The 124186-nt window shown below is 33.7% G+C and overlaps 3 protein-coding genes across 9 annotated transcripts; all 3 read right to left on the bottom strand.

The window, feature by feature from the left end:
- Positions 1-3545: 3545 nt before the first annotated feature.
- LOC127713092 (heat shock 70 kDa protein 12B-like) lies at positions 3546-118251 on the bottom strand. Of its 7 annotated transcripts, none has more exons than XM_052219714.1 (8): positions 63051-63144; positions 15509-15613; positions 12505-12588; positions 11694-11747; positions 10638-10906; positions 7470-7688; positions 6676-6805; positions 3546-5190 (listed from the first exon to the last, which is right to left on the bottom strand). In XM_052219714.1, exons 2-8 carry the CDS (start codon positions 15600-15602, stop codon positions 4133-4135), a joined length of 1908 nt encoding a protein of 635 aa, XP_052075674.1. In that variant the 5' UTR covers positions 15603-15613; positions 63051-63144; the 3' UTR covers positions 3546-4132. The 7 variants fall into 7 exon arrangements, with proteins under 7 accessions (XP_052075674.1, XP_052075673.1, XP_052075677.1 ...); XM_052219713.1 differs by lacking the exon at positions 63051-63144 and adding an exon at positions 22017-22116; XM_052219711.1 differs by lacking the exons at positions 3546-5190; positions 6676-6805; positions 7470-7688; ... (2 more) ...; positions 12505-12588; positions 15509-15613 and adding exons at positions 48660-50959; positions 51796-51925; positions 52806-53024; ... (2 more) ...; positions 56453-56536; positions 58538-58642 and having other exon boundaries at positions 63051-63152.
- On the bottom strand, positions 65021-67106 carry LOC127713108 (prothrombin-like). Its single transcript, XM_052219744.1, has 2 exons — positions 66874-67106; positions 65021-65777 (listed from the first exon to the last, which is right to left on the bottom strand). Exons 1-2 carry the CDS (start codon positions 67070-67072, stop codon positions 65350-65352), a joined length of 627 nt encoding a protein of 208 aa, XP_052075704.1. The 5' UTR covers positions 67073-67106; the 3' UTR covers positions 65021-65349.
- A 1078-nt stretch (positions 118252-119329) lies between the features above and the next one.
- LOC127713109 (putative macrophage stimulating 1-like protein) lies at positions 119330-122576 on the bottom strand. The gene is made up of 2 exons (XM_052219745.1): positions 122346-122576; positions 119330-120623 (listed from the first exon to the last, which is right to left on the bottom strand). Exons 1-2 carry the CDS (start codon positions 122527-122529, stop codon positions 120196-120198), a joined length of 612 nt encoding a protein of 203 aa, XP_052075705.1. The 5' UTR covers positions 122530-122576; the 3' UTR covers positions 119330-120195.
- Between the last annotated feature and the right edge of the window lie 1610 nt (positions 122577-124186).

Here is a 124186-nt window from a genome sequence, read left to right as displayed (position 1 = left end):
GCACCAGGGCACCTATGTATCCATAAACGACCTTTTAATTTTTAACGTGCCACTTTCTCAACACAGCGGTATTGGATTTAACGTCACCATTACAACCGGACGCGGCTTCGTAGTACATCTCATATGTCTTACGGACATTTACCCTTCCCCAAAGCATGGCCACCAGGCCCTTTTTGAAGAAAGTACTCCGGTCTTTACTAAAAATTTAGGGAAATACGATTTGAGAATAGTCAACATCTTACAACATTTTTGCGATAAATTTTACTATAAATTGGTCAAAACTGCAGATTTAACGGATTTTGTGTATTTTTTAATACAATGAATGAGAATGAAAATTGAAAGATGTGGGTATACATGTAGGCCATTGAGACAAGATCCAAAGACAGAATTTATCTGGAGGTCAACATACAATTTTAACCAATAGTTACGTGTCTAATATACAACAGGCCAAGGTCTAAATTGCCTAGTCTGGATAACTCCTTGTAACATACGGGTATCTGAGACACTCTTGTTGTTAGGCTGGTTCTCTCTCTTGTATCATACGGGTATCTGAGATACCCTCCTTGTTAGGCCAGTTCCCTACCGTGTAACATACGAGTATCTGAGACATACTGGTTGTTAGGCTAGTTCTCACCATTGAAACATTCGGGTATCTGAGACGCCCTTGTTGTTAGGCTGGTTCTCTACCTTGTAACATACGGGTATCTGAGACAACCTTGTTGTTAGGCTGGTTCTCTACCTTGTAACATACGGGTATCTGAGACAACCTTGTTGTTAGGCTGGTTCTCTACCTTGTAACATACGGGTATCTGAGACAACCTTGTTGTTAGGCTGGTTCTCTACCTTGTAACATACGGGTATCTGAGACAACCTTGTTGTTAGGCTGGTTTTCTCCCCTTCAACATACGGATATCTGAGCCAAATAGATAAAGGACAGGGAACCAGTCTATAAAATGCCCTAGTCGGAAAAAATTGTGAATACATACATGTAATACCAACAATCAGAGATCCCCAAACTATCAACACTAAAATCCTCAAACAACCCCTCCCCCTAAAAATGTCTAATTATAAGGTTAATTGATTATTACTTCAGCTTGGTTCATTATAAAGCCATATGATCTTTTACAAAATGATAGGTGAAATATGACCTTGAAAAATGGCAAACGAAAGTGACCTTGAGAAAACCGGAAGTAGCTATTTTTGCACTTTTTTCATGGAAAAGTACTCGGAATCCATATATTTTGTAATATAGATACATAAACTTCTTACTCGAGACCAGAAGTGACTTTCGATCAACCGGAAGTGGCCAATTATCTCCTGTTTTACATACAAAAGTATATAGAAACTATATATTTTGGAATCAGTGTGAAAGAAGCTTTCTTATGAGACCGGAAATAACATTTACTTCACCGGGAGTAGCTCATTATCTCTCAAACAACCCCTCCCCCTAAAAAAAAAGATGAGAGAAGACTATTCCACTGACGATGGACCCGACATTGAACATGCATATAATCATTCGGCGGGCTTAATCTATTTTTTTTATAGATTAAAAACTTAAAGGGTCATTAGCTGTCAAATTCATGTTCACCTATTTGACTCAAATTCTCATATTTGATTTATAACCTACTAAAACGTATATGCAACTTACAAAAAGTCTAAAATGAACAATTAACAATGCATGGACTCGATGATATGTATCCGTACTTCGTGTGTATTTTAGTCTAGACGCCATCTAATTAACAATCGATGTGACCTCCTAAGACTTCCGACAGTCATATAACCCGATATAAACATAAATATAAACTAGAAAAAACCCGCGCGAGCGCGGCTTGAAGACTACTTGAAATTTTTATAGGTTCGTGTTTCTCAACTGTTTTTAAATGTTTTTATGCACTGATGCATTATGTTGATAGTTTTGATTAGTTTGTCAATTCTTCTTCCATATGAGTTTGAATGTCCAATTAGTAGCTTCTGTCTCACACCGGTGTTACACAGGTGCTCCTAGAACAGTGGAAACAACTCAGAGAAGAAGAAGACAACCTAGAACACTGATATTAAAAAATTTCTCAGTGGTGCTAGTTTGTAGTATTTCTTTTTTTTCGAAAGGTGCGAGTGAGGTTCTATCTTTATGGAATACAGGTGCTCCAAGAACGGAGGAAATAACTAAGAGAAGACACTCTAGAACTCTCTGATGATTTAAAACATTTCTTCAGTGGTGCGAGTTTGTAGTATTTTTTTTCGAGTGGTGCAAGTTCTGTCTTTGTGTGACACGGGTGCTCCGAGAAAGGAGGAATTTACTAAGAGAAGAAGAAAACAATCTTAATATGATTAAACACATTTCTTCGAGTTTGATAAAGTGATGCAAGTAATTAGTGAGAGTGTTTGAGTGGTGCCAGTTGGCCGTGGGCCGAGTTGTCATAAATTCAAGGCAAATTGAATACAAAACCATTTCCGCCTGCTTACAAAACGTAGACGGTAAAAACAGATAATGCACTTTTGTAAACATTGTATAGGAACATTGTTTAGCAAAACAAATCGTGCATAATTCAGATTAACAAAGCAAGTTAACACGTATTAATAATTGATATTTCAATATTGAATTTCAGTGTGCAATATATGCATAATAAAACGAACATGAATCAAAGACAGTTGATCGGAACTGAAATACCAACACATAGTTAATTTTCCGGCATTTGATGTCTTATCCTGAGACGAAAAAAGTGAGTAATTCTTTATCTCATTTAAGTCAACAGCTGTTGCTGAGGGAAAACGGTAGTATTTATTCTTCCATAGGCGAAAATACTAACATTTTCTAAATTTACCACTTTTTATAATAAAAACCTGGACAAAAAAGTTATGTGTGGTGGGTATTAGTACTTTATCATTCTGTTTTAAAAATTGAAGTCAAATAGTATCATGACCATCTTCCAACGGAGCTTGTTTATTTTATCCATGCCCACCGTCATTTTAAACCAAATTTATAAAATTGTGGAAGTATTTTCGAATAATTCTCAACAAAATATTTTAATGGGTTTCAAAATTTATATTGTAAATATAGTTTTACACACTGCAGTTATTCATAGATAACTAAAAAAAATATATTGTATTACATCCAATTACAGCGCTCCTAAGTTGACTTCCTTAACCTGCCTTGGGTACACAAAAGGCCAACCTAATGCTGGGAAAATGTTATACTACTTTTTTCCCTGTATCTCAGCCGCAATATTTTGAACAATAAGTTGACTCGTTATTTGATTATTTAACGTGTTAAGCACTAAACTACAAAAAATCGTCTTTCTGAAGTAAACATGCAGAATCGTACTATCTTTCGGTAAAATTAATTAATTATTTTGGTTCCAAATGACCGTACTAGAGTAGATTCACTTAAAACTTACATAAGAAATAAGATAACAAATGTTTGCGTTAATTCGTAAATTTTTGTGTTATAACGCAAAGGTTTGCGTATAACGCAAACATAGGAAGAAATATTAAAACAAAAAAATTGTGTGGCGCTAATACGCTTCCGTAGAAACACACAAATCAAATTAAAAAGTATAAAATATTATTGTAGCAAATCAACTTCAGTCAAACACAATCAATTACAGATCCAGGTCTATACTATACGCGATCTACAAAAGCAACTTTGAATAAATGCGTCTAGATAAATAGCTCAAGGCTATTCTACTTAGTCCCGGCTGCCACATCACAAAGTACTCAAACTCGGATAAGAAATCGTGTCGTCCTTCACACTAGATTTCCTAAAGCAACGTTATACACGGGTATTTAGCACCTTTGAACAAGGGTAAAATTTGTCATTTCCCACATTTTATGTCAAAGAAAACACTATGCTGAACATTTTTTTTATTCCGGAAACTATAAACTTATATGCCAATAGTAAAATCAGGACTTGTTCCTCAGACGCAAATCATTCTTTAATTGTTAAAATTATCTACAACATATATCGTGTAAATATAAGAGTATAAAAATAAAACAAGTATGATTTTCCGATATAAGGGACGACTATTTGTTTTTCGGAAGGGGTAGGATATTTTTTTGTATTCACTATTTTTTTCTGTTCTTACCAAAGTCCTCTAACCAGAAAATAAAATGGTCGTCCCTTATCATATCAATGTTAGAATAAATTGAATTCCGCTGTAACCGTTTGTCTTGACTTTTTATCAACTGCCTTCACTTCTAATTCAGTATTCCCTATAACAAATGACACTTTCACATCCCTCTCTTCCTGGCAGACGTCAGGAAAAGTTATGATTACTGATCCCAACGGCTTACAGTCCGTTTCATCTATGTAAACAGGTTTTTCATTGGATGAAAAATACAATTCAAATTCCATTGTTTTCTGATTCGGGTCTATTGTTAGATATTCGCTATCAATGGATGTACCGGCATCAACAAGTTGGTTTTTTCTGATAATGACATCAAAAATGTGCCTTGCTAATTTCGACCCATTTTTCTGGACAACAAGATGTGCTTCATCGTGAATAGCAGGATCGAATTCATCGCTGATGCCAACACCGTATGTATATCGCATTACACGGGATTGTAGATAGGACGGGTTGTGGCCAAATAATACAGCCCCTTTTAAAACAGTTAACCCTGCTGCTTCTGGTACGATCACTCTTGTATCAGGAAATGCAGATTTCACTTTGTCTTGCATCAAGGAACTTTCTGCAAATTCACCTACAAGAAGTATCTGAGTTACATCAGATACTGCCGGTTCTTGAAGCCTCGTTTTAATGAGATCTAATATATTATTGATTGTCACATTAAAAAACGCTTTCATTAAACCTATTTCAACATGCATTGAGTCATCCTGAAGTTCAATAGCACTAGAAAACTTTGATGCATCTATAGCAGACCGAAAGTTTTTACCTAATACTTGTTTACATTTCAAATCCAAAACAGATAATGGGATACTGACTTTCACTTTTTGTGAAGTCGTTGTAGAAATATTGCGCTTTACATTTTCGAACCCTTGGAAAATTCCAATGTAAGCCATTGGATAATTTTGTTGAATATCTGAAATAATGTCTTTTCCAACTATAGCAGTAAACATTTGTAAGAACCTATCGTCCACTGTGGCACCACCATAACTGTTTCCTGTCGCAAAGATCAATTCTCGTAATCTTGAACTTGATATTTTTTCATGAGCTGTAATATCTGTCGTGCCACCTAGAAAGTGAGAAAGGAAATATATTGACATTTTTTTAAATACAAGACGATGTGGTATGATTGCCAATCAGACAACTCTCAACCAGAGAATAAATGACCTCGAAGTTAGCAATCATAGGACACCGTACGGCCTTCAACAAGAAACAAAAACTATCTCGCTTAATGTTCCCTTAAATAATGTTAGTCTCAAATATGCATTACCTTATTGAAGACGTTTGTAAGCAATTCGAAATTTTGGGACAAGCATGTTTCTCTCGACTTTGAACTAAAGAGCGAACCATTTTTCAATAAGATATACAAACTCTTTTTTTTTTAAACTCTTTTTTTTTAAACTCATTTATCATATTTATTTTCCCCCTAATATTTTAAAAGAAACCATCCATTTGCTGACTTCCCTTCTTTTAAAAAATGTTTTTGTTTCAATACATCTAAAATTGAATAATTCATTAACAAAACCATTTAAAAAAGATGAATGGTCGGTGCCTAAATCAACTGAGCCAACAAAGGAGACTCTGTCTTTTTACGCCGCATCCACACTGTGACTACCGACCATCTGATAATAATCAACGATAATTAACCTCTACCACCTGTAGAAATCCTCTGTCGGTATCTGGCTATTCCATTGCCATAAACATAGACCACACATCTATTTTTTTATTCATTTATGAAATAAACAAAAAAATCTGCAAGTTTAATTTTGTAAATACTCGTAAATGAGAAAAATTCAAACATCCTTTACAGACTGAACATGAATGGAACGACTCAAAAACGGGAAAAATAACAAACAAGAAATTAAAGTTATCTTGCAAGGCGCCTATTCGTGTTTAATATAAATAAGAAGATGTGGTATGAGTGCCAATGAGACAACTCTCCATCCAAGTCACAATGTATAAAAAGTTAACAATTATAGGTCAAAGTACGGCCTTCAACACGGAACCTTGGCTCACACCGAACAGCAAGCTATAAAGGCCACCAAAATGACTAGTGTAAAACAATTCAAACAGGAAAACTAACGGTCTTATCTATATGAGAAACGAGAAACACCTATGAACCACACCAACAAGCGACAACCACTGAACAACGGGCTCCTGACTTAGGACAGGTGCTTACAAATGCAGCGGGTTTAAACTTTTTAACAGGCGCCAACCTTCACCCTAACCTGAGATAGTAGTGTAACATTACAACATAAAAAGACACGTTATGAAATATCAATTGAAATGGCTTCACTCGATCAAATAGACATTTCAACAAAAACAAGTAAACATACACTTAACGAATAAAGTTGATCTATGGCACAATATAAATACAATGAATATTAAAACATAATCAAGTCCAATTTACCTACAAAATTCTTGTTTCTGTTGAATTGTTAAAGAAACCATTCAGACCATGAGAAATAAACAGTTTGTATCATTCAGACCATGAGAAATGAACAGTTTGTATCACTCAGACCATGAGAAATAAACAGTTTTTATTTCAATTTACCTCCTAGAGCAACAACTAAGTATTTTGTTCCAGGAAGAGAAGCGCTGAAGTCAGGTAACTTTTGTTGACAAAAGATGGATGCGGCTTCCGGTTCCAAAGCTATCTGAAACTGGTCTTCTGGTATACCAATCTACAAGGAAACAGTCTGAAAATGTATATGTTAGACGGGGAAATCAGGCTTAAAAAGTAAAAAAAAATATTAAAATACAGCTGTCCAATTTTGTTTTTAAATGTAGTCCAAGGTTATCTTTAATGTTCAAGAAGTACGTCTCATTATTTCAATAAAGAAGCTGTAAAATGGCATTGATATATAAAATACAGCTGTCCAATTTTTTTTTAAATGTAGTCCAAGGTTATCTTTAATGTTCAAGAAGTACGTCTCATTATTTCAATAAAGAAGCTGTAAAATGGCATCGATATATAAAATACAGATGTCCAATATTCAATTTCGAGTTCAATTAAAGGGAAATCATATTTTGTTCAATCATAGAAATTTCATTATCTTGGGTTTTTTTAATGCACAGGATTACATTTTGCTCCCTACAGACAACAAAAAACCATGTTTTTGTTGCCCCAATATTAAATTCACTTCTGTATAAGACTTAAATCACCTGCAATGAAAACGCCACCGACATCCGTTTTACATATATTTATGAGCGATGCCTTTTTAATCAATGAAGATCTGGTAGTTATTTGTATCTAGTATATATATATTACGTCTATTTGTCCTATCAAAAATCTACAAAAGGCCATTTTATCTTTCAATGGTCTATAAATATAATTTCTCAACTTACAAAGTCGATACTTTTTCGTATGAACTGTTTCGCAGCATCATTCCAGAAGGTCGGAACTGGCATGACCCATCTTATATTTTCCATCTTTACATCTAAGCCTTTACATTGTATAACATATGCCAGGGATTTCTTGAGCACCAATATAGTTTCTCGAAAAACAATTAAAGCTTCTATTGGTTTTCCAGATATATCTTTTATTGTCATTTCAGTTGAAATATGCTAAAAAAAATAAACAAGTTAAGTAATCTTAATTTTTCACGGTTTATAAGTTACTTCATCTTAAAAAACAATATCTATTTGCATGCTGCATGCCTTGTTTTATCTGGTACTGCATATGTTTTTATATTCGGTGAAAAATTCATCAGAGCTGATGTTTGAATTGTTTGTCAATATGCCGAGTCAAAATAAAGTTTTACTTAGTTACTTACATAAGCAGTGGAGTAAATGCAATCGTAACTACTAGTACTCGGTAATTCTCGGTAGCGAGAACAGCCGAGTAGTAATAATTGGGACTATATATATATATATATATATATGATTATGAGAACAATTTACCCAGCAAAGTAATCAAAATATAACAATTAGCAGATTACCGAATGAATACGTCAGTTTATTCTCTTAAAACAATTATTACAGAAAACATATACAAATTAACAATGTACAAAATCATAGTGCATGTGTGAATTACATAATTATACATGTATAAAGTAATACCAAAAAGTTCTAACCTGGAGGAACAACCTTCTCTTGGATGTTCTTAATAAATGTACACAGTTTTTCTAATATAATTACATTGTTGGAAGAAAATAGCTGTTCAAACTTATAAATGTTAACATTTTCGTGACAAAAAGGGAGAAACAGATTTTTTCTTGCATTATTAAAGTAGCTACATGACATAATATAGTGGTATTCGTCACCGATATCCATCGAGTCACAGAGAGGGCACACTCTTTCGCTTCTTGGCAAATTGCGCCATCTCCCGGTCTCGACTGGCAATCGGTGACTACCATATCTAAATTTACAAGGATGTACATATAGTAGGGTGATAACGCTGAGATATATTTTTCAAAACAAAAATGAGTTTTGAATAATCTATAGCACAATGCCTTAGGAGACTGTATAAATTGATCCGTAAGTTTCTGTTCAACACACTTTGAAATCCATATTGACGAAAAACAGTTTGGTTCTGCCAAATATTTGACATACCACAATCATCTAAAATATTCTTTATAAATTTGAACCACTTAGATTCATAACCATAATCTGTGTAGTAAACATGTAACAATTTATATAATAATGATGAACATTTTGTTTCATTTTCTTTAACCAGTCTACGCCAGAAATTTATCATTCGTATCTTTATTTGTAGTGATATAGGAAATATTCCTAGATCACCATTATATACAATATTGTTGGGTGTAGATTGCATCAAGTGCAATATAAGTTTACAAAATCGCAACTGTATACTTTCAAGAACATCTAAATTTTCAAAACCCCAAATTTCTGATCCATATAATATTACAGGTTCTAATAATTTCTTAAACAAATCGATTTGACATTCAATAGATAAGTTATTTCTTCTACATTTCTTCAATAATCCATACATAGCTTTAGTTGCTTGTTCCTTTAGATACTTTCTTGTAGACAGGAATGACCCACTTTTACAAAAGAATATACCAAGATATTTATCTTAGAGACATGTCCTTGTCTCTAACACACTTTTCATTGTAACCGATGTTCTATTTTTCGAATGTAACTTCATTGTTGCGACGCATCACCGTATTTTATCTGACCATTAACACCTAGTTTGACAGGACCCACTCATCCGTTTGGAGCAACGAGTCCAGACACTTTTTGTGGGGTTTGTGTTTCTTATTCTTTAGTATTGTCGTTTTTTATTTGACCTAGGTTTGTCCGAACCACTCACCGTTCTGAAGCAACGAGTTCCGCCAGTTTTTTTTATGTTCGTGTTGCTCATTCTTTAGTTTTTGTCGTTTTGCCTGTGTTTCTTTGTTTTTCTTCGATTTTGATTTCCTTTGATATCTTATTTCTTTTTTAAAAGTATTTTAGTTGTTTTTGACTGAAAAAAAATGTTGGACAGAAATGTTTTGATAGTAAACATATCAAACAGAACCCCACTTTATTTGAACTTTGGTGGATAGTCTCATTGGCAACCATATCTCCTTATTCTTATATACAAAGCTGAATTTTCTTGAATTAAGCAGTACATTCCACTGTAGGGCATAACTCTTACGTATGATTAATTCTTCAAAACTGGTCGATTAGAAAGAAGGTTGAGAATAAACTCATCATAGATACTAGGAATAACATTTTGTACGCAAGACGCGCGTTTCTTCTCCAACATACTCATCAATGATGCTCGAATCAGAACAGTTAAAAAAGGAAAGTAAAGCATGAAGTTATAGAGCATTGAGGACCCAAAATTCCGAAAGTTTGACAACTACAGGTAAAGGTAATCTATAATAGTTCCTGGGGAAGAAAATCCTTAATATCTCAATTCATTGTTTTGTAAACAGTTAATTGAGATTTCTACTACAATTTAATAAGGAGCTAATGTATCTCTAAAACCGAGCAGAAATTTCGCATTGTAACAAGCCACATATAGACCCCTTTAAGAGTAGTTGCAACGGTTCTTTAACGTATTATACAAGATAGAGGGATACACTATATTTATACGAGGCATTAAATTCAACTTGCCTACACGTTTCTTAACCATATTCATCTTGAAGAAAAACCCACTGTCTTGAAAAATAGACATTGAAGTGTCTTTACCATGAAGAAGAGACATCTAGAGGTAAACCTACCTCTTAAACAATAGATATGTAATGTGTCTTTACCGTGGAAAAGAGGTCGACTTGCGGTCTTTTTCAACAGACAAGTGTCTTTACCAAAGACGTTAATGTAAACCTACTATCTTAAACAATAGTCATTTAAGTATATGTACTGTGGAGAAGAGGAATACTTTCAGACTTTTAAAACAGACAAGTGTCTTTACCAAATTTAAAGACATCTATAGGTAAACCTACTATCTTAAACAAAACAAATATGCAGTCAAGTGTCTTTCCCATGTAAATCTAAGAGGTGGAATATGTATAAGAAAGACAATAACGACACAGAATATTGCTTTCTATTTATCTTAGTATATACCTCATTCTCATAAAGATCCATTTTGAATTTCTGTAAGAAGTAATGACCAGTGTGTTGTCCATTTTTTACCAATTCAGAATATATCTTGATAGCGTCGTTTCCAAAGCCCACGAACTCTTTTTCTGGACTTAGTAATAAACACGTTGGGACTTTCTCCACATGCTGTATGTCCAAAGGATTCTGTCTTGTCGAGAATGCAAATCCAGAATATGTTGTTCCTAAATCCAATGCAGCAACGACTGTATAATCATCTCTACATGAAGTTATATCTGTAAAAAACATACATAGATCAACACCTCATATTTTTCTTTAGTTCAAAACACCTATATATGAAGACCCGAGAAGGGACATAGCATATTCATGATAATTCATACGTACTGATGGGTATTGAATATTAAAAAAACAATAATAACTAGGGGAATTGTTATGATTAAAAATGATTCTTGGAATCTCCGGACGTTTCTAATATTACCACAAAACATTGAATCAAAAAAAAAAAAAAAAAAACAAATGATATAATTTCCGTGCGCACAAGTGTCACGTGTTTCTGAAATAACCCTCATCCAGTACTATTTTGAACCAGATTTCATTCCATTATCAAAATATTTAAAAAAAAGTATTATGTTATTGATATTGGTCAAACGTCAGGAAGTTAATTGGTCACTTGAATACTCTGTATCCAATCGGCTATCCTCGGGTGTCATATAGAAAAACGGAATCGGCCGAATTTAGACGAATACGTGACTCTGTATCCTCTTATCATTTTGATTTTATTTTTGTTATTCTTGCTTATATCAGTATGGTGCATATATGGATATGGCGTACATCTTGTATAGTATTTTATGGTCGAGATTCCTTCTATTTATTATTTTATATGGCGCATCATTGCTCCACGTGTTTCAATTTTCATTCGAAGCTCCTCACTCAGTTAACACACAAGAAACCTCACTCTAACGGAAAAAAAAAGTCTTTCGTTAAAATCTAATGCATATACAATGTATATATATAAGAGTTTCACTGACCAACCACTCAAGGATTCCAAGAATTTTTACTTACGTTTGGCCGTGTCAGTTGACATATTCTCTGTGTCTGGTGTTGTGCCATGTTTTGCTGCAAAGGTTTTAGAAAATTAAAATGAAGGCTTATGCCTGATTAATCATGTGTTTGCCTATGCTTAAATAAATTTTGCGATCACTGTTCTAATGAATGACAGGATGCAAATTAAACGGTTTTTTTTAATTCATTTTCGTCGTATCTTACTTTGAAACGAGACTTCAATCAACGATAGTCTAATGAGGGTCTGGAGAGAGTTAACAGACTAGAGAATAATGTGCTAAAATTTAAAGAATAAAGAAATGAAGACCCCCTATTTCACCACCACCATCCAGTCCCTCTTTGAAAGTATGTGCTGCGGCGATTGTGACTTGCAATAACGCTGCTTTACAGCTTCTGTATAACGATGTATTTAGTCGACGTTTGTACTATGAGACACTTTTTTATTTTTAAATACTAGTACCACGTGTTGACTTCTTAATAGCTTTATGTTGTTTGTGTATAGCTATCCCATCAACATTAATAGCCCAATTAGCCGTATCAGAAACTGAAGGACTATGGGCAATTCAATTGGTCGCACCCGAAAATGAAAATAACGTCACGTCATTGCTTGAATTTCCATTGTTTAGGACGTTTTTAACCAATTACAACGTTTTGATGTAAACTTTTGAAAATATGACCCTGAATGCATTAGATTCTGAAACGGTGAATTCTATTTTAATGTCGATCTTGCATTGAAGTGAGGTAAATCAAACGCTAAGTTTAGCTTAAACTATTAATGATAGGTATTTTTATATGCTAAATATGTATTTACATAATTTCCATCCGAATGGACCAGGATGTGTGTACATCGTCTTCTTATCTTTTAATACATCAGCACGTCGATGTTCCCGCCTTACTGAAAAGAAAATATTTTGAATTATATACATTTCTTTATTTTAGCAAATTAAGGACCATTAGCTATAGCTCCTTTTGAAAATAAAAATGACGCTGTGTTTATTTGTGCGTCCGAAGCGCAAGCTTAGGACCAGAAAGGACGTTACAAAGAATTGCCAAAACCATATGGGTCAACTTTGACTGACGGTGTAGGAACCTGAATGTCTTAAAAATTTCAATATCTATTGACGATGAATTGAAGAAAAGTTATTTATAAATTAAGTCTGTACAGAAGCACTGACTACTGAGCTGAAGATAACCTCTAGGACTAGCAGTCCACCAGCAGCGGTATCGAACCAGTGTTTAAAAAGAAAATTATAACACTTTTAAGTTTAGTGATACCGAATAAAATTGAGAATGGAAATGGGGAATGTGTCAAAGAGACAACAACCCGACCATAGAGCAGACAACAGCCGAAGGCCACCAATGGGTCTTCAATGCAGCGAGAAACTCCCGCACCCGGAGGCGTCCTTCAGCTGGCCCCTAAACAAATATGTATACTAGTTCATTTAATGGACGTCATACTAAACTCCAAATTATACACAGGAAATTAAAATTAAAAATGATACAAGACTAACAAAGGCCAGAGGCTCCTGACTTGGGACAGGCGCAAAAATGCGGCGGGGTTAAACATGTTTTTTTTAGATCTCAACCCTCCCCTTATACCTCTAGCCAATGTAGAAAAAACAAACGCACAACAGTACGCACAGTAAAGCTCAGTATAAGAGAAGTCCGAGTCCGATGTCAGAATAGGAAACAAAAGAAAATAAACAAAATGACAATAATACATAAATAACAACAGACTACTAGCAGTTACTGACATGCCAGCTCCAGACCTCAATTAAACTGATTGAAAGATTATGTCTTCATCATATGAATATCAGGCACAATCCCTCCTGTTAGGGGTTTAGTATTATACCGTCATAAAATATATGAGAAGAACATATAACCCGTGTCATGCCAACAACTGGTTTTAGAATAAATGTGTTTAATTCCGATGCAAAGACCCTATAAGTGAATCAATATTAAAGCCAAAATATGCAATCTTTAATGACCTGACAACAGTATCGTAACTATATCCCTTCTTAATAAGTCTGTTTAAAGATTTTGTTAGCTTTTGATGTGAATACTGACATTTTTTGTGCTTTGTAAAGAATATTACAATAAAAGATTGGATGTGAAATACCCGAACGTATAAGATGTCTGCATGTTGAGTTATATTTACGAATGATGTCCTTATACCGATGATAAAATTTAGTAAATGTTTTGACTAGTTTATGATATCGACGTGCATTTCTGCATTTATCTTTGGTTTCAGGAGTTGAATCCTTTAAGGTGGCACGGTGGTATTTCCTGGCCCATAGGGATAATAATAGCCTTTTTAGAATTATCACCACTTTCAAACATTGGCCAAGAACCTACATACACAGTTATTTGAAGTACTATCATTATAATATTCATGTATGATGACCGTTTACTTTTCTGTTATCTTTATAAACCTAAGGTCACTAGTGCTTTTAGGTTTTTTATCATGCAGTGAATACAAAATTTGAAATAAATTGAGAATGTGTCCCCATGGCCACAGATGATGCCCCCGCTTGCATACAACATTATAAAGGGACATAACTCAAGAACGATAAAAGTGACGCTACCCAAATTTGTACTTGATCTGAGTTTTGTGGTAATAATCATTGTGTATAGGTTTCATGTTTGGTTGGGGCAAACTTAAGATAGAGAACGGAAACTAAAAATTTTGCATTTTTTTTCCATTTATAAAGGGGCATAACTTCAGAATGGTTAAAGTGACCCCACCAAAATTCAAACTTGATCTGTATTGTGTGGTGATAAGCATTGTGTATAAGTTTCATAACATTTGGTTGAGGCAAACTGAAGTTAGAGAACGGAAACTAAAAAATTTGCAAATTTTCCATTTTTAAAGGGGCATAACTCTAGAACGGTTGAAGTGACGCTACCACAATTCAAACTTGATCGGTACTTTGTGGTAATGAGCATTGTCTATAAGTTTCATAACATTTGGTTGAGGCAAACTAAAGTTAAAGAACAGAAACGAAAAATTCAGTATTTTTTCCATTTGTAAAGAGGCATAACTCTAGAACAGTTAGAGTAACGCTATTAAAATTCTAACTTGTCCTGTATTTTGTGGTAATAAGCATTGTGTATAAGTTTCATAACATTTGGTTGAGGCAAACTTAAGTTAGAGAACGGAAACTAAAAATTTTGCAATTTTTCCATTTATAAAGGGCATAACTCCAGAATGGTTAAAGTGACCCCACCAAAATTCAAACTTGATCTGTATTTTGTGTTAATAAGCATTGTGTAAAAGTTTCATAACATTTGGTTGAGGCAATTTAAAGTTAGAGAACGGAAACTAAATATTTTGCAATTTTTCCATTTATAAAGGGGCATAACTCTAGAACGGTTAAAATGACACCACAAAAATTCAAACTTGATCTGTGTTTTGTGGTAATAAGCATAGTGTATAAGTTTCATAACATTTGGTTGAGGCAAACTCAAGTTTGAGAACGGAAACCAATTTTGGGACGTACGGACGAACGTACGTACGTACGGACAGAGGGACAAGGGTAAAACTTAATGCCCCCTCCGCTACGGCGGGGGCATAAAAAGTTCTCAAATATCCATTTTCACCTGTATGTTAAATTATTTCATATTTTTCTACATCTGATTCATCCCTCAGCTTGGGAAATATGTTCAGTAGATACTCATGATACTGTATTTTGTCCAATCACAGTGTTCAGATACATAAATTCCGGAATGTAAATACTAACGTGCAACCTACAATCTTGTAACACTTCTATGTAGTTACCTTTCGAATCAATATCTCTCCAATCAGTAACTCTTACCTTTCGGGTCAGTGTCTGGCTTAATAGTATTACATTTACTACACGATTCATTGTTAGGACTATTTTCCTTATAACATTCAGGACAGATCCACATTTTGATAATTTCTAAAAATAAATAAATCAATCTTCAAAATATCATATATGACACGTTCATTTTTTTCGTGCTTAAAGTAAATTTCGATTACACAACTTAACAGTATACAGATAATAAAATGCTTCGCTGAGCGCATCCAGATACGACCGCAGAGGTCTAACCCTGAACAGTTGGGGCAAGTTTTGACACAATATTCAAACTTGATACGGTCTGAATTTGGATTGTGATCAAATTTTTGACATAATATAGGTTTCTGACACAAAATAAATGTGGTCAAAGATCTTAAAAATTTGAAATGGGACATTTAATTTACCTAGAATGGTCTGATATCCAAAATCTAACAACATGGTTAGATTCAGCATATAAAAAAACACCAAAAATTTAATTTTAGTTGAAATCAAACAAAGTTTAATTTTAGACCCTTCAAACCTTAATATGGACTAATTTGAAAAACAGGGCCCAAAATAAAAAATCTAAATGCACAATAAGATTCAGCATATCATACAGCCGCAAGAATTCAGTTTTTGATGATATCAAACAAAGTTTAATTTTGAGAGCCTTCAAACCTTAATATGGACTAATTTGAAAACCGGGCCCAAAATAAAAATCTAAATGCACAATAAGATTCAGCATATCATAGAGCCGCAATAATTCAGTTTTTGATGAAATCAAACAAAGTTTAATGTTGAACCCTTTGACACTCAATGTAGACCAATTTAAAAATGGGGCCCAATATCCAAAAAAGTAATACAAGGTTAAAACTCCCAAACATTAAAGACTTTAAATTAATCCCATTGAAATTGGTTAAAAGATTTGTATTTATTTTCAATTGAAGATTTCTTGCTATTGCGCAATACTGTGCAATTTTAGATTTCTTGCTATTGTGCAATACTGTGCTATTGTGCAATACTGTACAATTGAAGATTTCTTGCTATTGCACAATACTGTGTTGGTGCGCAATACTTTGCTATTGCGTAATACTGGCCAATTGAAGATTTCTTGCTATTGCGCAATACTGTATAATTGAAGATTTCTTACTATTGCGCAATACCGTGCATTGAAGATTTCTTGCTATTGCGCAATACTGTGCAATTGAAGATTGCTTGCTATTGCGCAATACTGTGCATTTGGAGATTTCTTGCTATTGCGCAATACTGTGCAATTGAAGATTTCTTGCTATTGCGCAATACTATGCAATTGAAGATTTCTTGCTATTGCCCAATACAGTGCAATTGAAGATTTCTTGCTATTGCGCAATACTGTGCTATTGCTCAATACTGTGCTATTGTACAATACTGTGTTATTGCGCATTACAGTGCAATTGAAGATTTCTTACTATTGCGCAATACTTTGTAATTGAAGATTTCTTGCTATTGTGCAATACTGTGGAATTGAAAAATACTGTGCTATTGCGCAATACTGTGCAATCATTTGAAATTTCAAAAATTTTGAAGAAAAAAATATGAACCCCCCAAAAAAAATTGGAAAAAAAAATCCCTCCCCCAAACTTTTTAAACCCACTCCCCCTTGGAGTAATTACCCCCAAATTAATCCAAGCCTTCCCTTTGTGGTATGGAACCTTGTATTACAATTTTTGAGAAATCCATACACTTAAACACAAGTTACTGTCTGGAAACTAGAAAAAATGCTTGTTTTTGGCCCCTTTTTTGCCCATAATTACTGAACCGTTAGGGCAATTACCCCAAAACTCAATCCCTGCCTTCCTTTTGTGATATGGAACCTTGTGGTACAATGTCTGAGAGATCTATACACTAACACACAAGTTATTGTCCGGAAACTACAAAAATGCTTGTTTTTGGCCCCGAATTCCTAAATTGTTGGTACATTTTGTACCATAACCCCCAAAATCAATCCAAACCTTCCTTTTGTGGTATTGAACGACCTGGTAAAATTACTCAGAGATCCATTCACTTAAACTAAAGTTATTGTCCGGAAACCAAATGTGTCTTCGGACGACGCCGACGCAGACGACGACGACGACGACGACACCATATCATTATACGACGCAAACATTTTTTTGCGGTCGTATAAAAAGAATGATGCTGTTTTTTATCGAGTATGATGCTGTTTTAGTGAGTATGATGCTGTTTAAGTGAGTATGATGCTGTTTTAGTGAGTATGATGCTGTTTTAGTGAGTATGATGCTGTTTTAGTGAGTATGATGCTGTTTTTAGTGAGAATGATGCTGTTTTAGTGAGAATGATGCTGTTTTTAGTGAGTGTGATGCTGTTTTTAGTGAGAATGATGCTGTTTTAGTGAGAATGATGCTGTTTTTAGTGAGTATGATGCTGTTTTTAGTGAGAATGATGCTGTTTTTAGTGAGTGTGGTGCTGTTTAAAATGGTATGATGTGGTTTAAGTGCGTGTGATGTTGTTTTTTGTGAGTATGATGCTGTTTTAATGAATATAATGCTGTTTAAGTGGTTATGATCATGATCCTGTTTTAGCGAGTATGATGCTGTTTTTAGCTTATTTGATGCTGTACATGTTTTAGTGAGTATGGTGCTGTTTAGCGAGTATGATGCTGATGCTATTTAAGGTAGATAGGGTGTCTTTTTCTGAGGTAAGCGGACAAAAAGTCAGAGGTGAAAAAGTCACAAATTTGATAGGACAAAATACTCAGGACAAACAGTCACAAATAAGTTGTTCATAATTGTTTGAATATGTAAGAGAAAGTTCTTTGAAAAAATTTCTTTTTATTTTACAGTTTAGAAAATTCATACGCCTTGATAAATGAAGATTGATCAAATTTGTATCATGCAAAGGTTTCTTGGCACCATGAAGTCATTTAATTACCACGGCAATTTGACAAATTGTTTTCCTAACAATCATCTGATCACTTTTTAGAATAAATTTTGTTTACAAAGTTGCTTTATATAGATATATAAGTTCAAAAAAAGATGAAAATATTTTTACAGAAAAATAAATTGTGACTTTTTGTCCTGTGACTTTTTATCCTTGACTTTTCGGCTGTGACTTTCTGTCCTACATTTATTAATAGTGAGAATATAGCTGTTTTTTATATGAGTATGAAACAGTACTTAATTGATTTCAGTGAGAATGACACAATCAAGTCATGTTTCTTTTAAAAATCTAGTAGACTAAAAATATAAGGAGACTAAAAGAGAGGGGAACGATACCAAAAGGACAACATCACTTATAAGCTGAAAACAAACTGACAACGCCATGGGTAAAAAAGAAAACGTCCAACAGACAAACAACAGTACACAAAACGCAACATAGAAACTAAAGACTGAGCAACACAGAATACAGAAAACGATAAAGTGCATCCATTTAGAAAAGGCTTAAACAGAACAGGCAAACAGTTCAAATTTGAACGAGGTCGATATGCCATAATGAAGGGGCCTGATGGGTTATTTTCGTTCTTCATGATCGGCGCATTTTCGCTATCGTGATCCGTTTTTCTACAGATTTTTTTTTTATTATTTTCGTGATCCGTGATCATGGAAATTTATTTTCTGTGAATCGTGATTGACAAAAAAATCAACTCGTGAATCGTGATGAGACCCCCCCCCCCCCCATCAGGCCCCTCATAATGAAATAATGTAGTTCAGTATTCATACATCCAAATGAGTGTACTGTATCTAACAAGAGGGATGATAGTAGTTTACTGATGTCCTAAACTCTTAAATAAATTTGGATATACTTTCTAAAGAAATGACACCATTTTAACACAATAATTTTTCAATTCTAGATTGAGATGCCAAATGTGTACTTTTCTTACCTAAAATTATAGTAGGGTTTAAGTTTAAAAGTATTCCTTTTTAGTGCTTACTGTAACCTATATATTTGAGCCTTGTCACACCATGTTTTATATAATTGATTGTATGATTTTAGACAAATTTAAGGGCAACGTTTTCAGGGCCGTTGCTACTGACCTCGTCTGAATTTCTGGCCAAAAAAAAAATAAGATGAAAAAAAAAAAGAAAATGGAGAAAGCTAGGCATGCAGGGGTAGAACACATCCTTGCATTTTCATATCAAGAATTAAGTAATGCATACTTCGAATAGTAATTAATAATGACGTGCAGCTTCTGTACTTTTATTTCAACGTTAGGTATCAAACTCTCTGCCTGATTACAATCGCCAGTAAACCGGCATTTGTTTCTGCAGTTATTCATATCCCGCGAAAATGAATTATTATTGGTAATGGATGTTTCCCCACATTATCAGTGCGCAAAGTAAATCAAAATTTATATAATTCGAATTCTTCAACTTGCTAGGTCAATATTATTAAAGAAGCATTAACAGCTCACGTAGGAGTATAAAAAAACCCACAATTTGTGTGCATTTCTCTTTCAAATATAATGAAGATTTGAGGCATTTTCAAATGTTTTGCTACAAACCTGGCTGCTATTCAAAAAGTAAACATGTATTTCGAATAGATGGAGGATTTGTTTGGATTAACGGCAAGTGGGCTTTATTTCAGCTATATAATGGAGAGCAGGTTATTCGAGTCATTCCATTCGAATGTTAAATGGATAGAACAAAACCTTAACAGACTGACAATTTGATTCCTTGATTTTGAATTTTCATGGAGTATTGTGGGAGTATTTCGGGCTTGCGAAAAAAAGACGGTCGCACAATTAAATATGGTAACGGTTGCTCGCCGAGAGTATCAAATTTGTATCATTATTGATGCGGGTTTTTTGCATTTATAAGATTAGCAAAATAAATTAATTATTCAATTCAAGTAGTCAAACGATGGGATCTTAGTGACACAAGAAAGGTCGAACTAGCATTCAAAGTGTTATTGAAAATGTTATTTTTTATGAAGCGTTGACCACACACACTTGTCCTTCTTTTTCTACTATCAAACATGTACCCTACTGTAAATGGTTGCATGTTTGATGATACAAAATTCGAGGCAAGCACCTGTCAGCGGGCTCTGATAGCCTAATGCAGTTCTTCATACAGTTAATATGAAACAAAAACGGCAAATATGATACAAAAACGGATGTAACAAGTAATATTTCGAAACCTAATTTTACAATTTTCGGCCGGGGGGCTTTGACCCCCTGGTTCCCCCATTACATGGGAGCCTTAGTCGGCGGCCCCCAAACCCCTGCCTCGTCTGTTTCTGAGGCCTAGTTACGGCCTTGGTTTTCTCCGATTGTATGTGCTTTCTATGCAATTGTTCACCTATTCTAAATGAATTCAATCAGTAACATTTCAGAAAATTAAAGAGAATATTGCATTATTTTTTTCTAGTTTCAGCTCTAGGTCAACGATATGAAAATTTACCAATTTGAGAGAGGATTGCGTGATGAAACACTAGTTTAACAACGGCAAATTGCAATGTACTAAACAATATCCGCAATCACATCAGGGTAAAGGTGTTATCATATTATCAATACTTATCAATACTAGTACTTATATTTGCATTGTATTCGAGTTTGTTAATTGTATTTTTGTTTGTTAATTATTGTATTTTTGTTAATTATTTATTGAATGTCATAAACCCTTCATTGCAGGGTATAAATGTCATGAATGTGCATTATAAATATAGATTATAATTTTATCTTAATATTTTTTACGAATTAGATGTTTGGTTGTAGATCCTTGTTAATTTCTCTATATAATGATTCTCATTTTTTGTAAAATTTGACAAATTGTATATATAGACACTTTACTGTCATTGTCTACTTTTTTCAGATCGCATGTTATTTGATCTTTCCCTATAATTTGGATGGGACGTAATCTCTGAAATTTTTATTTGGTTCTCAGAATCATCATTTATACGTTTAGAAGGAATGGTCTATAACCGACAGTCACACATTCATAATATAATACGCATAGCAGTGGCGGATCCAGAAATTTTCATAATAAAAGGTGGGGGCACTGACTGCCTAAGAGGGACCCGCTTCAGACATGCCTCAGTGATTCCCTATATAATCAACCAATTTTTAAAAAAAAAAAGGGGTCAGGCACCCTGCCCCCACCCCCCACCCTGCCCCCCTCAATCCGCCTCTTCATAAATTTGCAAATGCATGGATATAGTTAGCATGTTTAGGTGAAGTGATGATGAATTCACATGCAGGTACATTGGTAACATTTCTGTGTAGTGAGGCATTTAACATGTTTAGTTGGTATACTAAATTTAGCACATTTATAAAAAAAGAATATGTAACGATATTTACTTCAAAACTTGATAAACATAAATTGCTACTGATCAAATTTGACATATTAGAAAATATGAGAGACTAACTTAAAGCTTGGAAATAAAAACCAAAACAAACTCATCATCATAGTACACGATTGATAACGACCAATATTACATGTTTACATTTTGTACAAAGAATAATAATGATATTATGATTGTTTTTTAATTGTACATGTATATCCAAGTTTTAAAATCACATAATAATACTTACATTAACAGTAGGATGTCATTGAATTTCTTTAACTATACACAATTTCTCTAGGATATGTAACATACAAGATACTAAATTTACACTTGAAAGCGGAAATAAATATTCGACAAATACATGTATTTATTTATAAACATACACACATATATATGACATAGGTAGTTACTAATATTAAACGTCATAGTTCGCTTCGTCAGGGGATCAAATAAGATAAAACTATCAAACAAAATCAAAATCATAGCAATTTCTCTTTTATTATTTTTCCGACCTGGATAAAGATAAAGGTTGCATTTTATAGTAAGACCTTCGTCCAAGAGAAATATATTTTTAAAAGAATGCACACCAATCCGTCAGACAGAATAGAAATACGTATACATTATTATATGTACATTTTCGGAAAATATAAAAAAAAAATATATGTACGAGCTTTAAAAACAGGACGACAAGCGAGTACAAATAAATTTTATATTTTCGACATAATGACCACAATTATAATGTTTTTATTCTGTAATTTAAACCCGGCACTTTCATGTTTATTTGCTTAAACGCAGAGTGTTTTCTCTGATTTTTCAAAGAAATCGACATACGTTTAACGCGAACCACGAAGAGAACCCCAAAATAAACTTATACCCAAAAAGAAATATCCACTTTACCGTTTGCTCAACGTGTACAAATACAAATAGAGCAAAAATGTATTCGTGTTACTGTTATTTGTTCAATAGTTGGATAATTGTAGGATAAACATACAATACATGTATATTGTCGGAAAATATGAAATTTATTTGTATGAGCTTAAGGAACAGGACGCAAAGCGAGGCTCATCGAACTTCTCTCCTGTAGGTAGTACAAATAAATCATATATTTTCCGACTATGTACATTTATTGTTTTTATCCTGCAGTTTCCACTCAACACTTGAAACTTTAGTTGTCAAAATCCAAATCATTGTCTCTAATTTTTCAAGGAAATCGACATAGTTTAAACGCGGACCGCGAGGAGGACCCCAAAATGAACTGTTATGCAAAAAGAAATATCCACATTACCGCTTAATAAACAAGGAAGCGGGGTAACAGGAGACTTTATTTGTACAAGTACAAATAAAGCAAAAAATTATTTGTGTACCAGTTATTTGTACAATAGTTAGCTGATTGCATGATAAAAACGTTTATCCTGCAATTGGGTGTCTTATCATACATTAACAACCCAACATATATCGCTAGCCTGTATTTGTATACTATACAGATATTGATTAAAACATGTTAAAGCATTCTGCACATAGGCAAACATGAACAGCAGGATTAACTCAATTTTCAACGGCGCCAGTCTTCAAGTTCAAAACTTGAATGTGTAAATCACAAAATAAACCATGCAACAATGTCAATAATCAGTGAATGCAAGGACAGTTCGAAATTCTGCAGCGTAGGACAAATCAAACACCTTTGTCTTGAATCGAACGATGTTTTGTTATTTCTTTTTACTGTTGAAATTAGTTGTTATGTTAATATAATAAATAATTATTAATTTTAAGCAATGTATTGTGGTTGACCATGCGAGATTTTTTTCGACGTACCGATCATCAGCTGATTTTGTGAATTTTTTTAAAAATTACTACGCAAGCCTCAAAGGATTTCAAATCGAATTGTCTATTTATATACCCTAGTACAAGGAACTGTTGTATCAAATTTAAGTTAAGACTGAGATATTTTTTCTGGTCTTTATGTGGTAAATAATTTGGGAAAACCGACTCTATCATTTATCGAGCAGCGATAGATAATTAAACTGACAAAGGTGGAGCCAATCATGTATGAAAACTAAGCCCAACATGCAGTCTTTCAATGAAACTAAATAGTGTGAATTAATTAACAACTACAAGTTTGTGATTTTAAAATCTTTTATTCATTACATGTATGTGTTTTCTGTTTTTCTTCTTCTGTTCTTGTTTACTGTAACCATAAAATCGAATGTGCAAATCTAAAAATGATGCATTTTTATTTTATTTTGATAAATTGTTAGTATTTGATTTTGTATATTTTTACACTATTGATAAAGAGCAATCAAACATTTTTCTCTTAGTTAAAAAAAAAACAAACCGTATCAACCATTTTTTTTCCAGCTTTCATACACCAATAGCCCATTTCCTAGCTTTTACTGTTATTGCATTAAAAATAAAACAATTTAATTGATTTAGTATGCATGCTTCGGAAATATTAAATCATACCACAACAATGTCAGTCATTTGATTAATTTACCGAGTCACAGACCTCTAGACACTTCATCCGTTGGAGACAGAGACCGATTATCTATTTAAGCTTACAACAATCGCTGACCACCGTAAGAATAAAAGGCATTGCTATGATACCAATGGCAACATAACCCATCCCGACAGATGTCATTCTTCGATCGTCTGCAGATCGTCGCCCTCTAACCCAAGAAGACGTCAAATTCTTCTGAACTCTAAGCTGTTCTGTAATTTCCCGTAACTCTTCTTTCATTTGCTGTATTAGTTCTGCATTCGTATAATTGTGATTGCTTGATTTTGTTGATTGGCCAATCAACTGCTCACTTGTAGAACATCTGCATTTACACCGGGACTGTGATTCATTCTTGTCTTCCGGTAGCGGAGTTGGGAATACTGCCGAATCGGATGTTGCATTGACGTAAGCGGCTGTTGTGTAGTAAGTTGTTGTTATCTGACATTTGATGTGAGATGGCACCACCGGGGTTGATCCTGTAAAATAATGAATCTAGCTACATTGTATTCTGTGTTTTGCGTGATACCAGAGACATATATTATTATATCTGGTGAATTTTTCTATAGAAAATATATTTTGTCAGTAGTTATTTTTCTTGTTGCAATCTTACCACATCTCCTTATTTTATAAGTTATGGCACTGGCGAGCTTCTGTCGGTTTGTCATTTTTTAAGTTATGGCACTGGCGAGGTTCCCGGTTTGTCATTTTATAAGTTATGGCACTGGCGAGCTTCTCGGTTTGTCTGTATAAAAATATAGACATGTCTATACATCTTTTGAGAATCATTGTTTATTCGTGTCAACTACTAGTATTAGAGTACGTGTTAAATTACTTATTATCCCGCCTGTTTGTACAACAAGCAACATTTTTTTACTATACACGATGTTTTTTTTTATCACGTGACAGTTAGTGCTCATGGTGTTGTCAGCATTTTGATTGCCCCCTTGTTATCTTAACATTTGTTACATATAACAAACTTATATGACTTAATTAAGCTCCTGGTACGAAATTATTCCATATACAATGTATATCAGTTTATAGATTACATTACAGTTTGCAGAAGTTGTTTTGAAGTATTGCATTTGTCAATGGCCAAAGAACACTGAACATTACGGTTTATGGTTATACTGTTAACTCATGTTATATTCCATGAGGGTGTGGATGGGGGTTTTACAGAAAAGAGAATAATGGACAAAAATATAAAGAATAGGGACAAATGGACCCAAAAATAAAGAATAGAGAATAATTAGGTGCTAAAATATAAAGAATAGAGAATAATGGATAAAAAGTATAAAGAAAAGAGAAAAATGGCCTAAAGAATTAAAGAATACAAAAATGAAGGACCCCCCATCCAGACCCGCTTCAATATTTTAGCTGTTTTCTTTTGTATTATCTATATTTTAAATTGTTTAATGTGCTAATCTTTGTACTGATTTTGTCCATAATGGGTTCTCTATTGGAAATACAATTTACCTTATTTCTTCTTATCTTATCTTATCTTATCTTAGTATCTTAAAGCACAAAATTGTAAGTGACGAATACTCATGCCACTTATTGCATAACACTTCATTATTACCACAAAATGGTACATCACAGTACTCAAATCGAATCCTTGGATCCATTGTGTAACACCAGGGTCCTTCAGGCTCTCGGTCAGGGTTCCGACAATAATTTTCATGCTCTTTCATTGACTCAGTGTTTATATGTTCTTGTGGGAAACCAGAATCCCATCTCTGACATGGGATGCATGAGCGAGTCATGTTCTCTGTACCCATATATTCCGCTCCTACTTTTGAAGTTTTGCACTCTAATTCTGCAATTAAAAATAAAGCAATTCTCGTATAATATGCTTTATTTTGCTTATATAATGAATAGCAAAATATTAGTCTTTTGGAATCGGAATAAATTCATTTCGATGGGAAGATTTTCAAATTTTAAAGACAAAATGATGCATAGGAATGTTACGGATTATCATGTGAGCGATCACGTAGTAGTATCAACAATGAGTCACTACACAAAGCAAAAATAAGCGTGATACTCAATTCACACAAAAAAAAAAAAACGCTTCGAAAGCCCTGAATTTATAAATGGTCAGTTTCTTTTATTCTACATTAACATATTAATAGGCTAAATAAGTACCTCCTGGTTATGACACTTTTATAATATCAAACGGAATGCAAATATACGGAACATTGAGAACTGTTTTTGAGCTTCCTGGTCAAGATATCCTTTTAGAGGCATTAACATCAATCAGCTTGATAACATGCATTACAACCGCTTTTGAAAATCTGTGCAGATCCGCCGGTGTCTCTCCTGGACTGTAAATTCCTGCAGAATCTGCCTGTTCTTCCCCTATCAGTAAATCTCTAGGTGATCCGCTTGTGCTTCTTTTGGTCTGAAAAATTCCCAAAATCCACACACGCTTCTCCTAGATTAATAAATCCTGAAGGATCGCCGTGTGCTTCTCTTGATCAGAAAATCCTTATGGAGATGCCTGTGCTTTTCCTGCACTGACAATCTCTGCAGAATCCATTTGCGCTTCTATTGGACTGACATATATTCTGATATTCCGTGAAGGATCCACACGTGCTTCTGCTGGTAAGAAAATCCCTGAAATATTCGCATGTGCTTCTCCGGGGACTGACATCTCCTGAAGTATCCGCTTGTGCTTCTCCGGGACAGATAATCCCTGAGGTATCCGCCTGTGTTTCTCCTGGACCGACATTCTAAAGTATCCGCCTATGCTTCTCCGGGATTGACAATCCCTGAAAGATCCGCCTGTGCTTCTCCTGGTAAGAAAATGCCTGAGGTATCCGCCTATGCTTCTCCTTGTCAGATCATAATTGAAGAATCCACCTGTGGTTCACCTGAACCAAACATTCATGAATGATCTGGCTGTGCTTCACATGAACTAACAATCACTGAAGGATTCGCTTGGGTTTTTACTGGACTGACAATCCCCGAAGGCTCTACGTGTCCTTCTCCTGTACTCATAATCCCTGAAGGATCAGAATGTGCTTTTTCTAGACTGACAAGCCCTGATGGTTCATTTACTAGTACTTAACTAGTACTGCTTCTCCTGGACCGACAATTGCTAAGGGATACGCCTGTGCATTTCCTGCACTGATTGTTCTGAATTATCCGCCTGTGCTTCTCCTGGACTGAAGGATCTGCCTGTGTTTCTTCTTGTCTGAAAATTTATGAAAGATCCTATCCGCTTTTGCTTTTACGGGTCTGGCAATCACTGTAAAATCTGTCTATGCTTCTCATGGTCACACAATCTCTGAAAGATCTACCTGTGTTTCTCCTTGTCAAAAAATCATTGAATGATTAACATGTGCTTCTCCTGGTCTGAAAATGCATGAAGGACCCAGCTGTGCTTCTCCTGGTCTGAACATCCCTGTAAGATCCGTCTGTGCTTCTCCTGGTCTGAACATCCCTGTAAGATCCGTCTGTGCTTCTCCTGGTCTGAACATTCTGTAAGATCCGTCTGTGCTTCTCCTGGTTTGACCATCCTTGTAAGATCCGTCTGTGCTTCTCATGGTCTGAACATCCCTGTAAGATCCGTCTGTGCTTCTCCTGGTTTGACCATCCCTGTAAGATCCGTCTGTGTTTCTTATGGTCTGAACATCCCTGTAAGATTCGTCTGTGCTTCTCCTGGAATATCAGTCAATGAGCCATGAGACACTACACAGAAATTAGATATTGATTAACATTAACCAACCAAAAAATTGGGAGATAACTCTGGTCTTAATGAAATTTTTTCCCCCAGAAGGATAGAATATGGGGGTTTTGATGGGGTTAACAGAATAGAGTAAATTGGAGAGAAAATAAAGAATAGAGAAACATAGTCCCACAATTAAGAAACAATGAAGGGTTCCTATAACAGAGGGAAGGAAACTGACATAAATGTTAAAGATACTGAATTGAGGCCCCTCCCCCCAAACAACCCAAAGCCTAAAACGTACATTGGTACAAATGTGTATAAATATATATATATATCAAGTTTATTTTTTTCTGTTTGGTAATAATTTAATAATAAGATCTGTTTTGTTACATCTTGTGATCCGTTTATTTGGCAATCGCCAATGGCAGTCAGCAGGGTTTAAGAACATCAGTTGTTCGACCTGCTAGTCAAATGCGTTTTGTTAGAATATACTTTTTCACTCATTTGGTCTTTTGGAAAATGGTGTTTGTGCTGTATTTAGTCCCCTCTATCAAGAAATTTGTTTTGCATGCACACGTATAAAAATTGCGGTTTTTATCCAACGTAATTATAGGTTTGAACGTTGTTTTCAATTTAGACTTGTTTATATTTTTTCGTTTGGGCTTGTATTATATTTGCCTTCGGGTTTATATGATCCGTTCATCCTATTTTGACTCTTTCAAAATTCAAGAGTCTATCCTAAATTGAGGTAAATTATATGGCCTTCCAAATACCGTTTCGATTCCTAACATCACTGAAGAAACATTAATTGTCGAAATCCGGATATGGTGTACAAATTTTTTGCACCTCATGTTTGCGGTATACCATATTTTCCGCCAGTTTATTTTTTTCTGTTTGGTAATAATTTAATAATAAGATCTGTTTTGTTACATCTTGTGATCCGTTTATTTGGCAATCGCCAATGGCAGTCAGCAGGGTTTAAGAACATCAGTTGTTCGACCTGCTAGTCAAATGCGTTTTGTTAAAATATACTTTTTCACTCATTTGGTCTTTTGGAAAATGTTGTTTGTGCTGTATTTAGACCCCTCTATCAAGAAATTTGTTTTGCATGCACACGTATAAAAATTGCGGTTTTTATCCAACGCAATTATAGGTTTGAACGTTGTTTTCAATTTAGACTTGTCAATATATATATATATATATATATCTACTCTAAATATCAGCACAACAATGTTAAATCTGCAAATTTGCGGAAGCAAATTTTTGCTCTTCCCTCGCCGGGATTCGAACTCATTCTACTGAGATATCGAGACAACACCGCCTGCACTGTGTCCATCGCTCTAGACCACTCGGCCACCTAGACTGAACATAATTCAACTTTCGGTGGCCTAGTGTTACCTTTCTTCGTCAGTAGAATCTAGAGCTGTATATATTAGGCATGAAGATTGAATTGATTGCAGATTAGCTAAATATCTAACATAAAGGGTCGTATGATACAGTCACAGAAATAATTATTTTGATAAGTACGTCTAAACAAGTGACAACTCTATGACAGATCCATCCATTTGATCATCAGTGAAGGTGATACACGGCTGAAAACACATTTTATATTCATATATTCCCGGCGAGGGAAGAACAAAAATTTGCTTCCGCAAATTTGCAGATTTACCATTGAATATAATTGTATTTTCTCGCGTTTTGTTTAAGTATAGAGGGAAAATATTGTATTGACGTGTACGGGTCGTATGAACATATAATACGGTCGCTTTTAGTGAACAATGGGTGTACTTTCTGGTAATAAAGCATAGGGTCACTTTCTAGCTATCGTGCAACGAGTGAACACTCCACTTACTTTTTTGATGTATAAACGTTGATATTTTTTATGATTGCATTTTGATTTGCCAATACACATATGTTTAAGGTGTAATTCAGAGACGGGAGTGTGCACTTGGCATCCACTGACACAGGTTTCTAGAGCTTTTTGATCGATTAAATCGTTTTTTATCTCTAGTTGTTCCTGGCTGGCCCTGAGCGTCTATGAAGGGGTGCATTTAGTCAAAGTTGGTTTTGGTGTATTTAGGATAATATATACATAGGAATTGTATGATGTTGAATTATATATGCATTGCAATAATGATAATAATAATATTTGTGAATATTCATAATATAATCTGGCGTCCATCGAGCATGACGGGCTGTCGGCAAACTAAGATTATGTTTGCGTTGTTATATTTGGCACGAGTATGAAGTTAATACAATGTGTTTTCATGTTATTACCGTCTATATTTGATTGATTTCAAGTAAGTTCCTTTGGGTAAATATCGGCAGTATATTTAGAAAATTCTTGATTATTTAACGAAAACATATCATCAAGATGCTATATTTAATACTTTTGTTGTGCTCCAGATACAAATTCTGCTCCAATGAGTAAGAACTCCTGCAATCGAAACCATTCAGCACAACTCTGCAGCTCGAAGGGTAGCGGAATCGACATTATTTATGTACGTGTTAAGGTAACAATTACGACTCGGTTGACCAATAGACTGTGGCTGTCACTCAACTCAAACACTTAATGTGGACGTCTTATTAGAATTTTAGATACTAAAATAGTCATTCGATTTGTAAATTTACCAATAGTGTCCTTTTTACGTTTTATAAGTAAGAATTTGCAAGGCGGGTGATACATGCATAACACATGACGCTTATCCAGTTGACGTACCCGTACCTGTTTCTATTGGAGTTTACGCGGTTCCCTGTGTTTTTGTTTTAAACCTTTATATGTATCTTTTTAAAAGATAAATGGGATTTGAACATCCGTAAAATATTGTTGCCTCTTATATGTAAGGAAACACAATCCTAACGTTTTACTTTTAAAAGGATGTTCGCTACTCTGTTTCAAAATAACAAGCTTTTTAAAAGACTGTTATAAATTATATATATTTCATACTTTTAACATTGACTCCTTTTTTCTTTCAAAAACGATGAAAAAATAACAAGGGTTTTATAAGATTTTCAAAGATGACATTTTAAACTATATGTTATCAAATTATGGAAAGAAAAGTAGGTGTTAGTGGGCAACATTTTTAATGGCACTACATGGATAAAACCAGAGGATTCGAATATCTGGCAAAAATTCAAAAACAAGAGGAGCGAGCATCCTTAAGGAGCTTGGGTGAGGAGGGATAGCAAAACATCACCGGCTTAATAAGGGAGATAATACTAGGATCTACTTGTTGAAATGTTAAAAACATCAGAGTATGTAATGGAAATAAACATCTTTGTAAACTCCAAGGAAATTCAAAACGGAAAGTCCCTTATTAAATGGCAAAATCAAAAGTTCAAACACATCAAATGTATACATATTGACTTTATGTTTTTGATATCGATTTATTTGTTAAAATGCTATACAAAGTAAGTCGCTTGAGAAATTGTATTTCGTTGAATCTCATTCATAATTTATCGCAAATAATCAGGGTGGAGTAATAGATAATAACATAAATGATAACAATTCAAATGAATCCACCGATTTGACTTAAATTCTCATATTTGATTTATAACATACTGAAACGTATATTCAAATTATAAAAAAATGTCTAAAATAAACAATTTACAATGCATTGGCTCGATAATATGTATCAGTATTTCGTTCATGGTCTAGACGCCTTCTAATTAACCATCGAGGTGACCTCCGAAGACTGTCGACGGTCATATAACCCGATATAAACATAAATATAGATATAAATAGATACCGAACTCGTGCAATTGGATTTCTCTAGGTCTGTTTGATTTCATATAATAGGTAAAATATATGTTAATCGTCGTTTTAACCTGTATAATAATGAGGTTTTGTGGATCGAATCAGCCAGTCAAATAGTTTACCCTTGTTTCAGTTTCAATATTGACATTATTTTCTTTTTCGTAACTGAACACGCCTTATCCATGCGTAACCCGTCCTAGCTAAGGGGTTAAATTTAAGGTCACATGAATACGGATTCAATGAGTTCGAATTGTTCACTTGTAGTGAATAATTCATAGCGATGTTTCTTAGCTTATTCTGACAAAATTTAACCAAAATGGCTGCTAAAAGCGAATTATTGTTTCAATATTTCACTTTCATTAATGATTGAACAAAAAAAAATCTATTTTATTTTTTTTACATCTCGTAGCTACATGTAATGCCCCTTTTAACAACAAGCAACTAAACCACTTAAAAAAATCAAGAGTTAACGACGTCAACTTGATAAGTTTTTCATTAATCTTAGGGATCCAAAATCATTTAGCTCTAGACTTGAGCAACCCCAACCCAATATAACGCATCACACATGGTTAATTAAAACACTATCCGGAACCCTGAGACCTTACCAATTGTAAAATAAGTATTAACAAAAAAACTAAACTCCATGGTCATTTCAGACGATATCAACCAACGGAACGAATGTAAAACAACTGTCATATTCCCGACTTGGTAAAGGCATTTCTCGCAGAAAATGATGGGTTAAACTAGGTTTTATAGCTAGCCAAACCTCCCACTTGTATGACAATTGTTTAATTATAGTTCCGTTATATTGATAAAATTGGGTGAACAACCAAAATAGATATAATTGCTTAATGTGACAATGACAAACACTGTCTAAAGTAAAAAAAATGCCTAACTTTTCGCATGATCGATCATGAAACTTACCCCCAGATGCAAATAATGTCCTCAGATAGAAAACAAGAAACACGTTAACAGACATGTTTCCAAATCAAGAATGATATTCCCTCTTTAAGTATTGATCTGTATATTGTTTTCACAAAAACCATGAAAGTGAATTTTAAATGAGGAATATTTACATGAAATACACACTTCAGAAACAATACAACTATACAGCATTACTTTTCATTTCCAACCACTGTACCTACAGACCTTCTAAAATTCAAACTGGCCATTTTTCCGTGCGTTCATCGTGTATCGTGCGTGTTGCGTGCATGTATATATCGTGCGTGTACCAATCGTGCTCTCATCATTCATCATTCCGTGTGTTTTCCGTTCAACGTGCGTTCATCGTTCATTCATTCTTAACCGTGTAACGTGCGCTCATCAATGATTCATTCTTAACCGTGTAACGTGCGCTCATCAATCATTCATTCTTAACCGTGTATCGAGCGTTCATCAATCATTCAGTCTTATAACCGTGTAACGTGCATTCGTCAGTCGTTCATCCCTAACCGTGTAACGTTCATTCATTGTGGTTTTTATATGATAGTCGGTTATAGAGCTCATCAAAGCTCATATTTTATCTGTTAGTATGTATGTATGTTCCGACTTTAAATAAAATTTACATTCTTACTTACTTTCTTGTGCACTCTTAATTAACTTCATCGTACATAACGTTCATTCGGATTCATGACTTTTTGTGTAAAATTTATTTATCGTCTGTAAATATTTCGTGTTTATTCAGTGAGTCTTGGCTGGGACTGACACATTTTAATATAACGATACATGTTCTACGTACAAACAATTACATGATGACATTTCTACGACAGAACAGTTAAATTGGAATTTCTATTCAACTGAGCGAGATGCCGCGGACAAGTTATCAATGGGCTAAAAAAAAAAATACTGTTGAACAACTGTTATTTGTTAAAAAAATTCTGTCAATTAAAAACAGAAGTGCTTTTGCAAGATTTAGATGTGGGGTAGCTCCACTAAAAATAGAAACTGGAAGGTATGAAAGAAAAGAAGTCCACACAAGGACATGTTTTAACTGTAGCTCTACTATTGAAGATGAACTTCATGTCCTTTTAAAATGCCCATTATATGAAGATTTAAGACAAATCATGATACACTAAGCTATACATTTTAATGAACATTTTAACCTATTATCAGATAGCGAAACATTTATATTTTTATTTAATAACGACAATGTTGCTGCTATAGTTGCCAAAACCAACAACAATATTTTATTGAGAAGAAACAGCATTTTATTTCACTTGTTCTTAAAGAAACAAATGTTTGAAAATTTTAAATGTAAATGTGTAAAAATATGTTTATATGTATATATTGCGTCTTAAAAGTCTCTCATAAATCATTTTAAGATTGGTGCATACAATGCAAATGTTTTAATGTTCTATGTTATTTCTGTGAATCTCATTTTATGTTTGTATGTGGTGAGACTATAATAAAATATTGAATCTGAAAATATTGAATCTATAAACTTTACTTAAATCTATAATTGAGTCTGAAAATTAAAACCAACAGTGTTAGAATTAGATTTTTAAACTGACAAATTTTTGTCCCTCAACGGGCGTTTAATATCTTTGATATACTACAGCACCAATCGCAATATACATGTACATATATTTTGGACATCTTATTACATGTATTAACGTTCAACTCGAGTCATTTCTCCAATGTTGAACTATGCTAGATTATTACTCTTCGCTTATTTCTACTTCTATATTTTCAATCATTTAGGTTTTGATAAATACCATTACAAGTATCATATTTGTCTCAGTTTCTGGTGGTCACATGTACATGAGGGTATACCACCAAGAAAATACAATATACAAGGTTGTCGGGTAACTGCGGATTGCGGATTAAGAAGTTAGATGTCAAACTTGAATTAACAAACTGAGGCGAATTTAACACGGATATGTATTTTCTATTCAACAATGTTTTTATTCTCTGTTATTTGTTTTCTTTTAAAGTAAGCTAAATACGTTTTGTGGCAAATTAAATAAAAGTAAACATTTTATGTATTTGAAGGCATTTTGTAAATAAACAAGTATAAGATCAGGCAAATATGTCACGTATTCCTTAATAATGATTTTAATATAGGAACTTTTTTTACTTGGAATTGTGTTTATGGGTTTAAAATACATGTTTTTTTTTTTATTTTCTGATAAAATAGTTAAATATATGGTATTATCATTTCTTTATTATTTTTTTTTTTAAATAAACATGTAACACTTTCTCGGATTAACTTTTCATCGTGTTCATGATTGCAAATCCGGGACACCGTTTTTAATGTATGTCTAACAGATTAATTCCGAAAAAATAATTTACAATAGTACTTTGTTAACCTTCATGGGTTATGAAAGAATGACGATTTTTTTTTACCATGAGAGTATTTTTTGTTCCGTTACTGGGGATATTTTTGTCCTTTACGAATCCATAGGACAAATTTGACTCCAATAGGATATATTTTGTCTCATAGAAAAAACGGTAGTTTTTATCCGATAGATTTTTTTCTCATTTTTATCGGATATAATAGTTATTTTGATAAATACAAATAATTCATTGAAGTTTCGTATGCATCTATCAAGACCCAGCAACTTTTGTCTAGTAATACGTACATCATATGAAATGCAACTTAATCACCAATGAATGAGATGGAGTACATTTTTTGCCTGTTCATGTACATTTATAACTTTGGTTTTTAAATCATTCCAATTCCTTTTCATCCGAGCTTTCATTGTTGGGGAATAATACAGAATACATGATTCATCCATAAAATATACATGTAGTAGTTTACGTTTGACTCTCAAATTGGTTCAGCATAATAAAAGGTGAACCGTTAGGTCTTGTCTGTATCCTTACCCAAGGATTGCTTTGGTTTTATAGCTCAAAACGGTATTATTTGTTTTGCTTTACATTGGTTAAATAATGAAATGTATGTTTTGACTTCCGGGGACAAGTTGTCGTTTACAGTAAAAGACGAAAATCTACACACGTACGTCCTTATAAAAAACGAAGATGTGGTATGATTGCCAATGTTCATAATTATATCATAATTAATGTTCTCCCCCTTATAATGAATCTATAATAGATGCCACTGGACGTTAAACGATCAACTATTAGTTCATCCATCTTATCCTTTTAGTTTTGTGATAATTTGCATATCAAATACATGAAACAACTGCAGATTTACACTATAGTAAGGAGGGCGAAATTATTGCACATATAAAACACCCATTCACATCTTGATCTCCTCACAAAACAACACTTTATAAATTTCATGCATCCATAACGCTTCTCTGGATTTAATTTCACTAGGAACGCTCAATGCTAAATATTTGAAAGCCAAAGAATGTATAAAATAGATAGGAGTGTAGAGCTATATGACCAATAAAGGACCTACAAATTCGCAACATTCTTTGTATATATGTGTCTGTCCAAAGTCAAAAGCAAGTAGTTCAGTGGTTGTCGTAACTTCAATTCTGTTATATATTTTGGCTCTTTTTGGCAAAATTGCTTTGTTATAAAGAAGGCCGTTAGTTTTCTCAATTGAATTGTTTCATATTTGTTCATGTCGGGGCGGGGCCTTTTATAACCGACTTTACGGTTTCCGTATTTTTCATTATTGAAGGTCGTACGGCCTATAAATATGACTGCTAACATTCCTCTTGATTTGAACTTTCTTGAATAGTTGTCTCACTAGCAATTATACCACATCTTCTTATTTTTACATAAGCGCTAAATCCATCAAAGGCCACTTAGTCTGTTGTAGCTGAAACCTACGTTTTAAAAAAAAAAATTCTTAATTTATATACTGAAAAATTTAAAAATGTTTGGCATATATATCTGTTCGTGACATAAGTATCAAAATATTTCAGCTATGAAGATTTGTAAACCCTTAAATAAACCGTATTCCCTCGGGCAATACCCAATGGAATTAAAATTATTACTTCAGTACAATAAAAACCTTTATCAGAAATTCGGTATAAAAGTGTTTGCAATTATTAAAGTCAAGTAAAAAGAAGTGTATATATAAACTAGTTACAGTTGCATACTAATTGAGAGATCGTCCTCTTTGATTTTCAAAAGATTAGTTACTTCAATAAAAAAAATTTAAGGGAAAACGAAACCTCTTCTCACATGTTACACTTTGGGTAATCATTAACCTTGTTCTCTTCGACAAAATACGGCCTTGAATTTCAATTTTGATATAAATATAAAGAAGCCACAATTTGGTTCATGAATGGATATTTTTTCAAAACCCCTAGAGCTAGGTTAAGCCTATCTCTTGATATAGGCTCTTAAATTCAGCACGTTTTAGAGATTTTTTGAAAATACGATGGTGTTTGCCTTGTTCGAATCTAAAACATGACCAAATATAACTAAATAAACTAAAAATATGATAAACAAATGTATTCTTGTTGTCGGTAAGCGTGCGTACTATTCGTCAAATTGTAAGAAAGCTCTATTCAAACCGATCACAGGTGTTCGATTACTCTTAAAGAAGCTTTAATTGCTTATTCCAACAAGTAAAAGTTAAATGCAATATGATTTGAATTGATATGTGGAAAAATACCCATTTCTAGTAGAAAGGACGAGGACTTCGATAAATTTGATTTGTTAAAAATCTTCAAAACTGGTTATGACTGGTATAAAGTCAACCATCAAGAACTTATATAAATGAATGTTTTGCCCAATGATTAAGGTGTGAAATGAAAACACACACGACGATCAATGTATAAATGAGGAACGTAACGAAATTGCTTGTACATACCGCGGGTATATATTTGTTACATACGGTACAACATGTATCGAAGAGCGGATGGATGGAGGTCTTCATTTATCTGCCGTTTTTTTTTCTTTATTCTTTATATTTTAACATCCCATTATTCTCTATTCTTTATATTTTGGCCCATTTTTCTCTATTCATTACATTTTCGTGTGGTATTGGCCCATTATTTTCAATTCTGTAAACCCCATTCATATAAGACGTCATAATTTTTTTGGACTATAATAGTACATTTGATCATTTAGAGCGAAATTTGGGTGGGATGGGGCAGGGTGCCTGGACCCTCCTTATGGAGTTACATTTATGGTTAATTCATACTTTTTAGCTGTTCCAATTTAAACGTTGTCCCCTTTTTCAAAATCTTTGATCTGCATTTGTCATTGTATTATGATGAAAGTCACATGTTGAGCTAGAAGACCAGTTCTTGAGAAGAAACCCCACGAACAGACTATTTTCAATCAGCACATGCCTAAATACGCAATTAACTGGTTTATCTTATATATTTACAAACATATAATAATAGAAAGACAAAGGCCACCATTACATCTATTGTCGTTTCTGCTTCATTGTATATACACAAATATCGAAATAACATTAAAAAAATAACATTGCTTATACATAATTTATGCTAATGTAAAACATGTTTTACCTTATATGTATATTGGTTTGACCATAGAGGTAAACTTAAATTAAATTAATGCTTAAATAACTACTACTACACATATTACGTATACGTGTCATTTACAGAACAATCACATGACCGATCAATAGTTCAAAAATAGATGGACCGTTATAATTTAAATAAGAAAAGTATTGGATATTTTGAAAAAGCGTGAAAGTCTTTTATAGGTAAAGAAATGCAGAAAATAGTGCACTGCATTACTTCGTGTTATTGCAACTTTTTTTTATCAGGAAGTGAGGAACCAGGCGCGGATCCAGCCATTTCAAAAAGGAGGATTACAACCCTATGTCCCCATGCAAACACATTAGGTGTCAAAAAAAGGGGGGGGGGGGGTCCAACCCCCGAAACACCCCTCCTCCTGTTCCGCCACTGGGAACACTTTTAATAATAAATAATTAATTGATTGGTGATTGTTGAACCGCCACTGACAAATATTTCATGTCTGTTCAGGGTGAAAACAAATGACTAAATTGTATTTTTATATATATCACATACATGTAATTTGTAAATGGGCGTTTTTGAAAAAATGTACTCTTTCTCTGTCCAGGGCTTAAATTGTAATAAAATCATATATATACTTGTGTGACTGCATCTTACGATCCTTTACGACATGCTTTATGCCTAATATATCATGTACTGTGTTTTAACTCTAGATTCTACTGACGAGGAAAGGTAACACTAGGCCACCGAAAGCTGAATTTTGTTCAGTCTAGGTGGCCTAGTGGTCTAGAGCGCTGGACACAGTGCAGGTGGTGTTGTCTCGATATCCCAATAGCATGAGTTCGAATCCCGGCGAGGGAAGAACAAATATTTGCTTCCGCAAATTTGCAGATTTAACATTGTTGTGCTGATATTTAGAGTAATTATGAATATAATATGTGTTTTCAGCCATGTATCACCTTCACTGGTGATCCAATGGATGGATCTGTCGTAGAGTTGTCATTTGTTTAGACGTACTTAGGGCTGCTTCTTATGATCCTTTACGACAGATAAATTAGCTAATCTGCAATCAATTCCATCTTCATGCCTAATATATCATGTACTGTGTTACAACTCTAGATTCTACTGACGAGGAAAGGTAACACTAGGCCACCGAAAGCTAAATTTTGTTCAGTCTAGGTAGCCGAGTGGTTTAGAGCGCTGGCCACTGTGCATGCGGTGTTGTTTCGATATTCCAATAGCATGAGTTCGAATCCCGGCGAGGGAAGAACAAAAATTTGCTTCCGTAAATTTGCAGATTTAACATGGTTGTGCTGGTATTTTAGAGTACATGTAATTATGTATATATATAATGTCTTAAAATAGCAACAATCAACATCCAAACTATTTAGGCGTGGATCAGTTTGTGAAAATAAACTGATACAGTTACTGAATTAAAATTATATAAATGTCTAAGAATATAACTTAAACACGCTAATTAATACATGAAAAAGTTCTATTAGATTTTAAATAGAAATACGCAATATTTCGCTAAACAAATTAGCTTCATCAGGCGTGTGCATCTCTCAAGGTGAAATCGGATGCATGACAAAAAAATATTTTTGTAGCTTGAACTACACAAAATTTGAGTAAAAGTTTAACATATTTATTGATGTTCTATAAAAAATATATGTTTGTAGCTTCAACTACATAAAGTTGAAGTAAAAGTTTAACATATTTATTGATGTTCGATAAATTGTATGGATTTCTATAAATTGTATGAATTTCTATAAAGTGTATGAATTCCTATAAATCAATTTGTATGATTTCAAGATTATTATTTTGTTTTGTTTTTAAATCTTTTTTCGTCTCTCTCATTGAGTCTATCAGGTTCAAGAGTTCGTAACTGGTGTATCCAAAATCTCTCTCTCTTTTGTCTTCCCTGTGTATCCCAATATTGGTTTTTCTCAATGATTTGAAATGTGACGTTTTCAAAATCATGTCCTGCTCTTAAAAGATGTCTTGTGATTGGGCAGTTTCTTTCTTTTGTATAGAATGACCGATGGTTATTGAGTCGGATGTTAAATGGTGTTTCTGTTTCACCAACATATTGCAACTCAAATTGCAAGTTCCACACTTTAGAACATAAATACAATTTTGCGTTTTGCAATTTGATGTTATAAATATGTTGTATTTTTTCTTTGTGACTGTGCTGACGAATTGGGTTTCGATGTTGGCGACTTTGCAGCACTTACAATTGCCCCTTCCGCATGGTTTATAACCTCCTATTGTCGATACCTCCTGTTTAGATACTTTGGATGTTACTAGAATATCTTTGAGGTTTTTGGGTCTGCGGTAAGCCATGACGGGAGGTGATGGAAAAATCTCTTTTAAGGAAGGATCATTTTCAATAAGACGCCAGTGTTTGTGGACAATAGATGAAAGATTTGTCAGGTCAGGATGAAAGCTAACAACAAACGGGATTTTATTTGTCTGGGCCGTCTTTTCTTTGTATTCAAGTAGGTTTGTTCGGTCTTTTTCTTTTGCTTTACCGAAAGCTTCTGAAATATTTTTGTTCTTGTAACCTCTTGTTTTAAGTTGCTGTCTGAGTTGTCCCAAACGATGGTTTAATTTTGATTCCGATGAACAAATCCGTTTTAACCTGATGGCTTGGCTGTACGGAATGCTCCGGGAACAGTGTTTAGGGTGACAACTCTTCGGAGAGAGAAATTGGTGTTTATCAGTTTTTTTGGTGTGAAGGTCGGTTGTCATGACTCCGTTTTCTAAAGTTATCGAGAAACGCAATTTTCTCATTTGAAACTTCAGATAATTATGTATATATATATATATATTTATCTCGGTCTATAAACTGTACTAATTAAAGACAGCGACAACACTTTTTGTTTGATTTGCGGTAAGGACTCTTTGAAAATATCAGACCAAAGGGACTAAAAACAGCAAAAATGCTGCGTCCACTTTTGAAAGTTTATTTTTCATACAATTCACCAATCTTTTTTGCGTCTTTTTCAATGTTTTGTTATAGAGCTACATCTGAACATTACAAAAAGTATTCAAATACTTAGATTAGTTTAAATAGATTTGTGCTGGATACTTTTTAAGTGGCGTGTATGAAAAAATGTTCACAACAAACAATTCTTTTATTCAACTTGTAGTTTTCTTTTACTTCCCACGTATAAAACCTTATTTAGTAAAAAGTAAAATCACAAAGGTAAGTCCCCAATCAAATGGCAAAATCAAAAAAACAAAAACATCAAACGAATGGATAACAACTGTCATATTCCTGACTTGGTACAGGCATTTTCTTATGTAGAAAATGGTGGATTGAACCTGGTTTTAAAGCTACCTAAACCTCTCACTTGAATGACAGTCGCATCCAATTCCATTATATTGACAACGATGTGTGAACAAAACAAACAAAAACAATAGGTAAAAATGTCACAAATAGGGGTAAATAGTCTAATTCGGTAGGTCACATTCGTGAAAAGGGAACGGGATTGTAGTTACGACATAAGGAACATATCCGATATCATCTGTGAAACGAATATTCCATAACGGTCAACCAACTCGTGATGGTGTCCGTAAAATTTACAAAGTGATGATTTCAACATCACCATTTGGAACTATTTGTTTAAAAATGAAAATTCACAATTGGGAAGCTGAAATCATCTCTTTTGTCGTAAAGTTTTGTTTTCAACCGACCCTCATAGTCAGGCATTTTCTTATGTAGAAAATGGTGGATTGAACCTGGTTTTATAGCTAGCTAAAAATCTCACTTGTATGACAGTCGCATCAAATTCCATTAAATGACAACGATGCGTGAACAAAACAAACAGACACAGTAGGTAAAAATGTCAAAAATAGGGGTACAGCAGTCAACATTGTGTTATCATCTTAATCACTATAAAAACAAACAAATGTAACGAAGAAGCACAAAAAGGCATACATCAAATTTAAAATCCTCGTTTTGCTTATATTATACGATTTTATTTATCTATGTAAAATCCACCCATAAAGGATGGAAGGTTTTAAGTACTGGCGTCAAATCGCGCGTTTGAAATTCACACAGGTAGACATAAAATAATTTTGTCGTTCAAAGTATGAGGGGATACATAAATACAGAGTCACGTAAAATGGATATAACAAAAAACAGACTTAACAGTAAAAGTAATATTAATAAATAAAATAAAATAATTGTGTGGTACAGTAAAATAGCGCCCATTTATCATGGATGCTGATGATATAGTTAGTTTGCATTGAATGAATTGGCAAGTTCTATTGCTAGCGTACCTTTTTACTTGTCCACTTTGCAACGTGTATTTTTAAAGAAATGTTGACCTCAAATCATCAAAAAACGTAGATTTTATGAAATGAAATGTATTGTCTAATTCAATAATCATAAACACATGTACAGAATCTGAGAAACCGCGTGTAACAACAATGGCTGTTAACATGTAAATACGTTCACTGCGCAACGGTCCACTACGTATATAGACTGTTAATAACGTCTTTACACTAAATCCATTGGATATTGGATGTGTACTGATTGATATTTTAGTCTTAAATACATTAATGTTTTCATTAGTGGTTATTGGCTTTGAACTAGCTGTCAGTAACTGCGAGTACTCACAGATCAGTTCTTAGTGCCTTTTTGTTTTTTGAGATGTATAAGTACCCGTCCACGTCCACTCTGTGTTTTTGTTAGATGTATTTCTATTTGTATCCATCTAATAAGTTAAGCCTTTTTCAAGTGATTTTTATAGTTTGTTCTTATGTTGTACTGTTACACCACTGTCCAAGGTTAGGGGAGGGTTGAGCGCTCACAAACATGTTTAACCCCGCCACAGTCAGAATCCTGTAGTTAAGTGGTTGTCGTTGGTTTATGTCTGTCACGTTTGTTTTTCGTAAATTGTTTTGTTATAAATTAGGCCGTTAGTTTTCTCTATAAAATTGTTTCATATTTTTAATGTCGGGTTTTTTTATAGCCCACCATACGGTATGGGTTTTTCTCATTGTTGAAGGCCGTACGGTTCCCTATAATGGCTTACATCCACTTAGTTTCAACTTTGGTGGATAGTTGTCTCATTAGCAATCATACCACATCTCTTTATTTTTATATCCTATGGGGAATTGCATTGTCTATATCTACAGAAGTGCAAATTATAGTAAGGCTCGTCAAATTAGAGTCGGAAGTACCATGACACACTAACAATTGGCAGCCAAGTTTGGTTAATGCACATGGGGAAAAGTCTTTTAAGAGAAGAAGTTGCAGATAGGCGACGGCTAACGTACATTTTGATAATTATTCAACCTTCCTGTTTCCAAATGTGCATATAAATGAACAAAGTGTTGTTTTTGGTCATAGTTGAAGGCCTGAACTTAATCAACCTTTATGGGATTTCATCTACGTCATTTGCAATTGGCCTCTTGTGGAAAGTTTTTTTTATTGGCAATCATACCAAATCGTTTTTTTTTCTAAGGAATAATTGATATGGAAAGGCACATTCATTGTATTGTCTCCGTACTTTCGTTAGAAGGGGAGAACAACTGGCAAATTCGTAGCTTAAAAAACTTAGACAAAAGAGGATTTTCCAGAAAGAGAAGGGATTTTTGATCCCCTTTAATACCCGTTCAGCTGACCACGGTAAAAGTCTTATAATAATAACTTTTAAAATCTAAAGTAAGAAAAAAGGGACGGTTTCAGACAAATAACTGTTGTTGCGAGCAGAGATAACTGTTCGCTTAATTCACTGCGCGACTCCATCAGCTTGCAGAAAAATACAAACTAATTCAATTTAGTGAACACTTAAAAAAATCTTAAATCCAGAGATCATGCGACTAAACATTTTTAATACTTAAGATGGCAGCACTCTGCATTTATTTGATTTGCTATAAGATATTACAACTAGAGGCTCTAAAGAGCCTGTGTCGCTCCCCTTGGTCTATGTGCATATTCAACAAAGTACACTCTCCAACATTGCAGACAAAAATAGAATTCATGACAAAAATCTCTGTTTTGTTGATCTTTTTTAGCTGATAATTGAGTCTATTTAGTTCCTGTCTATCTTCTTTAGTTTTTGCACAAAACACAAAAGAGGGTAAAAACAATCATCATTTAAGGGTATCGCTCCTATAAAGAGTGATAGTCTACTAACTATATCGGCAGATCTTGCCTTGCTGATAATTTATTGTGATTTAAAGTGTCTATTCATCTATTATAATTTTTATCATAAAAACAAAACGCAAAAAATGGTATAAATCGTCTTTAAAGGGCAATAACTCCGATAAGGAGTCGTCGGACGATTTCCTGCATGTGTTTCAGTTGTAGATCTTGACTTGCCGATCATTTTTACACTTATGTTTCTATCTATCTATTATAATTTTTAAGATATAAGGCAAAATCGCAAAAACTAAAAATCGTCATCAAAGTGCAATAACTCTAATAAGGAGTTGACAGACGATTCCGACCATAAGACTTTTTTGTAGACCTTGTCTTGCTAATCATTTTTGCAATTGAAAATTTCTCTCTAACTATTATAGTTTTCAAGATAAAAAGGCAAAAATGAAAAATAGTAAAATTTGTCATCTAAGGGCAATAAATCCTATAAGAAGTCGTCTGACAGTTTTGACGTATATAAACAATTGGTAGAGCTCAACATTCAGAACATGTCTGCCCTTGTCATATTTTCTCTATTTATAACGGTTTTCAAAAAAATAGACAAAACTTGCATTTTACCCCTATGTTCTATTTTTAGCCATATCGGCCATCTTGGTTGTCAAGCGGGATCATCGGACACATTTTTTAATAAGATACCCCAATGACGATTGCGGCCAAGTGTGGGTAAATTTGGCCTTGTAGTTTCAGAGGAGAAGACTTTTGTAAAAGTTAACAATGACGACGACGCCGACGACGACGACGATGACGGACGACGGATGCCAAGTGATGAGAAAAGCTAACTTGGCCTTTCGGCCAGGTGAGCTAAAAAAGGCTGTGAAGATGTAACATGTTTCCCAAAATGCGGTTCAAAATAGAATTTAATCGCTTTGACTGAAACCATTCACATGTATATACATAGAATTTATTCGCTTTGACTGAAACCATTCACATGTATATACATATGATCAAATGCAATCATGTTTGTCGCCTCATTTTTCTAAAATTGCATCGATAAGTTCGTGTGATAGAAAGCGCTTGTAAATATGATAATAATTGTTTGACCTATGTCCGGAAGGGATATGAAATATGAACTGTTAAACAGAAAACAGCACATTAAGTATAAATAAAATAATCTTGATGTTCATATAATCCCAGTTTGAAGAAATAATATGAGTGATATTTCAGCTATCTTAAATATAATTCTATTGTACAATAACTTTCATATGTGACGAAATTCACCATGACCAAAATTCGCTTACTGTGTACAGCTACAAAAAAATGTACATACATTAGATACATCAATCAATATAACTGGCCTGAAAGTGAAACGGTAGTAGTTATACCTTCCAGGGTTCTATGTTGCTCTTTTGTGTACCCTACTTCGGACATTTTGATTGGACATAAATGCAGCTTCTATACTGAACACATTTTCCCAAGCTAAAGGATGGTAATCATGCATATTATTATGTATTTCCGAATATTAATATTATAAAGGAAAGTACTTCCGTGTACTGCGTTTGACTGTGTGCATGTGTTTAGGTTCTTGTTCGGTGTTAGAAAGTAGTGAAAATTCGAAAAAAAGGTTTCAATTTTTCCTTATGACACCAAAAACACCTACTGTTACCTATATCTCAAATATGTAAAAAAAAAGATACTCGTAGTATCAACCATTTAGAGGCATTATTGATATAATGCTTTTAACAGTCTAACTTTGTATCTTTACATGGATTTTTCAATGCAATAAATTATCAAGAAGATACAGAGATTTGGTATGAATACTAATGTGATAACTATCCATTAGACACCAAATGACGTATATGTAAGCAAGTGTAAGCAACTGTAGGTCACCATATGGCTTCAACAATGAGTAAAATTCATATCGTGTAGTATATTCTAAATGACACCGATATGACAAAATTTAAACAATTTCAAACTAGAAACCAACGACCTGAGTTATGTACAAAACAATAAACGGAAACAAATATTAAAGACAGCAACCGACGACATGGGACCGGCACAAACAGAATGTTGCAAGGTAAACATGTTTGCGAGTCTAAGAGTACTCGCAGTTACTGAAAGCTTGTTCAAAGCAAAATACAACTAATTAATAAATACCGATTCACAGAGTAAACTATCCATAAGTACAATCCTATGGATCGATTGTAACACCATTTAACACAAATGCATTAGTTTATAATTCTTATATGATTTTCATATTAGGGAATACGTTTATATGATTGGTCGAGAGGGCTTCCGGTAGAGGCTCTTGACGTTATTTATTTCTCGATCGTTGACCGAACTACTTTTTGTAACCAATGTAAACAAGATGGCGGCGACGTTAAAAATATTTATTGTGAATTTGCGTGCATCATTAAATTAAATGATAAACACAAAGCATTCATTTGAATGATAATAAGATATTTTTGCAGTTAATTTTTTATCAGATAGCAAATTTCATGGATTACATTTTTTGGCGTTAACTAAAAAATATATTCATGCGCCGGGCCAACTCAATGACATAAATATACAATTTACATGTGATAGAGCTAAGAGTGTGGAAATTAAATTCCTTATCTCCAATTTTAAAGAATTATAAGGATTAAACGCCTTTTAAAAGGAATTTATTGGTGTATAAACTGGACCAAGTCACTCACAAACATATCATAAAAGTCTACTTTTATTTGTTTGTGAGTGAATTGGTCGAGTTTATACACCAATAAATTCCTTTAATAAAGGCGTTTAATCCTATAGTAATTAAGTTCATAGCATCATGTGTGTACGTTTAAAAGCTAACACAATAATGTCGTATCGCTTAACATTTAACCTAAAGGAAAATGGCAACGATTTTGTGCATTTCAATAGTTTTTGAAGAGTAATAAGAATGTTCAAAATCAAAACCAAAATCGTCTTTCTGAAGTGAACATGTATCTTTGTACGATCTTTCAGAACATTACTATAATGTAGGCTGGTTCTCTCTTTCTCTCCCTTGCAACATACAGGTATCTGAGACAAACAGATAAGGGACAGGGAACCAGTCTATACTAAAGTGCTATTGTTCGGTATTTTATCACAGGGACTCGGTTAGCAGATTAAAACTTTGTTAATTAATGTTTTTCCAATTTTATTTCGTATGTCCTGTCTGTTTGTATTACATTATTGCCGTTTTTATACGCCCGTTTACGGGACGTATTATGGTATATCATTGACCGTCTGTCTGTCTGTCCGTCCGTCCGTCGTCAACATGTCGGACATTAATTCAAAAACGCTTTAACCAATATGCATGAAACTTTAGTGAATTGTTTATATCTATTGACGTGAGCTCCCTTTCGTTTTTTTTTTTTTATAAATTTCAGATTTACCATTTCCGAGTTTTGGGGTTTTGTTCATTAAAAAAGGGAGGGTTTTCCAGTTTTCGGACAATAACTCAAAAACAATTTCACCAATTTGCATGAAACTTTTGTGAAATGTTTATTTCTATCGACACGAGCTCCCTTTTGATTTTTATAAATTTCAGACTAAACGTTTCCGATGGATGGGGTTTTATTCATTACAAAAAGGGGGATTTTCCAGTTTTCGGACAATCACTCAAAAATGCTTTCAGCATTTTTTTATGAAACTTTGGTTAATTGTTTATATCTATTTTTGTAAGCTCCCTTTTGATTTTTATAAATTTTCGATTTTATGTTTCCGAGTTATAATTACGCTTTTATTTGTTTATTATAGTCTGACAACAGATTTACTAAGTATTACGCAACAGCACAGTGTATTGCACAACAGTAAGAAATCTTTCATAGTCAAGTTCTTTGACTGCATTTATTCAGAAACCTATAATATATCAAATATTTAATTACAATCCAAATTCAGACCTGTATCAAGCTTGAATATTGTGTCCTTTTTTGCCCCAACTGTTCAGGGTTGGACATCTGCGGGCGTATATTGCTAGAAAACAAAGAAACATTGACACTATCCATACCCGTATACTGAAAAACCTAGGATTTTTCAGTATACGGATACCGATAGTAGACTGCACATTGCAAAGGAGGGGGGGGGGGGGGGCAGATGGGTGGACCCCCCCCTTTATCCTAGGTTGGAACCCTCCTTTTAAAAATGGCTGGATGCGCCCCTGGGTACTTTTTAAGTTGTTAAACCCAAGTTTCGAATCTGAAACCCTTAACTGAAGAAAACAATTTTGTGATGATGACGTTGATTTTGGTGTTTTATAGCAAATATTACGAATATGTTAATGAGATATGAATATGAACCCTGCATTGTATACATTAGATCGGCACACCGAGCGGGATTTTAACATCCTAGGTCAGACCACGGAAAAAGTTCACAGGAAAAAAATCACAAATTTGTAGGGAAAAATGGTCATAGGAAAATTATTTGCAACATAATGATAATTTGTGTCATATATGTCATGTATACATGTAGTTTATATCAATTGTTTTGATATTTATGTTTATTGCAATTGAATAAACTTTCCAAGATTATTACAAGGCATATTGAAAGCGAATTATATAACAATACACACATTCAGACATACACGGAACTGCAAAGTAGAAATTGAAAAAAAGCATACAAAATCTAATCAAATAAAAAAAATTAAGACTCTAAAAACTTAACCAAATTCGAATAAAAAAATGGATTAAAAAATTATCAAAAAATTAGTAAAATATGTCAAAAATTATCATCTAAACTCAGGGGCGTTTCTAGGATATTTGAAAGAGGGGGCGTAGAATCAAAAATTTTGTTGACCTTTTTTTGCTAAAAAACATAAAATAATTGTGAAATGCACTATTCAATACAATATAAGCAGATTACGATATTTTTTTTTTTTAATTTTTTTTTTAAAGGTACGCCCATTACGCCCTCACCTGGACCCGCCCCTGAAACTTAATAATATAAATGGACTTAGAATTTGAATATGTATAGACTTATCTTTCGAAATTACTGAAAGCTACTACTTTGTTTTCATACAAAAATGTTACCGAAAGACAACGAATCCTGGTAAAAAGTTTTATCCAAATACACAGAACAACAACAAATCAAATTAAAAAGTATAAAACATTATTGTAGCAAATCAACATCAGTCAAACACAATCAATTACAGATCCATGTCTATACTATGAGCGATCCAAAAAATAACTTTATGAAAATGCGTCTTTAGTCCTTTTCTTAAATAAGTAAAGTGATTGTTCATTACAAAGACTTGCTAGGAGGATATACCACTGAGTCCCGGACGCCACATCACAAAGTACTAAAATTGGATAAGAAATCATGCCTTCCTTTACACTAATATAGGTCACTGTGACAGTACTTCAGAGGAGATTACCTAAAGCAACGGTATACACGGGTTTTAAGCACATTTTATGTCAAAGAAAACACTTTCCTGAACATTTATTTATTCCGGTAACTATAAACTTGCTAGTAGGAAAATGAGGATTTGTTGATCAGACGCAAATAATTCTTTAATTCTTTAATTCTTTAATTATTAAAATTATCTACTACATGTATCGTGTAAATATAAGTGTATGAAAATATAAACAAAAATAATTTTCAGATTTAGGGGACGACTATTTGTTATTCGCAAGGGGTAGGATATTTTTTGTATTCACTCATTTTTTTCTGTTCTTACCAAATTCCTCAACCTAGAAAATCAAATGATCGTCCCCCAAATTGAATGTTAGAATAAATTGAATTCCGCTGTAACTGTTTGTCTTGACTTTTTATCCACTGCCTTCACTTCTAATTCTGTATTCCCTATAACAAATGACACTTTCACATCCCTCTCTTCCTGGCAGACGTCAGGAAAAGTTATGATTACTGATCCCAACGGCTTACAGTCCGTTTCATCTATGTAAACAGGTTTTTCATTGGATGAAAAATACAATTCAAATTCCATTGTTTTCTGATTGGGGTCTATTGTTAGATATTCGCTATCGATGGATGTACCGGCATCAACAAGTTGATTTTTTCTGATAATGACATCAAAAATGTGCCTTGCTAATTTCGACCCATTTTTCTGGACAACAAGATGTGCTTCATCGTGAATAGCAGGATCGAATTCATCGCTGATGCCAACCCCGTATGTATATCGCATTACACAGGATTGTAGATAGGACGGGTTGTGGCCAAATAATACAGCCCCTTTTAAAACAGTTAACCCTGCTGCTTCTGGTACGATCACTCTTTTATCAGGAAATGCGGATTTTACTTTGTTTTGAATCAAGGAACTTTCTGCAAATTCACCTACAAGAAGTATCTGAGATACATCAGATACTGCCGGTTCTAGAAGCCTCGTTTTAATAAGATCTAATATATTATTGATTGTCACATTAAAAAACGCTTTCATTAAACCTACATCAACATGCATTGTATCTTCACGAAGTTCAATAGCATTAGTGAACTGTGATGCATCAATAGCAGACCGAAAGTCTTTACCTAATACTTGTTTACATTTCAAATCCAAGACAGATAATGGGATGCTGACTACCACTTTCTGTGAATTCGTTGTGGAAATATTACGCTTTACATGTTCGAACCCTTGGAAAATGCCAATGTAAGCCATTGGATAATTTTGTTTAATATCTGAAACAATGTCTTTCCCAACTATGGCGGTAAACATTTGCATGAACCTATCGTCCACTGTGACACCACCATAACTGTTTCCTGTCGCAAAGATCAATTCTCGTAATCTTGAACTTGATATTTTTTCATGAGCTGTAATATCTGTTGTGCCACCTAGAAAGTGATAAACGAAAAATATTTACTTTTTAAACATTTTGTAAATACAAGACGATGTGGTATAATTGCCAATGAGACAACTCTCAACCAGAGAACACATGACTTAGAAGCTAGCAATTATAGGACACCGTACGGCCTTCAACAAGAAACAAAACTATATCGCATATGTTTCCTTAAATAATGTTAATCTCACATATTCATTACCCTATTGAAGATGTTTGTAAGCAATTCGAAATTTTGAGACAAGCATTTTTTTAAACTCATAATTATATTTATTTTCCCCCATATTTTTGAAAGGAACCCACCACTTCCGTCCTTAAAACAATATATTTTGTTTCAATATATTTAAAATTGAATAATTCATTAAAAAACCCCATAACAAAACAAAAGATAAATGGCCGGTGCCTAATTCCATTGAGCAAACGAATGAGACTCTGTCTTCCTACAACGCACTTACACTGTGACTACTGACCAACTGATAATAATTAACGATAATTAACCTCTACCACCTTTAGAAATTCTGTCGGTGTGTTGCTATCCCCTTGCCATACACATAGACCACACATCTATTTTTTTTATTCATTCATGAAATAAACAAAAAAAATCAGCAAAATTAATTTTGAGAATACTCGTAAATGAGTAAATTCAAACATCCTTTACAGACTGAACAGGTATGGAATTTACTCAGAAACGGGAAAATAACAATCAAGAAATTAAAGTTATCTTGCATATTCGTGTTTAAGTCCAATTTACAAACAAAATTCTTGTTTCTGTTGTTTTGTGAAAGAAACCATTCAGATCACGTGAAATAAACAGATTGTAATTTAATTTACCTCCTAGAGCAACTACTAAGTATTTTGTTCTAGGAAGAGAAGCGTTGAAGTTGGGTAACTGTTGTTGACAAAAGATGGATGCGGCTTCCGGTTCCAAAGCTAACTGAAACTGGTCTTCGGGTATATCAATCTACAAGGGAAACAGTCTGAAAATGTATATGTTAGACGGGGAAATTAAGCTTAAAAAGTAAAAAAATGTTTAAAATACAGCTGTCCAATCTTGTTTTTAATTTTAGTTTCTTGTGTACAATTTGGAGTTTAGTATGGCGTTCATTATCACTGAACTAGTATATATATTTGTTTAGGGGCCAGCTGAAGGACGCCTCCGGGTGCGGGAATTTCTCGCTGCATTGAAGACCTGTTGGTGACCTTCTGCTGTTGTCTGTTCTATGGTCGGGTTGTTGTCTCTTTGACACATTCCCCATTTCCATTCTCAATTTTATTTAGTCTTTAGAAGTGTCAACTTGACACTATAATCTCTCTGTATTTTCGATCACTCTGGTAATTGTAGTCCGAGGTTATCTTTAATGTTCAAGATCTATTTCCTATTATTTTTATAATGATACTGTAAATGACATTGAAATATAAAATACAGTGTCCAAAATAAATGTGGAATCGTATTTATTAAATGTATGCTTGCTTTATCAATATTTAGTTTCGAGTTCAATTGAATGGAAATGATATTGTGTTCAATCATATAATCTTCATTATCTTGGTTTTTTTAATGCACAGCCAGGATTGCATTTTGCTCCCTACAGACAATAACAAAACATTTGTTGTTGCCCCAATATTAAATGTACTCATGTTTTAAGACTTCAATCACCTGATTGTTATGAAATTTATAAATGATATATATATATATATATATGATTACATTCACCTTTGAATCAATGAATAACTGGTAATAATTTGTATCTATAGTACAGTATTGCGTCTATTTGTCCAATCTAAAATCTGCAAAAGGCCATTTTATCTTTCAATGTTCGTTAAAATATAATCTCTCAACTTACAAAGTCGATACTTTTTCGTATAAACTGTTTCGCAGCATCATTCCAGAAGGTCGGAATTGGCATGACCCATCTTATATTTTCCAGCTTTACATCTAAGCCTTTACTTTTTATAAAACATGCTAGGTATTTCTTGAGCGCAAGGATACAATATCCAAAAACAAGTAAAGCTTCTATTGGTTTTCCTGACATATCTTGTATTGTCATTTCAGTTGAAATTTGCTAAAAAAAAATAAACATGTTTGATAATCTTAATTTTTCATGTTTTATGAGTTCCGTTTGATATCTTAAATTATCCTTTTTTAAAAGTTCTTGTAGTTTTATTTGGCTGAAAAACAAGGTTGGACAAAAATGTTTTGATAGAAAACATATTAAATAGAACTACAAAGCTGAATTTTCGTGAAGTAGTACATTCGACTGTAAGTGGATAACTCTAACGTAATATTCTGCAAAGTGGGTCGATTAGAAAGAAAGGTGAGAATAAACTCATCATAGATACCAGGATTAAAATTTTGTACGCCGTACGGGCGTTTCTTCTCCAAAATAATCATTAGAAACACTCGAATCAAAACAATTAAAGAGGCCAAATAAAATACAAAGTTGTAGAGCATTGAAGACCCCTAATTTGGAAAGTTTTGCCATAAACAGATAAGGTAATCTATTCCTGGGGGTAGAAAATCCTTAGTATTTCGAAAATTTCAAAGTTTTGTAAACAGTTAATTGAGATTTCTACTACAATTGGATAAGGAGCTAAGGTATATCTAAAAACGAGCAGAAATGTCGCCTTGCAACAGGCCACCAACGGACCCCTTTTAGAGTAGTTGCAATGGTCCTTTAAAGTACAAGAGAGGGAGACACTCTCTTCATACGAGGAATAAATTTCAACTTTCCGTAAAGTGTCTTAATAAAACATGTAATCATCTTGAAGAAGAACAATATACATGGAAGTGTCTTTACCATGGAGAAGAATCGAATACTTGCTGTCTTTTACAATAGACAAGTGTCTTTACCACAGTCATCTTGAGGGAAAACCCATTGTCTTTTTAAACAATAGACATATAACAAGTGTCTTTAACGTAGAGAAGATGTCTGTTTGCTTCTATTCATCTTATTACTAGTATTTACCTCATTCTCATAAAGATCCATTTTGAATTTCTGTAAAAAGTAATGACCAGTGTGTTGTCCAGTTTTTACCAATTCAGAATATATCCTGATAGCGTCGTTTCCAAACCCTACGAACTTTTTCTCTGGATTTATTAATAATAACGTTGGGATATTCTCCACATGCTGTATGTCCAAAGGATTCTGTCTTGTCGAGAATGCAAACCCAGAATATGTTGTTCCTAAATCCAATGCTGCAACGACTGTATAATCATCTCTACATGAAGTTATATCTGCAAAAAATCCCAACATAGACATATTATTCTTTAGTTCAATGCACCTAAGAAGACCCGATAATGTTCATGATAATTTATACGTACTGATGGGTATTGAATATTAAAAAAAAAAAATAATAAGGTGAATTGGTATCATTTCAAATGATCAACAATTATCCGTCAGAGACCAAAGGACGGGGATATAAAGAGTACATACTAGTCAACAAAAGAAACGATACAACATGTACAAGGCAATGTATTTTCCATATATAATGAAATTGAATACACTGTACCAAGGTAAATAATTGCTCAATTGGTCTATATTTACAGAGTGTTATTTTCTTATCAAAACCATTGATTTAAGGCAAATACGCTATATTTTTTTGTTGCAATTTTTGTTATTTCAAAAATCGTATTTTCACCCAAAAAATCCAAAATTGATATTAGAACTTAAAACCTCAAACATAAACATGGTCTGCTTAAAATTTTGCCTGCCTTTGCAGATATTTGAATACGTAATTTTCATCTACGAAATTAAGTGCCGACTTTTGTCATCATTTTCCGCAAAATAAATTTGACCCCTGTGTTCAATAACACGGTATTTTCTCACTTTCCAATTTGGTCAGATTCTTTTAATCATATACATTTCCTTTGCAAATCAATGTTTTCATTGGATAATTTAACAGTTTTTCCTATTTATTATATTTTATGATAAATTGGAGTTCAAACTTGTGTATCGTTACTTTTGTTGACTAGTATAGTTCAATTGGGTTATCTCCCTTTTAAAAAAAAAAACAATTCCGAATAAAACTACCATCACCTATTAGTCATTACAAATGTTTAATTGAATGGTGTTGGGTTTTAGCCATTTTCAGTACTATTTTCTTTATCGTAATGGTAAGATTTTATTGGTTGAGGAAGCCGGAGTTTCCGGAAAGAACCTTCATCAGGAAAACTTTTGGGTTTATAGACATATCTGAAAACTGGCTGCTAGCGGAGTGGCTGCTAGCTTGAGTCTAGCCAGGAAAAATGACAATCTTAGTCAATTAAGATTAAAGTCGAATGCACCAGCCATTTGAAGGGTTTGAACTCACAACCTCAGTGTTGACATGCTAGTGATACAGTAGTTAAACCCCAAATTACATGCGCATGTCTGTCAAGTAAACTTAAGTATAACTTCTTTGATTCTCCAGACGTTTCTAATATTAAAGCAAAACATTGACTCGGTCTTTCGTAAATGAATCTCATAGTTCCTATTAAGGATAAGATATGGTACTAGAATATTGTTGAGCCATGCAAAGTTCTAGGTAAATTGTTTCGCCAATGATTTATATTTTTTATTTGGCGCATCATTGCTCCACGTGTTTCAATTTTACTTCGAATCTCCTCACTTACTAAACACACAGGAAACCTCACTCTGACGTGAAAAATTGTCTTACGTTTACATTAGAATGTCACTGTCCAACCACTCATGGATTTCAAGAATTTGTACTTACGTTTGGCCGTGTCAGTTGACATATTCTCTGTGTCTGATGTTGTGCCATGTTTTGCTGCAAAGGTTTTAGAAAATTAAATGAAGTACCTTTGCTTAAACAAACTTTGCAACCATTGTTCTAAAGAATGAAAGGATGCAAATTAAGCGTATTTTAATTCATTTTCGTGGTATCTTACTTTTAAACAAGATAGTCTAATGAGGGTCCGGAAGGAGTTAACAGAATAGAGAATAATGTGTCAAAATTAAAACAATAAAGAAATGAAGACCCCTCCCCTATTTCACCACCACTATCGAGACCCTCTTTGAAAGTATGTGCTGCGGCGATTGTGACTTGCAATAACGCTGCTTTACAGCTTCTATAGAACGATGTATTTAGTCGACGTTTGTATCATGAGACACATTGTTATTTTTGAATACCACGTGATGACTTCTTAATGACTTTTGGTTGTTTGTGTATTGCTATCCCTTCGACACAAATAGACCAATTTTAGCCTTATCATAAACTTAAGGACTATGCGTAATTCAATTGTTCGTAACCCCAAAATGAAAACAACGTCACGTCATTGGTTGAATTTCCATTGTTTATGACGTTTTTAACCAATCACAACGTTTTGATGTACACTTTTGAAAATATGACCCAGAATGCATTAGATTCTGAAACGGTGAATTCTATTTTAATGTTGATCTTGCATTTAAGTGAGGTATACCAAACGCTAAGTTTAGCTAAAACTATTAATGATAGGACTTTTTATATGCTAAATAAGTAAATATGTATTTACATAATTTCCATCCGTATGGACCAGGATGTGTGTACATCGTCTTCTTATCTTTTAATACATCAGCACGTCTATGTTCCCGCCTTACTGAAAAGAAAATATTTTGAATTATATACATTTCTTTATTTTCGTAAATTAAGGACCATTAGCTTTAGCTCCTTTTGAAAATAAAAATGACGCTGTGTATATTTGTGCGTCCGAAGCGCAAGCTTAGGACCAGAAAGGACGTTACAAAGAATTGCCAAAACCATATGGGTCAACTTTGACTGACGGTGTAGGAACCTGAATGTCTCAATAATTTCAATATCTATTGACGATGAATTTAAGAAAAGTTATTTATAAATTAAGTCTGTACCGAAGCACTGGCTACTGAGCTGAAGATACCCTCTAGGACTAGCAGTCCATCAGCAGCGGTATCGAACCAGTGTTTAAAATGAAAATTATAACACTTTTAAGTTTTGTGAAACCGAAGTGCATTTCTGGATTTATCTTTGGTTTCAGGAGTTGGATCATTTAAGGTGGCACGGTTGTATTTTCTGGCCCATAGGGATAATGATAGCCTTTTTAGAATTTTCACCATTTTCAAACATTGGCCAAGAACCTACATGTTCCTTTGGTACCATCTTACGTTGTTTATATTTCATTACTCGTTCGCTATGCCCGTGTCTGTTGTGACGTTTTTTATTTTAACGAACGTAATCTATACTAGGGATGATTTCGTTACCACAAATTACTTAAAACCTTTACTAAATTCTTCCACAGATATAAAGATTTGGTTTTGAAGTTTGGTTGTACCTATAGAAAACTTATTTCAAACGGGATTGCACATCCTCATTTTTACGGCAATATTGTTTACCGTGCCCGGAAATTTAGAAACGATCCTGGTAAACTTATCGATCCTTTAAATAAACTTATTTTAAAAGGTTACCAATTCAAAACTGTAATTATATCATTAAATATTGTTTTTATTGGTACTAATATTGATTTTCTTATCAGTAAATTAAAAGCAAACTAAATATTATTGTTATATACATATACACATTCATGGATCGACAATCTGTCGATACCTGTATCTTGGCATTGCACAAGGTCATGTTTTTCTCTGACTGTTTATGACGTCTTTACACTAAATCCATTGGATGTTGGATGTGTACGGATTGATAATTTAGTCTTAGATACATGATTTTTTTTATTAGTTGTTAGTGGCTTTGAACTATCTGTCAGTAACTGCGAGTACTCTCAGATCTGTACTTAGTGTCTTTTTGTTGTTTGGATGTACAAGTACCCGGCCACGTCCACCTGTATTTGTATTATTTGTATTTTTATCCATCTGATGAGTTAAGCCTCTTTCAACTGATTTTTATAGTTCGTTCTTATGTTGTACTGTTACACCACTGTCCCAGGTTAGGGGAGGGTTGGGATCCCGCTAACATGTTTAACCCCGCCACATTCTGTATGTATGTGCCTGTCCCAAGTCAGGAGCCTGTAATTCAGTGTTTGTCGTTTGTTTATGTGTTACATATTTGTTTTTCGTTCATTTTTTGAACATAAATTAGGCCGTTAGTTTTCTCGTTTGAATTGTTTTACATTGTCATTTCGGGGCCTTTTATAGCTGACTGTGCGGTATGGGCTTTGCTCATTGTTGAAGGTCGTACGGTGGCCTACAGTTGTTAATGTCTGTGTCATTTGGTCTCTTGTGGAGAGTTGTCTCATTGGCAATCATACCAAATCTTCTTTTTTATATATACACAGTTAATTGAAGTACTTTCCTTATAATATTCAGAAATAAATTTGAATATGCATGATGGCCGTTTACTTTTTCTGCTATCTTTATAAACCTAAGGCCACTATATTGCTTTTAGGTCTTTTATCATGCAGTGAAAACAAAATTTAAAAAAGTTCTCAAAAATTCATTTCCACCTGTATGTAAAACTATTTCATATTATTCTACACCTTATTCATACCTCAGCTTGGGAAAGTATTTTCAGTAGATACTGTATTTTATGTCCAATCACAGTGTTCATATATATTGACTTAAGTAGGTACACAAAAGAGCAACCTAAATTCTCTCCAAGCAGTAACTCTTACCTTTCGGGTCAGTATCTGGCTTAATAGTATGACATTTACTACACGATTCATTGTTAGGAATATTTTCCTCATAACATTCAGGACAGATCCACATTCTGATAATTTCTAAAAAAAAAAATATATCAAAATATCATATAGGACACATACAAAATTTTTTTTTGTGTTTAAAGTAAATTTCGATTACACTACTGTAACATTATACAGAAAAAAAATGATGCGGTTTATATCGAGTATGATGTTGTTTTAAGTGAGTGTGCTGCTGTTTAAAAAGGTATGCCTCTGGCCTTTGTTAGTCTTGTATCATTTTTAATTTTGGTTTCTTGTGTATAATTTGGAGTTTAGTATGACGTCCATTATCACTGAACTAGTATACGTATTTGTTTAGGGGCCAGCTGAAGGACGCCTTCGGGTGCGGGAGTTTCTCGCTGCATTGAAGACCCATTGGTTGCCTTCGGCTGTTGTCTACTCTATGGTCGGGTTGTTGTCTCTTTGACACATTCCCCATTTCCATTCTCAATTTTATGATGTGGTTTTAGTGCGCGTGATGCTGTTTTTTTTGTGATTTTGAGGCTGTTTTGTTGTGAGTATTATGCTGGTTTAGTGAGTATGATGCTGTTTAAGTGATTATGATCCTGTTTTAGTGAGTATGATGCCATTTTAATCTTATTTGATGCTGTTTTAGTGAGTATGGTGCTGTTCAGCGAGTATGATGCTGATACCATTTAAAGTAGATCGTGGGTGTTCTAAGATAAACTGACAGAAAGTCATAGGAGAAAAGTTCACAAATTTGATAGGACATAAAGTCACTGGACAAAAAGTCACAAATAAATTGTTTATACTATGTTTGAATATATAAGAGAAAGTTCTTAAAATAATTTCTTTTTATTTTACAGTTTAAGGAAATTATTCATAAAACTTGATAAATGAAGATTTATCAAATTTGTATCATGCAAAGGATATATTTCTTAGCACCATGAAGTCATTTAGGTACCACGGCAATTTGACAAATTGTTTTCCTAACAATCATTTGTTCACTGTTGATTTTTTTTAGAATACATTTTGTTTACAAAGTTGCTTTATATAGATATATAAGTTCAAAAAAAGATGAAAATATTTTTAAAGAAAAATAATCTCAAAACTGAATTGTGACTTTTTGTCCCGTGACTTTTTATCCGTGACTTTTCGGCTATGACTTTCTGTCCTACATTTGTTTATAGTGAGAATATTGCTGTTTTTAATATGATTATGAGACAGTACTTAATTGATTTTAGTGAGAAAAACACAATAAAGTCATGTTTCTTTTAAAAATCTAGTAGACTAAAAATATAAGGAGACTAAAAGAGAGGGGAAAGATACCAAAAGGACAACATCACTTATAAGCTGAAAACAAACTGACAACGCCATGGGTAAAAAAGAAAACGTCCAAACAGACAAACAACAGTACAGAAAACGCAACATAGAAACTAAAGACTGAGCAACACAGAATACAGAAAACGTTATAGAGCATCCATTTAGAAAAGGCTTAAACAGAACAGGCAAACAGTTCAAATTTGAACGGGGACGATATGCCATAATGAAATAATGTAGTTCAGTTTTCATACATCCAAATGATTGCGCTGTAGCTAATAAGGGAGCTACCATTTGATTTTTATGGGGGGGGGGGGGGGGGCTAGGACGAAAAATGTTGTCCTGTCTTTTTATTTTCCCCTCTATACGGTCCTGCCTTTTTATTTTTCACTCTATTCGGTCCTGCCTTTTTTTATTAATTTATCCTGACTTTTTTTTCACATAAATTGTCATTCCCCCCCCCCCATAAAAATCAAATGGTAGCTCCCTAAGAGTGATGATAGTAGTTTAACTCTTTTAAAATAAATTTGGATATACTTTCTAAAGAAATGACACCATTTTAACACAATAATTTTTCAATTCTAGATTGGTACCACGTTTGAGATGACAAATGTGTACTTTTCTTCACTAGATTATTACTAAAACTATAGTAGGGTTTTAGTTTAAAAATATTCCTTTTTAGTGCTTACTGTAACCTATATATTTGAGCCATGTCACACCATGTTTTATATAATTGATTGTATGATTTTAGACAAATTTAAGGGCAACGTTTTCAGGGCCGTTGCTACTGACCTCGTCTGAATTTCTGGCCAAAAAAGGAAATGGAGAAAGCTAGGCATGCAGGGGTAGAACACATCCTTGCATGTTCATATCAAGAATTAAGTAATGCATACTTCGAATAGTAATTGATAATGACGTGCAGCTTCTGTACTTTTATTTCAACGTTAGGTATCAAACTCTCTGTCTGATTACAATCGCCAGTAAACCGGCATTTGTTTCTGCAGTTATTCATTTCCCGCGAAAATGAATCATTATTGATAATGGATGTTTCCCGACATTATCAGTGCGCAAAGTAATTTAAAATTTATATAATTCGAATTCTTCAACTTGCTAGGTCAATATTATTAAAGAAGCATTAACAGCTCACGCAGGAGTATAAAAAAAACCACAATTTGTGTGCATTTCTCTTTCAAATATAATGAAGATTTGAGGCATTTTCAAATGTTTTGCTACAAACCTGGCTGCTATTCGAAAAGTAAACATGTATTTCGGATGGATGGAGGATTTGTTTGGTTTAACGGCAAGTGGGCTTTATTTCAGCTATATAATGGAGAGCAGGTTATGTGAGTCATTCCATTCGAATGTTAAATGGATAGAACAAAACCTTGGCAGACTGACAATTTGATTCCTTGATTATGAATTTTCATGGAGTATTGTGGGAGTATTTCGGGCTTGCGAAAAAAAGACGGTCGCACAATTAAATATGGTAACGGTTGCTCGCCGAGAGTATCAAATTTGTATCATTATTGATGCGTGTTTTTTGCATTTATAAGATTAGCAAAATAAATTAGTTATTCAATTCAAGTAGTCAAACGATGGGATCTTAGTGACACAAGAAAGGTCGAACTAGCATTCAAAGTGTTATTGAAAATGTTATTTTTTATGAAGCGTTGACCACACACACTTGTCCTTCTTTTTCTACTATCAAACGTGTACCCTATTGTAAATGGTTGCATGTTTGATGATACAAAATTCGAGGCAAGCACCTGTCAGCGGGCTCTGATAGCCTAATGCAGTTCTTCATACAGTTAATATGAAACAAAAACGGCAAATATGATACAAAAACGAATGTAACAAGTAATATTTCGAAACCTAATTTCTGAGGCCTAGGTACGGCCTTGGTTTTCTCCGATTGTATGTGCTTTCTATGCAATTGTTCACCTATTCTAAATGAATTCAATCAGTAACATTTCAGAAAATTATAGAGAATATTGCATTATTTTTTTCTAGTTTCAGCTCTAGTTCAACGAGCTTAAGTTATATGAAAATTTACCAATTTGAGAGAGGATTGCGTGATGAAACACTAGTTTAACAACGGCAAATTGCCATGTACTAAACAATATCCGCAATCACATCAGGGTAAAGGTGTTATCATATTATCAATACTTATCAATACTAGTACTTATATTTGCATTGTATTCGAGTTTGTTAATTGTATTTTTGTTTGTTAATTATTGTATTTTTGTTAATTATTTATTGAATGTCATAAACCCTTCATTGCAGGGTATAAATGTCATGAATGTGCATTATAAATATAGATTATAATTTTATCTTAATATTTTTCACGAATTAGATGTTTGGTTGTAGATCCTTGTTAATTTCTCTATAAAATGATTCTCATTTTTTGTAAAATTTGACAAATTGTATATATAGACACTTTACTGTCTTTGTCTACTTTTTTCAGATCGCATGTTATTTGATCTTTCCCTATAATTTGGATGGGACGTAATCTCTGAAATTTTCATTTGGTTCTCAGAATCATCATTTATACGTTTAGAAGGAATGGTCTATAACCGACAGTCACACATTCATAATATAATACGCATAGCAGTGGCGGATCCAGAAATTTTCATAATAAAAGGTGGGGGCACTGACTGCCTAAGAGGGGCCCGCTTCAGACATGCCTCAGTGATTCCCTATATAATCAACCAAATTTTTTTTTTAAAAAGGGGGTCAGGCACCCTGCCCCCCTCAATCCGCCTCTTCATAAATTTGCAAATGCATGGATATAGTTAGCATGTTTAGGTGAAGTGATGATGAATTCACATGCAGGTACATTGGTAACATTTCTGTGTAGTGAGGCATTTAACATGTTTAGTTGGTATACTAAATTTAGCACATTTATAAAAAAAAAATATGTAACGATATTTACTTCAAAACTTGATAAACATAAATTGCTACTGATCAAATTTGACATATTAGAAAATATGAGAGACTAACTTAAAGCTTGGAAATAAAAACCAAAACAAACTCATCATCATAGTACACGATTGATAACGACCAATATTACATGTTTACATTTTGTACAAAGAATAATAATGATATTATGATTGTTTTTTAATTGTACATGTATATCCAAGTTTTAAAATCACATAATAATACTTACATTAACAGTAGGATGTCATTGAATTTCTTTAACTATACACAATTTCTCTAGGATATGTAACATACAAGATACTAAATTTAAACTTGAAAGCGGAAATAAATATTCGACAAATACATGTATTTATTTATAAACATACACACATATATATGACATAGGTAGTTACTAATATTAAACGTCATAGTTCGCTTCGTCAGGGGATCAAATAAGATAAAACTATCAAACAAAATCAAAATCATAGCAATTTCTCTTTTATTATTTTTCCGACCTGGATAAAGATAAAGGTTGCATTTTATAGTAAGACCTTCGTCCAAGAGAAATGTATTTTTAAAAGAATGCACACCAATCCGTCAGACAGAATAGAAATACGTATACATTAATATTATATGTACATTGTCGGAAAATATAAAAAAAAATATATGTACGAGCTTTAAAAACAGGACGACAAGCGAGTACAAATAAATTTTATATTTTCGACATAATGACCACAATTATAATGTTTTTATTCCTGTAATTTAAACCCGGCACTTTCAGGTTTATTTGCTTAAACGCAGAGTGTTTTCTCTGATTTTTCAAAGAAATCGACATACGTTTAACGCGAACCACGAAGAGGACCCCAAAATAAACTTATACCCAAAAAGAAATATCCACTTTACCGTTTGCTCAACTTGTACAAAAACAAATAGAGCAAAAATGTATTCGTGTTACTGTTATTTGTTCAATAGTTGGATAATTGTAGGATAAACATACAATATATGTACATTGTCGGAAAATATGAAATTTATGTGTATGAGCTTAAGGAACAGGACGAAAAGCGAGGCTCATCGAACTTCTCTCCTGTAGGTAGTACAAATAAATCATATATTTTCCGACTATGTACATTTATTGTTTGTATCCTGCAGTTTCTACTCGACACTTGAAACTTTAGTTGTCAAAATCCAAATCATTGTCTCTAATTTTTCAAGGAAATCGACATATTTAAACGCGGACCGCGAGGAGGACCCCAAAATGAACTGTTACGCAAAAAGAAATATCCACATTACCGCTTAATAAACAAGGAAGCGGGGGTAACAGGAGACTTTATTTGTACAAGTACAAATAAAGCAAAAAATTATTTGTTTACCTGTTATTTGTACAATAGTTAGCTGATTGCATGATAAACACGTTTATCCTGCAATTGGGTGTCTTATCATACATTAACAACCCAACATATATCGCTAGCCTGTATTTGTATACTATACAGATATCGCTTAAAACATGTTAAAGCATTCTGCACATAGACAAACACGAACAGCAGGATTAACTCCATTTTCAACGGCGCCAGTCTTCAAGTTCAAAACTTGAATGTGTAAATCACAAAATAAACCATGCAACAATGTCAATAATCAGTGAATGCACGGACAGTTCGAAATTCTGCAGCGTAGGACAAATCAAACACCTTTGTCTTGAATCGAACGATGTTTTGTTATTTCTTTTTACTGTTGAAATTAGTTGTTATGTTAATATAATAAATAATTATTAATTTTAAGCAATGTATTGTGGTTGACCATGCGAGATTTTTTTCGACGTACCGATCATCAGCTGATTTTGTGATTTTTTTTTAAAATTACTACGTAAGCCTCAAAGGATTTCAAATCGAATTGTCTATTTATATACCAGAGTACAAGGAACTGTTGTATCAAATTTAAGTTAAGACTGAGATATTTTTTCTGGTCTTTATGTGGTAAATAATTTGGGAAAACCGACTCTATCATTTATCGAGCAGCGATAGATAATTAAACTGACAAAGGTGGAGCCAATCATGTATGAAAACTAAGCCCAACATGCAGTCTTTCAATGAAACTAAATAGTGTGAATTAATTAACAACTACAAGTTTGTGATTTTAAAATCTTTTATTCATTACATGTATGTGTTTTCTGTTTTTCTTCTTCTGTTCTTGTTTACTGTAACCATAAAATCGAATGTGCAAATCTAAAAATGATGCATTTTTATTTTATTTTGATAAATTGTTAGTATTTGATTTTGTATATTTTTACAATATTGATAAAGAGCAATCAAACATTTTTCTCTTAGTTAAAAAAAAAAAAAACCGTATCAACCATTTTTTTTTCCAGCTTTCATACACCAATAGCCCATTTCCTAGCTTTTACTGTTATTGCATTAAAAATAAAACAATTTAATTGATTTAGTATGCATGCTTCGGAAATATTAAATAATACCACAACAATGTCAGTCATTTGATTAATTTACCGAGTCACAGACCTCTAGACACTTCATCCGTTGGAGACAGAGACCGATTATCTATTTAAGCTTACAACAATCGCTGACCACCGTAAGAATAAAAGGCATTGCTATGATACCAATGGCAACATAACCCATCCCGACAGATGTCATTCTTCGATCGTCTGCAGATCGTCGCCCTCTAACCCAAGAAGACGTCAAATTCTTCTGAACTCTAAGCTGTTCTGTAATTTCCCGTAACTCTTCTTTCATTTGCTGTTTTAGTTCTGCATTCGTATAATTGTGATTGCTTGATTTTGTTGATTGGCCAATCAACTGCTCACTTGTAGAACATCTGCATTTACACCGGGACTGTGATTCATTCTTGTCTTCCGGTAGCGGAGTTGGGAATACTGCCGAATCGGATGTTGCATTGACGTAAGCGGCTGTTGTGTAGTAAGTTGTTGTTATCTGACATTTGATGTGAGATGGCACCACCGGGGTTGATCCTGTAAAATAATGAATCTAGCTACATTGTATTCTGTGTTTTGCGTGATACCAGAGACATATATTATTATATCTGGTGAATTTTTCTATAGAAAATATATTTTGTCAATAGTTATTTTTCCTGTTGCAATCTTACCACATCTCCTTATTTTATAAGTTATGGCACTGGCGAGCTTCTGTCGGTTTGTCATTTTTTAAGTTATGGCACTGGCGAGGTTCCCGGTTTGTCATTTTATAAGTTATGGCACTGGCGAGCTTCTCGGTTTGTCTGTATAAAAATATAGACATGTCTATACATCTTTTGAGAATCATTGTTTATTCGTGTCAACTACTAGTATTAGAGTACGTGTTAAATTACTTATTATCCCGCCTGTTTGTACAACAAGCAACATTTTTTTTACTATACACGATGTTTTTTTTTATCACGTGACAGTTAGTGCTCATGGTGTTGTCAGCATTTTGATTGCCCCCTTGTTATCTTAACATTTGTTACAGATAACAAACTTATATGACTTAATAAAGCTCCTGGTACGAAATTATTCCATATACAATGTATATCAGTTTATAGATTACATTACAGTTTGCAGAAGTTGTTTTGAAGTATTGCATTTGTCAATGGCCAAAGAACACTGAACATTACGGTTTATGGTTATACTGTTAACTCATGTTATATTCCATGAGGGTGTGGATGGGGGTTTTACAGAATAGAGAATAATGGACAAAAATATAAAGAATAGGGAAAAATGGACCCAAAAATAAAGAATAGAGAATAATTAGGTGCTAAAATATAAAGAATAGAGAATAATGGATAAAAAGTATAAAGAATAGAGAAAAATGGCCTAAAGAATTAAAGAATACAAAAATGAAGGAACCCCCATCCAGACCCGCTTCAATATTTTAGCTGTTTTCTTTTGTATTATCTATATTTTAAATTGTTTAATGTGCTAATCTTTGTACTGATTTTGTCCATAATGGGTTCTCTATTGGAAATACAATTTACCTTATTTCTTCTTATCTTATCTTATCTTAGTATCTTAAAGCACAAAATTGTAAGTGACGAATACGCATGCCACTTATTGCATAACACTACATTATTACCACAAAATGGTACATCACAGTACTCAAATCGAATCCTTGGATCCATTGTGTAACACCAGGGTCCTTCAGGCTCTCGGTCAGGGTTCCGACAATAATTTTCATGCTCTTTCATTGACTCAGTGTTTATATGTTCTTGTGGGAAACCAGAATCCCATCTCTGACATGGGATGCATGAGCGAGTCATGTTCTCTGTACCCATATATTCCGCTCCTACTTTTGAAGTTTTGCACTCTAATTCTGCAATTAAAAATAAAGCAATTCTCGTATAATATGCTTTATTTTGCTTATATAATGAATAGCAAAATATTAGTCTTTTGGAATCGGAATAAATTCATTTCGATGGGAAGATTTTCAAATTTTAAAGACAAAATGATGCATAGGAATGTTACGGATTATCATGTGAGCGATCACGTAGTAGTATCAACAATGAGTCACTACACAAAGCAAAAATAAGCGTGATACTCAATTCACAAAAAAAAAAAAAAACGCTTCGAAAGCCCTGAATTTATAAATGGTCAGTTTCTTTTATTCTACATTAACATATTAATAGGCTAAATAAGTACCTCCTGGTTATGACACTTTTATAATATCAAACGGAATGCAAATATACGGAACATTGAGAACTGTTTTTGAGCTTCCTGGTCAAGATATCCTTTTAGAGGCATTAACATCAATCAGCTTGATAACATACATTACAACCGCTTCTGAAAATCTGTGCAGATCCGCCGGTGTCTCTCCTGGACTGTAAATTCCTGCAGAATCTGCCTGTTTTTCCCCTATCAGTAAATCTCTAGGTGATCCGCTTGTGCTTCTTTTGGTCTGAAAAATTCCCAAAATCCACACACGCTTCTCCTAGATTAATAAATCCTGAAGGATCGCCGTGTGCTTCTCCTGATCAGAAAATCCTTATGGAGATGCCTGTGCTTTTCCTGCACTGACAATCTCTGCAGAATCCATTTGCGCTTCTATTGGACTGACATATATTCTGATATTCCGTGAAGGATCCACACGTGCTTCTGCTGGTAAGAAAATCCCTGAAATATTCGCATGTGCTTCTCCGGGGACTGACATCTCCTCAAGTATCCGCTTGTGCTTCTCCGGGACAGATAATCCCTGAGGTATCCGCCTGTGTTTCTCCTGGACCGACATTCTAAAGTATCCGCCTATGCTTCTCCGGGATTGACAATCCCTGAAAGATCCGCCTGTGCTTCTGGTAAGAAAATGCCTGAGGTATCCGCCTATGCTTCTCCTTGTCAGATCATAATTGAAGAATCCACCTGTGGTTCACCTGAACCAAACATTCATGAATGATCTGGCTGTGCTTCACATGAACTAACAATCACTGAAGGATTCGCTTGGGTTTTTACTGGACTGACAATCCCCGAAGGCTCTACGTGTCCTTCTCCTGAACTCATAATCCCTGAAGGATCAGAATGTGCTTTTTCTAGACTGACAAGCCCTGATGGTTCATTTACTAGTACTTAACTAGTACTGCTTCTCCTGGACCGACAATTGCTAAGGGATACGCCTGTGCATCTCCTGCACTGATTGTTCTGAATTATCCGCCTGTGCTTCTCCTGGACTGAAGGATCTGCCTGTGTTTCTTCTTGTCTGAAAATTTATGAAAGATCCTATCCGCCTATGCTTTTACGGGTCTGGCAATCACTGTAAAATCTGTCTATGCTTCTCATGGTCACACAATCTCTGAAAGATCTACCTGTGTTTCTCCTTGTCAAAAAATCATTGAATGATTAACATGTGCTTCTCCTGGTCTGAAAATGCATGAAGGACCCAGCTGTGCTTCTCCTGGTCTGAACATCCCTGTAAGATCCGTCTGTGCTTCTCCTGGTCTGAACATCCCTGTAAGATCCGTCTGTGCTTCTCCTGGTCTGAACATTCTGTAAGATCCGTCTGTGCTTCTCCTGGTTTGACCATCCTTGTAAGATCCGTCTGTGCTTCTCATGGTCTGAACATCCCTGTAAGATCCGTCTGTGCTTCTCCTGGTTTGACCATCCCTGTAAGATCCGTCTGTGTTTCTTATGGTCTGAACATCCCTGTAAGATTCGTCTGTGCTTCTCCTGGAATATCAGTCAATGAGCCATGAGACACTACACAGAAATTAGATATTGATTAACATTAACCAACCAAAAAATTGGGAGATAACTCTGGTCTTAATGAAATTTGTTTCCCCAGAAGGATAGAATATGGGGGTTTTGATGGGGTTAACAGAATAGAGTAAATTGGAGAGAAAATAAAGAATAGAGAAACATAGTCCCACAATTAAGAAACAATGAAGGGTTCCTATAACAGAGGGAAGGAAACTGACATAAATGTTAAAGATACTGAATTGAGGCCCCTCCCCCCAAACAACCCAAAGCCTAAAACGTACATTGGTACAAATGTGTATAAATATATATATATATATATATCAAGTTTATTTTTTTCTGTTTGGTAATAATTTAATAATAAGATCTGTTTTGTTACATCTTGTGATCCGTTTATTTGGCAATCGCCAATGGCAGTCAGCAGGGTTTAAGAACATCAGTTGTTCGACCTGCTAGTCAAATGCGTTTTGTTAAAATATACTTTTTCACTCATTTGGTCTTTTGGAAAATGTTGTTTGTGCTGTATTTAGACCCCTCTATCAAGAAATTTGTTTTGCATGCACACGTATAAAAATTGCGGTTTTTATCCAACGCAATTATAGGTTTGAACGTTGTTTTCAATTTAGACTTGTTTATATTTTTTCGTTTGGGCTTGTATTATATTTGCCTTCGGGTTTATATGATCCGTTCATCCTATTTTTACTCTTTCAAAATTCAAGAGTCTATCCTAAATTGAGGTAAATTATATGGCCTTCCAAATACCGTTTCGATTCCTAACATCACTGAAGAGACATTAAAATTGTCGAAATCCGGATATGGTGTACAAATGTTTTGCACCTCATGTTTGCGGTATACCATCTTTTCCGCCAGTTTATTTTATTCTGTTTGGTAATAATTTAATAATAAGATCTGTTTTGTTACATCTTGTGATCCGTTTATTTGGCAATCGCCAATGGCAGTCAGCAGGGTTTAAGAACATCAGTTGTTCGACCTGCTAGTCAAATGCGTTTTGTTAAAATATACTTTTTCACTCATTTGGTCTTTTGGAAAATGTTGTTTGTGCTGTATTTAGACCCCTCTATCAAGAAATTTGTTTTGCATGCACACGTATAAAAATTGCGGTTTTTATCCAACGCAATTATAGGTTTGAACGTTGTTTTCAATTTAGACTTGTCTATATATATATATATATATATATCTACTCTAAATATCAGCACAACAATGTTAAATCTGCAAATTTGCGGAAGCAAATTTTTGCTCTTCCCTCGCCGGGATTCGAACTCATTCTACTGAGATATCGAGACAACACCGCCTGCACTGTGTCCATCGCTCTAGACCACTCGGCCACCTAGACTGAACATAATTCAACTTTCGGTGGCCTAGTCTTACCTTTCTTCGTCAGTAGAATCTAGAGCTGTATATATTAGGCATGAAGATTGAATTGATTGCAGATTAGCTAAATATCTAACATAAAGGGTCGTATGATACAGTCACAGAAATAATTATTTTGATAAGTACGTCTAAACAAGTGACAACTCTATGACAGATCCATCCATTTGATCACCAGTGAAGGTGATACACGGCTGAAAACACATTTTATATTCATATATTCCCGGCGAGGGAAGAACAAAAATTTGCTTCCGCAAATTTGCAGATTTACCATTGAATATAATTGTATTTTCTCGCGTTTTGTTTAAGTATAGAGGGAAAATATTGTATTGACGTGTACGGGTCGTATGAACATATAATACGGTCGCTTTTAGTGAACAATGGGTGTACTTTCTGGTAATAAAGCATAGGGTCACTTTCTAGCTACCGTGCAACGAGTGAACACTCCACTTACTTTTTTGATGTATAAACGTTGATATTTTTTATGATTGCATTTTGATTTGCCAATACACATATGTTTAAGGTGTAATTCAGAGACGGGAGTGTGCACTTGGCATCCACTGACACAGGTTTCTAGAGCTTTTTGATCGATTAAATCGTTTTTTATCTCTAGTTGTTCCTGGCTGGCCCTGAGCGTCTATGAAGGGGTGCATTTAGTCAAAGTTGGTTTTGGTGTATTTAGGATAATATATACATAGGAATTGTATGATGTTGAATTATATATGCATTGCAATAATGATAATAATAATATTTGTGAATATTCATAATATAATCTGGCGTCCATCGAGCATGACGGGCTGTCGGCAAACTAAGATTATGTTTGCGTTGTTATATTTGGCACGAGTATGAAGTTAATACAATGTGTTTTCATGTTATTACCGTCTATATTTGATTTATTTCAAGTAAGTTCCTTTGGGTAAATATCGGCAGTATATTTAGAAAATTCTTGATTATTTAACGAAAACATATCATCAAGATGCTATATTTAATACTTTTGTTGTGCTCCAGATACAAATTCTGCTCCAATGAGTAAGAACTCCTGCAATCGAAACCATTCAGCACAACTCTGCAGCTCGAAGGGTAGCGGAATCGACATTATTTATGTACGTGTTAAGGTAACAATTACGACTCGGTTGACCAATAGACTGTGGCTGTCACTCAACTCAAACACTTAATGTGGACGTCTTATTAGAATTTTAGATACTAAAATAGTCATTCGATTTGTAAATTTACCAATAGTGTCCTTTTTACGTTTTATAAGTAAGAATTTGCAAGGCGGGTGATACATGCATAACACATGACGCTTATCCAGTTGACGTACCCGTACCTGTTTCTATTGGAGTTTACGCGGTTCCCTGTGTTTTTGTTTTAAACCTTTATTTGTATCTTTTTAAAAGATAAATGGGATTTGAACATCCGTAAAATATTGTTGCCTCTTATATGTAAGGAAACACAATCCTAACGTTTTACTTTTAAAAGGATGTTCGCTACGCTGTTTCAAAATAACAAGCTTTTTAAAAGACTGTTATAAATAATATATATTTCATACTTTTAACATTGGCTCCTTTTTTCTTTCAAAAACGATGAAAAAATAACAAGGGTTTTATAAGATTTTCAAAGATGACATTTTAAACTATATGTTATCAAATTATGGAAAGAAAAGTAGGTGTTAGTGGGCAACATTTTTAATGGCACTACATGGATAAAACCAGAGGATTCGAATATCTGGCAAAAATTCAAAAACAAGAGGAGCGAACATCCTTAAGGAGCTTGGGTGAGGAGGGATAGCAAAACATCACCGGCTTAATAAGGGAGATAATACTAGGATCTACTTGTTGAAATGTTAAAAACATCAGAGTATGTAATGGAAATAAACATCTTTGTAAACTCCAAGGAAATTCAAAACGGAAAGTCCCTTATTAAATGGCAAAATCAAAAGTTCAAACACATCAAATGTATACATATTGACTTTATGTTTTTGATATCGATTTATTTGTTAAAATGCTATACAAAGTAAGTCGCTTGAGAAATTGTATTTCGTTGAATCTCATTCATAATTTATCGCAAATAATCAGGGTGGAGTAATAGATACTAACATAAATGATAACAATTCAAATGAATCCACCGATTTGACTTAAATTCTCATATTTGATTTATAACATACTGAAACGTATATTCAAATTATAAAAAAATGTCTAAAATAAACAATTTACAATGCATTGGCTCGATAATATGTATCAGTATTTCGTTCATGGTCTAGACGCCTTCTAATTAACCATCGAGGTGACCTCCGAAGACTGTCGACGGTCATACAACCCGATATAAACATAAATATAGATATAAATAGATACCGAACTCGTGCAATTGGATTTCTCTAGGTCTGTTTGATTTCATATAATAGGTAAAATATATGTTAATCGTCGTTTTAACCTGTATAATAATGAGGTTTTGTGGATCGAATCAGTCAGTCAAATAGTTTACCCTTGTTTCAGGTTCAATATTGACATTATTTTCCCTTTCGTAACTGAACACGCCTTATCCATGCATAACCCGTCCTAGCTAAGGGGTTAAATTTAAGGTCACATGAATACGGATTCAATGAGGTCGAATTGTTCACTTGTAGTGAATAATTCATAGCGATGTTTCTTAGCTTATTCTGACAAAATTTAACCAAAATGGCTGCTAAAAGCGAATTATTGTTTCAATATTTCACTTTCATTAATGATTGAACAAAAAAAAATCTATTTTATTTTTTTTACATCTCGTAGCTACATGTAATGCCCCTTTAAACAACAAGCAACTAAACCACTTAAAAAAATCAAGAGTTAACGACGTCAACTTGATAAGTTTTTCATTAATCTTAGGGATCCAAAATCATTTAGCTCTAGACTTGAGCAACCCCAACCCAATATAACGCATCACACATGGTTAATTAAAACACTATCCGGAACCCTGAGACCTTACCAATTTTAAAATAAGTATTAACAAAAAAACTAAACTCCATGGTCATTTCAGACGATATCAACCAACGGAACGAATGTAAAACAACTGTCATATTCCCGACTTGGTAAAGGCATTTCTCGCAGAAAATGATGGGTTAAACCAGGTTTTATAGCTAGCCAAACCTCCCACTTGTATGACAATTGTTTAATTATAGTTCCGTTATATTGATAAAATTGGGTGAACAACCAAAATAGATATAATTGCTTAATGTGACAATGACAAACACTGTCTAAAGTAAAAAAAATGCCTAACTTTTCGCATGATCGATCATGAAACTTACCCCCAGATGCAAATAATGTCCTCATATAGAAAACAAGAAACACGTTAATAGACATGTTTCCAAATCAAGAATGATATTTCCTCTTTAAGTATTGATCTGCATATTGTTTTCACATAACCATGAAAGTGAATTTTAAATGAGGAATATTTACATGAAATACACACTTCAGAAACAATACAACTATACAGCATTACTTTTCATTTCCAACCACTGTACCTACAGACCTTCTAAAATTCAAACTGACCATTTTCCCGTGCGTTCATCGTGTATCGTGCGTGTTGCGTGCATGTATATATCGTGCGTGTACCAATCGTGCTCTCATCATTCATCATTCCGTGTGTTTTCCGTTCAACGTGCGTTCATCGTTCATTCATTCTTAACCGTGTAACGTGCGCTCATCAATGATTCATTCTTAACCGTGTAACGTGCGCTCATCAATCATTCATTCTTAACCGTGTATCGAGGGTTCATCAATCATTCAGGCTTATAACCGTGTAACGTGCATTCGTCAGTCGTTCATCCCTAACCGTGTAACGTTCATTCATTGTGGTTTTTATATGATAGTCGGTTATAGAGCTCATCAAAGCTCATATTTTATCTGTTAGTATGTATGTATGTTCCGACTTTAAATAAAATTTACATTCTTACTTACTTTCTTGTGCACTCTTAATTAACTTCATCGTACATAACGTTCATTCGGATTCATGACTTTTTGTGTAAAATTTATTTATCGTCTGTAAATATTTCGTGTTTATTCAGTGAGTCTTGGCTGGGACTGACACATTTTAATATAACGATACATGTTCTACGTACAAACAATTACATGATGACATTTCTACGACAGAACAGTTGAATTGGAATTTCTATTCAACTGAGCGAGATGCCGCGGACAAGTTATCAATGGGCTAAAAAAAAAATACTGTTAAACAACTGTTATTTGTTAAAAAAAATTCTGTCAATTAAAAACAGAAGTGCTTTTGCAAGATTTAGATGTGGGGTAGCTCCACTAAAAATAGAAACTGGAAGGTATGAAAGAAAAGAAGTCCACACAAGGACATATTTTAACTGTAGCTCTACTATTGAAGATGAACTTCATGTCCTTTTTAAAATGCCCATTATATGTAGATTTAAGACAAATCATGATACACTAAGCTATACATTTTAATGAACATTTTAACCTATTATCAGATAGCGAAACATTTATATTTTTATTTAATAACGACAATGTTGCTGCTATAGTTGCCAAAACCAACAACAATATTTTATTGAGAAGAAACAGCATTTTATTTCACTTGTTCTTAAAGAAACAAATGTTTGAAAATTTTAAATGTAAATGTGTAAAAATATGTTTATATGTATATATTGCGTCTTAAAAGTCTCTCATAAATCATTTTAAGATTGGTGCATACAATGCAAATGTTTTAATGTTCTATGTTATTTCTGTGAATCTCATTTTATGTTTGTATGTGGTGAGACTATAATAAAATATTGAATCTGAAAATATTGAATCTATAAACTTTACTTAAATCTATAATTGAGTCTGAAAATTAAAACCAACAGTGTTAGAATTAGATTTTTAAACTGACAATTTTTTGTCCCTCAACGGGCGTTTAATATCTTTGATATACTACAGCACCAATCGCAATATACATGTACATATATTTTGGACATCTTATTACATGTATTAACGTTCAACTCGAGTCATTTCTCCAATGTTGAACTATGCTAGATTATTACTCTTCGCTTATTTCTACTTCTATATTTTCAATCATTTAGGTTTTGATAAATACCATTACAAGTATCATATTTGTCTCAGTTTCTGATGGTCACATGTACATGAGGGTATACCACCAAGAAAATACAATATACAAGGTTGTCGGGTAACTGCGGATTGCGGATTAAGAAGTTAGATGTCAAACTTTAATTAACAAACTGAGGCGAATTTAACACGGATATGTATTTTCTATTCAACAATGTTTTTATTCTCTGTTATTTGTTTTCTTTTAAAGTAAGCTAAATACGTTTTGTGGCAAATTAAATAAAAGTAAACATTATATGTATTTGAAGGCATTTTGTAAATAAACAAGTATAAGATCAGGCAAATATGTCACGTATTCCTTAATAATGATTTTAATTTAGGAACTTTTTTTACTTGGAATTGTGTTTATGGGTTTAAAATACAGGGTTTTTTTTTATTTTCTGATAAAATAGTTAAATATATGGTATTATCATCTTTATTATTTTTTTTTTAAATAAACATGTAACACTTTCTCGGATTAACTTTTCATCTTGTTCATGATTGCAAATCCGGGACACCGTTTTTAATGTATGTCTAACAGATTAATTCCGAAAAAATAATTTACAATAGTACTTTGTTAACCTTCATGGGTTATGAAAGAATGACGATTTTTTTTTTACCATGAGGGTATTTTTTGTTCCGTTACTGGGGATATTTTTGTCCTTTACGAATCCATAGGACAAATTTGACTCCAATAGGATATATTTTGTCTCATAGAAAAAACGGTAGTTTTTATCCGATAGATTTTTTTCTCATTTTTATCGGATATAATAGTTATTTTGATAAATACAAATAATTCATTGAAGTTTCGTATGCATCTATCAAGACCCAGCAACTTTTGTCTAGTAATACGTACATCATATGAAATGCAACTTAATCACCAATGAATGAGATGGAGTACATTTTTTGCCTGTTCATGTACATTTATAACTTTGGTTTTTAAATCATTCCAATTCTTTTTCATCCGAGCTTTCATTGTTGGGGAATAATACAGAATACATGATTCATCCATCAAATATACATGTAGTAGTTTACGTTTGACTCTCAAATTGGTTCAACATAATAAAAGGTGAACCGTTAGGTCTTGTCTGTATCCTTACCCAAGGATTGCTTTGGTTTTATAGCTCAAAACGGTATTATTTGTTTTGCTTTACATTGGTTAAATAATGAAATGTATGTTTTGACTCCCGGGGACAAGTTGTCGTTTACAGTAAAAGACGAAAATCTACACACGTACGTCCTTATAAAAAAAGAAGATGTGGTATGATTGCCAATGTTCATAATTATATCATAATTAATGTTCTCCCCCTTATAATGAATCTATAATAGATGCCACTGGACGTTAAACGATCAACTATTAGTTCATCCATCTTATCCTTTTAGTTTTGTGATAATTTGCATATCAAATACATGAAACAACTGCAGATTTACACTATAGTAAGGAGGGCGAAATTATTGCACATATAAAACACCCATTCACATCTTGATCTCCTCACAAAACAACACTTTATAAATTTCATGCATCCATAACGCTTTTCTGGATTTAATTTCACTAGGAACGCTCAATGCTAAATATTTGAAAGCCAAAGAATGTATAAAATAGATAGGAGTGTAGAGCTATATGACCAATAAAGGACCTACAAATTCGCAACATTCTTTGTATATATGTGTCTGTCCAAAGTCAAAAGCAAGTAGTTCAGTGGTTGTCGTAACTTCAATTCTGTTATATATTTTGGCTCTTTTTGGCAAAATTGCTTTGTTATAAAGAAGGCCGTTAGTTTTCTCAATTGAATTGTTTCATATTTGTTCATGTCGGGGCGGGGCCTTTTATAACCGACTTTACGGTTTCCGTATTTTTTCATTATTGAAGGTCGTACGGCCTATAAATATGACTGCTAACATTCCTCTTGATTTGAACTTTCTTGAATAGTTGTCTCACTAGCAATTATACCACATCTTCTTATTTTTACATAAGCGCTAAATCCATCAAAGGCCACTTAGTCTGTTGTAGCTGAAACCTACGTTTTAAAAAAAAAAATTCTTAATTTATATACTGAAAAATTTAAAAATGTTTGGCATATATATCTGTTCGTGACATAAGTATCAAAATATTTCAGCTATGAAGATTTGTAAACCCTTAAATAAACCGTATTCCCTCGGGCAATACCCACGGGAATTAAAATTATTACTTCAGTACAATAAAAACCTTTATCAGAAATTCGGTATAAAAGTGTTTGCAATTATTAAAGTCAAGTAAAAAGAAGTGTATATATAAACTAGTTACAGTTGCATACTAATTGAGAGATCGTCCTCTTTGATTTTCAAAAGATTAGTTACTTCAATAAAAAAATTTAAGGGAAAACGAAACCTTTTCTCACATGTTACACTTTGGGTAATCATTAACCTTGTTCTCTTCGACAAAATACGGCCTTGAATTTCAATTTTGATATAAATATAAAGAAGCCACAATTTGGTTCATGAATGGATATTTTTTCAAAACCCCTAGAGCTAGGTTAAGCCTATCTCTTGATATAGGCTCTTAAATTCAGCACGTTTTAGAGATTTTTTGAAAATACGATGGTGTTTGCCTTGTTCGAATCTAAAACATGACCAAATATAACTAAATAAACTAAAAATATGATAAACAAATGTATTCTTGTTGTCGGTAAGCGTGCGTACTATTCGTCAAATTGTAAGAAAGCTCTATTCAAACCGATCACAGGTGTTCGATTACTCTTAAAGAAGCTTTAATTGCTTATTCCAACAAGTAAAAGTTAAATGCAATATGATTTGAATTGATATGTGGAAAAATACCCATTTCTAGTAGAAAGGACGAGGACTTCGATAAATTTGATTTGTTAAAAATCTTCAAAACTGGTTATGACTGGTATAAAGTCAACCATCAAGAACTTATATAAATGAATGTTTTGCCCAATGATTAAGGTGTGAAATGAAAACACACACGACGATCAATGTATAAATGAGGAACGTAACGAAATTGCTTGTACATACCGCGGGTATATATTTGTTACATACGGTACAACATGTATCGAAGAGCGGATGGATGGAGGTCTTCATTTATCTGCCGTTTTTTTTTTCTTTATTTTTTATATTTTAGCATCCCATTATTCTCTATTCTTTATATTTTGGCCCGTTTTTCTCTATTCATTACATTTTCGTGTGGTATTGGCCCATTATTTTCAATTCTGTAAACCCCATTCATATATATAAGACGTCATAATTTATTTGGACTATAATAGTTCATTTGATCATTTAGAGCGAAATTTGGGTGGGATGGGGTAGGGTGCCTGGGCCCTCCTTATGGAGTTACATTTATGGTTAATTCATACTTTTTAGCTGTTCCAATTTAAACGTTGTCCCCTTTTTCAAAATCTTTGATCTGCATTTGTCATTGTATTATGATGAAAGTCACATGTTGAGCTAGAAGACCAGTTCTTGAGAAGAAACCCCACGAACAGACTATTTTCAATCAGCACATGCCTAAATACGCAATTAACTGGTTTATCTTATATATTTACAAACATATAATAATAGAAAGACAAAGGCCACCATTACATCTACTGTCGTTTCTGCTTCATTGTATATACACAAATATCGAAATAACATTAAAAAAATAACATTGCTTATACATAATTTATGCTAATGTAAAAACATGTTTTACCTTATATGTATATTGGTTTGACCATAGAGGTAAACTTAAATTAAATTAATGCTTAAATAACTACTACTACACATATTACGTATACGTGTCATTTACAGAACAATCACATGACCGATCAATAGTTCAAAAATAGATGGACCGTTATAATTTAAATAAGAATACTAAGTATTGAATATTTTAAAAAAGCATGAAAGTCTTTTATAGGTAAAGAAAGGCAGAAAATAGTGCACTGCATTACTTCGTGTTATTGCAACTTTTTTTATCAGGAAGTGAGGAACCAGGCGCGGATCCAGCCATTTAAAAAAAGGGGATTACAACCCTATGTCCCCATGCAAACGCATTAGGTGTCAAACAAAAAGGGGGTTCCATCCCCCGAAACACCCCTCCTCCTGGGTCCGCCACTGGGAACACTTTAAATAATAAATAATTAATTGATTGGTGATTGTTAAACCGCCACTGACAAATATTTCATGTCTGTTCAGGGTGAAAACAAATTACTAAATTGTATTTTTATATATATCACATAATTTGTAAATGGGCGTTTTTCAAAAAATGTACTCTTTCTCTGTCCAGGGCTTAAATTGTGTGATAAAATCATATATATACTTGTGTGACTGCATCTTACGATCTTTTACGACATGCTTTATGCCTAATATATCATGTACTGTGTTTTAACTCTAGATTCTACCGACGAGGAAAGGTAACACTAGGCCACCGAAAGCTGAATTTTGTTCAGTCTAGGTGGCCTAGTGGTCAAGAGCGCTGGACACAATGCAGGCGGTGTTGTCTCGATATCCCAATAGCATGAGTTCGAATCCCGGCGAGGGAAGAACAAAAATTTGCTTCCGCAAATTTGCAGATTTAACATTGTTGTGCTGATATTTAGAGTAATTATGAATATAATATGTGTTTTCAGCCATGTATCACCTTCACTGGTGATCCAATGGATGGATCTGTCGTAGAGTTGTCATTTGTTTAGACGTACTTAGGGCTGCTTCTTATGATCCTTTACGACAGATAAATTAGCTAATCTGCAATCAATTCCATCTTCATGCCTAATATATCATGTACTGTGTTACAACTCTAGATTCTACTGACGAGGAAAGGTAACACTAGGCCACCGAAAGCTAAATTTTGTTCAGTCTAGGTAGCCGAGTGGTTTAGAGCGCTGGACACGGTGCATGCGGTGTTGTTTCGATATTCCAATAGCATGAGTTCGAATCCCGGCGAGGGAAGAACAAAAATTTGCTTCCGTAAATTTGCAGATTTAACATGGTTGTGCTGGTATTTTAGAGTACATGTAATTATGTATATATATAATGTCTAAAAATAGCAACAATCAACATCCAAACTATTTAGGCGTGGATCAGTTTGTGAAAATAAACTGATACAGTTACTGAATTCAAATTATATAAATGTCTAAGAATATAACTTAAACACGTTAATTAATACATGAAAAAGTTCTATTAGATTTTAAATAGAAATACGCAATATTTCGCTAAACAAATTAGCTTCATCAGGCGTGTGCATCTCTCAAGGTGAAATCGGATGCATGACAAAAAAATATTTTTGTAGCTTGAACTACACAAAATTTGAGTAAAAGTTTAACATATTTATTGATGTTCTATAAAAAATATATGTTTGTAGCTTCAACTACACAAAGTTGAAGTAAAAGTTTAACATATTTATTGATGTTCGATAAATTGTATGGATTTCTATAAATTGTATGAATTTCTATAAAGTGTATGAATTCCTATAAATCAATTTGTATGATTTCAAGATTATTATTTTGTTTTGTTTTTAAATCTTTTTTCGTCTCTCTCATTGAGTCTATCAGGTTCAAGAGTTCGTAACTGGTGTATCCAAAATCTCTCTCTCTCTTTTGTCTTCCCTGTGTATCCCAATATTGGTTTTTCTCAATGATTTGAAATGTGACGTTTTCAAAATCATGTCCTGCTCTTAAAAGATGTCTTGTGATTGGGCAGTTTCTTTCTTTTGTATAGAATGACCGATGGTTATTGAGTCGGATGTTAAATGGTGTTTCTGTTTCACCAACATATTGCAACTCAAATTGCAAGTTCCACACTTTAGAACATAAATACAATTTTGCGTTTTGCAATTTGATGTTATAAATATGTTGTATTTTTCTTTGTGACTGTGCTGACGAATTGGGTTTCGATGTTGGCGACTTTGCAGCACTTACAATTGCCCCTTCCGCATGGTTTATAACCTCCTATTGTCGATACCTCCTGTTTAGATACTTTGGATGTTACTAGAATATCTTTGAGGTTTTTGGGTCTACGGTAAGCCATGACGGGAGGTGATGGAAAAATCTCTTTTAAGGAAGGATCATTTTCAATAAGACGCCAGTGTTTGTGGACAATAGATGAAAGATTTGTCAGGTCAGGATGAAAGCTAACAACAAACGGGATTTTATTTGTCTGGGCCGTCTTTTCTTTGTATTCAAGTAGGTTTGTTCGGTCTTTTTCTTTTGCTTTACCGAAAGCTTCTGAAATATTTTTGTTCTTATAACCTCTTGATTTGAGTTGCTGTCTGAGTTGTCCCAAACGATGGTTTAACTTTGATTCCGATGAACAAATCCGTTTTAACCTGATGGCTTGGCTGTACGGAATGCTCCGGGAACAGTGTTTAGGGTGACAACTCTTCGGAGAGAGAAATTGGTGTTTATCAGTTTTTTTGGTGTGAAGGTCGGTTGTCATGACTCCGTTTTCTAAAGTTATCGAGAAACGCAATTTTCTCATTTGAAACTTCAGATAATTATGTATATATATATATATATATATATTTATCTCGGTCTATAAACTGTACTAATTAAAGACAGCGACAACACTTTTTGTTTGATTTGCGGTAAGGACTCTTTGAAAATATCAGACCAAAGGGACTAAAAACAGCAAAAATGCTGCGTCCACTTTTGAAAGTTTATTTTTCATACAATTTACCAATCTTTTTTTGCGTCTTTTTCAATGTTTTGTTATAGAGCTACATCTGAACATTACAAAAAGTATTCAAATACTAAGATTAGTTTAAATAGATTTGTGCTGGATACTTTTTAAGTGGCGTGTATGAAAAAATGTTCACAACAAACAATTCTTTTATTCAACTTGTAGTTTTTCTTTTACTTCCCACGTATAAAACCTTATTTAGTAAAAAGTAAAATCACAAAAATACTGACCTCCGAGGAAAATTCAAAAAGGTAAGTCCCCAATCAAATGGCAAAATCAAAAAAACAAAAACATCAAACGAATGGATAACAACTGTCATATTCCTGACTTGGTACAGGCATTTTCTTATGTAGAAAATGGTGGATTGAACCTGGTTTTAAAGCTAGCTAAACCTCTCACTTGTATGACAGTCGCATCCAATTCCATTATATTGACAACGATGTGTGAACAAAACAAACAAAAACAATAGGTAAAAATGTCACAAATAGGGGTAAATAGTCTTATTCGGTAGGTCACATTCGTGAAAAGGGAACGGGATTGTAGTTACGACATAAGGAACATATCCGATATCATCTGTGAAACGAATATTCCATAACGGTTAACCAACTCGTGATGGCGTCCGTAAAATTTACAAAGTGATGATTTCAACATCACCATTTGGAACTATTTGTTTAAAAATGAAAATTCACAATTGGGAAGCTGAAATCATCTCTTTTGTCGTAAAGTTTTGTTTTCAACCGACCCTCATAGTCAATTTCTAGTTATAAGTCATAATCAAATGGCAAAATCAAAAGCTCAAACACATCAAACGAATGGATAACAACTGTCATATTCCTGACTTGGTACAGGCATTTTCTTATGTAGAAAATGGTGGATTGAACCTGGTTTTATAGCTAGCTAAAAATCTCACTTGTATGACAGTCGCATCAAATTCCATTATATTGACAACGATGCGTGAACAAAACAAACAGACACAGTAGGTAAAAATGTCAAAAATAGGGGTACAGCAGTCAACATTGTGTTATCATCTTAATCACTATAAAAACAAACAAATGTAACGAAGAAGCACAAAAAGGCATACATCAAATTTAAAATCCTCGTTTTGCTTATATTATACGATTTTATTTATCTATGTAAAATCCACCCATAAAGGATGGAAGGTTTTAAGTACTGGCGTCAAATCGCGCGTTTGAAATTCACACAGGTAGACATAAAATAATTTTGTCGTTCAAAGTATGAGGGGATACATAAATACAGAGTCACGTAAAATGGATATAACAAAAAACAGACTTAACAGTAAAAGTAATATTAATAAATAAAATAAAATAATTTTGTGGTACAGTAAAATAGCGCCCATGTATCATGGATGCTGATGATATAGTTAGTTTGCATTGAATGAATTGGCAAGTTCTATTGCTAGCGTACTTTTTAACTTGTCCACTTTGCAACGTGTATTTTTAAAGAAATGTTGACCTCAAATCATAAAAAAACGTAGATTTTATGAAATGAAATGTATTGTCTAATTCAATAATCATAAACACATGTACAGAATCTGAGAAACCGCGTGTAACAACAATGGCTGTTAACATGTAAATACGTTCACTGCGCAACGGTCCACTACGTATATAGACTGTTAATAACGTCTTTACACTAAATCCATTGGATATTGGATGTGTACTGATTGATATTTTAGTCTTAAATACATGAATGTTTTCATTAGTGGTTATTGGCTTTGAACTAGCTGTCAGTAACTGCGAGTACTCACAGATCAGTTCTTAGTGCCTTTTTGTTTTTTGAGATGTATAAGTACCCGTCCACGTCCACTCTGTGTTTTTGTTAGATGTATTTCTATTTGTATCCATCTAATAAGTTAAGCCTTTTTCAAGTGATTTTTATAGTTTGTTCTTATGTTGTACAGTTACACCACTGTCCAAGGTTAGGGGAGGGTTGAGCGCTCACAAACATGTTTAACCCCGCCACAGTCAGAATCCTGTAGTTAAGTGGTTGTCGTTGGTTTATGTCTGTCACGTTTGTTTTTCGTAAATTGTTTTGTTATAAATTAGGCCGTTAGTTTTCTCCATAAAATTGTTTCATATTTTTAATGTCGGGTTTTTTTATAGCCCACCATACGGTATGGGTTTTTCTCATTGTTGAAGGCCGTACGGTTCCCTATAATGGCTTACATCCACTTAATTTCAACTTTGGTGGATAGTTGTCACATTAGCAATCATACCACATCTCTTTATTTTTATATCCTATGGGGAATTGCATTGTCTATATTTACAGAAGTGCAAATTATAGTAAGGCTCGTCAAATTAGAGTCGGAAGTACCATGACACACTAACAATTGGCAGCCAAGTTTGGTTAATAGATATAAGAAGATGTGGTATGAGTGCCAATGAGACAACTCTCCATCCAAGTCAAAATTTATAAAAGTAAACCATTATAGGTCACAGTACGGTCTTCAACACGTAGCCTTGGCTCACACCGAACAGTAAGCTATAAAGGGCCCCAAAAAATTACTAGTGTAAAACCATTCAAACGGGAAAACCAACGGTCTAATCTATATAAAAAACGAGAAACGAGAAACACGTATGAACCACATCAACAAACGACAACTACTGAACATCAGATTCCTGACTTAGGACAGGTGCAAACAAATGCAGCGGGTTTAAACGTTTTAATGGTACAAAATGCACATTATCCAAAAAAGAATTACATGGGGAAAAGTCTTTTAAGAGGAGAAGTTGCAGATAGGCGACGGCTAACGTACATTTTGATAATTATTCAACCTTCCTGTTTCCAAATGTGCATATAAATGAACAAAGTGTTGTTTTTGGTCATGGTTGAAGACCTGAACTTAATCAACCTTTATGGGATTTCATCTACGTCATTTGCAATTGGCCTCTTGTGGAAAGTTTTTTTTATTGGCAATCATACCAAATCGTTTTTTTTTTCTAAGGAATAATTGATATGGAAAGGCACATTCATTGTATTGTCTCCGTACTTTAGTTAGAAGGGGAGAACAACTGGCAAATTCGTAGCTTAAAAAACTTCAGACAAAAGAGGATTTTCCAGAAAGAGAAGGGATTTTTGATCCCCTTTAATACCCGTTCAGCTGCCCACGGTAAAAGTCTTATAATAATAACTTTTAAAATCTAAAGTAAGAAAAAAGGGACGGTTTCAGACAAATAACTGTTGTTGCGAGCAGAGATAACTGTTCGCTTAATTCACTGCGCGACTCCATCAGCTTGCAGAAAAATACAAACTAATTCAATTTAGTGAACACTTAAAAAAATCTTAAATCCAGAGATCATGCGACTAAACATTTTTAATACTTAAAATGGCAGCACTCTGCATTTATTTGATTTGCTATAAGATATTACAACTAGAGGCTCTAAAGAGCCTGTGTCGCTCCCCTTGGTCTATGTGCATATTCAACAAAGTACACTCTCCAACATTGCAGACAAAAATAGAATTCATGACAAAAATCTCTGTTTTGTTGATCTTGTTTAGCTGATCATTTAGTCTATTTAGTTCCTCTCTATCTTCTTTAGTTTTGGCACAAAACACAAAAGAGGGTAAAAACAATCATCATTTAAGGGTATCGCTCCTATAAAGAGTGATAGTCTACTAACTATATCGGCAGATCTTGCCTTGCTGATAATTTATTGTGATTAAAGTGTCTATTCATCTATTATAATTTTTATCATAAAAACAAAACGCAAAAAATGGTATAAATCGTCATTAAAGGGCAATAACTCCGATAAGGAGTCGTCGGACGATTTCCTGCATGTGTTTCAGTTGTAGATCTTGACTTGCCGATCATTTTTACACTTATGTTTCTATCTATCTATTATAATTTTTAAGATATAAGGCGAAATCGCAAAAACTAAAAATCGTCATCAAAGTGCAATAACTCTAATAAGGAGTTGAAAGACGATTCCGACCATAAGACTTTTTTGTAGACCTTGTCTTGCTAATCATTTTTGCAATTGAAAATGTCTCTCTAACTATTATAGTTTTCAAGATAAATAGGCAAAAATGAAAAATAGTAAAATTTGTCATCTAAGGGCAATAAATCCTATAAGAAGTCGTCTGACAGTTTTGACGTATATAAACAATTGGTAGAGCTCAACATTCAGAACATGTCTGCCCTTGTCATATTTTCTCTATTTATAACGGTTTTCAAAAAAATAGACAAAACTTGCATTTTACCCCTATGTTCTATTTTTAGCCATATCGGCCATCTTGGTTGTCAAGCGGGATCATCGGACACATTTTTTAATAAGATACCCCAATGACGATTGCGGCCAAGTGTGGGTAAATTTGGCCTTGTAGTTTCAGAGGAGAAGACTTTTGTAAAAGTTAACAACGACGACGACGCCGACGACGACGACGATGACGGACGACGGACGCCAAGTGATGAGAAAAGCTAACTTGGCCTTTCGGCCAGGTGAGCTAAAAAGGGCTGTGAAGATGTAACATGTTTCCCAAAATGCGGTTCAAAATAGAATTTAATCGCTTTGACTGAAACCATTCACATGTATATACATATGATCAAATGCAATCATGTTTGTCGCCTCATTTTTCTAAAATTGCATCGATAAGTTCGTGTGATAGAAAGCGCTTGTAAATATGATAATAATTGTTTGACCTATGTCCGGAAGGGATATGAAATATGAACTGTTAAACAGAAAACAGCACATTAAGTATAAATAAAATAATCTTGATGTTCATATAATCCCAGTTTGAAGAAATAATATGAGTGATATTTCAGCTATCTTAAATATAATTTTATTGTACAATAACTTTCATATGTGACGAAATTCACCAAGACCAAAATTCGCTTACTGTGTACAGCTACATACATGAGATACATCAATCAATATAACTGGCTTTAAAGTGAAACGGTAGTAGTTATACCTTCCTAGGATCTATGTTGCTCTTTTGTGTACCCTACTTTGGACATTTTGATTGGACATAAATGCAGCATCTATACTGAACACATTTTCCCAAGCTAAAGGATGGTAATCATGCATATTATCATGTATTTCCGAATATTAATATTATAAAGGAAAGTACTTCCGTGTACTGCGTTTGACTGTGTGCATGTGTTTAGGTTCTTGTTCGGTGTTAGAAAGTAGTGAAAATTCGAAAAAAAGGTTTCAATTTTTCCTTATGACACCAAAAACTCCTACTGTTACCTATATCTCAAATATGTAAAAAAAAGATACTCGTAGTATCAACCATTTAGAGGCATTATTGATATAATGCTTTTAACAGTCTAACTTTATATCTTTACATGGATTTTTCAATGCAATAAATTATCAAGAAGATACAGAGATTTGGTATGAATACTAATGTGATAACTATCCATTAGACACCAAATGACGTATATGTAAGCAACTGTAAGCAACTGTAGGTCACCATATTGCTTCAACAATGAGTAAAATTCATATCGTGTAGTATATTTTAAATGACACCGATATGACAAAATTTAAACAATTCAAACTAGAAACCAACGACCTGAGTTATGTACAAAACAATAAACGGAAACAAATATTAAAGACAGCAACCGACGACTTGGGACCGGCACAAACAGAATGTTGCAAAATAAACATGTTTGCGAGTATAAGAGTACTCGCAGTTACTGAAAGCTTGTTCAAAGCAAAATACAACTAATTAATAAATACCGATTCACAGAGTAAACTATCCATAAGTACAATCCTATGGATCGATTGTAACACCATTTAACACAAATGCATTAGTTTATAATTCTTATATGATTTTCATATTAGGGAATACGTTTATATGATTGGTCGAGAGGGCTTCCGGTAGAGGCTCTTGACGTTATTTATTTCTCGATCGTATACCGAACTACTTTTTGTAACCAATGTAAACAAGATGGCGGCGACGTTAAAAATATTTATTGTGAATTTGCGTGCATCATTAAATTAAATAATAAACACAAAGCATTCATTTGAATGATAATAAGATATTTTTGCAGTTTATTTTTTATCAGATAGCAAATTTCATGGATTACATTTTTTGGCGTTAACTTAAAAAATATATTCATGCGCCGGGCCAACTCAATGACATAAATATACAATTTACATGTGATAGAGCTAAGAGTGTGAAAATTAAATTCCTTATCTCCAATTTTAAAGAATTATAAGGATTAAACGCCTTTTAAAAGGAATTTATTGGTGTATAAACTGGACCAAGTCACTCACAAACATATCATAAAAGTCTACTTTTATTTGTTTGTGAGTGAATTGGTCGAGTTTATACACCAATAAATTCCTTTAAAAAGGCGTTTAATCCTATAGTAATTCAGTTCATAGCATCATGTGTGTACGTTAAAAGCTAACACAATAATGTCGTATCGCTTAACATTTAACCTAAAGGAAAATGGCAACGATTTTGTGCATTTCAATAGTTTTTGAAGAATAATAAGAATGTTCAAAATCAAAACCAAAATCGTCTTTCTGAAGTGAACATGTATCTTTGTACGATCTTTCAGAACATTACTATAATGTAGGCTGGTTCTCTCTTTCTCTCCCTTGCAACATACGGGTATCTGAGACAAACAGATAAGGGACAGGGAACCAGTCTATACTATAGTGTTATTGTTCGGTATTTTATCACAGGAACACGGTTAACAGATTAAAACTTTGTTAATCAATGTTTTTCCAATTTTATTTCGTATGTCCTGTCTGTTTGTATTACATTATTGCCGTTTTTATACGCCCGTTTACGGGACGTATTATGGTATATCATTGACCGTCTGTCTGTCTGTCCGTCCGTCCGTCGTCAACATGTCGGACATTAATTCAAAAACGCTTTAACCAATATGCATGAAACTTTAGTGAATTGTTTATATCTATTGACGTGAGCTCCCTTTCTTATTTTTTTTTATAAATTTCAGATTTACCATTTCCGAGTTTTGGGGTTTTGTTCATTAAAAAAGGGAGGGTTTTCCAGTTTTCGGACAATAACTCAAAAACAATTTCACCAATTTGCATGAAACTTTTGTGAAATGTTTATTTCTATCGACATGAGCTCCCTTTTGATTTTTATAAATTTCAGACTAAACGTTTCCGATTGATGGGGTTTTATTCATTACAAAAAGGGGGATTTTCCAGTTTTCGGACAATCACTCAAAAATGCTTTCAGCATTTTTTTATGAAACTTTGGTTAATTGTTTATATTTATTTTTGTAAGCTCCCTTTTGATTTTTATAAATTTTCGATTTTAAGTTTCCGAGTTATAATTACGCTTTTATTTGTTTATTATAGTCTGACAACAGATTTACTAAGTATTACGCAACAGCACAGTGTATTGCACAACAGTAAGAAATCTTTCATAGTCAAGTTCTTTGACTACATTTATTCAGAAACCTATAATATATCAAATATTTAATTACAATCCAAATTCAGACCTGTATCAAGCTTGAATATTGTGTCCTTTTTTGCCCCAACTGTTCAGGGTTGGACATCTGCGGGCGTATATTGCTAGAAAACAAAGAAACACGGATACCGATAGTAGACTGCACATTGCAAAGGAGGGGGGCAGATGGTTGGACCCCCCCCCCCCCCTTTATCCTAGGTTGGAACCCTCCTTTTAAAAATGGCTGGATGCGCCCCTGGGTACTTTTTAAGTTGTTAAACCCAAGTTTCGAATTTAAAACCCTTAACTGAAGAAAACAATTTTGTGATGATGACGTTGATTTGGTGTTTTATAGCAAATATTACGAATATGTTAATGAGATATGAATATGAACCCTGCATTGTATACATTAGATCGGCACACCGAGCGGGATTTTAACATCCTAGGTCAGACCACGGAAAAAGTTCACAGGAAAAAAATCACAAATTTTGAAGGAAAAATGGTTATAGGAAAATTATTTGCAACATCATGATAATTTGTGTCATATATGCCATGTATGTAGTTTATATCAATTGTTTTGATATTTATGTTTATTGCAATTGAATAAACTTTCCAAGATTATTACAAGGCTTTTGAAAGCGAATTATATAACAATACACACATTCATACATACATGGAACTGCAAAGTAGAAATTGAAAAAAAGCTTACAAAATCTAATCAAATAAAAAAATGGATTAAAAAATTATCAATAAATTAGTAAAAAATGTCAAAAATTATCATCTAAATTTAATAATATAAATGGACTTAGAATTTGAATATGTATAGACTTATCTTTCGAAATTACTGAAAGCTACTACTTTGTTTTCATACAAAAATGTTACCGAAAGACAACGACTCCTGGTAAAAAGTTTTATCCAAATACACAGAAACAAAACAATTAAAATTAAAAAGTATAAAACATTATTGTAGCAAATCAACATCAGTCAAACATAATCAATTACAGATCAAGGTCTATACTATGAGCGATCCAAAAAATAACTTTATGAAAATGCGTCTTTAGTCCTTTTTTTAAATAAGTAAAGTGATTGTTCATTACGAAGACTTGCTAGGAGGATATACCACTGAGTCCCGGACGTCACATCACAATGTACTAAAAAGTGGATAAGAAATCATGCCGTCCTTCACACTCATATAGGTCACTGTGACAGTACTTCAGAGTAGATTACCTAAAGCAACGGTATACACTGAAACCATTCACATGTATATAGATATGATCAAATGCAATCATGTTTGTCGCCTCATTTTTTGTAAAATTGCATCGATAAGTTCGTGTGATAGAAAGCGCTTGTAAACATGATAATAATTGTTTGACCTATGTCCGGAAGGGATATGAAATATGAACTGTTAAACAGAAAACAGCACATTAAGTATAAATAAAATAATCTTGATGTTCATATAAACCCAGTTTGAAGAAATAATATGTCTTTTGAGTGATATTTCAGCTATCTAAATATAATTTTATTGTACAAAAACTTTTATATGTGGCGAAATTCACCAAGACCAAAATTCGCTTACTGTGTACAGCTACATACATGAGATACATCAATCAATATAACTGGCTTGAAAGTGAAACGGTAGTAGTTATACCTTCCAGGGTTCTATGTTGCTCTTTTGTGTACCCTTCTTTGGACATACTGATTGGACATAAATGCAGCATCTATACTGAACACATTTTCCCAAGCTAAAGGATGGTAATCATGCATATTATCATGTATTTCCGAATATTAATAGTATAAAGGAAAGTACTTCCGTGTACTGCGTTTGACTGTGTGCATGTGTTCAGGTTCTTGTTCGGTGTTAGAAAGTAGTGAAAATTCGAAAAAAAAGATTTAATTTTATCTTATGGCACCAAAAACACCTACTGTTACCTATATCTCAAATATGTAAAAAAAGATAGTATCAACCATTTAGAGGCATTATTGATATAATACTTTTAACAGTCTAAGACGACTTCAGAATGTACACTAAAGAGATTTATCCTGCCAAACTGACTTTAAATAAAGCTAATACTAACAATGAACACTCCCCTTTCCTGGATCTTGATATCTTTATCTTTAACGGGAAGCTTAATACCAAAATTTATGATAAAAGAGATGATTTTTATTTCCTCTTGTTAATTATCCATTTTTAGATGGTGACGTTCCCTTGTCGCCATCTTATGGTGTTTATATATCTCAACTTGTTCGATTCGCTCGTGAATGTAACAACGTATTTGATTTCAACGAAAGAAATCTCTGTTTTACTGAAAAATTATTACATCAGGGTTTTCGATATCACAAACTAATCAAAACATTTACTAAATTTTATCATCGGTACAAGGACATCATTCGTAAATATAAATCAACGTGCAGACATCTTATACGTTCAGGTATTTCACATCCAATATTTTATGGTAATATTCTTTATAAAGCACAAAAATGTCGGCATTCACCTCAAAAGCTAACCAAACTTTAAACAGACTTATTCGGAAAGGATATAGTTACGATACTGTTGTCAAGTCATTAAGGATTGCATTTTTTGGTATTAATATTGATTCACTCATAGGGTCTTTGCATCGGAAATAAACACATTTATTCAAAAACCAGTTGTTGGCATGATACGGGTTATGTTCTTCTCATATATTTTATGATGGTATGATACTAAACCCTAACGGGAGGGATTGTACTTGATTTTCATATGATGAAGACATAATAATCTTTCAATCAGTTTAATTGAGGTCTGGAGCTGGCATGTCAGTAACTGCCAGTAGTCCTTTGTTTATGTATGTATCATTGTCATTTTGCTTAGTTTCTTTTGTTACCTATTCTGACATCGGACTCGGACTTCTTTTAAACTGAGTTTTACTGTGCGTATTGCTATGTGTTTCTTTATTCTACATTGGCTTGAGGTATAGGGGGAGGGTTGAGATCTCACAAAACATGTTTAACCCCGCCGCATTTTTGCGCCTGTCCCAAGTCAGGAGCCTCTGACCTTTGTTAGTCTTGTATGTTTTTTAATTTTAGTTCATTTATATGTTTTGGAGTTTAGTGTGACGTCCATTTCCACTGAACTAGCACACAATTGTATTTAGGGGCCAGCTGAGGACCACCTCCGGGTGCGGGATTTTCTGGCTGCATTAAAGACCCATTGGTGGCCTTCGGCTGTTGTCTGCTCTTTGGTCGGGTTGTTGTCTCTTTGACATATTCCCCATTTCCATTCTCAATTTTAACTTTATATCTTTACATGGATTTTTCAATGCAATAAATTATCAAGAAGATACAGAGATTTGGTATGATTACCAATGTGATAATTATCCATTAGACACCAAATGGCGTATATGTAAGCAACTGTAAGCAACTGTAGGTCACCATATGGCTTTAACAATCAGTAAAATTCATATCGTGTAGTATATTTTAAAGGACACCGATATGACAAAATTTAAACAATTCAAACTAGAAACCAACGACCTGAGTTATGTACAAAACAATAAACGGAAACAAATATTAAAGACAGCAACCGACGACATGGACGACATCTTCTAAATTATATAGGTTTTTGACTTGGGACCGGCACAAACAGAATGTTGCAAGGTAAACATGTTTGCGAGTCTAAGAGTACTCGCAGTTACTGAAAGCTTGTTCAAAGCAAAATACAACTAATTAATAAATACCGATTCACAGAGTAAACTATCCATAAGTACAATCCTGGTCGAGAGGGCTTCCGGTAGAGGCTATTGACGTTATTTCATGTATGTTAATGAGATATGAATATGAACCCTGCATTGTATACATTAGATCGGCACACCGAGCGGGATTTCAACATCCTAAGTCGGACCACGGAAAAAGTTCACAGGAAAAAAATCACAAATTTGTAGGGACAAATGGTCATAGGAAAATTATTTGCAACATCATGATAATTTGTGTCATATATGTCATGTATGTAGTTTATATCAATTGTTTTGATATTTATGTTTATTGCAATTGAATAAACTTTCCAAGATCATTACAAGGCATTTTGAAAGCGAATTATATAACAATACACACATTCATACATACACGGAACTGCAAAGTAGAAAAAAAAATCATATAAAATCTAATCAATTAAAAAAAATTAAGACACTAAAAACTTAACCAAATTCGAATAAAAAATGAATTAAAAAATTATCAATAAATTACTGAGTAAAAAATGTCAAAAATTATCATCTAAACTTCATAATATAAATGGAAATAGAATTTGAATATGTATAGACTTATCTTTCGAAATTACTGAAAGCTACTACTTTGTTTTCATACAAAAATGTTACCGAAAGACAACGACTCCTGGTAAACAGTTTTGTCCAAATACACAGAAACACAACAAATCAAATTAAAAAGTATAAAACATTATTGTAGCAAATCAACATCAGTCAAACACAATCAAGTACAGATCAAGGTCTATACTATGAGCGATCCAAAAAAATAACTTTATGAAAATGCGTCTTTAGTCCTTTTTTAAATAAGTAAAGTGATTGTTCATTACGAAGACTTGCTAGGAGGATATACCACTGAGTCCCGGACGCCACATCACAAAGTACTAAAAATTGGATAAGAAATCATGCCGTCCTTCACACTAATATAGGTCACTGTGACAGTACTTCAGAGTAGATTACCTAAAGCAACGGTATACACGGTTTTTAAGCACATTTTATGTCAAAGAAAACACTTTCCTGAACATTTTTTTTATTCCAGTAACTATAAATTTGCTAGTTGGAAAATGAGGATTTGTTCATCAGACGCAAATCATTCCTTAATTCTTTAATTGTTAAAATTATCTACTACATGTATCGTGTAAATAAATATAAGTGAATGAAAATATAAACAAAAATGATTTTCAGATTTTGGGGACGACTATTTGTTATTTGCAAGGGGGAGGATATTTTTTGTATTCACTCATTTTTTCTGTTCTTACCAAATTCCTCTACCCAGAAAATCAAATGATCGTCCCCTACATATCAAATTGAATGTTAGAATAAATTGAATTCCGCTGTAACTGTTTGTCTTGACTTTTTATCCACTGCCTTCACTTCTAATTCAGTATTCCCTATAACAAATGACACTTTCACATCCCTCTCTTCCTGGCAGACGTCAGGAAAAGTAATGATTACTGATCCCAACGGCTTACAGTCCGTTTCATCTATGTAAACAGGTTTTTCATTGGATGAAAAATACAATTCAAATTCCATTGTTTTCTGATTGGGGTCTATTGTTAGATATTTGCTATCAATGGATGTACCGGCATCAACAAGTTGGTTTTTTCTGATAATAACATCAAAAATGTGCCTTGCTAATTTCGACCCATTTTTCTGGACAACAAGATGTGCTTCATCGTGAATAGCAGGATCGAATTCATCGCTGATGCCAACCCCATATGTATATCGCATTACACGCGATTGTAGATAGGACGGGTTGTGGCCAAATAATACAGCCCCTTTTAAAACAGTCAACCCTGCTGCTTCTGGTACGATCACTCTTGTATTAGGAAATGCAGATTTCACTTTGTCTTGCATCAAGGAACTTTCTGCAAATTCACCTGCAAGAAGTATCTGAGTTACATCAGATACTGCCAGTTCTTGAAGCCTCGTTTTAATGAGATCTAATATATTATTGATTGTCACATTAAAAAACGCTTTCATTAAACCTATATCAACATGCATTGAGTCATCCTGAAGTTCAATAGCACTAGAAAACTTTGATGCATCTATAGTAGACCGAAAGTTTTTACCTAATACTTGTTTACATTTCAAATCCAAAACAGATAATGCAGATAATGGGATACTGACTTTCACTTTTTGTGAAGTCGTTGTAGAAATATTGCGCTTTACATTTTCGAACCCTTGGAAAATGCCAATGTAAGCCATTGGATAATTTTGTTTAATATCTGAAACAATGTCTTTTCCAGCTATAGCAGTAAACATTTGTAAGAACCTATCGTCCACTGTGGCACCACCATAACTGTTTCCTGTCGCAAAGATCAATTCTCGTAATCTTGAACTTGATATTTTTTCATGAGCTGTAATATCTGTCGTGCCACCTGGAAAGTGAGAAACGAAATGTATTTACTATTTTTTTTAAATACAAGACGATGTGGTATGATTGCCAATCAGACAACTCTCAACCAGAGAACAAATGACTTAGAAATTAGCAATTATAGGACACCGTTCGGCCTTCAACACACTATGACTACCGACCAACTGATAATAATCAACGATCATTATTAACCTTTACCACCTTCAGAAATTGCTGTCGGTGTGTTGCTATCCCATTGCCATACACATAGACCTCACATCTATTTTTTATTCATTTATGAAATAAACCAAAAAATCTGCAAGATTAATTTTGAGAATACTCGTAAATGAGTTAATTCAAACAACCTTTACAGACTGAACAAGTATGGAACTACTCAGAAAAGGGAAAAAAACAATCAAATGCAAGAAATTAAAGTTATCTTACATATTCGTGTTTAAGTCCAATTTACATTGTGAAAGAGAGCATGAGAAACAAACAGACAGACGGGGTGCAAACCTAGGGGACTAATAAACAATTTGTATTTCAATTTACCTCCTAGAGCAACAACTAAGTATTTTGTTCCAGGAAGAGAAGCGTTGAAATCAGGTAACTTTTGTTGACAAAAGATGGATGCGGCTTCCGGTTCCAAAGCTATTTGAAACTGGTCTTCGGGTATACCAATCTACAAGGGAAACAGTCTGAAAATGTATATGTAAGACAGGAAAATCATGCTTAAAAAGTAAAAAGTGTTTATAAAACAGTTGTCAAATTTTGTTTTTGAATGCATGCCACGTTTATCTTTAATGTTAAAGAACTATGCCTTCTTGTTTTTATAATGAATCTGTAAAATGACATTGATATATATAATACGAATGTCCAAGATAAATGTGGAACGTTTATATATTACATGTTTGCTGCCTTGCGATATCAATATTTATTTTCAAATTCAATTAAAGGGAAATAATATTTTGTTCGATCATATCAACTTCATTATCTTGGGTTTTTTTTAATGCACATAATTGCATTTTGCTCCCAACAGATAATAAACAACCATTTTGTTGTTGACCCAATATTTAATTTACTCCTGTTTTAAGACTTAAATCACCTGCAATGAAAACGCCCGACATCCATTTTACATGCATTTATAAATGATATGTATAAGGGTGTGACTACAATCCCCTTTGAATCAATGAAGAAGAGGTAATTATTTGTATCTATAGTACAGTATTACGTCTATTTGTCTAAAATCTGCAAAAGTCCATTTTATATTTTAATGGTCTATAAATATGATTTCTCAACTTACAAAGTCAATACTTTTTCGAATGAACTGTTTCGCAGCATCATTCCAGAAGGTCGGAACTGGCATGACCCATCTTATATCTTCCATCTTTACATCTAAGCCCTTACTTTTTATAAAATATACCAGGGATTTCCTGAGTTTCAGGATACAATTTCCAAAAACAAGTAAAGCTTCTATTGGTTTTCCTGACATATCTTGTATTGTCATTTCAGTTGAAATATGCTAAAAAAAATAAACATGTTTATTAATAATCTTGATTTTTCACGTTTTGCTGCATGCCTTGTTTTCTTTGTTATTGTATATGTTTTTATATTCGGTGAAAAGCTCATCAGAGCTTACGTTTAAATTGTTTGACAATATACCAAATCAAAATAAAGTTTTACTTACTTCCTGACTTACTTAAGCAATGGTGTGAATGCAATCGTAACTACTCGTTCATTCTCGGTAGCGAGAACGGCCGAGTAGTAACGATTGGGACTTAATGATAATGAGACAGCAATTCACCCAACAAAGTTATCAAAACATAACAATCAGCATATTACCACACATTTCCTTGTCTATAACACGCTTTTCCAAACTGATGTCCTATTTCACGAATATAACTTCTTTGATTGCGACGCATCACTGCATTTTTTCTTACCATGATCCTCTAGTTTGAGAGGAACCACTCACCCTTTCGGCGGAACGAGTCCCGCCACTTTTGTGTGGGGTTCGTGTTGCTTCTTCTTTCGTTTTTGTCGTTTTTTATGTTTGGTCTGTGTTTCTTTGTTTTTCTCCAATTTTGATTCCCTTTGATATCTTATCCCTTTTTAAAAAAGTTTTTGTTTAGTTTTAGTTGGTTAAAAACAATGTTGGACCGATTTTTTTTTATAGTAAACATATTAAACAGAACTACAAACTAAGCTGAATTTTCGTGAAGCAGTACATGGCACTGTAAGTGCATAACTCTAACGTAACAGTCTGCAAAGTGGGTCGATTAGAAAGAAGGCTGAGAATAAACTCATCATAGATACCAGGATTACAATTTTGTAAGCCAGACGGCAGACGCGCGTTTCTTTTCCAAAATACTCGTCAGTGACGCTCGAATCTAAGCAGTCAAAAAAGTCCAAATAAAGTACGAAATTGTAGAGCATTGAGGACCCAAAATTCCGAAAGCTTTGCCAAATATAGCTAAGGTAATCTATTCCTGGGGTAGAAAATCCTTAGTATTTTGAAAAATTCAAAGTTTTGTTAACAGTCAACTGAGATTTCTACTACAATTAGGAGCTAAGGTATCCCAAAAAAAGAGCAGAAATTTCGCCTGGCAACAGGCCACCTACGGACTCCTTTAAGAGTAGTTGCAATGGTTCTTTAACGTACAAGAGAGAGAGACACTTCCAACTTCCCTACAAGTGTCTTAACCATAGTCATCTGGAGGAAAAACCCACTGTCTTAAACAATAGACATGGAAGTATCTCTACCGTGGAGAAGAGGTCGACTTGCAGTCTTTTACAATAGACAAAGACATCTAGAGGTAAACCTACTTTCTTGACCGATAGACATGCAAGTGTCTCAACATTGGAGAAGAGGTAGACTTGCGTTTTTTACAACAGACAAGTGTCTTTTCCAAAGACATCCAGAGGTAAACCTACTATCTGAAACAATAGACATGCAAGTGTCTCTACCAAGGAAAAGAGACCGACTTGCGGTCTTTTACATTAAACAAGTGTCTTTACCAAAGGCATCTAGTCTCAGAGGTAAATCTACTATCTTAAACAATAGACTTGCAAGTGTCTTTACCGTGGACAAGAGGTCAACTTACAGTCTTTTACAATAGACAAGTGTCTTTACCAAAAACATATTTCATGGTCGTAGAAAAAATCGCAATCAAAGAAAATTTCGGACCAATCATACCAATATTTCGGACCTAATTTCTATTTCAAAAAACAACGGCAGACATTATCTGTTAACAAAGCTCTGTTCATTACCGGTTAATAAGTTAAATAAAATTTTAGAGGATTGCAACACAATTTCATATAGCAGTCCTAAGTATGAAATCGTTCAAATTATGATGGCATATTGTTATTCTAAACTGTTTCCCAAAATTGATCGCCCTGAAGATCATAAAAAACAGTTAATTAAAATAAAGTATGTCAATAAAGGTTTTGATTTTGTAAATATTGCCGGTATTTTTAACGACCATTCTGTTAAAGAACAAATTTCGGGATATTTTGATAATACTGAGCTCCCTCTTATTTGTTATATTTACAAGAAATCTACCCGGAAATTTGTGTTTAATTATAGCCAATTGTGTAAAGATGTTAATATCAGTGAAAATACACCTACTTCATGTAATTGCATTAATTCCGAATACATTTATGGACCCATTTCCCATGTTATAACAGGAGATCTTAACATCGTTCAAGACCGAGAGTTAAAATCATTCCTCAGTAAATGACCTAAATATCGTCCCCCGTCAATTATTAATTGGAATGAGTCATCCACGACTCACTCCATACTTACTGTTTGAAATGGATAAAACGGGAAAAAGCTGACAAAAAATCTTTGGACTCTTTTTTTAAATCAGTAATGAACATAGTTGATATACGTATTCAACATTTTAAAGAACATTTTACTCTTAACAATAACCACAATAAACCTATTTCTCGTATCAAACATAAACTAAAAGAACTAGCCAAGGAATTTGTTTTTGTCCCGGCCGATAAAGCTGCTAATAATATTATTATTGTTTGACGTAAATTTTACATTAAGGTTCTGAAAAAAGAAATCACCAATTCACCAACATTCCAACTGACTCCATTTTCAGAAAACGACATCTGTAACAAACATAAACTTTTAGCTACCGCTTTACAAGCAGAACCAAATACAATGAAAGTCCCAACTATGTATTGGCTTCCGAAGCTACACAAAACACCTTACAAATATAGATTCATTTCGTCTTCAAGCCATTGTTCCACTACTAAATTGTCTATTCTTTTTACCAGTACACTTGGTACAATCAAAAACCTGATAATAAATTGTTCAAATAAGGCCTTCGAAAATAGTGGAATTAATTACTTTTGGAGTGTCAAGAACTCGTTGGAAGTACTTGATAAATTGCATGCATATATTGGTGATTTTGAATCTGTTCAAAGTTTTGATTTTTCTACCCTATATACCACATTGCCTCACATTCTCATTAAGAAAAAATTCACACACCTAATTAAATGGGCATTTAAAAAGTCAGAATGTGAATATATATGTTCAAACTCTTTAAGGTCATTTTTTAGTAGCAATAAACAAAAAAACTATGTCAATTGGACATGCTTTGATACTATATATGCCCTTGAATTTTTACAAGATAACATTTTTGTTCGCTTTGGAGATTCCGTATATCGTCAGGTTATCGGAATTCCAATGGGGACTAACTGTGCACCACTTATTGCGGACCTTTTTTTGTATGGCTATGAGTTACAATTTATGACAAAAATCAGCAAAGACCCATCGAAACAACATCTGATACACAAATTTAATAATACTTTTAGATATTTGGATGATATTTTGGCTCTCAATAATGACGACTTCAGTATGTATACTAAAGAAATTTATCCTGTTGAACTTACTTTAAATAAAGCTAATACTAACAATGACCACTGCCCTTTCCTCGATCTTGATATCTATATCATTAACGGAAAGCTTAATACTAAAATATATGATAAAAGAGATGATTTTTCATTTCCTATCGTTAATTATCCATTTTTAGATGGTGACGTTCCCTTGTCACCATCTTACGGTGTTTATATATCTCAACTTGTACGATTCGCTCGTGTATGTAACAATGTTTTAGATTTTAACGAGAGAAATTTATGTATTACTGAAAAATTATTACACCAGGGTTTTCGATATCACAAACTAGTCAAAACATTTACTAAATTTTATCATCGGTATAAGGACATCATTCGTAAGTATAGCTCAACATGCAGACTTCTTATACGTTCAGGTATTTCACATCCAATTTTTTATGGAAATATTCTTTATAAAGCACAAAAATGTCAGTATTCACCTCTGAAGCTAACAAAACCTTTAAATAGACTTATTAAGAAGGGATATAGTTACGATACTGTTGTCAGGTCATTAAAGATTGCATATTTTGGCGTTAATATTGATTCACTTATAGGGTCTTTGCATCGGCACTAAACACATTTATTTAAAAACCAGTTGTTGGCATGACACGGGTTATGTTCTTCTCATATATGTTATGATGGTATGATACTAAACCCCTAACGGGAAGGATTGTGCCTGATATTCATATGATGAAGACATAATCTTTCAATCAGTTTAATTGAAGTCTGGAGCTGGCATGTCAGTTAACTGCTAGTAGTCTGTTGTTATTTATATATTATTGTCATTTTGATTATTTTCTTTGTTTACATCTTCTGACATCAGACTCGGACTTCTCTTGAACTGAATTTTAATGTGCGTATTGTTATGCGTTTACTTTTCTACATTGGCTAGAGGTATAGGGGAGGGTTGAGATCTCATAAACATGTTTAACCCCGCCGCATTTTTGCGCCTGTCCCAAGTCAGGAGCCTGTAGCCGTTGTCAGTCTTGTATTATTTTTAATTTTAGTTTCTTGTGTACAATTTGGAGTTTAGTATGGCGTTCATTATCACTGAACTAGTATATATATTTGTTTAGGGGCCAGCTGAAGGACGCCTCCGGGTGCGGGAATTTCTCGCTGCATTGAAGACCTGTTGGTGACCTTCTGCTGTTGTCTGTTCTATGGTCGGGTTGTTGTCTCTTTGACACATTCCCCATTTACATTCTCAATTTTATAGTCTAAGTGGTAAACCTACTATCTCAAACAATAGATATTATAAGTGTCTTTATCATGGAGAATATGTCGACTTGCTCTCTTTTACAACAAAGAAGTGTCTTTACCAAAGACATCTAGATGTTAACCTACTATCTTAAACAATAGACATGCAGGTGTCTTAACTTTGGAGAAGAGGTAGACTTGTGTTTTTTTAGAAAAGACAAGTGTCTTTCCCAAAGACATTCAGAGGTAAACCTACTATCTTTAACAATAGACATGTAAGTGTCTTTACCGTGGAGAAGAGGTCAACTTGCAGTCTTTTACAATAGACAAGTGTCTTTTCCAAAGAGATCCAGAGGTAAACCTACTATCTTAAACAATAGACATGCAAGTGTCTTTACCGTGGAGAAGAGGTAGACTTGCTGTCTTTTACAATAGACAAGTATCTTTACAAAAGACATCTAGTCTAAGATGTAAACCTACTATCGTAAACAATAGACATGCAAGTGTCTTTACCGTGGAGAAGAGGTCGACTTGCGCTCTTTTACAACAGAAAAGTGTCTTTACCAAAGACATCTAGATGTAAACATACTATCTTAAACAATGGACATGCAGATGTCTTAACTTTTGAGAAGAGTTAGACTTGTGGTTTTTTACAAACAAAAGTGTCTTAACCAAGGACATCTAGAGATAAACCTATTTTCTTAAACAATAGATATGCAATTGTCTTGACCTTGGAGAAGAGGTCGACTTGCGGTCTTTTACAACAGACAAGTGTCTTAATCCTTATCCTTTTGAGGATAACCCACTGTCTAAAACCTTAAACATGCAAGTGTCTTTATCATGGAAAAGGGTCGATTTCCGATCTTTTACAATAGACAAGTGTCTTTACCAAAGACTTCTAAAGGTAAACCTACTATCTTAAACAATAGACATGCAAGTGTCTTTACCATGGAGATCTAAGAGATGGACCTATATACAAGATAGACAATAACGACACAGAATGTTTGCTTTTTTTTATCTTAGCATTTACCTCATTCTCATAAAGATTCATTTTGAATTTATGTAAAAAGTCGTTTCCAAACCCTACGAACTCTTTTTCGGGATTAAGTAATAAACACGTTGGGAATTTTTCAGAATGCTGTATGTCTAAAGGATTCTGTCTTGTCGAGAATGCAAATCCAGAATATGTTGTTCCTAAATCCAATGCTGCAACGACTGTATAATCAGCTCTACATGAAGTTATATCTACACAAAAAACATAGATCAACACCTCATAGTTTTCATTATGTCAATGCATGCACCTATCTAAGACGACCCCAGACATATTCATAATTTATACATATTGATTGGTAATGAATATTGAATATATAAAACAAATAATAATAAGGTGAATTGGTATGATTGTAAAATGATACAATTGTCCGCCAGAGACCAAAGGACAAGTATATAAAGAACATAGTTTAATTGAGTTATCTCCCTTTTACAAAAAAAAAAAAAACAAATCCGAAAAAAAAATCTACTATCATGACCTATTAGTCATTACGAATGTTTAATTGAATGATGTTGGTTTTTTAACGCCATTTTCAGCACTAATTGCTTTATCGTGATGGTCAGTTTTTATTGGTTGAGGAAGCCGGAGTGCCCGGAAAGAACCTTCATCAGGAAAACTGACAATCTAAGTGAATTAAGATTGGAGTCGATCGCGTCTGTTATTTGAAGGGTTTGAACTCACAACCTCAGTGTTGACAGGCTAGTGATACAGTAGTTAAACTACGTTTTTTTCTCTCTCTCTTGAACTATTTAGGCCACTCGACCACAGAGACCCCCCAATTACAAATGCATTATGCGTATATCTGACAAGTAAAGTATAACTTATTGGATTCAGAAAGTTAATTGTTAACTGGAATACTCTGGATCCAATCGGCAATCCTCGGGTGTCAGATGGAGGAACGGAATCGGCCGAGTTTAGACGAGTACGTGACTCTGTATCCTATCATTTTTATTTTATTTTTGTTATTTTTGGTTTTATTAGTAAGTTGCATATATGAATTTGGTGTACAGTCTGTATAGTATAATATGGTCGACATTCCTTCTATTTGTTATTTGCTATTATATGGCGCATCATTGCTCAATTTGTTTCAATTTTTCATTGGAAGCTCCCCACTCAGTAACCACACAAGAAACCTCACTCTAACGGGAAATACCCGTCCTACGTTAAAGTCTAATACATATATTAGAATCTCACTGTCCAACCACTCATGGATTCCAAGAATTTTTACTTACGTTTGGCCGTGTCAGTTGACATATTCTCTCCTGAGTCTGTGTCTGAAAGTGTGCCATGCTTTGCTGCAAAGGTTTTAAAAAATAAAAATGAAGGCCTAGGCATGATTAATCATTTATTTACCGACCATTGTTCTAATGAATGAAAAAATGCATATTAAACTTTTTTTTTTATTCATTTTCGTCGTATCTTACTTTGAAACAAGACTTCAATCAACGATAGTCTAATGAGGGTCTGGAAGGAGTTAACAGAATAGAGAATAATGTGCACAAAATTTAAAAAATAAAGAAATGAAGACCCCCTAATTTCATCACCACCATCCAGACCCTCTTTGAAATTATGTGCCGCGACGATTTTGACTAGCAATAACGCTGCTTTACAACTACTGTAGATCGATGTATTAAGTCGACGTTTGTATCATGAGACACATTTTTATTTTTAAATACCACATGTTGACTTTTTAATGGCTTTTGGTTGTTTGTGTATTGCTATCCGATTAACATTAATAGCCCTATTCTCTTGCATTGAAGTGAGGTATATCAAACGCTAAGTTTAGCTGAAATTATTATTGCTAGGAAATTTTATATACTAAATATGTATTTACATATAATTTCCATCCGAATGGACCAGGATGTACATCGTCTTCTTATCTTTTAATACATCAGCTCGTCTATGTTCCCGCCGCACTGGAAAGAAATTTTTTTAACTGTCATACATTTCATTATTGTCGTAAATTAAGTACCATTAGATCCTTGTGAAAATACAAATGACGCGTTATAAATTTGTGCGTCCAAAACGCTTTTCTTGATTAACGCTTATGACCCAAAGGGACATACAAAGAATTATTTATATAGCCAAACCCATCTATAGTCAACTTTGCTCGAATGAGTTTAAACCCTTAGAATATTTTTTAATTTCTAAGTTTGTCAAGGGTGATTGTAAAGGTACTTGACTAGCAGATATCGATTCAGTGCTTAAATGGTGACTTGAACATTTTGATGCTATAAATTCCTTATGCACCTCATTGTATCATAATACATTTGGTTGTAGACTGATTGACAAGAAAATGGCATCAACAGACAACGAGTTCTATAGCAAATAAAGAATATAGTAGAATTTGTTGAATTTATTAGACAACTTTCAAGTAATCTTTTAAAGTAAAAAGTGTTCAGAAAAAGATCAAATTTCACATTTAACGAGTTACAATAACTGTTACAGAAAACCATAAAGAAATGTATATTTAGTTAAAAAAGCCACTTTTATTTTCCTTTTATTTAATCAATTTTCAATTATATTTGGATTGAAGAATATGCGCCTATCAAAATTTTGTTAAAGTAAGCTATACGAAGTCTTCTCTAAAATTATTTTTTAGTTGTTCACAATGTTTCTGCATGCAGAGAAAACTTGGGCGAAAACACCATAAAAACAACAGTTTCCTTCATTTTTAGCGTATTCTCCTCTGTTTCGAAAGATATTATCAATTGAAAATTTGGCGGGAGATGATTCTCTCTAGATTTTTCATACATTTAACATTAGCACCCTTTTTTCATAAGTTATGAAAAATAATAATGATTCTAAAATTTTTTCAAAAATTGATTTTAAAACTATATGTAATAAAATCATGAAAAGAAAAGTAGGGGTTAGCGGGCAAAATTTGTATTGGCTTTATATGGATAAAATTAGAAGTTTCCGAATATCTGACAAAAAGTAAAAAACCAAGAGTAGCAAACATCCTTAAGGGCATACGATACAGTAGAGATCCCTCGTTGATTTTTTCTTGAAATTTTGGTAGATGGTCAATTTCGATGTGTACTTTTGAAATATGCAAAGAAAAATATACCTTCATGACTTACTTTTTGAGATAATTTGGTTCGAAATTTGCATATTTGAAGGAAAAACCCTGAAATTTCAAAAATCAGGACTTTTAAGGAAAGTACCAATACTTTTGAACAAAAAGTCATAATTTAACCGGGTTTTTTGTAAAATGTTCCCTTGATCCATGGCATCAGCATGCTGTAGCAAGTTAACGGTTGAAATAAATAATTATATCCTAAATTCTTTTAATACAAGTGAAATAAAGAAGATGAAAATATTTTTGCGTCTACACAGAAGTGCAGAAAAAATTCTATCGTTGATTTTATCTTAAAATTTTGGCGGAGCGTTCTTGAAACAGAACTTGATTGATTGCAAAAGAAAAAACGGGGGGTCCATGTGTTTGTTTTTTCAATAAAAGCAATAAACCTTAATTTTTATTGGTAAACGGGACGTTTGCCAATAAGGCGCCAAACTACGTTGGAATAAGTTTTATTCGCAACAACGTCGTGAAATCTTTCCCGCCGTTCACTACTACGTTGTCAATTTCAGTGGTAGAGCCAAGGTGTTTTTTTTAAACCAATGATATTAATTATGAAAATTAATAAAGCTGGCTCCTCGTAAATAGCATCATATTTGCCAAACCTTTATGAATTGTTACGAAACTTGGATTGAAAAAGTATTCTAGTAAATTACTTTTAGAAAAGAACTGTTCGGAAACAAAACAGATATATATATAATAAAAAAAATAATTTGCATCTCTGCATGTCCGACATTAGTCATACAATTCATGCAGACAACACAGCTTGAACATAGTTTTAATTATTCAAAAGGCCCCGACATGACAAAATGTGCAACAATTATAAAGTAAGGGGGATGATATAAAAATAAGGACATTTGGTATGATTGCAAAAGAGACAACTATCAACCATAGTTCAAATGACGAAGATAAACGCTATTAAAGGTAACCCTACGGCCTTCAACACAAAAAAAAAAGAAAAAAAAAGCCACATCGTATAGTCAGCTTTAAAAAGCCGCGACATGAAAATGTGAAATAATTCAAACAAGAAAACTAACGACCTACTCTATAGGCATTACATGAACACAAAATCATACCTACATTAAATCGGGTCAGCTTAGTCCATTACAGTGTAGTATAACATTTCATACAGCAGTCGATATAAGAGCATGAAATTTAATGATTCTGTATCAATAGATAAGTTACCTAAGCTTGTCTTCAGGGTATTTTTTTTATTACGGCACATATAATCATTGAATTACTTGTCTGTATTATACCTTTAATCTAGGAGTGAGTGCAACCACATTGTTTGTCCGGTCCAACAAATATTTTGTTTCTTATCTGAGAAACTTCTTTACAAAAAGACTTCGTATTGTTCAGTAACTTAACATCAATGAGTTGCAACTCTGGTCTGTCAAATACCTAATTCCTGTGTGCCGATTTTTCTCTCTCAATATGTGCATAGAGGATATGCTTGGCACATCAACGGGTGCGTTTTTGTTTTTGGGCTATAATACGGGGCTTATAACTGTGTCATTTTAACTGACAGTTCTTCTTCATACACATATATATTCCACGGGTCAAATTCTAAAAATGTAGTTAAACTCTTTATTTTCAAAGTCAGGAACAGTAAGATGCGCTCTCATTATTTATTACGTATTTTGTGAGCCAAATGGTGAAGTTACTATATAAATTACTTATTGTTTTGGTTTTCTTTTTGTGTAGTTGGGTTTCTCTCTCATCGACGTCTTATGTTTTTCATATCTCTTATTCATTTCCTATATGAAATAACAGACATACAAAGTTAAGAATGTGGATTTGATTTTTTTCCCATTCCAAGTTAATATTGTTGACTTCCTTATTAATGAATAGATATAACAATTCTCGTGATTTGGCCGATTTTCATTGCAGGTACTTTTTTCAAATTCGCGCAATCGGGATTATGACGTCAGTGAATTTTCCGCAAATGTGACTACATCTAAAGCGACGTCGCGAAATGTAATCGTTCTTATTAGAAACATCGCGAAATTACAACGTTCTGATTAACAACGTCGCGAAAACAACACGAAAAGTTTTGAAAACGTTATTATCTGCCCCTGCTACTGTATCGTATGCCCTTAAGTGCAATAACTCTTAAGGTGCATTCACACGATACGATTTTCCATTCGATTTTCATTCGATTTTTACCTATGCACCTGCTTTCGACTAAAATCGTACCGTGTGAACACTAAAATCTGAAGTCGAATGTCAAGTCGAAACGTCGTTTTGAAATCGAAACGTACGCTATTTCCATTCGACTTTTTAACTGGAATCGGATCGTGTGAACGCCTAATCGACTTATTTTTTAGTCGATTGAAAAAATCAAACAAATAATTCTAATCGACAATATTCCAATTTTCACATCATTCGTAACGTTTTTATTCGTAAAGGGAACAATGTCATCTTTTGTTCATAAACCTGGCTATTCTGCGCCCTACAGTATATGTTATGTCAAACTAGTTTTAAATTACGCTAATTAAACTAGAAATTTAAGAAAAATATATTTTTCAGATAGCGAGGTGGCCCTAATTTAGAAAAAGACAATTCATTATACCTGTTTGGACCTGAACTTCAATATTTCAAATTTATTTTTAAATCATTAGCATCTCATTTTGATAAGAACCAAACAGGAATTTTTGAGAATTTTTCAAGTAAGATGGTTTAAATGAAATACAATGTACATGTACATTAGAAAATGTTCGTGTGGTTATTCAATTATTTAAAACACTTACGTATACGTCACATATTGTTCGTTATTTGTTTTTACATGCATTTCATTCCGGACCCCCCTTTTTTTACCAGACCTTTACTTATAAATTACTAGTACCTATTTGAACTTACGAGTGCGAGTGCAATGTAACACGTAAGCGCGTTTGTTGACACTCATTCTCCAGACATGGCTGACATGATAGCCGTTGAAATACTAGACAATAACGAAGAGCAGAAAGTATCTGAAGACTTGGATTTCATCGACCTCTATGAAAATGAGCCATCTCTATGGGACGTTACTTCCCAAGCGTATCATGATAAAATTGAGAGGAAAAGGGCCCTAGAGAGAATGGATGGCAAAATAAACATAGGAGGTAAATGCTTATATATATATATACAGTAGTGTCCGGTAATCCCGCCCGTCCGGTAAACCCGCCCATTCCCATTTCTTTTCTTCCGTAATTGTCACTTCCGTGAATATTTCGTCTGCTATTTCATACATAGTAACTGTACTTATCATCACTGCATGTCAAATTTTAAAGAAAAATCCTTTATTACGAAAATATCTAGTGATATATATAATACAGTTCCTTAAGCTAACGATAATCATATTATTGCTTACAAAACTCATTTCTGACTTGAAATTTTTTTTGGATTATCTGGAATCTCTTTATAAGTGGTCTATTAATAAATAGATCACCTTTCCTTTCATAAAATTGTGATAAACTGGCCCTCCATACATATTTTCTGCCCATGGGCGGATTTACCGGACAAACACATTTCCAATAAAAACACGGATGACCCACTTGTTTTGTTGATTTTAAAATTTACTTCAGATATTTTTTGAGAAATGAGATAAAATACTCAAAGTTGATTTGTCAGTAAATCGATTTATATTAAATTTGCTACAATTTGTATATAATTAAGCAGAAATACATACGGTCAAAGCCTTATGTGGGCGGATTTACCGGACTGCATCGTATGTAATGAATATATTGAAAACTTTACGTTTAAACATTTGCATCACTCCATTTTTAGAAGAAGAAAAAAAAAGTGTCTAATGTTGCATCAATGTTTTCTTTTTACATAAAATGGGGGATAACTCGTATAAATGTATAAAATATAGTGACGTAAGGTTCCTAAAGGGAACTTTAATTGTTCATTTTTTTCAATTAAAACAGAATCTTTCTATATAAAATTGAGAATGGAAATGGGGAATGTGTCAAAGAGACAACAACCCGACCATAGAACAGACAACAGCAGAAGGTCACCAACAGGTCTTCAATGCAGCGAGAAATTCCCGCACCCGGAGGCGTCCTTCAGCTGGCCCCTAAACAAATATATATACTAGTTCAGTGATAATGAACGCCATACTAAACTCCAAATTGTACACAAGAAACTAAAATTAAAAATAATACAAGACTGGCAAAGGCTAGAGGCTCCTGACTTGGGACAGGCGCAAAAATGCGGCGGGGTTAAACATGTTTATGAGATCTCAACCCTCCCCCTATACCTCTAGCCAATGTAGAAAAGTAAACGCATAACAATACGCACATTAAAATTCAGTTCAAGAGAAGTCCGAGTCTGATGTCAGAAGATGTAACCAAAGAAAATAAACAAAATGACAATAATACATAAATAACAACAGACTACTAGCAGTTAACTGACATGCCAGCTCCAGACTTCAATTAAACTGATTGAAAGATTATGTCTTCATCATATGAATGCTATTTCAACAGACTGTCATTTAATCTTTTCGACCTTTGTATTAAGCAGAATTTTCAGGAATATTTGTTGTCCCCCCGGTTTAAAATAAAAGTAACCCAAAGTAATGATATAAATATTCGAAAACAGTGCGATTGCTTTTCTGTTCAAATTGATTTTAAAAATATGCAGTAAGGAACTTAATGTTATTTTTATTGTCATCTGCTATTAAAGTGCGTCATTCTCAATTATTTATCCGACAGCTTATGGCGATCAAGTTTGTGCTTTAATATCGGTTATAGGTAAGATGTCTTTTTGTTTCAGTTGATAAGATCAATAAAAAAATCAACAATTTGAGAACCTATTATAAGAGGGAAATGAATAAGGTGGAAGATTCCAAGAGAAGTGGTGCTGGGACATGTGAAATCTATGAGAGTAAATGGCCTATGTACCAGAGTATGGACAAATTTCTCAGAACTCAAGTCAGAAAAAGAGTATCTAAATCAAATATTGTAAGTACAAATGCAGATTAGCCCCACCCCCCCCACCCCCCCACCCCCCCAAAAAAAAAAATGAAACAGAAAAACGATAAAAAAAAAACATTAAAAAAAGTCAAAGTCATAGTTTAGACTTTGAATTTGAATATAAAACTACTATTGTGGTTCGAAATAAATAGCCTGACTTCTAAACTTACACAAACGACTCAGGAAATCGAAAAAAGACGAGTTCTACAAGTCGAAAAAACGACTTGTGAAAGCAAAATCATGCAGAAGTTGCGAATTGCGAACCGTACAACCCCTTTATCTTATTCTTTTTCGGATCCCCAAAAACACCTATCTGAAAAATAATTAAAGCCGTGTTGCACAACTACAGTGTATGACACAAGTATGTTGAATATGAAATCGGGAATAGGCCAAGTTGGCTAAACAAAAACATTTTTAAATAAATATCTTTTTCATGAGATCATACAACGGATATCTATCATAGAAGATGTACAAAGTGTGTCGACTCTACCAAAAATTGAATAACAGATGTTTTGTTCTATTTCTTCAAATATTTAGAACAATTTGACATGTAGTCCATGCTTAATATTCATTTTTTTTTAGAAATAGATGCTTGTAACATATTTTATTTGCTCATTTTTAAACGATGACTTTATGTGAACGTCGCATGACGACGTATCCGCAGATTTTACTTTTTCGGTGTATGGTTAATCTGTTGGTTTATACTGTGAACGTTTTGTGTATATCTAAACAAGTTTACCTATGTTGAAAGACGTGTATAGTGTCAAATTATAAAATTACAAGGGGTTTAGTTTCAAAGAAAACTTGTAAAATTTCCGCAGCTATTTTTGTTGAATAGGTGCAATTTGGGTACTGTGACGTTATAGATATAAGAAGATGTGGTATAAATATAATTGCAAATGAGACAACTCTCCACAAAAGACCAAATGACACAGAATTTATCAACTATAAGTCTTTATTCTATCGTGTAGCTGAATAATTGCATATAATTAGCATTTTAAAACGAAGAGCCAATTATAGAAAAAAAATATCCTTCGCATATCTACAATTATGATTTTTTTTCGTCATTCACCTTTCATTAAGATATTACAAAAACTATATTATTTTGAAGCTCACTCCATTTGAGAAAAAAAAAAGTGAAAATAAATATCCGTGCGGAAGAAAAAAAAAAAAAAAAGCATGCATAGCAATATGTATCAACCCCCCCCCCCCCCCCCCTTTTCCAAAGGTTTGTAATTTTCCTATAAGTAACTTCCCACTGAACGTTAAGCAACCAAAGTTCAATATAAGTTTCAAATAATTAATAAGCGGAACTTAACCTACCGTTGTAATAAGCATCAATTCATCGAATGTTAATGGTTGAATGTGACTGAGTATGTTTTTTTTTAATTAGGAAGGTGCTTTTTGTTTTCTTATAAAAGAAATCATGATAAAAATTATTTTTTTTATTTTTGGCAGAATTCTTCAAATAACGAAGGAGATGATATTGAAGATGACAGTGGAAACGATTGGCCACATAATTCTGTAACAGCAAATTCTTTCACAAGTTCCACAACAACTGCTAAAAAGAGGAAACAAACGTCTAAAGACAACAAATCTGATATGCTTTTACAAAAAGCAATTGACACACTGAATGCACCAGAGGAAGAAGATTCCAATGATGCAATTTTCGGAAAATATGTTGGAACATCCCTCTCGGCCATGCCAGAAAACGTAAACAAATTCATTTTAAAGAACAAAATTCAAAATTTGGTGTGTGAAACCCAAATTTTAAACCTAAACCAGCAATATCAAAGTTCTTCTCAGCAGCAAGTTCCTCGCAGTCAATCCCAACAAGTGCCAAGAGATATGCAATCGTATCCAATGAATAATACCCAATCCCAAAATCAATGCTACACTCAATACATAGATGGAAACCAGTATCTCAACCTTTAAAAAAACAATGCAAATTCAAAATAGATATATGTTGTCATATTTTTTTTCTTATATTAGGTTGACTTCTGTTATCTATATTATAATAAAATAGTTAGGTCTATATATCTAACTTAAGTTTATTATCTCTAGTATTGAATTATTGTAATATGAAAAGTCTGTGATTACATATTCTCTTCATGCATATACACTAGGCATAAAAGAAAAAAGTTAGGAAATTTGTATTTATCTATCTAACAGCATTTGCCTGCCATGGAACCTGGCCTGTAGTGAAAAAGTACTCTTTAAATTCATCGCGAATTTGTCTCGCCTGACACGAGTTACGACTTCCTCCACGAGGAACTTTCAGAAGCCCTGTTCCAATATCCTGTCCATTTTCTGCATCATTAACAGTCTGAGTTTCTGGACGTAATAAGTTATGTAAAGCGCAACAGCACAAAACTATTTTCTCTACTTTGTCGGGTGAAGAAAGGATTGGGGCTCTTAAAACACGAAACCTGTTGCATAGAATGCCAAAGGCATTTTCAACTATTCTTCTTGCCCGAGAAAGTCTGTAATTGAAAATCCTTTGTGAATCATCCAATCCACCCCTTTGAGGATAGGGTTTCATCAGGTATTCTTTCAGCGGAAAGGCTTCATCGCCAACAACAACAAATGGAACTTTTTTGTGTCTTCCAGGTAATTCTTTAGGACCCGGAAAATTTATCAACTCATTTTCAATGGATTCTTGCAGTGTGCATTGTCGAAAAACTCCTCCGTCACTCACACGACCATTACTTCCTACATCCACGTAGGTAAAGCGGTAGTTAGCATCAACAAGAGCCATCAGAACGATACTGTGTGTGTGTTTGTAGTTGTAATAATACGATCCACTGTTACATGGTGCTTGGACGACAACATGTTTCCCATCTATAGCCCCCAAACAATTTGGATAATTCCATTTCTCATAAAAATCCGATGCAATTTCTTCCCATTCTTCTGGTGTCGATGGTACCTACATTTATAAAGAAAAGAATGTGTACATCAAATAATTTTTTACCTATATCATGACAAAAACAAGACTATGGTGTAAGGCGAGCGTTCATATTTTATGTATTGTGATAAATTGTACTTGATCAACATGATTAGTTTGATTTGAAAAGTGTTACCACACTGGAATATCTTTCTGCAGTTAGACATGTCACTCCACTAGGACACATTATTCTGACTCAGAGCTGACCAGTCATTTTATAATAAACCAGCAATTACTGATGATGATGAATCTTGTTCAGAATGAAATATCAGTTCTCATCCTGTGGATTCGACTTGATATGCATATGAGTGTGGATATTGAATTTCCAAATAGTATATATATATATATATATAAGATGTTTTATTTCTATTACATGGGCTCACAAAGAGAATATAACAATATACGACATTATTTAAAAAAAAAATCAAGTATGTATACAAATAAAAAAGCAGTTTAAATATGTATGAATCACACCCACCCACCCACCCACCAACCCCCACACACACACAAACATACAAAATTTAGTGGATATTTAATTCAACTGCAAAATCTTCCAAGATTGCTGCATGGCAATGTGGATATATAGGTATATGTATGTAGATAAAAATTTGTTTGAAATATTATGATAATATCCACAAAACTATGTCTATTATAGGTAACCACCATGCTATTTTCATGCCTAGTGCAGATAAGCCATATTTATGTTTTGCCTTCAACAATCAAATCACAAACAGATAATAATATATTAACATTTTCTACTTTAAGTAGCCAGATCATTTTTTGGATAGGAATGAAGTGCTTACAATTTAGGACAGAGTGAATTAATCTAAGACTACATGCAGTTTCTACTAGTAAAAGATGATGTGCATGTAAATAAAAAATGTTTTTCATTACCAATTTCATTTGAGGTGCACCTGAGACATCTATGTTTGTTTTTTTTTAGAAATACCCTTATAACGACCATATTTAATTCTAAGTCTGTATGACAAAATACGCATTCTCAAGGGATCGTAATAAAATGAGATATTTTTCAACAACAAAATTTGCCTTGAAAGTACTATAGCTACAGCGCACAGTTGTGCGTTTGGAGTCTCCACTGATCCTCATAGTACTGGTACAAATAACGTGTATTCTAACATTACGTTTCTAAATCATATCACGGTAACAAAATATTCTTGTTGATTTGTCATATGATAATGTGTTCTGTACGGTGGAGCATTTCTTTCTTTTTGCGTCCATGATCTGATGAAGATACCATTCTTTCGTCAAATTTTATATAGTAATTTCAACCGATATGAATAAACATTGCAGTATTACGTGATTTAATACCTTCAGATATGTATCTTTTAATGCTTGGTACAGTGCATCACAAACTTCTGGGATGATACTGCATACAGTAGAAGGTGCAATTCTAAAGCTATAACTCAAACTACGATAACTTTCACCTACAATAAATTACACGCATGATAGTCTGATTTACTAGCTTCGACAATAACATTTACTTTTATGTACAAGCGTATGATTCGAACACTTCTGGAGAGTTTACTTAATAATTGATGCATGCATTTTTTTTTAATACAGATACGAGATCATCAAGTGTATAATTTATACGATGATTTCGATTGATACGTTTGCCATGAAACTACACCACCAATTCAGTACAGTTAAAAATGTATAGAACATTTTTTTTTAAAGCATAACACTTCTGGATAATGGAATTTAACCACCACTTAATACTGGTTTATCTTTTTTCAACAAACTTCTAACGCTTAAAATCAACAAAAAATTAACAATGACTACAAGAGGCTGATATTAATGTACCTGTTGCCAAGTATCTCAATGTTAGTGATAATCTTTCCTCCGCTGTGATACAGGTACGCATATTGGTACTGCTCTTTGTGATACTGTCTTTTACCATATCCAAAAGGTAAGCAAATTGCTGCGGACTGACTCTCAGAAAGTTGCGAAAAGAATCGCTGTCTTCGTTTGACAATTCTTTAAGCAGAGTTTGGCAAACACCCAGATCTGCTCTTCTTGTCAACCATGGTTTTGTCCAATTCCGCTTAACCTTTTTTGTTTGTCTTTTAGCGGCAATAGCAGCAACTATGTATTTCAAGGCTCTCTTCTTCTTACTTTTCATTCTGTAACTTTACCGTTCTTGAAAATGGCGAAAGATGACGTTTTCGGATAAATGACGTAATGGTCATCAATTCATGACGTCATAATAATTCTGTCATAATTTGTGTGATGAGACTATCACGGAGATTCGCGTAGTTCCAATTTTTAGGTCACCTGTCCCCAAAAAGTCATGCGAATAATTGCCATTAGTTTGCATCCGGTGTTCGCCGTCGTCCGTTTGTTCACATTTCACATTAAGACAATCTTCTTGTTTGAAATCACTTGGCTAGATGGAACCATAATTTGGTAGAATTTATCTTGGAAACGGGTTTTGACATTCATTAGACTTCAAATGAAAATTTTTATTGAGGCATTCTTTTTCAGTTTGAAATTTTTTTTTACAATCTTTTCTTGGCTACTGTAAATAAGATGAGCGCTTACAGGCTCCAGGGGGCCTCTGGTTAAAATTCATTAACCAGTCGCCAATCAATAATTAAATAATATTTGTTTAAATTCTAATAATATAATTGCCGATTACATGCCGTATAGATAATTTCGAAAGTTGTTGCGTTTAGAAAAATAAAAGCACTTGTTCAAATCTGTTCAAAATCGAATGGAAAATCGTATCGTGTGAACAGAACGCCGTACGATTTACCTGTGCGACGGTATCAAGTCGGATGGAAAATCGAACGGAAAATCGTATCGTGTAAACGCACCTTTACCTTTATGGTCACTGTCTTCCTTAATAGTATTACATTTATCACACGATCCATTGTCAGGACTATTTTCTGTATAACATTTCGGACAGATCCACAATTTGATAATTTCTGGAAAAAAAATAAATAGTCAAATAATCATATGATACGTAGGATTTTTGTCGAGTTGAGTTTAAGGTGCATATACACTAAAGTATACCGAAAAAAGATTTTAAAGATTTTTAAGACTAAATCTGCAAGAGGCAACGCAGTGTTTTTCACAAATTTCTTTTCTCTGTTTGGTGTAACACTTTTTTACAACTTTCTATTTCTATTTTTGATTTTTATTCTATCTTTGTAGTTTTTATATCTCTGAACGCCACACGTCTAACCGAAGTCAAACCGTTACATTGGTTTGTATATTTAAAACCTTTCGTCATAGGCTGCACAGCTGTTATTTTAACATGTGTATGATGCTGTTTTAGTGAGTATGATGCTGTTTTAGTGGGTAAAAATGAGGCTGTTTTAAAGAGAGAGGTTTGCGTGCTCAAACACTAGTTTATCAACGACAAATGACCATGTACTAAACAATATCCGACGTCCCATACATGGTAAAGGTGTTATCATAATATCAATACTTATATTTGTATTGTATTCTTGTTTGTTAATTGTTGTATTCTTGTCTGTTAATAATTGTATTCTTGTTAATTTATTACTGTATGCCATTAGCCCACGGGTGCCACATGTAGAGCATGATCTGCTTACCCTTCCGGAGCAGCTGAGATCACCCCCAGTTTGTGGTAGGGTTCGTGTTGCTCAGTCTTTAGTTTTCTATGTTGTGTTTTGTGTACTATTGTTTGTCTGTTGGTCTTTTTCTTTTTTAGCCATGGCGTTGTCAGTTTATTTTCGAATTATGAGTTTGAATGTCCCTTTGGTATCTTTTGCCTCCCTTTTATAAATAAAGATTATAATTTTCTCTTAATATTGTCTACGGATTAGATATTAGGTTGTTGATCGTTGTTAACGTTAATCTCTTTATAAAATAATTCTCAATTTTTGTAGAATTTGACAAATTGTATTTGTAGACAATTAACCGTCTTGTCTATATTTTTTCAGATCGCATGTTATTTGATCCTTTTTCGTTAATTGGATGGGACGTAATCACTGAAATCTTTATTTCGGTTCTCAGAAACATCATTTATACGTTCAGAAGGAATGGTCTATAGCCGACAGTCACACATCCATAATAATATAATACTCACAAATTTGCAAATGCATTGATATATTTAGGTGAACTGGTGCATTAATTCACAAGTACATTGTAAACATTTCTGTGCAGTGAGGCATATAGTTGGTATACTAAATTTAGAACATTTATATTTTAAAATAAGAAACAACATTTACTTCAAAACTTGATGAACAAATTACTTTTGGATCAAATTTGACGTATTCAAAATATAAGTGACTAAGCTAAAAATACAAACCGAAGAAAACCCATAAGTATATAGTATACAGTTAAAAACGACAAATATTCATGGTGACATTTTCTACAAAGAAAAACAATATTATGATCGTTTTTTAATTGTATATCATAGTTTTAAAAACACTTAAGGATACTTACAATAACAGAAGGGTGAATTTCTCTAACTATGCACAATTTCCAATTTCTCTAAGATATGTAATATATACAATTAAGATACTTACTAAATTTACACATGAAAGCGGAAATAAATATGCGACAAATACATGTATTTATTTATAAACATACACACATATATATGACATAGGTTATTAATATCAAACGTCATAGTTTGCTTCGTCAAGAGGTCAAATAAGTTAAAAATATCAAACAATATCAAATATTCTACACACAACAGTATTTTTTTCTAATATTTCTTTCCCAGTTGTCCGACCTGGATAAAGCTAGAGGTTACATTTTATAGTAAGACCTTCGACCAAGCGAAATGTATTTATAAATGCAGAGCAACGGCTTTTCAGACAGAATAGAAATACATTATATGTACATTGTCGGAAAATATTAAAATTTATTTGTACGAGCGTTAAAAACAGTACAAAACGCGAGTACAAATAAATTTATATTTCTGACAATGTACATATATTGTTTTTATCCTGTAATTTACACCCGGCACTTTCAGGTTTACTTGCTTAAATGCAGATATTTGTCTAGGATTTTTCAAAAAAATCGACATGCTTTAAACGTGGACCACGAAGAGGATCCCAAAATAAACTGTCACCCAAAAAGAAATTATAATAACTTCACCGTTTGCTCAACATGGAAACGGAGTAAGAGGAAACTATATTTGTACAAGAACAAATAGAGCAAAATGCATTTGTGTACCTGTTATTTGTACAATAGTTGGCTAGTTGTAGGATAAAAACGTTTATATACCAGATGTCTGTATCTGTGTGTCACGTGATTTGCATGGACTCGTTGTAAAAAAGACATGTGTACATATACAACTCGAACCCCTGTCTCGTGACAAGTTCTACGTAATTCGTTTGTATACGTCCACTATCTACCTAATTATTTCTTTAATCGGAGTTGTCATAATATTTGTTTTGAGACGTTAAGCAAACAACTATAATCAACATACAAATGTTATCTGTATGAATGACAGATGATTGACCTTGCTTGCTAATCTTATGAAAACTTTTTCATAGATACGCCATCAACATTAGATTAAGATCAACAATATTATAAAAAGTGAAAATGTGGCAGTACCAACAGATTTTAATTAATTGCAACTGCACATTTATTGAGGAAAAAACTTTTTATTTCCAGAGATCAAAATACTAGTGCATTTATGCTTGGATGGACAAATAACACATGTACTATTATTGTTAATGTTTCACCTGTATAAATGTGTTAAAATTCATAATGGGATAAACAAGCTATCAACCAAAAACAATATAAACTTTATGTTCCAGGGAGTATAAAAAGTCAAGTATCTAGAAACCAAAAATGTTATCAATAGTCTTTGCAGTGTCCTGTCTCATGTTCAGAGATACGCTACAATATTGTTAGAACCTCAAATTCACACAAGGAACTGTTGTATCGAATTTGAGTTAAGAGTGAAAGACTTTTTTTCTGGTCCTAATGTGGAAAAGAATCTGGGAAACCGATTCTATAACTTATCCAGCAGCGATAAATAATCAACCTGAAAAAGGTCGAACCAGTCTTGTTTGAAAACTTAGCCCAACAGTCTTTCAATAAACCTCAATAGTGTGAATAAATCAACAACTAAAAGTTTGTGAATTTTAAAATCTTTTAATTTATACACATGTATATGTTTTCTGGGTTTTATTTTTCTGTTCTTGTTTATGGTAACAATAATATTAACAGTGTAAATTTAAAAATGTTGCATTTTTTTTGGATAAATTGCTAGTATTTGATTTTGTATATTTTTACAATATAAATAAAGAGCAATCAAACATTTTTTCACGTTTAAAAAAACGTATCAACCATTTTTCCGGCTTGCATACACAAATAGCCCATTTCCCATCTTTTACTGTCATTACATTGAAAATATAACAATTTTATTGATTTAGTATGCATGCTTCAGAAACATTAAACAATATCACAACAATGTCAGTCATTTGATTAATTTACCGAGTCACAGACTACTAGATACTTCATCTGTTGGAGATAGAGACCGACTATCTATTTTAGCTTACAACAATCGCTGACCACCGTAAGAATAAAAGGCATTGCTATAATACCAATGGCAACATAACCCATCCCGACAGATGTCATTCTTCGATCGTCTGCAGATCGTCGCGCTCTAAACCAAGCAGACGTCAAATTCTTCTGAACTCTCAGCTGTTCTGTAATTCCCCGTAACTCTTCTTTCATAAGCTGTTTTAGTTCTGCATTCGTATAATTGTGATCGCTTGATTTTGTTGATTGGTCAATCAACTGTTCACTAGAAGAACATCTGCATTTACACCGGGACTGTGATTCATTCTTGTCTTCCAGTAGAGGAGATGGGAATACTGCTGAATCGGATGTTGCATTGACGTAAGCGGCTGTTGTGTAGTAAGTTGTTGTTATCTGACTTTTGATGTGAGATGGCACCGCCGGGGTTGATCCTGTGAAATAATGTATTTGTAATGAAGAATCTAGCTACATTGTATTCTGTGGGTGCGTGATACGACTCAAACTATTCTATAGAAAATATATTTTGTTTATTCATATAACACATGTATAAAGTTTTTATCTTCTTTAAAGAAGCAAATGCTAGAATACAACAAATAGGGAACGTCACATTATAAAAAAATAAAGATTTTTATAGTGGGTTTTTTTCTATCACTCGATGGTATAATTGTAAACTCTTTTGTTTTTTGCACTACGAAATTCAAGCAATGTCCGATCACTTTCATAAAGAAATATCCCTCACATTTGACGTAAATTATAGCTTGTATGTTTTTGTCATTTCTCAGATAATGTCGGGAAAACATTTTCATGAGAATTTATATCCTTCTTTAAAAATACTGTCGGATAAATACGGAAACTGCTTACACGTTACAACTCATATATGTCAAGCGGCTAATAAATATAAAGTATATCAAGTCATTCTATTTAGTAATTCTTCAGAAAAGTGAACTAGATGAAAATATTTCCTGAAAGAACGGACGGACAGACAAAGTGAATATAACAAACCCCACTCCTACAGTGAATATGTAACAATATCACCGTATGGTCGGATTTCAACAATTAGCAAGTGTTCTCTAATCATTGTATTGAGCGGTTCCTAAATGAATTTTGAAGGTTATAGGTTTAAGCGCTCACAAACATTTTTGACCACGCCCATTCTATATGTGCATGTACCAGGTCGGGAGCCTGTAATTCAGTGTTTGTCGTTGGTTTGTGTCTGTCATATTTGTTTTTCTTTTATTTTTTTGTCATACATCGGGACGTTGGTTTTCCGTTTGATTTTTTTTTATAATTTGTCATGTAGGCGCCTTTCACAGTGGACTTTACGGTATGAGATTTGATTGCGATTTAAAGGCGTACGGTGACCTATAGTTGTTTAAGTACTTTTCTAGTTGGCAACCATACCACATCACCTTATTTTATGAGTTACGGCACTGGCGAGGTTGTCGGTTTGTCGGTATCAAAATGTTGATATTTACATGTATATACATCTTCTGTGAAACATTGTTTATTCGTGTCAACTATTAGAATACGTGTTAAATCATTTATTATCCTCCTGTTTGTACAACAAGCAACATTTTGTTTTACTATACACGATGTGTTTATTTTTTCACTGGACCTCCTCGGTGGTCTCGTGGTAGCGTGTGGGAGGTCGTGGATTCGTACCCCGGCCAGGTCATTCGAAAGACTTGAAAATTTGTATTTTCTGCTTCTCCGCTAAGCAAGCGGCATTACGGAGTAAGTGCAAACAATGGTATGCTCGGAGTCAAAATAATGTGTCCGGGTAAGGTGATATGTCTTCCTGCGGACTGTTACCTTGTGAACTAGCATGTTAAAAATCCGGTTCAGCGTATCGGTCTAGTACAAAGCAGGGTTGATATTGACATAACATTTACATGTTCTTGTCCTGAATATGCATATTAATTTGCCGCTTGACGTTAAGTATTATCTATATTATAAATTGTTTAATGTGCTAATCGTTGTACTTATTTTGTCCATAATGCGTTCTCTATTGGAAATAATATTTACCTTATTTCATCTTATCTTATCTTATCTTATCTTAATTTTCTTATCTTATCTTATCTTAGTATCTTAAAGCACAAAATTGTAAGTGACGAATACTCATGTCACTTATTGTATAACACTACATATATTACCACAAAACGGTACATCACAGGACTCCCATCGAATCCTTGGATCCATTGTGTAACACCAGGGTCCTTCAGACTCTTCATCAGGGTTCCGACAATAATTTTCATGGTCTTTCATTAACTCAGTATTCAAATGATCATGTGGGAAACGAGAATCCCATCTCTGACATGGGATGTATGAGCGAGTCATGTTCTCTGTACCTATATATTCTGCTCCTTCTTTTGAAGTTTTGCACTCTAATTCTGCAATTAAAAATAAAGCAATGCTCGTAAAATATGAATTGCAAAATGTTAGTCTTTTATCAATAAGTTCATTTCGAGGGGAGAATTTCAAATTCTACAAAATAATGCATAGGAATGTAACAGGTTATCACGTGAGCTATTACGTGAGTATCAACAATTAATAATTACACAAAACAACTAGAGGCTCTTAAGAGCCTGTGTCGCTCACCTGTATCTTCTGTGGTTTTGGAAATCATGTAAAATAAGGTTTAAATCATAATAAATAGTATTGGATACCCTAATTATGATTGAGGCCAAATTTGGTTTAATTTGGCCCAGTAGTTAAATTAAAAGCAGGTCATCCCACTAGTAACTAGACTTACAGTAATCATTTTTTAAAGTAGTTTTCAAGTTGTGACCATTTGAAATTGGTTTTTTTTTACAATTTTCCCTTAGACTTCTTTTACTATACTTTAACATATTAATAGCCTCAATAAGTACTTCCTGGTTATGACACTTTTCAATAATTTATTTTTGGATGTAACACGTCTAACTCTTATTGGCTGAATTTGTTTTGGTCTATCAGCTCAAATACATAATTTTGTCATGTGACCGTGACGTCATCAACGTTTTTCATGACTTATTCCTTAAAATTGGAATTTAAAATTAAATTATAAGGAATGACTGTAATATTTTTTCTGTCTATTCGAATTAACCTCAAAAATGAGGTTATTCAGTGTGCACCACATTGTTTATGTTATTTCTTCATAGACAGAAAACATATTACAGTCATTCCTTCAGTTTCAAACGGAATGCAAATTATGGAACATTGAGAGCTGTTTCGAGGGTTTCATAACTTAAGCTTCCTGTTCAAGGAATCGTTTTTAAAGACACCAACATCAATCAGCTCGATGACATGTATTACAACCGCTTCTGTAAATCCTGAAAGATCCGCCGGTGTCTCTCCTGGAATGACGATCCCTACAGGATCTGCCTGTGCTTCTCCTTATTAGAAAATACCTAGGGGATCCGCCTGTGCTTTTCTTGGTCTGAAAAGTCCTGAAAAACCCACACGCGCTTCTCCTGGACTAATAAATCCTGAAGGATCCACATGTGCTTCTCCTGTTCAGAAAATTCCTTAAGGAGATGCCTGTGCTTTTCCTGCACAGACAATCTTTGCAGAATCCATCTGCACTTCTATTGGACTGACCTATATTCCGATATTCTGTGCAGGATCTACACATGCTTCTCCTTGACAGAAAATCCGTGTGAAGTATTCGCATGTGCTTTCCGGGACTGACAACTACTAAAGTATCTGCCGGTGCTTCTCTGGGACAGATGATTCCTGAGGTATCCGCCTGTGTTTCTCCGGGACAGACAATCACTGAGATATCCGCCTATGCGTCTCCGGGACTGACAATTCCTTAAAGATCCGCATGAGTTTCTCCTGCTAAGAAAATACCTGAGGTATCCGCCTATGCTTCTGCTTGTTAGAACATCCTCGAGCCTGTGGTTCGCCTGAACTAAACATTCACGAATGATCCGGCTGTGCTTTACCTTGACTAATAAGCCCTGAACGATTTGCTAGTGGTTCTCCTGGACTGACAATCCCCGAAGGCTCTGCA

This window comes from Mytilus californianus, unplaced genomic scaffold (assembly GCF_021869535.1).
Source record: "Mytilus californianus isolate M0D057914Y unplaced genomic scaffold, xbMytCali1.0.p SCAF_8, whole genome shotgun sequence".
In the NCBI taxonomy this organism is placed as follows: Eukaryota; Metazoa; Mollusca; class Bivalvia; order Mytilida; family Mytilidae; genus Mytilus; species Mytilus californianus.
This window is presented reverse-complemented; position numbering and strand designations above follow the sequence as displayed.

Coding starts and splice junctions, on each gene's coding strand:
- LOC127713109 (XM_052219745.1), bottom strand. CDS start 122,529: ATGACTCGCTCATACATCCCATGTCAGAGATGGGATTCTCGTTTCCCA. Junction 120,624..122,345: donor CTGTGATGTACCGTTTTGTG/GTAATATATGTA, acceptor ATTATTTCACAG/GATCAACCCCGGCGGTGCCA.
- LOC127713108 (XM_052219744.1), bottom strand. CDS start 67,072: ATGGGTACAGAGAACATGACTCGCTCATGCATCCCATGTCAGAGATGG. Junction 65,778..66,873: donor CTGTGATGTACCATTTTGTG/GTAATAATGTAG, acceptor ATTATTTTACAG/GATCAACCCCGGTGGTGCCA.
- LOC127713092 (XM_052219711.1), bottom strand. CDS start 58,631: ATGTGGATCTGTCCTGAATGTTATGAGGAAAATATTCCTAACAATGAA. Junction 55,729..56,452: donor TCCATACGGATGGAAATTAT/GTAAATACATAT, acceptor AAACCTTTGCAG/CAAAACATGGCACAACATCA. Junction 50,960..51,795: donor CTTAGTAGTTGCTCTAGGAG/GTAAATTAAATT, acceptor ATCACTTTCTAG/GTGGCACAACAGATATTACA.